General features: G+C 37.0%; 7 protein-coding genes and 1 long non-coding RNA gene across 12 annotated transcripts in view; 5 read left to right on the top strand and 3 right to left on the bottom strand.

Moving 5' to 3' along the window:
• LOC102693275 (SPARC-like) overlaps positions 1 to 9602 on the top strand; it is a 9975-nt gene extending 373 nt beyond the window's left edge. Inside the window, exons 2-9 of the mRNA XM_015340233.2 lie at positions 819 to 904; positions 1680 to 1758; positions 2842 to 2959; positions 3697 to 3815; positions 6867 to 7024; positions 7366 to 7478; positions 7960 to 8054; positions 9212 to 9602. Of these exons, the coding sequence (XP_015195719.2) occupies positions 839 to 904; positions 1680 to 1758; positions 2842 to 2959; positions 3697 to 3815; positions 6867 to 7024; positions 7366 to 7478; positions 7960 to 8054; positions 9212 to 9264 (801 nt within the window). The 5' untranslated portion in view covers positions 819 to 838 and the 3' untranslated portion in view covers positions 9265 to 9602. The remainder of the gene's footprint in view (positions 1 to 818; positions 905 to 1679; positions 1759 to 2841; positions 2960 to 3696; positions 3816 to 6866; positions 7025 to 7365; positions 7479 to 7959; positions 8055 to 9211) is intronic.
• A 4333-nt stretch (positions 9603 to 13935) lies between these two features.
• Positions 13936 to 23931, bottom strand: parm1 (prostate androgen-regulated mucin-like protein 1). The gene is made up of 4 exons (XM_015340195.2): positions 23740 to 23931; positions 20427 to 21005; positions 16358 to 16436; positions 13936 to 15253 (listed from the first exon to the last, which is right to left on the bottom strand). Exons 1-4 carry the CDS (start codon positions 23780 to 23782, stop codon positions 15172 to 15174), a joined length of 783 nt encoding a protein of 260 aa, XP_015195681.1. The 5' UTR covers positions 23783 to 23931; the 3' UTR covers positions 13936 to 15171.
• Positions 23932 to 32556: 8625 nt separating this feature from the next.
• LOC107076513 (claudin-23-like) lies at positions 32557 to 34324 on the top strand. The gene has a single exon (XM_015340222.2). The coding sequence runs from the start codon at positions 32710 to 32712 to the stop codon at positions 33478 to 33480; it is 771 nt and encodes a 256-aa protein (XP_015195708.1). The 5' UTR covers positions 32557 to 32709; the 3' UTR covers positions 33481 to 34324.
• A 1778-nt stretch (positions 34325 to 36102) lies between these two features.
• On the top strand, positions 36103 to 38325 carry LOC102693069 (claudin-23-like). The gene has a single exon (XM_015340232.2). It carries the CDS (start codon positions 36148 to 36150, stop codon positions 36922 to 36924), a length of 777 nt encoding a protein of 258 aa, XP_015195718.1. The 5' UTR covers positions 36103 to 36147; the 3' UTR covers positions 36925 to 38325.
• A 2488-nt stretch (positions 38326 to 40813) lies between these two features.
• LOC102692871 (low-density lipoprotein receptor-related protein 2) lies at positions 40814 to 76490 on the bottom strand. 2 transcript variants are annotated; one of them, XM_015340252.2, is made up of 38 exons: positions 76397 to 76490; positions 75605 to 75742; positions 74804 to 75037; positions 73518 to 73631; positions 73164 to 73283; positions 72216 to 72341; positions 71665 to 71868; positions 71251 to 71419; positions 71007 to 71175; positions 69874 to 70096; positions 68678 to 68800; positions 67728 to 67943; positions 65823 to 66140; positions 65383 to 65601; positions 64951 to 65124; positions 64124 to 64336; positions 63045 to 63221; positions 62094 to 62306; positions 61218 to 61514; positions 60364 to 60576; positions 59142 to 59318; positions 58285 to 58500; positions 56847 to 57076; positions 55928 to 56057; positions 53763 to 53950; positions 52634 to 52817; positions 51767 to 51979; positions 51269 to 51452; positions 50203 to 50401; positions 49698 to 49862; positions 48975 to 49175; positions 47979 to 48528; positions 46799 to 46921; positions 44832 to 44939; positions 43394 to 43630; positions 41576 to 41978; positions 41059 to 41164; positions 40814 to 40902 (listed from the first exon to the last, which is right to left on the bottom strand). In XM_015340252.2, the coding sequence occupies exons 1-38, from the start codon at positions 76455 to 76457 to the stop codon at positions 40876 to 40878; spliced, it is 7362 nt and encodes a 2453-aa protein (XP_015195738.2). In that variant the 5' UTR covers positions 76458 to 76490; the 3' UTR covers positions 40814 to 40875. The 2 variants fall into 2 exon arrangements, with proteins under 2 accessions (XP_015195738.2, XP_015195739.2); XM_015340253.2 differs by having other exon boundaries at positions 74804 to 75034.
• Positions 76491 to 76974: 484 nt separating this feature from the next.
• Positions 76975 to 79361, top strand: LOC138237702 (uncharacterized). Its single transcript, XR_011189052.1, has 4 exons — positions 76975 to 77145; positions 77295 to 77503; positions 78448 to 78619; positions 79107 to 79361. It is a non-coding gene; the product is annotated as an uncharacterized lncRNA (long non-coding RNA).
• An 84-nt stretch (positions 79362 to 79445) lies between these two features.
• LOC107076523 (coiled-coil domain-containing protein 17-like) lies at positions 79446 to 95407 on the bottom strand. Its single transcript, XM_015340254.2, has 13 exons — positions 95102 to 95407; positions 93965 to 94123; positions 93515 to 93644; positions 92514 to 92667; positions 91824 to 91952; positions 88320 to 88459; positions 87576 to 87716; positions 86394 to 86545; positions 85662 to 85744; positions 84079 to 84294; positions 83428 to 83650; positions 81575 to 81685; positions 79446 to 80481 (listed from the first exon to the last, which is right to left on the bottom strand). The coding sequence occupies exons 1-13, from the start codon at positions 95234 to 95236 to the stop codon at positions 80329 to 80331; spliced, it is 1926 nt and encodes a 641-aa protein (XP_015195740.2). The 5' UTR covers positions 95237 to 95407; the 3' UTR covers positions 79446 to 80328.
• Positions 95408 to 101586: 6179 nt separating this feature from the next.
• On the top strand, positions 101587 to 135194 carry smad2 (SMAD family member 2). Of its 4 annotated transcripts, XM_069186958.1 has the most exons (12): positions 101587 to 101605; positions 102014 to 102150; positions 104980 to 105298; positions 124655 to 124744; positions 125540 to 125733; positions 127344 to 127478; positions 127771 to 127845; positions 128986 to 129039; positions 129647 to 129859; positions 130633 to 130770; positions 131970 to 132114; positions 132980 to 135194. In XM_069186958.1, the coding sequence occupies exons 3-12, from the start codon at positions 105063 to 105065 to the stop codon at positions 133101 to 133103; spliced, it is 1404 nt and encodes a 467-aa protein (XP_069043059.1). In that variant the 5' UTR covers positions 101587 to 101605; positions 102014 to 102150; positions 104980 to 105062; the 3' UTR covers positions 133104 to 135194. The 4 variants fall into 4 exon arrangements, with proteins under 4 accessions (XP_069043059.1, XP_015195732.1, XP_006627302.1 ...); XM_015340246.2 differs by lacking the exon at positions 101587 to 101605 and having other exon boundaries at positions 101612 to 102150; positions 127771 to 127833; XM_006627239.3 differs by lacking the exon at positions 101587 to 101605 and having other exon boundaries at positions 101612 to 102150.
• The last annotated feature ends 8985 nt before the right edge of the window (positions 135195 to 144179 follow it).

Genomic DNA, 144179 nt, shown 5'->3' with positions numbered 1-144179 from the left:
AATTTCATTTTGAATTCCATTGATTTGCTTTTCAAAGAATCTGTTTGGTTTAGCAACAGATAACTTTAAAATGTGAAAATGTATTCAGGGATTATAAGAATTGTACTTATATTTTGCTTCGTGGAGAAAAACCGATTCTGAATTTGTGAGTATTTATTGCAGAAAAATGGCAAGGAAAGAGCAAATTGTACTCATTTTAATTTGACGTACCACGTATTGGCATGAATGGCCTGAGAAACATATCGATATTTTATACAGCTGAACAACAGAAGTAAAAAAAAAAACATCGCTGCATAATTTGACCTGTTTTAAAAACTAAAAATTAAAAGGGTAATCTGTGATAGCCTAGTGAAATTTGAAATGTGGAACTTAAGTGCCATCTTGTGTTTAGTCTTTGCCAGTAACTTTACTGAATTATCCAATGTGCGATTTGTGTAGCCTAATGGTGTGGCGCTTAACGTGGCTGCCTAATAGCTCTTAGGTCCTGGGTTAATTAGTGGTCAACACTGCCTTCAGTGCTTCTGTGTGGATCTCTCCCTATATTTGCATTAGTTTTATCCAGGTGTTCTGGATATTTTCTTTCACCTCCCAAAAATATGCTGAAAAGGTTAATCAGCTTCTCTACATTGTGTGTGCCCTACCATGGACAGGCTTCCACCACAGGCTCCAGATTGCTATGAACCTTGCTAGAAATAAGCGTCTTTTGGCAACAGATAAATGTGAGATGTTTTTTATGTGAGCAGGCTAGCGTTCACAGTGCAAAAAACTAAACAATATTAAAAAAAGATTAATTTCAGCAATTTGAATTGTTCCCCAAGCAGGGCGAAGTATCATTACCATGAAGCAGCTCAGCAGAGGGCTGATGATATTCATTGCTGTCTCTGTGACTATGTCTACCACCACGGTACTACTTCTGTTGTTCAATAGAGCATCTCCTTTTGAAACCATTAGGAGCCTTTCTGTAACAAAATAACAGGCAAAAATTAATTACAGCACAGAAGCAATACTGCAGATTTTCATCCAATTCAGATATGATCATTCTGTGTGTAAAATGTTTTGCTGAATTTTGTTAGTAAATGAAGACACCAGTTTAATTTATATACTTGCATACATATACTTACCCTGGCACAGGTAACATTATATAAATACTTCACTTTGGGGGAAAGTTATTCATTTTAGTTGGTTATTAAAACAATTAACCAACAAACCAATTAAAGTACTCATAATACACAATATGATAAATCTATTGTTTTCATCAGGAGAGCCTAACATGGGGGCCCCGTGTTTCTGTCTTTATGACCTCATTCATGGAGGACTTTATATGTTGAAATATTAGAAGCCATGTGAGGTATTTCTCAGTGTCAAGATGATATAAATGGTGCCACAAAGATGTTGATATGCTGATATGCAGCTAATGTTTCTAACAAAAAAAATTAAAGGCAACACACATTGCCAAGATTGAAAGATTTACAGTTTAAGGATGAGAGTACATTATACAAAACATTTTTAGTGGAAATATCTCTTTGTTAAATTTTACAGAGCAACATTTGTTGGACATCCCTTGGCAAGGGATAGTTCATGTGTTATAAACGTTGTTTGATGTTCTTCTGAAAAGAGAGCAGAAATTTGACATTAGTTCTTATTAGTGTAATTGCTGATTCTATTTTGTCCTTCTGTAGGGTTCCAAAAGTCAAAGCAGAAGGATGTTGATCAACAATCAAGGAAAACTAATAGCAGTAACTATAGCAGATGAAACAGGTCTTCTACATCAATCCATTTCCCAAATGTGTAGCTTCTTCAGAGTGGATGGGGCTTGAAAGCAGAATCTAATTAGGCTCATGTCAATCTTTTCTAGATTGTATGCTCTTATTCATACTTTAGGTAAAAAAACAGAAACAAACAGGGGCTTCAAAATGATACTGAACCCCTGGAATGTTGTATTGAATTCATTATTTCTCAATTTGTAGAGCTTGTTGGATTTAATGTATTATCCAGTCAGGATTAGAATGCAGAATTCCAGGACTTATTATACAGTAAAAGTGTACACTAAAGTTCTAGTCCTGTCATCACTTATTAATGTTTGGTGTTGGTTTCTTACAGAATATATCAAGCTAGGTCTAAAGACCATCATGGAATTTTAGGCATAATTTATTTAGCAAATCGTTGAAATGTGGGGGTAGGTGACTTGTGTAATAAATTCCTTAAATAATTAGAAAGAAATCCAGCAGTCACACTAGCTCCTGCGGGACTGGAATAATCCTCCTGCAGTGCTTCATTAAGGCAGCCGAGCAAGTGTCAGGACTGTCCAAAGAAATTGGGGAAAGCTGTTGAGCCAGTCTGATTCAGGCCAGTAATTAAAAGAACTGTGGAGTTAAGAGCTGTGCTGAATGAAAACTGCAGAAATAACATAACATGATATTTCAGGAAACTAGTGTAAATGTAAGCTTTGTGTAGTCCCAGTCCACACTAAATGCCTCACTTTAATGTGAAATTACTTAAAGCAGTTTATTCTTAAATTTGATTTCATAATTTGACTTAACTGTAGTATTCACAGTGTTCTGAAATTTCAAGATTACAATGTTGCATATCTCCTGTTTAAAAAAAAAATTTACTCAATCCATAAAATTAAAATAGTACAGAATATATCTGTCAATAGGCACTTCTGTACTTCAAAAGCAAGTGATTTCTATCAGTATCCAGTGCAAATCCTACTTTCTAGAAAAAAAGTTATGTTCTGTTTCTCTTTATGTGATATGTTTAAATATGATATTAATTTATTCCGGACATTCTAAGATGTGGGACAAACTCTTAATGTCAGTTTAACAGTCTCTAACATCACAGTAGGTAACCCCTGTCTACAGAAGAAATGTTTAAAGCCAAAGGGATCGTGGTGTCAAGTGTTCACTGGAGAGAATGGAGTGCAGAAAACGAAATGCGTTTGTCCAAGAGCATGTTCAAGGTGAGAATGATTAGGAATTGTATTAAGAGGTAATGCAAAATATTCCCTCTGTTTTTTAAACATCTGAAAGAGGTACTACGGTATAGTCCCCTGGATATTTATAGTGTCTGCAGAACAGGATTTCATGGTCTTTCATACAATTTACAGTTCATTAATCTTTCTTCAGCCTCTCCCAACTGACATCTACAGAGCATCTACCATCATGATAGCTCATAAAGGGACAATTATAATGTCCTTCTCCTTAATGGCCCATCATGCCAAGAGGCTCAATTAAACATTGAGTTTAATTAGTCTCACACTAGAAATTCTGTACCAGAAGCATCCTTCACCTTATAAATGTATGTCTGATTACAAGTTGAACTGATGAACAAGATTCATTCATTCATTTTTTATCAAGAGCTTTTTTAGTGGTTAGCCCCTGTTCAATGTGAGACTGGTTACTTGACTACAGAGAAAAAGAGAAACAAAACCAAATAATCACAGTGGGCCGAATGGCTCCCTCCCATTTGTGACATTGCTGATGTTCCGATGACTCTTTTGCTAGATAAAGTAATACAGTGGTTTGCCCTGCAATAAGTCTGTAATATTTATAAATATAGAGTGCCATCTTTATGTCAAACTGGTTTAATATGCTTTTAACTACTACAGTGCACTTATTAGTAGTCGTTAATGATCATTGCATTATTCACAAATTCCACAGATACAGTTTAATTTTTGAATTTCTGATGTTTCCACAGTAAACTGGATCCGGTGTGCAGTAACTATGGACGACAGTATAACAACGAATGCTTGCTTCATAAGGAAGCCTGCAGCAAGCGCAGATACATTAAAGTATCTTATTATGGCAAGTGCTTAGGTAAGAGAAACCGATATATCTAGTGACTCTTGACCTTATCATGGAAAAGAAAATCCAAATAAATCTTCTAATTTATTGGATATTTTTATTCAATATATGATGATATGTAGGTTCCAGGCCTGTCAGTTTGTTATTGTTTTTTGGCTGTTTCAAGTTAAGCTTTTGTGTGACTAGGACAAGGAAACATAAAGACTTTTTTTACACATTTGTAGCTGAAAATAGCTAGTGAATAAGTCTAATTAAAGGGAAAAGTCTAGATGCATCTTTTATAAACCATGTTCAGGCCCATCTTGTTGTTGTGCCGCAGAAGAAGAAAGCAACATTTACCTCTTAGTGCAAGCCTAAGGCAGGCGATAACATGACAAGTTAATAGTGTCATCCTCAGTAAATGCATAATTCACTACAATTCACGAAATGTACACAATAATAAAAAATCTGTGCATTTTTAGAATGCATTTTCATCCCAAAGGATTCCAAAGTGCTTGAGTTTTTTGTAGGGGAGCCAGTGCATCCACAATTGAAGTGCAGTGCTCATCTGAATAGTTCAGCAGATCTGGTTGGAGAAGTGAGGAATTGCTTTACCCACTGAATTAAAGGGGAGATCTTAAGGGAGGCCAGGTAAAGAATCAATGATAAAATTGGATTGTAAATTCCAAAGTGGAATTTTGCCAGCACAACAACCTTAGAAATCCATCTCTTAACAAACAGAGCCATAGGATCTCCTGTGACCAAGTCAACATTCACCATACGGGGGCATGGGTTTGGAAACTGGATCAGAGCATTCTCATTTTCCTACCCTCAGAGTACTAACCAAACCTAACTTTGCTTAGATTCTGACATTTGACGGGATCAGGCAACAGATTGTTATTTCTGGAAGGAAATTAAATCCATGTTATCCAGACAGCTGATGCTGCCACAACTATTCCATCTCATCCCAAGCTATCCCTTTTGTTTTCCCAATCCATTTCCAACCCCCTTCCCTGTTTCTACCTCACAGCTGGTACAGTATGTCACTCTAGGGAGGTTGGGTTTTTCTATCCCTATAGCAGGCACTCCTGTATGTACACAGAATGTAGCACTTGTAAATAAATCCAGTATATTGTTCTGAAAAGTGTATTGCTGGCTGCAGTAGCATTCTTTTTTTCTGCTTTGAGAAAAAGAAAGCAGAGTTTCTTTCTATTCTATTTAAAAATGCATTAGCTTTTTACTTGTAATGTTTTATTTTCCAACACATTCAGTTAATGCAGTTTCTCATGAAAACACGTCCACACCTGTGCATGTCAGTACTGTATCAAGATTTTACACATTACATAACCATAATCATATAAGAAGTGTATCATCTTTTCTGAAAGTAATTAAATAACCGTTGCTTATTTTTATAAAGAGGCCCTGAACTCTTACCCAGATTATGATATTTTATGATAATTGATGTATGTCTAGTTTAGATTACAGCTTTTCCCACTAAAAATGTTTGCTTTTCTTCAGTTTTCTTAACTTGTTTGTCTTCTCTACAACTGAAAGTTACAGCTTTATTGTTTTTTTATTATTATAGTTTGCTTAACAAAAGTTCTTACTGGGACAAAATTGGTGAGCACACCAAAAATCTACATTAAAAAATAGTTTATTATTATTTAAAATAAGAAAAAAAGCACCAGAATATCTCAAATTCACAGCTTCACGAAAAGGGACTTGTTCCCATAAATCTTTCTCCTATTATGCAATGCCATAAGCGACAATGGCCATCTCTTTTCAATTCGTCAGTAAGAATATATGAATTTAGTTGTCGCATATTTTAATTTCCTTTCTAATGGAAGTGAAGTGAATCTTTAATTCTGAAGATACATCACCAGCACTGTGGCAAAGCTAATGGGTATGAGCTATAGTCTTACTGTATACTATATTGGTGATGTAACATATGGCAAAGCAAAAACCTTCCTGTGCAAGAAATCACCCCTTCTGAAACCTTGCTTACCCCAAACATGAATAATTCAACATCTTGATCTGCTGACTGGAACTACAGATGTGTGGTGTCCAGGAAGAAATAAAATTTGTGATAGGTTCTGAGATGTGTACTGTTCTACAGAAGCAGTGGAAAGTGCTGTTCCATCTCTTTCCATCGTTATTTTAGCTGTACGGTATGTCCTGTTATTCGTATGTCTGAAAGAGGACTAATAACTGCATTGCACATTCATGATAAGTGATCCAACTGGTTCTGAGTTATAAGATAAATCTGGGATCCGTTTAAATTGGACTAATGTTCTTATCGAAGAATCAAAATGAAAATGAAGGAAAACAATAAAACAAAACAGCAATATACTGCTTCTGGATTATTCTGTTCCCGAAGGAACAGTGTGCTCATGCTGAATCTCAACTAGAAACCTTAAATTAATAAAATGCTTAGTAAGCATATAGAAATTCTCTGAATGTGCCAAGAGATCTTCAATGAACTGACTAAATGATACACAGTAGCATTGACTTTGTTTAACTGCATCAATTAACTTTTACTTATGAGTCTGTTTACTTACAGCCTTTTTGTATTTCCATTCTGAAAAATTTTCCTTATAAAAAAAGATGTCCCTAAAAAAGCAGCTGGGTTTCTGCATGTGTGGGTGAAGTAAGCGACTATAGTTGCCCCTTTTCCGGTAGATGTTTTATTTGGTACATTGAATGCAAACATTCATATAGAAAATTATTGAGGATTTTTTTAATTTAAGGAATTAAGGAAATATTAAGGAAAATTTTAAAATAAGGACAGTGAACTATATTAACTGTTTATTATCTCTATATTTTCTTGTCAGGCAGTGAACAATATAAAGGTTATTTAAATACATACTTTATATAGTACCCCTTTGGTCTTAAGTAAGATACACAATTGTATTCATCATAGACCAAAACATTGAGAGGAAAATTTAATAACATTTCTTTTATTTACAACATAGTTTATAATAGCATAGTTTTTGTGTTGTTGTTCATTTCTGTAACCTGTATTCATGGTTGACAGTTTAGCACTATTGACAGAAGTAAAACTTATCAGTGATGCCTTTAATCAAGCCAAACAGGCACCCTGCTCTAAGGGAGAACTTGCTGAATTCCCCTACCGGCTGCTGAACTGGTTCCTACATCTGAGAGAAATTGACGAGTTTGAGAAAGTGAATGACTCTTCAACCCATGCCTTCATGAGCAAGAGAGAAAGAAAAGGCCTTGCCAAGGTTTGTGCTGAAAAAGTGAATCTTCTGTAATGCAACTGTGCTTAAATTATTTGTTATTTGTTAATTATGTGGCAATTGGGGTGGAACTTCATGAAGATTAATTACTGCATTTGCAGTGGCTGAATAGATTTGATCTTTTTAGGGTTTCTATGTACTGTGTGTACCAGTGAGAAGAAAGGGTCTTAATCATTTGTGATGTAGGCCGTATAATTTAATCCCTCTCACTATTGTCATTATTGTAAAAATCTTCCAAATAAGGTCAAGCAGCATTATTGCAAGTGACTTGTTTCATATTCTGCCTGTCTTTCTGCAATTTTTGTAACAAACATTTTCCAAAACAGTGGAGATTTGATCTGTTGGATGTGGGCAAAGATGGGGTGCTCAGTAAAAGAGACCTGCTGGAATTCCGTTATCACCTGATGCCTTTGGAGCATTGTGCAAGTGAGTTTTTCAAGTAAGTTACATTTCGCTCTGTTTTCTCTTATAATATTGACTGTTCTGCTGACTATCTAGATCTGCTCTAAGAATCATTAAATGGCCTTTTTGTGGCTCTGACTCTTTTAGGGAATACTTTTTTAATTTTTCATTTACTGAGATAATATACTGGGAAACATTAAAAATGCAGCAAATGCAACCAGTATTATTTTGTTGTAATTTTAATGCTTCTCAGAATTGAGAAGGCCAGTTACACATTACCATGCTTGTGAAATGTAGTAATACATATTATTGCACTTACGTACTGATAACTTCTAGAATTACAGTTCTGCCCAGTAGAATCTTTTTAGACTGACACGTAGCTACTGTATATGGAATTTGTTTTCTGTAGATTTAGTTTATTTCATGCTGCTTGAGCACATCCTTTAATGTTATAAGTTGCCTTTAGTGTCTTATGCGACTGGCATTCCAAGCACAGTGTGTTGTTTCTGTGGCCAAAGGTCTTGTGATGCAGATGGAGACCAAAGTGTCAGTTTGCAAGAGTGGATTTATTGTCTTGTTGAAAAGTCGGAGAAGTGGTATGAAGGATTTATGGGTGAGTGATTTCATTTCTCTCTTGTGCTCTTTTTTTATAAATAATTGCTTGTGAGTACTGCCTGGTAAGGAAGGCTAAGAGAGAGCCTTGTTTATTCATCATGCATACTGCATGACAGATCTGCATGACAGTTATTTCTATATCTCTCTCCCTTCCTCAGCTCAACATTAATCCAACAAATAGTTGTTTCAAAATCACTTAGTATGATGAAATCAAATGACTTCTTTATACCCAGACATAGCAGCATTCTAGAGAGAGTAAAGACAGCATGGGTGTTGACAACCCTGAACTGGCAAAATACCTTCAGAAAAAAATATTTAAAAAATCTATTTTGATCATTATTTAAGGTGCTGGAAATTCCATTTAAACATTGATTATGTATATAAACACAAACAGATCCCCCTATAAATGATTGATTTCACTGTTATTATTAGATATGCTCACATACAGAAACTGCATTTGTAGCCCCTTGGAATAAAGTCTGGAAAATTAAAGATGGATGTGCAAAGGGTCACTTTTTACACTTTAAAATGTTTGGCATACTTTTGAAATTGCTAGCTTTTTCAAGATTTCTCACTTTCATTTTCACTTGCTCTATTTAAGTAATTGTGGATACTGTAATACTGCATATAATATTAATCTGCCAAAATGCAGCCAGGAGACACAGGTAATACTCCAGTCAGTGATGTATTTTGTGTTAAATGAAATGCAAAATTAGAAAGGAGTTTTGTCTGAGATAGTTTGGTGTGAGAGAGGACAGCTTGGTCAAACAGACAAGACCATTTTAGTTGAATCACGAGAAGAGCTCTAGGGAGGAGAGCCAGAGGTCCTGTTTTTATAACCTACTGAGCAGGTGATTGGTGGAAGACAGGGTGTTATCTTTCTCCTGAATGTTGTTGTGGACCCCAATTAATCAAATTATTTTTTTTCCAGGACTTTAGTTATAATAGTCCAATATAAACATACATTACCCAAATAAGTTGACTCAGTTGAATGTGCCAGTAAATTGTCTCACTGCTACATTTTGTATATTTGCTTTTTATTTTGGTGTATTTTTGGGTATATTTTTACTATAGTTTATGTAAGAGGGTTAAGATCCTTGTTTAAGGATATCTTGTTTGAGGAGCAATGCAAACGATATTTTTTTACTTATACAGCTAGGAAAATGGGAACAAAGGAGATCTGGATCAAACCCAAAAGGAAGGTCTAACTATGAGCTGTACTGTACCCTACTTTCACACCTTGGGTTTACTGTGGCTCATTCCTCTGTTTGATGGATGTTACTGAATGGCGGTGCTCTTTTGATCTTCTAGCAAAATATGTTAGTCCTGTGTTCAGAATACAGCAAGGAAAGCAAAGAGTCCTCTTTATCTTTTATTTCAAATGGTAGTTGACTACAGAGAAAACGCAGAGAAGAAGAAACTGCAATGTTTTCACATTTACGCATATTCACATTCATATGCCAGCATGCAGGCTCAATAGTCCTTTCACAAAATTCCCATTTATATGTATCACACACATTCAATTGTTGAGTCACTAAATAAATAATTCAAAGGTTTTAAAGTGTGTTTTGTTTTGCTTGATATTGGTCTGCATTTCAACAAAGAATTACCCTGATATTTCTGCACAATAGAAATAAGAATTTCTATAAGTAGCAATCTATTTGTTGTTTGACTCTTAAAATAGTGCAAGTATTAAGTTCAGTTTATCTTATCATCTTATCTTATCATCATCAACGGGAAGAGTTGGCCGTTATTACCAAATGTCCATTAAATTAAAATTTCAGCCCCAAAACACAATTTTATACAGGAGTATATATAATATTTGTACATTATAGTTATTTTTTAACAGTCAATGAAAATTGTTCCAGTGCTTTTTTATCTTAAATACCCAAGCATTTATTTAATGTATTGTAAATATACTGTGTACAATTCAGACAAGCATATGAAACAAATAGTATCAAGCGATTAGCCTACCCATTGATATTTCTGAATTTTGAACCTATGTATTATTTATTTTTACATTGTTTGATCATTGTATTCTTATGCCAGGGAAAGTCTGATATTTCTGATTTTACAAACAAAATTCTCAATTAGAAGATTTTGTCCATTAAACCCAAAGTCAATTCAGGCATTCAACTGAGGGTTATCTTTAATATATATTGCTTTCTAACCATAATTGTCCTTCTAGGAGACCTCAAAAAATAAGATTAGGGTTATTTTAATCTCTCTCATCTATTTTAGAACTAAAACTGTATAAAGAATAAATACGAAGTGTACTTGAGTTAAGTCATCTTCACCAAAGACTGTTATTAAGTGTTAAAAGTAGGCACTGCTGAGAGTAAATAGAAGTCTCATATCTATCATTACTTAACAGTACCATTAACTAACCTAGACTAATTACAATCGAAAAACTTTCACAGTTGCTTGCAAGTTGGATACACTTTTTGTTGATCAGTGTTTAGTGCTTTCAGCGAGAAAAGCAGAGAATTCTGCCAGAAATTTGTGTGGTGGTCCCTGGTTGGGGTGTTAGCATGGAGTGAAACAAATATGCATCTGTGCTTCTGGCAATTGGCAGCTGATTCCTTCTCCATGCCCATGAGTAGATGTCTGTTCATGAACAATCACAATTTTCTGGTGTTGTGAACAGTAATGAGATCTCCTGCCAAAATCTGCCTCTAATCATACACCACTGAGAAGCTGAGCTATCTGCACTAATGATGGATGATTATCTGTGTGCACATTTCAGGCTGAGAACCTGCCACAGAAAAATAGATTCTGGCTCTATTGACTGTAAGCTTGCTTAAGTTGCCTCTGACAACAAAACATGTATAAAAGAAGATATTTTTCAGACCAAAAGATGACAATTAAGTTTTGTTTTGCAATCATGCAAAGAAAGATACTTGGCATGGAATCATGTGATGGTAGGTGAGCAAATACCTGAGAAGAAAGCACTAAACTTCTAAAGCAAAGGTCTGTCTTAACCTGACAAGTTGGGATCCATCAGAAAACCCTACACTGCTGAGCTGTAGCATTGTTATGATGTCACTGAAATCAAAGAGAATGAATACTTCTGAATTCTCCCAGATGAATACTACAATTTATTCAGGATAACAATTGAGGTATAAAAGGGAAATATTTACCTATATGTCCCATTATGTTTACAGGACGTACTGTAGCTAATGAAGATTACTAAATTTAGTTTAGAACTGCTTTCGTTTTTTAATCGTTGCTTTATTATATAGTGGCTTTCTGGGAAGAGAATGAGCTTGGTGCAAAATGGTTAACCATTTCAGGTTAAATAATTCCAATTAACTTACTTCTTTTTATTGGTAATTTGCTTTGTAGGCTCGTAAGAGACATAACACAAGACACAAAACACTTAACACAACATGAAGCCATTTACAAATAAGAATCAGACCAGACATGTATGATGAGAAAGAAAAAATAAATATATAAATAATGTAAAAATCAATTAATACACAATCAATTGTTCAAATGCAGGAGGTTAATTGCCATGGGAATAAAGACTAAAATTTAATTCTATTGCACTAGAATCCAGGTAGACTTAATTGAATTCCAACCATCAAGCAAGCTGGAATCTTCAAGGCTCATTAGAATGGCAGAAAACCCCAACTGCACTGTCCAAAAGTAAATTGAACATGCAGAAACAGCTGCAATGGAGAAAAAATAAAACATTGGGATTCAAATAAAGAGCAAATAGGGGTCCGTGGGTTTATTGGAAATGAAAAGAGTCCTGATGTACATGGAATTTGGCTGGACAGAGGAAGAGGAATGGGTCAACACCTAACATTCTGAATTGGATCTGAAGAGAAAAGATTGGATCAAAAGGGAGGCTTCATGGAACAGATGAAATTAAGAAGTTTGCACAGAGTGACATGGAAGAGATAGCCAATGTATGTTAGGAAGCTTTTGCGGTTCAGTGGCTCTGTGGCTAAGGATCTGCGCCTGTGGCTGGAAGGTTGCTGGTTTGTATCCCGTGGCCGGCAGAAGAATCCTTCTCCATTGGGCCCCTGATCCCAACTGCTCCAGGGGTGATGTATAAATGGCTGACCCTGCACTCTAACCCCAAGCTCCTCTCCCTGTCTGTATATCTCATGGAGAGCAAGTTGGGGTATGCAAAAAGCCAATTGAAGGACTTAAAAATATAAACCTATATAGGTAAGTTGAAACAAAAGTACAATACCTTATCTCTCTGAGTGTATAACATGGGCAACCACAACAAGGTGCAGGATTGCAAACAACAATGTTTACACAACAAGTACGTGACAGGCCACACTTTAAATGGCATGCTAGGTTAACATTATAAGTAATTTAATATAATGATGTGCATCAGTTATTAATTTTCTTTTTAAGAGCTAATAAAATTCTTTTAGTCTCTTGTGAAATGATCACTGAGCATTGTGGTACCCCAGCTGTAGCTTGTTTCACTAAATTGCTTCCGTATATTTATAGATTTTAAATGCAGGCAATGTTAATGCCTAATTACATCTTGTATTGTTTTGCTGCCTCGATAATGACAATGGAGGTAAAATACTTATCTTTCTGTCATTATAAAGATGAACTAGAGATTCACTCTTGAATAAAAACAAAGCAAAATGAGTATAAAGTGAATAGTAATATAAATTATTTTTAAAAAAACTTAAAGGTCACACAGCTTTGAGCAATTAATAGTGCACCTGCTGCTTCAATAGCAATAATGGGAAACAAGATACTCTTCTCTTGAAATACTTGGTGGGGAATATACTAATAGGACATGATGGCAAAATATGTTCATTTTTTATATTTTATTTTTCTAACAAACAAAATCATATGGACAACTGTTGATTTTTATTTAGAATTCACAGTTCTAATATATAATTAGGGAGGTACCCATCCAATTTGGAATCACCACTTGTGTGTTTTTTCACTTATGGCTGTTGTACATGCTAAAGTTTTCCTGAATAACAATTTAAGAGCATCAGTGCACAGTAACAAACCCAAAAGTAGACTTTTAAAAGATAGGCCACTGTTTGTCCCACATCCAATTTCCTAAATCTATTTAAGTCATGCATCTGTAATTACTGTTTCCATTCTTTATATCTTTGTGTATTTCATTGTTTGTTTTATTTATTTTTTTAAAGATGATTTCATTCCTGTTTTCAGGAACAAGGGTGCGTTCCATTGGTGTATCCTTATTTTTTATTGGTCCACACTTTTCCTTGTTACTGAAAAGGGACAAATAAAACATGGTTTCAGATAAAGATTATAGCCCACGTCCCAGGGCTGCCAGCATACAGTAAGACCAATGAATCATAATGTCACAGGGTTCAGAAAAAAACAACAACAATTCTGCTGTTTCTCTTGTAAGGGAGAAAAGGCTTACTGGAGGGTCACAACAACACCTCCCATACCAAAAACAAAATTCATGGGAGAGCATGAAAACAGACTAACCGATGGCCTTCCACCTTAAAAAGTAAAACTTTTTAAACTCACTTGTCACTTGAAGGTTGAACAAAGAAATACTGTAAGACAAACCCTGGGCAGGGCAGGAGTGATCTGGGACACCCTGGATTCTGAATTTGCCTCTCACACACAGGTTTGGAAAGGAATGTTTGGTAGGTGCCAACCCCTATCTCATTTCACTTCGAGAAAGACCCTTACCCCAGGCATGGTCTTTGATCAATGATAAGAAATATGTGTTAAGTTCTACTGCTAATTTGCACCTCCCACTAAAACCACTGCTGCACATTAAGAGAAAAAATCAGTACAGACAAATTTACTGATCCACGTACATTGTGACATGCATTTTTTCAAATAAATCATAATATATTTCTCCTTAAATTTCAGATATGATGTATGGAAAACAAAGTACATTTCAATAGCAGTAATAATTTATTCACAGTTATACTTTACCACATAATATCCCAGAAACAGCATTAACAATTTAAAAAACAAGAGAGACATATGTACATCAATGTTTAAGAACATGTGACTATACAAATTACAATATTTTGACACAGTGCACATTATCCATTTTTCCATTATGACTTGTAATCTTTTCTTTTCTAATCCTGATGTAAGACAGTGTTGATCAGCTTCTAGGTATTGACAGACCTAAGGGGGGAGTCAGCAAGGTTTAAAAAGATTCAATAATGTTGGTTTTCAGCATGTCCTGTTAGTCTGGCAGTGAAATATTCATAAGCTGCCCTAAAAAAGGAGTTCACAGGTGACTCTTTACTTTCTTTCATTGCTCTATTTTTTTTATTAAAACGATGTTGCCTATTTATCAATCATATACGTTTGTATTAACATAGACACTGGATTGCTTCAGAGAGGGGAAGTTCACACACTGTATTATTCTCTCATTGTGCTTGAAGAAGCTCATCTCATTTACTTACCTAATGGGAACTTTGATTAGCAACAATCTTTAAAAAAGGGAGAATAATGGAAACTCCATTATTTCTAGACCTGTGATACGGTGGAAAAGCAAGACATTTTAAATGTGAGAGGTACAATGCGTTGATACTACAAACTCATTTTTGTTTATGTACACTGAGCAGAGAAGGCCTAAAAAAATAGAATTTCTTAAGCTGAACGCTGCCTGGAAACAGAGAAAAAACAGTTTTGAGCTCTTCACACTGGTACATTTCAAGTGTCATTAAATCTAATGTGAATATACTTGATTTTTTACATTGTATTTGCACAACACTTGAGAGATGTAAATGCATTTTCACAAGTATTTTCCATTCCTAATTTAACAGATTAGACCCAGACAGGCACTTATTTCTGAAATCTGACAAAAATAAACTTAATAAATATGAATATATTTTTCCACACTTTTAATCTTCTTTGTAACAAATCAGAATCAGAAGATTTATTCTGCTATGCATAGGAAAAGCAGGCAGTTTGTGGAATAATGTTGCCATCAGAATTGATCTGTGTCACATAAAAAGCGAAACAGTAGAAAAGTTTAAAGTATTAATTTTCTTACACCCCTTACATCTTACATTTAAAAATGAAACCAAACTGAGGATTGATTGTTCTTTCAGTCCACACCCTTGGTTTGGTTAACCAAGTGCAGCAGCTGCAGCCTCTTGGACAGCCGACCGTCATTATTAGTTCTCATAGAGAGGATTGTTAAAATTCCCCACTGATCCGTAGTCAGTGTCGTCCAGAAGCCTGCCATATGTAGCACGCCTGCAATGCACATAATCACACAGACGTCAGACATATACTTTCCCAGTCAGCTCTTCAGTGTTTACTGCTTCCATTTTTTTTTAGGTGAGACATGCTGATTCTGCCAGTGACATTATAAAAAAGACATTGACATTATAATATTGAAAAATGGCATTTGAAAAATAAAGATTTAGTAAAAATAGCACTATAGTAATGTTGCTTATTGAATTCTTTTTACTCACTGCCTTTGAATGCTTGAAAATTAGTGGTTTTATGTTTTATTTTCACCCTTTGATAATTGCATGCTACAAGTTCCCAAAATATGGTAATTCCTTTATGTGCTTATTAAAGCCCAATGGCCTTTTCCTTTAAGGGTTTAGGAAATGCAGCATAGTGCTATTAAAATGAACCTTCCTCTTCAAAACATGTATGTGAGCATTGTACACCATGCTCTAAATTTCTTATTTCTCTTGGATCTCAGACACATCATTTCTTTTCCATCCTTCCTGTAATCTAATGTTATTTTTTTTTCTGAAAAGAAGTAGTAACTTCGTTTTGCAAAGAAATTACATCATGTTTGACAACTCTGTCAAACAGAAATACAATTTCTGTGTTCCCTAATATGAACACCATAAATGAGCATGTCTTCAATGATCATAATAACAATTTTTATTAGGACCAAATTATGATACTTTAACAGGCACCAACATGAAGCCTAGAAATTGGCGATCATTTGCAAGCTTCCTTTTGCAAATTAAAACTAAATTGTCCTTTGTGTAATTATGCTCGGATGGAAATTGCTGTTGTTGTCAATTACAACATCCATTAACCCCTGTTCTTTGAACCCTTTGGAGGAATAGTGATTACTCATTCTAAACTTATTAAATTGCCACAGGTTCTGTAGCTGATGTTTAGCCTTCAGCAGATGTTGTACATTTGCTTCTTATCACACAATTACTCTGAAAAACAGTGCTCTAAATCTAATACATACTGTTTAATAAATACGTCTAGAAATGGGTGAGTAAATGATAGACTTGACCATCATATTGAACCTGTGTGACTTAAAATATATCTGGCACTCTAATATTCAGTTCAATATGAAGAGGCGTTCATATTTTTACTTACCTCATCTTAAGGTAGTAGGCTGCCCCAAACACCAGAACTACAATAGCGATAACTGCACTCACAATTGCTATTACACTCCCTGGACAAAACATAAGAAAGAAGGTTCAGTGCTGACCTCTACAGAAATCTCCTAATGAAACAAAGCTGTAAGATACTCACTATTGACCCTGTTTCTACTTAGATAGAGTGTACCAACCATTTTGTATGTTATGCAGAAATCATAACAGAAAGCAAGCTCTTTTGCTCATCATCACATTAAAACGGGTATTGCTTTCTCTGAAAACAATGGATGCTGTCCAGTGACATGAATACAGTAAGTCAAGGACAGGTTAATAAGTGTTTGACATTTGTAGCCTGTATTAAAAAACCACAGGGAATCACAGAAAACAATGAAAGGGTTTAATATCAATCATGTAACTGAAACTCAACAGGAAGACCAGGACTGGAGGACTAGTGTTTTGGTACTGTGCATTGAAGCTTAAGAGAAACTAAGACAGAGCAGAAAATACAATTCCAAATACATCCACCACAGGGGCAGTTTTTAAAGTTATATTTTGGTAATGCTTTATTTTGAATGAACCTATTTTAAAAACACACCATTGTACCTCCTTCATAAACTCTACACAACACAATAAGACAGTATGCACAAAACAAAACCCGTAAAGCAAAATAAAATTCCACATAAAAATACCAGGACCATTGATACGGAGCTGCATCAACAGAATATTTTTGTAAGCTATCAAGTTCTTAACAGCATCTTCCATCATTTTCACCTGACATCTTTCTACCTATAGCTCTGATCTCAGCTTTATACTGAAACAAGGTACAGTATAACTGCATGCCTCTGATATAATTTGCACAAATGGATGTAAAAGATTATGCATGTTTATGAAGTTTATGAAAGAGTTAATACTGTGTTTTTTAGGCTTTGTCAAGTAAACAGTTAGCAACATTTTACTGGATTCGGTAATAAGACTAAGATACCTATATTTCCATATCCATATCTGATTCAATCCTTCATCTTCTGCAGGATATATTTCCTCCCCTCTAAGTGATAGAATGTTATCATTTTGTGCCCACCAGGGAATAAGCACTACTATGCCCACCAGGGAATAACCACACTCATTCAAGGCCCCTCAGGACAATTCCGGATCACCCAGACAGCATCTTGTACCTCCAGCAACCTTATTTACTGTATCTCTTGCAGTAAATGCCCAGCCATCTACATTGGAGAAACAGGAAGGAGACTCGGAGACCGCTTCAGAGAACACGTCAGGGCTGTGAAGATTAAAGATCTCTCCAAGCCCATTGTTTCTCATTTCACCTCTGACGGCCACGACCACTCTAATCTCTCCGTCTGTGTTCTCAAAGACGGTTTTCCGAACTCATACATCAGAAAGACCACCGAAACTAAAATTATTCTGCAGCTAGGATCACACATTCTCCCTTCTCTTAACGACAGACTCCTGTTCTTATAAATTTTCTCCATTCATTTGAAGTTTCATTTCACACCTCTCTGCACCCATTCTGACTTCACACCTCTTGGTTGGCCTCTCTTTCTGTCCCCTGCTCCCACCTCTCACTCATCCTCCCTCCCGACCTTTGTTCTCCGCCTACTGCCCTGTCTCTCTCACACCTGAAGAAGGCTCCACGGCCAAAACATTGTGTTCTCTTTCTTCTTTTTTTCAGCATGGAATAAACCTATTACTTGTTCCCTTGCAGCCTACACATGCTGACGCAGCTACCCACCTGAACAAGTACTACTATTGCTCTACAGTATGTCCTCTACAGTAAACAGTTGGATATTCCTTCTGCAGATGTTTTTCTGGAGTGTGTGATCTCGGTCTTTGCCACAGCCATGCTGAACACTTAAGACCTTAGAAACTACCCACAATTAAAATGGGTCGATGCAAGCAAGAACAAGGTCTTTCCTAAACCTCAACTCAAATGCTTTCTTTTGCAATTATTACTCATATATTAAAAGATGATGATACACACCTAAGTGTTAGAAATTCTCACCTTACATTCGTGTTCTATTCAGGCCTGTAACTAAACTTTGTGCTTAAAGACTGTTGAGCATACTATTTAACAATCTTTAACACTAAATACGCAATTACTTTACTAGTGTTGAAATTGTTTGCCATTTACTTCCCTCATCACCTTCTAGATATCAATTTGAAATTGTGGAAAGATAAAAAGATGTTTTGAATCCTACATTCTGAAGATTTTCACGAAATAAGTATGCTCTATGTTATTAATTTCCTTACTTCCTCGAGGTGGCCATGTGTGCCATAAATCCTGCCTGTTGATATTAATTTAGACATTTAATGTAATCATTTATTCACAGGTAAGTACCTTAAAGCCAGAGGAACAGGTTAACAGCTGAGGACAGTTTTTGACAATCAGAACTGTCACACCATCAACAAAATGCTCACATCCAATTCAGTGGTTGACATCTCCCTTCTGAGCTACTTTTCATGTTCCTTAGTGATAATTTATTCTGCTTTGCCCTTTTGACTGTTGTCCAGTTATAAGCTACTAATATTCATCCACTGGCTAACATCTTTTGTTAACTCATTTTTAACTGAGTGGAATGTCAGACCAAATGTTAAGCAAAACGAAAAATAGCATAGAACAAGCAATGCAAAAATAGAAAACAATTAGTCTAATTTAGACAGGTCTTGACACTGGCGTCTTTCAAGACATGGCTGGATGAGATCCTTCTAAAATCCAAAAGCACTAGGTGGGCGGAATGATCTTCTTTCCGTTGTAACCTTTTTGATATTCTTACGAAATAAACTAAAAAAGTATAATTGATTTGACAGGCATCAACTAAGAGCATTTTCTTTTGATCGGTGTGCACTCCTACAAAAAAAAATCTATATTTGAAGTGAAATTTTACCAGATATTTGGATCAATGATTAATCACCCTCTCTGGGCAGAGGTTGCAATAAAAAACGCAGCACTACACTGTAGAAATGTCACAACTGTTTATGGAAAAAAACCATAAGGAAGTGAAAAACACAGCAATTTTGCAATTTGGACTTTAACACTTAAAAGGGTTATATGGCATTTTTTATGATAGATAGCCTGCATTAATTCTTTGGGAAGTACATGCTGTACAGTTGCGTCAAGAAAGTGTATCACTGTGCTTTGCTTTTTTCATTATTATTGCTGGTTCATTGTCTCATTCTAGCCATCCACCCACTATAAGAAAGACACATATTCCTGGTGAAGGTCACAGCAACCCAGAACCTATAATTGAGGCAAAGGGCTCTAGGCAGGACTACCTACCTACACCTTGGATATGACACCAGTCATCTCAGGTTACACCATGCATGCACACAGGGGTATTTAGAGACACCACATCCTCAATGTAATTATGAAACACTTTGTTTCTATCTTTCACATTTATACATGAGTTGTTCCAGCTTGATAAAGATATAATATACTTATGGTCTTTCCTGTACACTTTGTGTACAGTGAAGCCTAAATAACCATCTGTGGCCAAAATATAGTTCTAAGGGAACAGATATGAAGAATCAAGACATGCAGTAGATCTGTAGATAAAATAGGATTAACAGTCATGTAAAATATAGACATATGGATACAATGGGATACTGTATGTGCTGTTTGATCCAAACATAAGCTTGTGGGTCAGATATCCAATTCTCTGTTTCGAGCACTGATTCCTGCAGAGATCCTAAATACAGAGCAATGATCAATATGTCTGAGAACTGTTCTACATGTTTTTTGTTAGTTTGTAAAGGTAAAAAATTGCCTCCGTATTACTAGCTTGTGTATAAAAATCAACAAACCCATTGTTCAGACCTTAATCAACAGGTTAACCAAATTGTAGGCTTTTTTTGGGCTTTTGTCTCTCTGATATATGAAAACCCTATGAATATGTTACACCACTAAAAGAAACACCCACAAACAGTACAGAAGAGATCAAAGTAATGTGGTTGAAAATAACAAATCTAGGAATGCATAATGTGTCTATTTTTAAGACACCAGTGCTGAAATATTTCAGATACTTGCCCACCATGAATTGGAATGGATTTTTTACCTGCACTGAGAGCCTCTGGGGAATGTTGTTCATGCTTTTCACCCTGGGCAGTCCCCAGACTAAGCACAGTAGTAGAAGGCGGTCTGCTTGCCATCGTTGTTGCTAAAGATGTGTTAAACACCGGATTTGGGTGTGTTACTGTTGATCGTAAAACTGTGGATGATCCCACACTGGGAGAGTGTGCTGACCCTGCTACTGTGGTGGTAGCTGCCTCAGTAGTTAATGAGGAGATTGCTGCTGAACTGTTAGCTGTTTTTGGAGAGGTTGCTACTGCAAGGCTACTTTCGGAGGTTCCATTGATCATGGAAACTGCTGTAGGGGTGGTAGTCTGTGTTTCAGTCGCAATAGTATTTTCTGTAGGGGAATGTTCTGGTTTTGATGTAATGCTTGAAGAGAGTGGTCTGGTAGACTGTGTCAGAGGCATGCTTGTCAAGTGGGGAAGAGCAGTTGTTGATACATTATCTGGAATTTCAGAAGAAGTGGGTTCCTGTGCTGTAGAAGGCTGACTTGTGGTCACTGACAAATTTTCCGTTGGTCCCATTGAAGGCTGAATAGTAGCTTTACCAACCACCAAAAAACCTTGATTACATAAAAAACACAAAAAGATTATGTTAAATTAACATTCAACATTTATCATGAAACAAAACATAAATCAATGTTTAAATAAGTGAATGGATCAACTTCATGGTTTTAGTCTATTAATAAACTGCTCATCATATTGCAGCACTTTCAGGTTCACATGGGTATGCACCCTCACCACTGCCGCCTCAGGTCAGTCGGATTTTGATATATTCCCCAAAGCAAACTGTATCAGTGAGAATGCCTCTGGCATTGCTCAACAGGGAACCAGCCAGCTGAGCTAAAGGGAGTTCTCCCCTCAGCCCGCCGGCTGCGGTCCCTGCTATACACAGGGAAGGGCGGTGGCATCACCGTGCTGGCAAGCCAGCTCGCACAACCTGTAACGTCAGCCGTTTGCGTTACAATATTTTATATGCAGATATATTTTTTAACCCTATTCATCACAGTAGGGGTAACTACCCACTTTGTAACAACTGCTGTATATCAGAGAAAGATTTTGTCCATAGAGAAAATCCGGGCCTTATAATACTTATTCCTATTCAGGTTGTTTGCAATTTTTCATTAATTGGTGTAATGTCACTTCCCAATTACTTTAACCTAGTCACATCCTAGATACATCACCCAACTGCAATGTTTTTCCTTAAAGATCCTGATTTAAATGATAGAGCTCAGGGTCAAATGACAGATTTTGACTAACATGTCAAATTCTTCCTAACATAATAAATTACCTTTTCATCTCTTTTGGTATATTTATTGATAACACCCTATTTCATTGCACCCTGCAACCTACACACTCAATCTTTTTCTCTTTCCCTATGATCCTGCTTAATTGTACATTAAAATGCCCACATATGCCCACAATTACACCACAATGTGTTTTCTTTCTTCTTGCATGTAACCTTCTTACATTAATAACGTGCGCATTAAACTAAAAATCTGAAACCCCTCTTGTCACTCAGTTTATACATAAATAATTCAGGTACTGTAAAGCATAACATCCACAGCCCAACATGTTACAGTATGATACAATGATGAGAAACATGATTCATTTATTTTGCTGGTACACTGCAGCATGAATGATTATGTTTTGGTGTAAACATTCAAAGTGGGAACTTGCAGTCATCCAAACAGTACTTGGATGACTCTGACTCATAGCAACAGGCTGATAGCAGCAGTGACCTCATGGTTCTGGATCTAAATAAAGAACACACCACAAGTCAGGCAAGGGCCTCAGTTACAGAAAAGTTGAAAATAAGCACTTTTGACTATTTAATACTAAAACACTGAACATGACAAACTCTCATTATGATTAATTAATCCTTTTAAGAATGATATCTAGTGCCCCCACCCCATCCCAGAAATGCAGACAGACACACACACACTAAAGCTATTTTAAAATAAGAAAGTCTCTCTGATATTGTGAGAGTAATTACACCGTTGACACCACCACTTTGGTAAATTCCAGAATATTTAAGTGCCCCAATATAAACCCTGCCTTAATCCTAATCCTATTCTTTACATGAACTGCAAAGCGAATCCTAAAAATAACATAAACGTATATGGTTTTTGGTTCTTGTGCTGGCAGTGACAGTCATCTTAGTGGCTGTTTCTGAAATGGATCTCAAGGTGATGGGGAACTGCACGTGGAGACTGAACTAAGGTAATCAATGACGAGAATGAAACACAATAGCAGTGCGATATGAGCAAATTCCCATTAATGAGTCCTTGATCTTTGTCCTGTTACTCGAAATAGGGAGTTCATTGCTTTTTACTTTTTCCCTGGATCTGTTTTAAAAGGGAAAGCTAATTAATCATTCAGATAATTCTACAATATGAGGATACTGATTATTATTTCTAATAACATAAAGCATAAAGCTCAGTACTCAGCACCTTCATATTCCTATTGTAAATTAAGTCTGGCAGATTTTCTTTCTCCTACGAACAATAAATAGGAAAGCGCTATTCCTGATTTTTTTTTTACTGCCTGTTTTCTGTTCCTATTATGTTAATAAGTTAATTACTGCAACTCTGAAGTCAGAAAACTGCATCTGTGGAAGCTTACGCCACATCCTTATGTATTAGATTTCTTTGTTTAGAAAAATAGTGCCTTATTTTTAAATTATTGGTTTCTGATATATAGTGTAATAAATAACAAATCTATTACTACAGTATATATTTTCTGTGGTCGTGACAGTAGTTGTAGAACTAAAAAAACAGGTAATGCAGGGGAAAAAAAACATTTTTAAAGGTTTGACAATTTGTTCTTCAGTTAATTTAGGATGTCATATCGATATTAATACTGCCCATACTGTACCTGCTAATGCGAAAGTCCTAACTAGCAATGAATCAAGTGTTAATTTTGTAAAAACACATTTTGCAGCTAAAACCTTATGGTCAAATCCCGCGCACTTTAAAAGTGATCCGTACTCTTCAGAGACGCGATCTCGCTTACCATTATGTTTTTGTTTTGCAAAACGTCATTTTTCTTGCTATCAAAAATAACAACACGTTTTATACTGAAACATCAAGCAGTTGTCATTTACTTAATGTCGAATCTAAAAAAAATTAACAAAATGTACATTTACTCGTATCAGAGATCCCAGTCTTAAACGAAGGCACACGCGATTTCAAATGTTTTAATACAGAACGAACATTTATCTTAAGGATATAAGGCTGTTTTCCACTAAGCGCCGTTTTCTTACAGTAATTACAAAAGAGAACACATGTACTGTACCTGTTGTCAGAATAAACGCTGCCAAAGTAATTTTTCGTATCATCTTTCTTGCCTTCTTCCAACTGTTGAGAAACTTGAGGGTGGTTTTTTGAGTCCGCTTCCTAGAATGGATCGAGCTAAAATTAGACTTTCTGCGCGGTCTTGTTGCGCTCACAGTACTGTATTGGAGAGGCAATGATCTGTGATTAGGACAGATGGTTCTAAATAGAGAACAATGAGAGAACGAAGTCACGCCTCTTTCTTGACATCTACAGGGACTCGCAGATGTTCTCCCCTGCAGTGATCACACCCCTCCGTAAATAATGCATAAAAGCAAAATGAGAGAATACTCCGAGGTAAAAAGGTGAATGCTCCTTGCTTCTAAAAAACGACTATTAAACATAGGGCAAATAATATCAATCCTAACAATATATTATAAAAATACATTTATTTCCCTAGCGGTACATTTATGAACGAAACTCCAAGCACTTAACGGAAAGGTGAGACAGGATGACTTTGGATACTTCCCTGCTGAAGTTAATTATGGTATAGGTCATGGTAACACAGGAACTTTACTGTGGCAGATGAAACCAACTTGTAGGCGATATTTTGCCATTATTTTCTCTACTTCACTTTAGTTAGTATATTGATATGTAAATGCAGCATCATAAATGCAGTAATTTATCATTCTTTATGTACTGTACATAACACCTTTTTTTTACTAAGCAACTCAAGGCACTTTTCATACAGAAAACAACAAACTTAAAAAATGTAACATTTATAAATGCTACAAGAACAAATGTAACAACGTGACAATAATATACAGATTAAAAATAATCACAACAACTGGTGTATAATCAAAATGATCAAATGTATCTAATTAACAAGATGCTATATAATATTGTAACGCTTACGGCTGACAGGCACTGTGTAAGAGCCGGCGTACCTGCTCTGGTACGCCGGTTCTTACACAGTGCCTGTCAGCCGTAAGCGTTACACTCTCCCCCGCTTAAATCGCCGTCCTCGGCGAAGGGCTATCCCATCCCACTGCTGACACCAATGTAACGCAACGGGGGCTCAGGTGGGCGCCCTTGCCGCATTAGGTCGGCCCCATCCCAACTGAGGCTCGAACCCGGGACTCCCGCGTCTCTCTGCAGCGACCCAGCCCAGTTGCGTTACATTGGTGTCAGAGCGAGGTGGGATAGCCCTTCGCCGGGGACGGTGGGGGAGAGTGTAACGCTTACGGCCGACAGGCACTGTGTAAGAGCCGGCGTACCAGAGCAGGTGACATCACCGCCCTTCCCTGTGATAGCAGGACTACAGCTACCGGGCTCTCTTTAGCTCACGGGGCTAGGTCTCTGCAGAGAGATGCGGGAGTCCAGGGTTCGAGCCCCGGACGGTGCAGGGCCGACCTAATGCAGCAAGGGCGCCCGCCTAAGCCCCCGTTGCGTTACAATATGTAATCAAACATGGATTAAAGGAGCCTGCTGAGAGAGAATCTCTGCTGAAAAGGGATGGAATTCAAGAGCCTTGGGACACTTACTTTGCACTTCAGTCCTTGAAACAGATTTAAATATGGTCTGGCATACAACAGCAACCAATGCTGTGATGCCAGCACAGGAGTAATGCACACCCGTTTATTGTTTTTTGACAGCTTTCTAGCAGCTGTCTTCCGCACATGTTGCAAGAGAGATACAGAAATGCACATTTTCTTGAACATCCAAAAAATAAGGCACTGGGGTAATCAACTATGCAATAAAAGTATGTATTCTCAGTGTCAAAAATAAAATAAATTAACAAGAATTAGGAATATTACAAAGTTAATGTGAGGAATGTTTAGCATTTTAATATATAATTCAAATAATAAGTCAAAACCAAAGATTGCTCTCAGATTCCTCGTTTCTGACTTAACACTTAAAGTCTTAAAACAATCTATTTGTGTCTGTTATATCCTACTGTATGTTGTATCACTATTAGTGGAATGTTTGTCTCTTTTTATTTGTAATCTCTGATTACACCTGATTAAAACATGAAAGACATCAGTATTAGTATCACCTAGGTTTCAAGAAAATACTTAATTGTAAATAATCTGCATAGGTGTGAAAATGTATACCACTTTTATGAATATACATCCCATGCAGAAGCATAGAAAAAATAATAAAAGGTGATTCTTTAAGATGATTGAGTACAACAATTCACTTTATCACAATAAGCTCTTTAATCTAAAAGAACCAAGATACTGTAGATATTCAATTTGAGTCTACATTCATAAGTAGATTGTTCAATACAATGACAGTTTCAGATATGACAAATATTCAAGATAATAAGATATTGTTCAATGCTTCATGAATTGTTGTAAGCATTGTTAAAACAATGGTGAGCTGCATCATTGTGCTTTCCACAAACAATAAGAGGTTAAGTCCATGCTGAATAGTAAAAAGAAAATTAATGGAATACAAATGGTGTTAATGCAGTATAGTTTTCCACAGTTACTTTAAAAAAGTTTAAAAAACTTTACCCTTGCACACTTTAAAGGGAAGATTATTTTTCACTTTAGGAAGGTTATACCACATCTAGCCAAGCACCCTTTTTCAGAGAAAACATATATTTTTTTTAGAAATATGAAGAACAGTTTATTTCCAGTCTCTCCATGTCCATATTTTTGTCTGCTCTGTATCCAAACATACTTTGGTAACTGGGGACTGTTTATTTTTCAACATCAGAGGTAAACATAGCATGAGAAATTCAGTCACTGTTAAGAATAAAAATACAGAAACTATCCATTGGTGTGTTGTTTTTCGATCTTCTACACAGCAGACACTACCAGTGAAAGAGGAAGAATTTCTTTTAAAAATGGTAGCTATGCTGTATCCAATCAGAAAAACACTGGTGTCTGGAGTGTGAATTATCTGGAAGGGAATGATACACAACTCCAGGATTTAGGCAGCCAGTAACAGCAACCCACCCAAAAACACATCTTCTTAAGGTGGGATGGAAATAGACTTTAAAATGAAAGTGAGGCTTTGGAGTGTCTGCCCTTTAGTGAGGGAAAGTTATGTTCCATCAAGCATGTTTGCATGAGGAACATAGTTAGCAGGGTGTTTTAACCCACCCAGGGAGAGGTCAGGAGAGACCGTAACAGGATAACCAGAGAAGTATATATAACGTCATGGCAGTTTCCATTTCAAACTACCACTTCAGATGAGAGATTTCACCTGATTTGCCCACTAGCTCTTTGATTTGTCTACAGCACTTAATGAGATTTAATAGGAAAATATTAAATTTTAATTTATGATACAGACAGTTCTCATTGTTCAGTAATGTATCTCCTGTGATGACCATGCAGACTCAAGAGACTGAGCCCTTGAACACAACTTGCAAACAGAAGCTCTTTTAAATCTGGTATAAAGAACTCACTAACCATTCTCTCTGAGAGAAAACCACATTCTAACAAATAAAACCTTGACTTTTATTCATAAATATAAACCAATAAAAGGTAGGCAGAATTGCTCACAGTACAATAGAATGCTTCACTGCTATCTGATAAATGTGTTCCACGATGTGCAAAATTTACTTTTTGCTTTATGAAAAACCGACTGTACCACCATCTACACCCATCAGGGGGAGACATCCTGCCAAAACGGAATACAACATGGGGTTTGAAATTAATTACAAACTCAGAAATTAGTGTAAAAGAGAAAAATAACCAGGGGGAACAGAAGATGGGAAACAAATTAAGTGTCCCCGCAATTAACTGGCTTTCTGTCCATGTTAGGAGGCTTGTTATCAGCAGCCATATCACCCTGCAACTCACAACTGGCAACCCACTGAAGCTAAGCAGGTGTGAGCCTGGTCAGTACCTGGATGGGAGACCTCTGGGAAAAACTAAGGTTGCTGCTGGAAGAGGTGTTAGTGGGGCCAGCAGGGGGTGCTCACCCTGTGGTCCATGTGGGTCCTAATGCACCAGTATAGTGATGGGGACACTATACTGTAAACAGGTGCCGTCCTTCGGATGAGACATAAAACTGAGGTTCTGACTCTCTGTGGTCATTAAAAATCCCAGGGCTTTTCTTGAAAAGAGTAGGGGTGTAACCTCGGTGTCCTGGCCAAATTTCCCATTGGCCCTTACCAATCATGGCCTCCTAATAATCCCCATCTATGAATTGGCTTCATTGCTCTCTGCTCTCCTCCCCGCTAATAGCTGATGTGGGGTGAGCGTTCTAGTGCACTATGGCTGTCGTCGCATCATCTGGGTGGATGCTGCACATTGGTGGTGGTGGAGGGGAGACCCCATTACCTGTAAAGTGCTTTGAGTGGAGTGTCCAGAAAAGTGCTATATAAGTGTAAGCAATTATTATTATTATGTCAAGTCTTGGTTTTATTAAAAGACTGCAGTGGATTATGGTGCAAGGATGGCTTTGTGAGAGAAAGACCCATGTTTGAATGCATTAAATACACATACAAATACAAGGGAAACAATGTGGATGTTCACATAAGTTCATATTTTTTGCACTGTAGTCTCTGTTTACCAAGGGTGGAGGAAGTTTATGTGGAGCGGACTACCGCAAAAGATACAGCAGAGGTTAAAGTTCCTTAGTGGCTTCCTTAGTGGCTCCCTCAGCTTTTCCGAATAAAATGTAAACTGTTTTGTTGAAGTACAGAGGTATGGACTGCTGAAATGCATATAATTTCAATATTAACTGACATCATTCTCACTTGTGAACCTAAGCACTACCAAACAGTTTTGAAACAGCTTTCAGCAAGTGTATTCATTTGAAATGAATAGTTCAGATTCCTGGAGTGCTCACATAGGTTTGGTCTTAGGTCTTGTGGCTAAGGATCTGTGCCTGTGACTGGAAGGTTGCTGGTTCAAATCCCTCAGCTGGCAGAGGAATCCTACTCTGTTGGGCCTCTGAGCAAGGCCCTTAACCCCAACTGCTCCAGGGGTGCTGTACAATGGCTGACCCTGTGCTCTGACCCACAGCTTCTCTCCCTGTCTGTGTCTCATGGAGAGCAAGCTGGGGTATGCGAAAAGATGAATTCCTAATGCAAGAAATTGTATAGGGCTAATAAAGCAACATTAACATTAACATTTTTTCAAATTCCTTTCAGCAAAAATAAGCTGTGCGTTACCGTTGTCATGTCAGTCCTAAAACAAACAGCGCCATCTGTTGGTTCCTGAGGTTTTCGTCATTGCACAGATCATGGTTGCTCCGTTTTTCCGGTATCTGAAGCTAACACTGAGGTTTAGGTGTAGCACTTCACAACACATGTATATTCCGCCAGGCTTCCATACATGTAAGTACCGTACAGTATATTTGATTTTTGTTTCACTTAGCATTAAGAGGTTGTACTCCTCATTATACGCTTGTGCAAACTTGTGACAATGTTGGCTCTGACTGGATTCTTCACATACATGAGTGCGCCAGCTCAGAAATTATGCTTTTCCCGCACACATAATTACTTAATTCTGCAGAGGGTATCTCCAGTACTAAATAAATTGGTCCAAATAAAATGGATCCTATGTTATGGTACAGGAAGGCAATTGTTTAATATAAAATAACAACAGTGGTTGTGGATTTCTTGATTAGCAGGACCTTCTGTTAAAACTTTTCTAAAGAGTAAAGGTGATAAACCCAGTGTCCTGGCCCAATTCCACTCAGGACATGAACAATGTGACCTTACTAAAGTTCTCTCTTAATTTCAACTGGTAAAGAAACCCCTCCCTTATCTACTTGATCTGTTGTGTACTGAGGTTTCTGATGGGAATACATCCACTGGGATAAAAAAACACAATATAAACAGATGTTTTTATTATTATCAAAGCAGAGTAAAAGCAGAGTTAAAGCATTATTATTAAAGCAGAGTAATCTTTGATCAAATGCTAAAACTCAGCATGCTTATTGTTTTCTAGCTTTGCATTATATTATATTCACAGTAGAAATAAAGAGGAAGCATAGTCATACACACCAAGTAGTCACGTAATGCCAAGAGGAGAGATTCAGTTCTATGGGGAACACAATTTATTGACTGGACTGCTGTCCCCTGAGAGATCTGAAAATGTCTTCTCAGGAACACATGCTTCAGATACCTGCTGTCTTATGTGCCATGGCTGTTCAAATTGTAACTGAAATAATTATTTTATTGAAAGTACTTCTTGCTATTTTGCATGTAGTTCAGATATTTTTTATTTTTCTTGGAAACACCATTGCTTGTTTATTTCTAATAAAACATTCCTCTCTGTTGACAACGTGAGAATTGAGCAAACTATGTGGATCAGGAATAACTAAAATAAAGCTGCTTACTCTGAACTCCTTCATACTTGTGGTACATAAGTGGTTAAAAATAACAAGGCACATCTTTCATTTCTAGACCTGTTTAAAGCTAAATTTTTTAAACTGTGGGATCACTTATACTAACACTCTAGTTACACTCCAAACCTTCTTTTAAAATATCACCTTCACAATCCACCTCTTGGTCACCAGGTGTGGTCACACCAATGGTCTTGCTCCAAGTTTAAATTCCCTCAATGTGCTGTTTGTCCTTACAGTATGCATTACCAGAAAAACAGGTCCAGGAGGTGGGTCATGAACAGAACAAGTTGGGAGTTCCAGACATCCATATCTGAAATTCCACAGGGCCGGGTGTGTTTTCAAACACATCATCTCAGAGGAATTCACAACAAATTGGAGGCTGTACCAAACGCACTCCTCATATACAGGACCTAATTTTTTTCAGATCTGAAATAAAAATGCCTGTTAAGAGTTGATGTAAAGTGTTAAGAGTTAAGATAATAGATAAGATAAGAGCTCTCCCACTTGTAATTTTAATATTTGAAATGCAGACATCACAAACAAAAAGTGTTGTGTAGTTTGTTTTGAAAATGAATTCAGTTCATAGTTCTGGTGGGTCCCCTCCAAAGATGACACAAATACATTTATCTCACTGCATGTGCCATGAAAGTAATTTAACATCTGCTAATATTCAGAAAAACATATCAAACTAATGATTTGGAAGTAAAGATCATCTTTTCCAGTATGTTATATGTTATCATTGTTTCAGTCTAAACCTTTTGCCACTTCCAATGCTAAGTTATTTGGTTCTGTGTGCCCTAAATTAAAAGTTTTTAAATTTTAAAAGGCTTTAAAATTCAAGTTTTTTTTTAGAATTGGATTTAGGGTGTATGTTTTACTATTTATTTTCTTTTTTATTTGCACTTACAATATATTTTATATTGTGTGTGCAAGGCTGCTGAGTCATAAATCTTTCTCTTTTCAGTGACAGAAGCTTCTAAATGGAATACTTGGAATTAGCCCAGTAAAGGTAAGTGCAATGTGTTGAAGGGACATTACGCATTCTTGCAGAGTCATGTTCCAGCTTGGAAAAGCACAAACAAAATAGACAAGCTTCTCAAAAATGTAAAGCACGTAACGTCTTCAAGTTTCTCTGACTCTAATGGAAATAACCTACAGATAACCTGTAAAGAGCAGAAATGTTCCAGTTTTCTATAAAAACCAATAGGTTTCTGTTAAGAACTGGGACATCTTTATATACTCTCGCAGGTTATTTTCCATGAAGGAATTTGTTTATTTTTAATAACATTAATTATATACAATTTTAATTTGTTTAAATATATTGAAAATAACTTTTAAATTAAATTACCAGTGCCATGGTGGCACTGTGATTAGTATTGCTACATTGCAGCACTGGGACATTGGGTTAAATTCTGGACCTGGGCTGCTATCTGCATGGAGTTTGTGTATTCTCTCTGTGTTTGTGTGAGTTTTCTCCCATAGTCCAAACCCTGTGTGATTGTGTCTGGTTATCTGTCCTATAATTGACTACTGTCAGGTCCAGGGTGTATGCTGCCTTGAACCTGTTGCTTGAATTGGTTGAAGCAGTTAGAAACCGCATGGATGTGGAAGTTTTAATTTCAAAATCTTTTGGTGCAGATTGGGCCAAATTGCCTTAGTTTTCAAATCCATGCATCATGAAGAAGCAGGCTTTGCCATTAAGGCTCCACGGACAGTACAGTACATACTGTAGTGTTTTCAGGTTCCCTCAGGACAAAGGACAAGTGGAGACTACTTATTTCTCCTATCGAAATCACACGCTCTACACACACATGAGGAGACCGAAGGAACACGTACAAATCTTAAGGGTGGTAATTCGTTATCAACAGACTATACACTTATAAAGCTACACAGGACACTGAAACTACTATAACACTATTTACATATGCAGGTTCAGCTGATGGTCATCATGCTGACCCTCAGACCCCCCGGCTACAACTTCCAGCCTACTTCGCGGTACCATGAGTGCCTAGGTGCGCTTCCTCCTCACTACCGGGCGAGGGAGTTACAATACTCAAGTCCTACTTAATTCCTGCTAAAACTGTTTCCTCTATTTCTTTCATTTATGTTTTTTTTTTCCCGCAGCCTCTATATCGTCAGCCTTTGTAGCCATTTAAACTCGAATGAGAATGTTATGTTTGACATGGGTCTTATCTAGAAGCTTCAAAAGTTGACATGCAAATTTTCACCCGAACTGAAAGTAGAGTGATATTTTGAACTGACCAAGAAAGACCAAGAGGAATGTTTTTTTAGTTAACAAGGACTTAATTTTCGCTGGCGCCTACAAAGCAGCATCTAAATGCAAAAAAAAGGACATTATTGTCTTTTTACATTATTGAATTAACAGTAAAATCCCGCTTTTGTTTCGGGAAACTCGAATAACAGGTGCATTGATGGGATGGTGTCTGGGTGAAACCCGAAACCTGTTGCCTCAATTGTGAGCAATGCGAGATGGCTATCTAAACAGAAACTAGTGCGATCTGGTGAAAGTACCCGCCCACCTGAAGTTTCAGTCAGGCAGGTTTTCAAAGCTCGGGCAGGAAGCGCTGCGCAGATAATTAACACAGCAGCCAGGTGTAACATCGAGACCGTCATCACATACAGCACTGCAAAGTGTTTGGCGCACATCCAGAGCAAGATGCGTACTCCAGCTTTAATGATCATCGGAATCGTTTTCGCTCCCTGTGGATGGATATTTGACCTAACTTCCACCGTGGCCCCAGACTGGAGGGAAATCAGAAGTATTCCAGGTCAGTCGTCGGACACGTTTATCCAGCAAGGCATTTGGGACATCTGTAAGGGATCCGACTCCTCCCGGAACATCCAGTGCAATCAGCCCGATACCGCATACTTCCAAACCCAAATAGTCAATATAGCCAAAGGCATGATGATCGCCTCTTTGCTGGTAACAATTTTGGGGATAGCAGTGACTGCAGGCGGTATCAGGTGTTGGACTGACAACTACAGCTGGAAAATTGCTGGACTGGGAGGCATTTTGATCTTGATTTCTGGAGTCCTGTGTCTCATTCCAATCGCCTGGTACACCTACCTCCTGAATTCCATCACCGCATCAGGAACTGATATCCGTGTGGGTTACTGCATTGTACTGGGCTACATTGGATCAATTATGGAGATTCTGGGAGGTGGAGCGTTAATTATCGGGATGTATAATTTGTGCTGCGGAAAGAAGAGAGAAGAGGAGAAACAGTATCCTGTTAGAACATTTCGGAATACGCTCACACCCAGGCCAACAATCAGACCCTTCGACGTGATAAGTCGAGTTTCGGATGTCAGCAGCGTACCATACGCCAGGGAATCGATGGACGAGGGCGATTTTACCAGACCACCTAAATCGCAAAGTTATAAACCAAACAAAATGAACAATATACCTTGTGACTCCGATTTATAAGAAGAACACGTAGAATTTTATTTAAAAAACACCTGTAAAGTTCTACTCTTCATGAACTCAAAAGTAAAGTTTCTATTGTGCATGACACGATGGAAAAAATAATAAGCCTTTTTAGATATAATAATGGGATATTAAATGCCCTTTCATGAGTATAAACAGATTGCGTGCTTTGATTTATTAAAGTGCCATTTTAGTCATTTTAACGAGGAAGAAATTGTTATTTTATGTTTGTCTTCTGTGCCTTTGTGTCTATGGGGGACAGGATAAGTCTTCAAGGGTCTGGAGGTCCAGTTGGCTGGGTGCTCCTGTCCATGTGGAGTTTGCATGATCTGCCTGTGTTTGTGTTGGTGTTAGCACGTGCTCCAGTTTTCTCTCAGTAATATGTTGATCAGGTTGTTTTTTGTTTTAAACTGAACCTTTTATGATGGAGGTTGCTGGGTATCCCAGCTCACTGATGCACCCTGTCAGAAATAACAGCCCTTTTTCTTTCCGTTTGGATAACTGTGTGGGTCTATATGCTTTTTTGTCTGTATTCTATATTATTTCTTATGGCATGCAATGGAAAAAAAAGCATGGTTAGAAAAATGAAGATTATTCATTCTTCTTAAACATGGTTTTACAATGATGCACTTTAAGTGTGTACTGGTACTATGTCTGTATGAATAATAGGTACAATGATAATGTGAATACATTAACAAAACTTTTCTAGCTTTAAAATTTGGAGGTTTATTAATACTCAGTGTGCTCCAATGCATTGAGAAAATATTACCACCTCAAGCATGAGAACATTTTTTACAAAAATGTATTTTAATGTATTGTTTAAAATAAAGAGAATCAAAAGCAATTGCTTTACTCACTAGCTTTATGTATTTATGCAAACATACTGTACTGTGTCAGTGTTGAAAAAATACTCCTGTCATTCTTGTAAGCTAAAAAGAATGGACAACAATTTAACAGTTAAATGCAATTTGCATATGGGAAATAAGATCAAGTGTAAATCTATAAATTAATCTAGTCAAACAGTCTCAAATATGGATTTTAATTGTGATGTTTTTTATTCATGTTCCAAATAATATAAATATGCCTGTTTACTTTTGTCTCTCCATTTTAAAGATCTCAACATCAGAGAAATTGAGAAAGGATGCAATTAGAGATAGATAATATACGGAAATTGCAAAAAAAAATGAATATGGATGACATTATGTGGATAGCCAAGTGTGAGTTAAACAAACATCCCCAACTAACATATAGCTCCATTTTCGACTGGAATTGGCAACTGTTCAGAAAGATCTTATTTTACTTTGCGGTAAATGTTGTCTAATTATTGCAAGGCGTGTCAATCAGAACACTAGAAATGATCTTATTCCAACTTATCAAATGTACAAAATGTTGAAACAATTGCAAAAAACGTTCTTCAGTGATAAAATACTACACACATTTTTAAAAGTATTATTACTAATCTATTGCTTTTGTAAATGACAACAGTTATTTGTAATAAACTAATATTTTGTCTTACTTGAATGTATTGTATGTTTATCTGTATTACAGAAATTTATATTTTATGTTTAACATTTTGGTCTTAACCGGAAAGCTTGAAATCATGGATATCTTAAAATGTTTTAACGAATACCTTGAGAAATTATGTACATAATAAAGCATATTCATTTCTTTTTCTTCCCTGCTGTGTAGTAACTCTGTAACCACCACCTTTTCATCATTGTAAATGAGATACATTTATAGGTGCACTGCAAGGATTTCCCTGTTCCAAAATTAAATGACCTGGACTAGAACATTACCTTTTGGCCCAAGATATACTGACTTATATATACCTGATAGGTCAAGTTAAGACTGTGGCAAGTAACCCCTGTGTTGGAGAACTACAATGCTGTAGGTATCTAGTTCTTTTTAATTTACAGCCTGTGTGAGTCCCAGATATAACGTTTGGTACCTTTGGCATAATTTTATAATTCAACCAACAGAGACCTTAAGTGGAAAAAAAAAACAACAGCACCTCTGCATTTTTTGGACTGAGGAATTGTCCAGTAGCTCCCAGAACTGAAGTTGGCTTCAGTGTTAGGCTGCATAGATTATTCCTTACTCTGAAAGTATAATTAACAATAAACTGATGCTCCAATTAATTTCAAAACCTCCAAGGGAAGCAGGGGTTTGTGTTGATTATTGTTACCCTTTAATCTCTACAGGTTTTTTTTTATATTTTTAAAAATAAACTTGAAAAGGAATTACTTTTCTCCAGACCTATAAAAACAGTGTAAGGATTACTTCGTTAAAATAAACTATTAGTAGTTTTAATCACAGAAAAATCTTTAAAGTACTTAAGTACTTTAAAGATTTAAGATCTGCAAACAATGCTATACGAGGTTTAAGAAAACTGTTTTCTAAACACAGACTTCTTAACCAAACTGATATAACAGTACTAATTTTCAATCAAAAGCGTCTTACGTTTTTTTTTCTAAAACGTTTCAATACATAGGCTCAAAATCCACTACAATAGCTACAGGAACAAAGGGAGGAATTTAACACCAGATACTCGTCTACAGCGTATAATGCACCCTAAACCGTGCCTGCTAGGTTCCCTCCCCTTTTCAATCGTGCTAGTCTGCACAAAGTCCTTCGCATAGAACTGAAAGCCATCGGGTTAGCACGTCAATGAGGACTCCTTGCGTTATGATATTCGGACTTATTTTAGTCCTTGTTGGTTGGCTCTTCAATCTGATAGCCACGGGTGCCCCGGCATGGCGAGAGGTGAGGTCAACTGTGGGCGGCGAACTCGGAGAAGTTATTCACCAGGGCATCTGGGATATCTGCAGAGAGCGCTTACCAAAAGAGTTCACTTGTTTGCGACAAGATGATGCCTACTTCAAAGAAGAGATTGTTAAGGCTGCAAGGGGTTTCATGATAGCCTCAGTTATTGTAACAGCCCTGGGGATACTGCTGTCAGTTCTTGGGGTCCGATGCTGGCGAAGATCTCCGAACTGGCTTCTCGCAGGTTTGGGAGGCATTGTGGTATCTGCTTCGAGCTTATTCGCCATCATCCCGATTGCTTGGTACACCAATCAGGTGGACAAAATAAAAGCACCAGGTACTGATATTCGGGTGGGCTACTGCATTGTGCTGGGTTTTATCGGGAGCTGTTTTGAATTTATCGGGGGTGGATCTTTGATGATATGCCTGTCCCAGTTATGCGGTGGTGCAACCCAACTGCCCCACAGAAAGTGCAATTCGCCTCACGCTAACGGAGTCCCGAGGTCAACTATTAGAACTGTCGATGTACCAGATTTAAATGAGCGACCTCATCACCCAACGCTGCCAAGACAACTTTTTCAGAAGGACCAAAGTACTTCATCGCCTGTCCTCTCATCTCTGCACAAAAGAACTGATATTGACACCTTTAACAATGACCAATCGTTATACACAGAGCTTTGATAATGCATAGTAAACGTATGTGCGTATCAGTACATAGATTTTGTTTTACGATAGGCTAATAATGAAAACTCAAAATGAAGAAAAAGCTTCTATTTATTTTCAATTTATAAATCTCTTTCTTTATACGTATAACCAGAAACCTTCTTTTTAAAATGATTTTATGCAGGCTTGCATTGTTATAAAGCCCAGATGGTATAATTTTAAAATCAATTTTCATAGTATTTGTGATTAAATAATATTATCTCTGCATGCTGGTGTTCAATATATGCTATGTTGTATGGTGGTTTTCAGTTTGAGAAAATTTATTTTGAGAAAAAAACAGGGCTTTCAATATAGTTTTCTATTTATATCGTATTCATGTCATTTTCTTCTCTGAATATACATTTTGAAAATCACACTTTTTACTTTGTAAAATGAAAAGCACGTGTTTGTAAATGACTTTTCTGCACATTTCTGCATAAGAAAGTTAATTAAACATCACTGGCTAAGCATTTAGAAATTAAATACATGTGCTTAGTGAACAGTTCATTTAAGAAACTGCAATATATACAAAGTGTTATATTGACCGTAAGTACAATGGAAATAACAGATACAGTAACACACAAGTACCAAAAAATAAATTGATAAAATCTCAATAATGCAGGCCAGCTAACATTAAAATGCACAAATGTAAAGAATTAAATGTTATGCAATTAACCTCTACTTGTTCTTTTCCAATGATGTAGATACAGAGCAATAATGTAGAAACCCTGCTGTGTTCAGCATCTATAGTGAGTAAGTGCAAAGAGCAAATTACATTAGCAGAACAATCATTAAAAATATTGGTGCACTGCAGTGTAAGAGCCACTAAAGGTTGTAATTGAGAGATGCAGTGTACACAGATGTCTTGAAATTACCACTCATTGGCAGGTGTTTTTATCCAAAGCAACTTATATGTACAGTACCCATCAATACACTTGGGCATTTGAGTAAAGAAGCCTGAATGAAGTTCCTTTATCGTGAGCATTACAGTGAACTACCAGGCCTTCCAGTCACTGGTCCAGTCATAACTCCCTCACATTGCTGCCTGTGTTTGGAACCTGTAGCCAAAGAAGCCAAGATACTGAGGTACTATGCAGAACAAAAACCAGAACACCACTCAGTGAAAATGTTTAACAACCACAGCCCAGTTTCGCCTGGATTGGAGCTCACCTGTGTAGTTTCAACCAGCTACAGTACTTCAGTCATACCTGTAAGTCATTACAGAGGACAATGATACCCAGATGATTTTTAACCAGACATCAGATAAGATTCTAGTGGCTGTGCTCAACATTAACAGCACCTTTATCTTGTCTTGTGGAGATATTTATATATTTAGCTAAAAATCCCCATTAGGTTATAATTGCTGAGGTACCATTTTAATGACAGGAGTTGATAGTTTTAATAAACTAGAGCTCAGTCAAAAATAGATATTTTAAACTGATGATATGCAATCAGGGCAAAACCCAATCTTTGCCTGAGGAATGTTGTCTGCTTGTTTTGTTTTGTGAGGTCAGTGGACAGGATTAAAAGGAAAACCACCTTGTGTTTGATATCAAATTCCTGATATATTTACAGTCAATAGGATGTTTGTTCTTTATCTGTGACAGGCACGGTGTACAGGCAATAATCATGACTCTTCTGCATCAGGGACTCTTGAAAAGAAAATAAAACTGTAACTGAAAACAGACCTCATGCTGGATTTGACCAGAGAACACAAGTGAAATGCAGTTTATGTGATTGCACGGTATGCAACAATTCTCTCACATCCAATCTGAAATCATTTCCCTTGGCATCATGAATTCATACAGAAACTGGAGTAGGACTGTGTATAATTTTGCAAGTTTCACTTCAGTTATTTATAGACTTTTTTAAGCTCCAGCTCTCAGAGGTTAAAGGTTCATCCCACTAAAGAAGATAAGGATGAAATGCTTGACATGTTTGAAGTATCACTAGGTTGAGTGGCCATACCTGAAAATCTGCATTACATTAACACATTAACTCTTTGTTCTCCCTGGTACAGGTTGAAATGTGTAGATTGGTAGATTCCCCTTCTATAAAACAAAATAACTGTTTAATACAGCAATTAAATTGACCATTTATTGTTTTTGCACTAAGAACAAAAATGTTCCATATGAAAAACTTGAAAAGCTCCCCAATAGACTATTTTGTTTAAATATCCCCAAATAAAGAATCTATTATATGTAAACTGTTTTTGGTTTTACATTTGTAGGAAAAATATGCACATTTCTAATCAAACCAAGGTTTGTCACAAACATTTGTGTGCAATAGTATGTACATGGTTCCTTAGAAGCTTACTGTTTTTGTACAATAAAAGTTTGCAAATGGTTCACATTTGCCCAATTATTGAGAGGCAAAAAAATCACCCAACCACATGAAATCAGCCTTGTCCTGAGAATTATGAAAACAAGGCAAGGATCAAAACAGATTTACATTTCAAGGTAACAATTACTACTATATAAAGACAGGAGTCCAAATGCACTTCCTGGAGGACCTATTGTTTGTTATAACCTATGAAGTCACTTAAACAGTTATAATTAGATTTGGTTGGCTTATACAGGATATTAAAGGTCTTACAGTTGATTGCATAAAATATTGTTTTAACTTATAACTACATAAAACCCCAGAGCCTAGGAAAGAGTATTAGCATATATACACTGTACAGTATACACCTATATGTAGATTGAAAAATGTTATTCAGCATAAAGTTTTTATCCACACTTTTACTTACACAGGAACTGAGTGTTGCAGGAGATTTTGAAAAGTAGGTCTTTCTTTGAGGTTAGACATTTAATGTAAGGCTTCCTGCAGTGCTACTTAGCAAAATAATGTAACTAATTTAATACTTGTGCTTAATCCTTCATAGACAAGTACAGGAACAATGCAAGGTGAACTGTAGCTGATTAAATAGCAGGAGAGATGACAAGTGACATAAAAAACTGCAAAAGTCCTATGTGCAGAAATCACAGAAAAACCTGAGAAAATTTGATTTTTAGAAAACTTTACTTTAAAAATATGCAGGCAGTTCTAAAATGGAAAAAGGAAAAGTTATTTGCCTTAAAAATGGATAGGGGGGAAAAATGTTCCACGGATTTTGTTAATGGTTTTGTGTATTTAGTGTTCATGTACCTGCATTTGAAGTTTAAGTGCTTGAACTTGTTGTATTCCCATATTCTATATGGGAATTAAATCAAAATGAATAATTGATTCTATCATTTGCTAAAACTTTTTCAAACTTTTTCTATATACACAGGCTTCTTTTGGTACAATGCAAATCAGTTAATGTAGATCCAAGATCTCTCTGAACAGCAAAGATGCATCTGCACAATCCTATATGAAACTAAATATGAAGGTCTGATCTAGAAACAAATGTTTACTGCACTACAAATGGTTAGTGTTATTTAAAGAAGCGATCATAATCAGATGGAACAGATAAAAGCAATTACAATGTAGGAAAAATATTTACATCTTTATACTTCCTGTATTGGTTACAATAAGCATGTAGAAACATTGAAGTAACACCAGCGCCATATATTGAGCATACTCTAAGGTCACTTTTTCAAAAAGTACAATACTTTGGAAGTTCAAAGCGAGTCGTGTATTCCAGACACCACCAGTACTGACTTGCATCAGGACACTTACTAGGTGCCTTTGAGCCTTCAAAGTTCTAAGAAAGACCCACCTCTCTGCTCTAATGTATGTTAATGGTGCTTGTCAGTGAGAAAATAGAGGCTCTGACGGGGTGCACTGAAGGAAGGCATCATCTTTCCAGTCCTGTCATGATTGGTAATTTCAAAGTCCTAAATACAGTATTTTCCTTGGATGAATATTGGAAAGAAAGAGGAAAATGTTTGATGCAATTCATACTTTATTTTTGAAGAACAGTTTACACTCCTGCTGGTAGAGTCTTGTCTACTTTTCCCGGGGACCAACCAATTCCTGTTGGATAAGAAAAGACAAAAGCTTTTAATATCTTGTACTACATAAAGTATTATAAATAATTTAAAAAGCTAAGGGATTTATTTCCATCAAATTTAATAGCTAAATTTGTGTATCAAAGGTGAAAATGAAGATGCTATGGAAGTGCTACTGTACCTCCTCTGGATCATAAGATTCATTGGTAAAGGTATGCACAGAAGTTGTGTCTGCAATGTTCTCAAGATTGGTCAGAGCTGTTTCTGTTGCAGAGGTTTGTGGTCTCCTGTGTAAAGAAGTATTAGATCAATGTTAAAGAATTAATAACTAAAGATAACTAAACATCAGGAAAAACATGGAAAGCTAGAATTTAAGAGAGCAAATATTTACTTGCGCCATGAAAACTGGATACATGACCATCTCTTAGAATTTCAGCTTTGTTTCTGCTTATGTTTTTCCATTCTGAAGTGAGTTTAAGATGGGCACTGACCATCACTGTAAGTACTACAGGACATAGGGTATTAAGTGCTAGAACTTGGACTCCTGTTTTCTGTGGAACCAATGTCATTTTAAAAACTGGTTATAGGGAAATTGTAATTTTACAGTGTAACACATAACTCTGGATATAAAATAAACCAATGTCAATACTGATTTCTACATTTGTGGACCAGCAAATGTAGTTTGAGTTAAAACTGACCTATTTGCTTGTCTCCTCTTCCTCAACAGAACAAATATCACGACGATTAAGACCATTCCAATCAGAAAACCTATCATGCCCAAAGTCAGCGGGACTTGGATGGACTTGATCACTTTGTCCTGGCAGAACTGTCCTGTGAACCCCAGCAGGCACTCGCAGGTGGGTTGGTCATTGACCACCACGCACTTCCCCTGGTTGTGACACAGCTCATCCCTGCAAGTCTGCACGTCTAGTTTCCGGACCAGGATTTTGTTGTTGACGGCCTGTGTGGTGGAAGGTGGCATCCCTGATGCTCCAGAGGAGGGTGGTAGAGGGGGCTTCTTAATCACTTTGGCACCTGAATTAGAATTTTTTGCAGAACTTTCAGGAGTCTTTTGACCAGGGATCACTGTCGTATAAACACCTGTTAGATAAAAAGATACACACCTTTTATGAAAAAAATGTAGATTTTATCATTCCTAGAGAAATTGATATAGGTATATAGAGCATATAGAGTATATAGGCTGATTTGCATGAATTAGAGCTACTCATTATACTGCACTCAAGAGTAGTCAGACCTGGCTTTATTATACAGTGAAGGGAAAAGTGAAAGTCATCATTTGACTGGTCAATCATGTTGGGGAAAAGTAGCCAAATGTCAAAGTAATGCTAGCTATAGTCTTTCTGAAAAAGCCTATGGGGTTTTGAATAGTCATCAATTTCCCTATGGGATCAATAAAGTCTTATCTATCTATATCTATAGTCATAAGTACCGTCTTCCAACTGAATTTCATTTGTCTGGAAAAGTTTTCTACCTTTTCAGGGTGATCTTTATGTTCCTGGGTGACAAATGAACAGGAGTTTTTTTTTAAAATGTACAAGAAACTATAGTTCAGTTTAAGAAAAGAAATGCATACAACATATTAAAATATTCAGTGTTGATCCTGAATTCAGAATGGTCCGCAACAAATTCTGCATATAATTCTGTCTATGCAGATAGCTTTTCTGATTTACAAAAAAACATTTGTGCAGATTACAGAAAGTGATTTCAGGTCTCTTTACCAAAACTAAAATGCATTAGTTTATGATTTTTAGAAACTGATTCTTAGAACATTCAGCCGTTAACTTGTTTTACTTTGTTCCTTTACTATTTTATCTTTGCTTTACTGAGAATCAATATGCTGAGAGGCTTAGTATCCAATGCCCATTTAGAACCCTACACTGCATGGTTCCCACCCCCTTGATAATCTAGTTAATCTGGTTTCTCCTGAAAACCTTTCACACTTTCACATGTAACACAAAAACAGCCCCAAGATATCACAAAGCAAATATTTTGAACTTGTTTGCTTATGATTTTTGACATCATTTTCCACATAAAAGGGACCATTGGATCTGGATTTTCAAAAAAATTAAACATCCTGTTTATTTTTTTATAATAAAACCAAGGATTTAAAAAGGGATTAACAGGGGCACACCCAGATAGCTCACGTCATCAGGAAAAGGCAGAGTAAAAACCTCTCCCTGTCCGACACATTAATTTAATAGACTGAATATGGAGCATTAGTACACTGCTCGTTTATCTTTAAGTAGAGGCTCACACTTACGGACATGTATTTCACAAAAAACAGGTAGACAAAGGACATGCTTTATCCTGTTAAAACCTGAGTACTCTTAGTACATCTGATAAAAGCACCCTGGTCTTATATCCGTAACCAGTAAACCTCTGTTCATATCCTCAGAAACACTGAAAATCAAATTCAAGACCCTAGGGTGCTAAAGATCTCGCAGCAAAGACATTAGCCCAGATCTTCAGACATGATCCAAGATGAGCAAACTTACAGCTCTCCTCATCTGAATTATCTAGGCAGTCCATCCACCTGTCACAGAATTTGGAACTGTGGAGACATTTCCGCCCGTCACGGCAAGCCTTGGTGTGGGGCGGGCAGTTGAGGTCTTTGACGCAGCCAGTGGAGTTAATGGAATGGTAGCCCTGAGCACACTTGCAGGTTCGCCCTTGTGGAAACGGCAGGCAGATGTGACTGCATCCACCATTCTGGTCTGCACACAGATTAGTTCCTGGGACAGGAAAAGGCAATATTGTGGACATGGCAGGACATATACCAGAACTGTGGCCTGTGTGAGGAAAACTGGCAAAAATGAAGCCCAAGAGCTCAGACAATTAGAGAAATGAAAAAGTGCAGAGACAAAGTGTTTAAGGATACTGAATGACAGCAAACATCACCCCACCACACACCTCAAGGGGAAAAGAGTAATTTTGAAATCTTCAGAACTCTCAAACCCCGCCCTCAAGACAGTATACACTGTCACTTTTTTACCTTCCAACCTGACGTTATTTAAACCCTTAAGTCAGTAATCTTGGAAAAACTAGTAAGATGATTTACATTTTAATTGTATATCAAATGAAGGGAAAACCAAAATACAGGACTCTTCAGTTACAATTCCTGAAAGATTGGAATTTGATAAGCCTGATTTGGCCTATAAAGAGTTACAAAGGCTCGTCTTTCCTCAAATCATTAGTGCCCAACAATAGCCTTGTATAGGTTTCTTACATGTACAGGACTAAAGAATGAATGTTCCGTCATGAAAAGGGCATCAAATTGCTAACTCAATATTGAAGTAAAAAATTGTGAAGTTTCCAGCACTTTCCAGATTTGTTTCTGGTGTCTGTGACTTATCAAATGCCACTGAGTAAAGTTTTAAATTACACTTTGGACTTCTATTTTGTGGGAAATTGTGTTCAACAAGCTTCAGACTCTGTAACCTCCACAAACGAACCAGAGCAAATACATTACTTCTCAGGTCAGGAGGGTAATTTTTATTGACTTATTTCAATTGCTTTCATTCAGAAGTAAACTGGTCTCAGAAGACAGAAAATACTGTAGCAAGGACTCAATATACATTTATAAGGTTAATAATACTGAAAAATAAAGTGCATTTTATTGGGAGAAAAATGTCTTGGATTAATTTTAAAAGTTTCACTGATTACTTATTTCTAATGTGGGATTTACTTGGAAGCATTACAAGGAAATTACAATAAGACTGAGGAGAGCAACCTTTGGTTTTGCTTTCGTGTTTGTTGGTATTACACTCATCATATACTGTATGTTGAGGGAAAAAATATCCTAAAGGTTAACTGCAAATAAAGAGGATATCCCGTTTCCTGACGGCCATTCAAAGACTCAACCTGCTTTTGAATGGTACAGCATATTTAAACCTTAAATCTCCCTCCTTAGGAAAAGTTGAGTATGCAGACTACCTTTCTGGCTGAACTTGCTGTATACTTTCAGGCTAACCACGTTTGTCTTCACGTCAAACCAGAGCTGTCTGGGCTGCAGGCCATCACTGAACCAAAGCTTTGCTGTATCTGGGAGGATAAGAAAGAATTCAATCAACACTTCACATTCACAATGTAAAAGATCTTAACATGCCAACTATTTCACTCTTTTCCCTCGCTCAGTGCCAAGCCAGACTGATCAGGGGAGGGAAACCGCAGTTTCAGTTGACAATGTCTTCAGGTTTCTATTTTACCTCTGATCTTAATCTGGATAAGAAGTCAGATTTTTAAGATCCACTCCATTTTGGCACTAAACTTAAAAAACCAAGTCAAATCACCAGTGAAACCTTGGTGGACTTATGTTCTCCCATCTTGGTACATGTCCAAATTTATGTATTAAACAGTAAATATTAGCTTATGCTATAAGATGTTGGCATGCTAACTTTACAAGATCCATACAGGCTACTTATATCCTATAAAACAATTCAGTTCAGAAAACATTTAAACTGAAGAATGGCTAAGCTCCCCGTCCTGTCAGTGAGGCAATGGCTGTATATTTTCCCACTCAGCCATTACCTACTGCCATATGCCCAAGATGTCCAGGTTTGGACTGCATGGTCAAGATCTATGAACATTCCAGCATATATTAGTCTGCATCAATGTTGTATTTCTCACTGCAAATTGGTTACCCATGGAGCATCTTGTGCACATATTGACATGTGGAATGTTAGGTGCCTTTCCTTGAAACTCTTTAAACCCTGTTTTAAAACAGCAGCTATATCAACCTGCAACTCACAACTGGCAACCCACTGAAGCTAAGCAGGTGTGAGCCTAGTCAGTACCTGGATGGGAGACCTCCTGGGAAAAATATAAAAATAAATGGAATCGAAAAAACTAAAGGTTGCTACTGCAAGAGGTATTATTGGGGGCAATAGGGGGTGCTCACCCTGCAGTCTGTGTGGGTCCTAACGCCCCATAAAAGGGACGGGGACACTTTACTTTAAAAAGGTGCTGTCCTTCGGAAAACATCGTAAAACCGAGGTCCTGACCGATTAAAAATCCCAGAGTGTTTCTCGAAAAGAGTAAGGGTGTAACCCCAGTGTCCTGGCCAAATTTCTCATTGGCCCTTACCAATCATGGCCTCCTAATAATCCCCATCTATGAATTGGCTTCAATACTCTGTTCTCCCCCCCCCCCCACTAATAGCTGATGTGGGGAGAGTTTTGGCACACTATGGCTGCCATCATATCATCCAGGTGGATGCTGCACATTGGTGGTGGTGGAGGGGAGTCCCCATTACCTGTAAAGTGTTTTGAGTGGAGTGTCCCGAAAAGCATTTAATAAGTAAGTAATTAACAATAGTGAAACAAATGAAGGATTGTTAGGTTTATAATGATTTAATGCTGCCATCTCCTGGCTGATTAGAAATAGCAAAAAGTAAAGAGCTGCAGTTTATAAATGTGGAAACAGTGGAATAGGAAAACTATCACTTTTGCCTGCCAAAGCATACATTTATACAAAAAGGATCAACCATTCAAACTGCAAATGTTTCATAATAGTGTATTATAAAGGCCCAATCCAGAATTAAATTACATTGAACTTAATTTTCCATTGTTGTGTATGACTTCTACAATTAGTATTACAAAAATGTATTTCTTAAATACCAGCATTAATACTTAAATATTTATGCTTAACTGTGCTGACTTTATCCTTTAATCTTCCTCTTTAGATCTAGCAAGTTTTTCAAATATAAATCTTCTTTGAAAAACTCTTTTCCAACAAAAATGTTTTTTGACTTAAATGATATAATCTTTGAAGAGTTTTGGGAGAAAAATGTGCCTTAATTCACCATATTTGAGCATTCAACTAATACATTTTGTATGAAAAGTTCATTCTTATTATATAGTGAGATTTTGTAAGAGGAGCACCTGAAAAAAAAACTACCTTACCATTGACTGTTGTCCATAAGAAAATGTTGTCAGTTTGTGCAAAAGAGGTTAGGATGCCACCTCCTGTTTTGTAGGCTTTGTATTTGAATCCATCAATGCCAATGGAGCCAATAATTCCAGCACCTGCAAAACAAATTTTACAATTCATATGAACTTCAGAGACTTACGAAAACTTGTCGATGTTTGAAGTTTATGATGGATGATTCAAATTTGTGCTGGTGAGCACCACCAGGATCACCCTTATCATAAGAAGCTGACAGATTGCAGCACAACAATTCACAAGCCCTGGCAACAAGTCAACATAAACAGTGATAATTGTGTAAACTTTCCATCTTCAACAGCAGCTTGCATTGATGCTCTTGATATCACTGGTAAACCTATATTTCTTCACCAGTAAACCAGACAAGAGTGACACTGATGAACTTCCACAATTCTTTAGATACCTCTGGTAATCCAAGTAGAAAAGGATTCAGGGCACATATTTGGCACAAACTTTTGCCATGTTGAAAATGTTTATGGAGAAGGGTTCCATTGTTACCTTTTAAAATAATAATTTTGCAAGCCCTGCCACCTGGTTTCAGCAAACAAGTATCAAGTGTTCCTTAAGATGTTTTGAACTTCTCATGTCCAGAAATGGGATCAGTTTAAAATTGATGGGCAACTTTCCAAAATACAACAGCCATGAATTATGGATTTATTCTGCAGTATACTGCATTCATTGCACAATTTCCTGACTGTACTTTTCTTAGCCTTTGAAAAACCCAAATTCAATTTACGCTTAGAATGATTAGTCATCCAAGGAAGGGAATACACGCTCGCGTTCACTAGTTCAGTTTCAAGATGCATGTTGCTCCTTATAACACTGAGGCTATTAAGACGACAGCCTCAAAATACAGTGGTCAAGCAATCAAAATATTAAAAATAATTGTATTTTTGGAGAGGGGGGCACCATGAGTTACTGAATTAACCAACACCTGCAATGTCTTTCAACAATCAAAATCAAATCAAAGTTTATCAAATGATCAAATGCACAACAATACAGCGTGCAGCAGTAGTCTTTGACATGTCAATGACAATCTTGTCCTCTATAACAAAACTGTAGAATGATATACATTACTTTGCCAACTAGAGAAACCCTTACATTAGAGCAGAGATGGCCATTTAGTAATGGATGGCTTACCAGGATCTGCCCAGAAGAGCTCTGTGCCAGAGGTGCTGAAAGTCAGACAAGTGGGCATCATTGTTTTTTGCCACAGAACCCTCCTGTTCTGCCCATTCATGTAGGCACATTCTATCTTGGCCTGGCTCCTCCTGCCTTCCTTCCCCATGTCTGCAAAACATATGGCTCCAGAGGGGGGGTATAATGCAATGGAGTCAATTCCTTCCACGCCATCTTCAAAAATAATAGCAGTGTAGTTGTTGCTAGACGAGGTGACACAAAGGAGGGCACGCTGGCTGCTACTCCAGTAAAGGTTGTGCGAGAGCCAGTCAACTGCTAGAGCCATTACCGTCTCTCCCTGGAGCTCCAGCACCTTCCTACGGAACACCAGCTCAGAGTCCTTTAGCTTAAACCGGCCCACAAAGCCACCCTCATCGTCAGCCAGATACACAGTCTGGTCTTTCAGCACATAGTCCATGGCTGTCGCCTCATTGACACCAGCTATGGGAAGAGCTTTGTGCTCTGGCCATGTATTAAGGTCCGTTAAAGTGTGCATATTCTTCAAGTAGACCTAAAAGAAGTTTTAAAAAAATGAAATGCTTCTTCAAATGAAAATCTTTGAGTCTTCAATTTTACCTCACATTTACCTCTTATACACCCTGTCATGTGATGAAGCACTGTAATGGCAATATTGGACTCATATGGACAACTAGACCACTAGAGGGAAATAAATGTTGTCAAGAATATTCGTCTGCTGAAATTAGGATGTTTCTAACAGTATGGCTATTATACAGTTTTCCCCCACTGCTGTTGGATCAGCTTGAAGTAAGAACAGTCAAAGTAGGAAAAAGTGCACAAACTGATGAGTGCTTGCAGTGGCAAAGCCAGTAAATCTGTTCATGTGGGAAACAAATTTCTTGATAAATTACTCTTTTGAATTCTTGGCAAAGTTTAAAACAAAATGATCTTAAATATTCAGAAGGAGTGTGTGGAGTGTGTTGCACCTTAAGTACTTACCTGTGAGAGTGTAGAAGCTGAAAGCAGGAAAAGGAAGGTGGTGTCTCCTGGAATATCACAGGTGACTCCATCCTCAGTAAGCAAATACCCAACAGGACACCTACACACTGCTCGCTGCCTTGGACCCAGCAGACAAATATGGGAACAATCCAGACTTTTACAGGGGTTGGCAGACGTTACCTGAAGAGATTCATGTATAATCTGGATAGACAACATTAATAGAAATCAGGAGTCTGATTAGTTAAAGTAGAGATTAGGCTCAGATAAGCCATAGCTCTTAATTAAAATCAGCCTAACATCATTTCAGGCTAATCTTGTATAGGGTAGACAAACTCTCACTAGGGACTGAACTTGTTTCATGACACTGGTGTCAAATCTGAAACTTTCCCAGAACAATGAAGGACAGAATTGTGAATGAACTGGTTCCATGAATTTAATTTAATGCCTCTCTGCTTTTAATGTAGCTACATTGAGAGGTGCAACTCTGTCTCCAGTGGGATTCAGATACCTCTGGCTTCAGAACATTGCTTCTCCCTAGTAAACTCACATAGAGCCCCACTCAACTAGTTTGTAACAAGTTTAGGTGCTAATGATCCCCATTACACTACCACTGTAGGCTTAAGTAAAACCTTAAAGGACACCTGTTTCTAATGTGTTGAGAAGCCAAACCATTTAAAAGCAAAGAAAATGCTTGTCAAAATTAGCACAAGTAAAATGAATCACCTTTAATCCGAAAGGTTGACCAAGCCGTTTCAGAAAAACACTCCTGTTCTTGCCTGTGATTTTGTTGGCTTTTTGAATTGTCCTTCTTTTAGTGTCTGACCAGTAAATCATGTTGTTAAAGACCACTACAGAGAATGGGTTTGGCGATTCAGTCAACTGAAGTAGCTGCATGGGAAAAAAAAAGTGCTATACCCGACTTCTATATACTGCATTTTTCTTGGATTAAAACTAATATACAGTATACCGAGATGCTTCAAAATGCATGAATAACAAGAAGCAAGTGTTAAATTGTCATTGAGAAAATCAAAGAAATTAACATCTGACTTATCAAATCTATAGCTCCAATCCAGTAATGTTTAATTGAAAAGAAATAATCAATAGTTTTCTAGTTTTAAAGTTGCTGTGGACAAAGGCTTTCAGCATCTCTAACTTCTTTTGATCAAATACACTACTACCCTTCTCCTTCCCCCAAAAAAGCTTCTTTGAAACACTTCATCAATAGTACCTTAATATCTGTTCCATCCATATTAGCAGAGCCAATGCATTTCAGCTTCTCATCAGTCCAGAAAATTCTTAAATCCAGCAGGTCAAGGGTCAGGCTGATGGGCCAGCTGAGTCCCTTAGCGATAATGACCTTCCTGTCAGAGCCATCCATTCCTGCCTTTTCTATCTGTGGCTCACCAATCTCAGTCCAGTACATCATCCTGCAAGTGTAAAGCATAAGAACCACCTTAGGGGCAAAAAAATAGCATTTCTTAGGCATTTCCAAACTTGTACAATTTTACTTAATAGAATAGTTTTTACTGAACCAACAGGTGCTTTCACAATTCAAAAATAATCTTTAAAAACTTAAAAAAAATTAAGACTTCCATATTAAATAATAAACATTCCAATAGTGACTGGGCCATTCCCAGGGATGTCTTTAAGATAGTCTCCACAGGAATGGACCACAGCATAAATATGGGATTAGAAATACAGAGTGAAGGGAAAAAAAGAGAACCAACTATCAAAATATTGATGTGGGAGGTTTTATTTTTCCAACCAGACCAGGGAAAAGATTGTCTAGGCAAACTAAACGCTAAAAAAGTACCGGACTCAAATTAAGAGAACTTCATCTTATTTTAGGGAATTCTGCTTTCCTGTATTTTGGAACATCACAGGCTAAAAATACCTTTCCTATGTTAGTACAGGGAAATTGCGTCTCATTCACTTGTGAGCAGCCATGTTTTAGAGAGGGATGTTCTGTTTTTGGTAGGATCGTTTTTCACTGACAGTGTAACATTTGTGGCATTCAGTTTATAATGTTAGAATACTGGGATTACCTAAATTTGGACTTGATTACTTAATCTTCACATCTGTGCCACAGAATAAAAGGATATGTAACAAACACTCAGTGTTCACTGACTGGGACAATCCAGTGACAATTTCACTGGGTTGAAATCGATATTCACTTGCACAGAAAGCAGGTGTTATCATGATTGTCACTGCCTCTTTTATAACCGTATGCAACATGTTAGGCAGCATGTCCTCTGATTGGTATTTCTATTAGCAATTAGAACAATGATTCTTACCCTTCCTGTGGATGTAGTACAAGAGAGTGCGGCTGCTCTAAATCCTCATTCAACACGACAGTGTTGTTTCGGATGTTGGTTGAAGTGGTGTTCAGACTGATAGCTAGGATCTGTCCAGCTACACCATCTGTCCAGTACAGATTTCTACCCAGCCAGTCAACTGCAATACAGTCTGACTTTATACCTGCAGGGGAAAATGGAGAGCATGTTTCTACATCCAATGACCCAATAAATTTGACAGTTCAATATAGCGCTCATGCTTAAGTACAGGGCATTCAAAATTCATTTCAGGTTGTTCTTAATGTTCCAGGTTCCCTGAACTACCTCAGATTTGTTTGATATGAACTGTAGTTAACTTTGACTCAAGCACATCTTTTAAATCAGCACAAAGACAACTGAAGAAATGTGGCATTTTAGAATAAATGGCATGTCACTTGCTGTAGAGTTGCAAGGTATACAGACACTAAAAGGGAAAGGCATTCCATTATGACAACTTACCCTTCACAAGAGTTCCCTTGTCTTTCTGGTCCATGGATATCCATTTTATACTCTCCGCATCAAGGCTGACCCAAAACACCAACTGTTCCTGCCAGTCATAGTCCACAGAAAATACTAGCCTTTTACCAGTAGAAAACAAGACTTCCATGCTGGAACCATGTAAGCTATAGATAAGGAGTTCATACTGAACAGATGCCAACAAAAACGGCTCTCCTGCAGAAGGAAAAAGCTTTAATTATATATGATAAATCAGCCAGCGTTAGATTAAAATTTCTTCATTATTCATATCTGTAACCCTGCCAATCCTGATCCAGGAACAGAAAAATTCTAGATCAATGTTTGTGGTTACCTATAGCTGCTTTGTCTTCTCTGAATCTAATTTTATGATGATATGATCAAAACCTTCTTGATAGCTTAATAATTATATTATTGTTCTTGTGTTATATAATTGATTTCTACTTGAAACGGCTATTGGATGAAAAAGGTGCAATCTGGATGTGAAATTTAATTGTACAAAATGTACATTTTCTTTAACCTCAGAAGTGTACTTTGGACATCACGGAAAAGGGACACCCATTTATTATCAGAAAGAGGTTTACATCTGGCAACCCATAGCCTATCCCAGAAGCACAGGACACAGGAGGGTGGGCCTGCACTCTGACCAAATCAAACATGCAGGCTCTACACAGATGGATTCTCAAGCCAGACCTGAACCCTACATCCAAGCATGGAAGCTGCAGTGCACACTACACTACCCATAATTTAATTACTAAATCCGAGACCTCAGATGTATAGTTTTGCCTAAATTTCACAGATTTTGATTTCTAGTTTGTGAATTGTTGCTTTAGTAATCAGCAAGTACAGTACCAATGATTTTGCAACTATGTCCATCACGTTCCAGCAAGTATCCTGAGTGACACTGACAGCTGTATGACCCTCTCATGTTGATACACTTGTGGTCACAAACACCGGGACTCTCCATGCATTCATCTAGGTCTTCACAGGAAACGCCATCTGCTGCAAGTTTAAAGCCCACTTCACAGGAACATTTCTGGATAATTGCAAAAAATGGGTCTAATTAATACGTAGATGTGGATGATTTAGTACAGAAGGAAACATTCAAAACTATTAAATTTGTATTTTACTTATTATAATAGATTTAGAAAATGCTGTCAAATGATGAATTTTAAAATCATCAATATTTTCTTTAAATTACTATAAATGGTGACATTTTAATTATGATTTAATTATAATAAATTGCAGAACAAACCAATGAGGAATAATGTGAGCTGGGAGTTAACATTAATTCACAAAGAGCACTGTGACCAAGACAGTACTGTAGGAGTAAGTGTCAATAATATCCAGGAGGCCACAACTTTCTCCTTGTTTGCAATCAGCACATCAAATACAGAGTCAATGATCACTATTCCGCTTTCCATAAACTACTGTAAAATCTCAATTATAAATTACTTTAAAAGTGGGGACACAGCATGCTTATCAATCCCATTCAAAATTTTTTAATTGTTTAGAGCAATCCTAACAGCATGGCTACACCTATTTCAATTTGCTTAAATATGGTGTTGTCCAATTTAAAATTAACAAACATTTCTAAAGAAAGTCAGTTAAGATGTGGTTGTACCATACTAAGAAAACGGGATGGAGCGACAATCCTTCCTGAGAGCAGGATCATAATTTGAGCTCACATTGAGCAATTGATCTACTAGAGCAATTGGACTTACTGTAAGATCTGAGCAAGACTAAATCCTATTAGAAACATTTGGGCCCATTGTTTCCAAGATTATATCTTCCTACTGTTGTCCTTAGGTTCAATTATATAAATTGTTTTGTAAGAGTGGCTTTATCCAAAAACATTGTAAATGTCTGCAACAATGGAAGAAAACCACTGGCGCTCTACATCAAAACAACCCTCAGATGTATAAATAAAATAGAAAAAGCACATTTCCACACATACTTTATAGTAATTTATTGGACTTACTGGGCCTGTGGGCGTCACATAGCAGGCATGGGAGCATTTGCGAGAACTGGAGCAGGGATGGGTGTTGCAGTCCCCACCTTCATCAGACCCATCCGGACAGTTAGATATCCCATTGCACACTAGGCTGGTGTTCAAGCACTCCAGATTGCTGCACTGAAACTGGTAGTCCGGACACTTCACCAAGCCACCTGCCAAGAAGAGAGACAACGGTGCTTCACGTCCCAATCCAGCTTTTTGCCTCAAACGTAATTTGTATTCAGCAAGATGGACCAAAAAATTCAACAGTGAATTGGACTATGTAAAATGTGTAGCGGCGAGGCTTATTAATAAGAATGAATTAAGTGTTCTGAGCCTTCACAAATTAGGCCTCATCTCTCTGTTCATCTCTGTGGTGCAGCCACAGAGAAACTATTCATGCAGGCTGATTTAAGGTTTCCTTTGATAAGGTTTCCTAGGACAGCTCCCAAAGGGGGATGCACTTAGCTAAGCCTGGCTATCATGATCAATGGTCATCCATTGGCGCCAATCTGTCTAGGGAGTGCCAGATGGACATCTGGACTGCATTCCTAAGTGTCAGGAGTAAGCGACTCATATCTCACCCTGATCAACCAATCAGGGACTGGTAGGGCCGAGTAACCCACGTGGGACTCTGATGCCCATGGAACTTTCAGACAATCAACGAGCTGAAGTTCCTCCAGGTAAAAACAGGCAACACAGAGAGCCTGAGAGATTCAGTAGGATTCAGAGTGGACTTCTGAGACTATTCTAAAGGGAATTCAAAGGAGAATTCCAGGGCAGGACGGCCCAGGAGCAGAAGGCTCCCAAGGGCAGGACATTCTCGCAGCGCGCCTCCTGACCATCCCGAGACTCAGCCCGGACAACCACGGAACGGCCAGTGTGTCCGAGTGCCAGAACTTTTCTTTGTTCTAAGAGTCTAGAGCAGAGGTTGCCAGAGAGTAACCAGAGGATCCACCCGAGGTAAGCACCAGCAGCAGGCCTCGTGAACAGGTCAGAACTGTGGACAGCTGAATCACTATTCAGACCTAGCTCTTCATCAGGAACGAACCGGTCTTCTTCCTGACTTGCTGGGACCCACAGTCATCTTTTCTCCTGTGCACAAACTTTGCTAGTTAAAGCCAACACTAACTAGCTGGTCAGTGAGCATCAGCAGCACACCGTCGCAAGCCGCACAACCCAGCCTGGCACCTAGCCAGAGAGCGCGGATTGGACAGCAACAGCCTGCAACTGTTTCTTTGTGCCCGCAGGAGATCTGAATCTCCAAAGATTGGACGAGTATTCAACTTCAATGCATTACAGCTCAAGAATTCAATTGTTATCCCAATCAGTTGATATCAGTTTAATTCCTAAGAGTTATGTACTTGTTTTGAGTATCTAATGTAGAAGTTATAACCAAGTTCATTTATGAAACGGTCTTAATGAATGATATACTGAACGTATGTCCTCTTGATATATGTAACACTTTGTAACTGATTGAATACAGTATATACCTTTTGTATTCTGATAACCCTCTCGATAAGATCTGTTAGGTTTACATGCATATTCTATGTATTAATAAATGTATCCTCATGTATTAGTACCTGTGTGTGCGCGTTGTTTGAGTTATGTCGCATGGTTGGATTCTAAAGCCATCAAAATCAATTTTGTGATTTACTGCTACAATTAATAATTGTCCCAGTAAATGCCCAAACCCTACAGAAATGGTACCTTCAGAGAGCACTACATTACATTTTGGCTATGGCAACGTTACAAATGGAACAAGACTATTTTCAGTTGCATCACATTTTCAGTGCAAAAATAAAGAACCAAACCTTTTCCAACAAGTTTGCTTTCTGTGCCAGTCAGTATGTTCTTTGTAGTTAATACAGACATCCTGTTTTCAGAACATTGTAAGTTCAATGACTGATCTCATTCAAGTCACCAATGTCTTTTTGTATGAATAATGTCTTGAATGTTGGAAAACCTAGAAGTAGCTGGCCTTAAGCACATTTTACTATGAGGAAAAATTTTACTTCTGTAGGTTTATCTGGTCATCCTCATCAGTTTGCACAATAGATAAAAGTAAAAATAGCAGCTGAAATAGTTCCAGTAAGATTTCCATGATCAGTGTTTTCATGTGTTAAAAGAGTAAAGGAGAGCAAACTCACATCCAGCCTCATCGCTGTCATCATTACAGTCCTTTTCTCCATCACACCTCCAGAAATTGGGGATACATTGAGTTTTAGATGCACATGACCACTGGAACTCACTGCACTTTACTTCTGAAGGCCTGCAGTCCTATAACAGGAGAATAAACTGGGACTTTCAGTTGATTGTTTACCAAAGCCTTATCCATTTCCATCTTTATCTACTTGTTATAATCTGATTGTTTGTTTCAGCAGTGTCCTGCTGTAAGTATGCTACCAGCAGATTTAAAAAAAAATCTTTACATCTGTCCAATAAGCATGCAGAAGCTTAAGCTAATCATTTAACAGAAGATTCCTTTTAATGGTCATTACAACAGACACTCCAAGTCACTGGCCTCGTTAGTCCTTCCAGTACACAAATATCTAAAATGTGAAAATGTAGTTAGTGGGAACATATCTGAATACCCTTATCTAAAACCCTGTAGTTTGGACAAGGTCAATACTTTATTTCTAAACTTTTTAAAGTTTAGACAGGTTAGGCTTTTAAATTAAGCAAATACTTCCATTCAGGACACACTCTAAATTCAATATGCTTGATAAGACTAAAAAAAAACAAAAACAAGTTCAAGCTCTTCACAAACCAGCTGCTTGTGATAAGTTATAAGCCTATTAGATGTTAATAGCTTACTTAATTTGGGATAAAATTAGTATTAGTCAGCTGTGCATTTCAGGAATCAGCTTAATACTTGGAGTTTTTGGCAGGGGAGAATTAACTGGCTTCAGGTCAGATTTGCAATTGTGGAGATTTGGTAGCAATATTAAATTTACCTCAACAAAAAACAAATAAGCAGAAGGTTCATCACAGAAAGATTAATGGCAATTTTGTTCATAGAATTAAAGAGGACCAGTACCATCAGTATGTTTTGTTTTTTACTCGCACCTTCTCATCTGTGCCATCCTTACAGTCTTTATCCCCATCGCAGATCCACTCTTCCAGCAGGCATTCATGGCTCTCTGGACACCTCTTCTTGGTGGGGCAGTGGGGGGGCTTGGAGCAGTCTTCCTCATCTGAGTGGTCCCTGCAGTCCGCATCACCATCACAGCGCAGGCTAAGAGAGAGACACTGCCCGCTGCCACATCGGAACTCTGAGCTGCTGCACTCCTGTTCAGCTAAGACACAGGGAAGATTACATTTGCTACAGACATTCACAGATTGAAAACCACTGTAGCTTTTATTAAACCAAGAATGCTGCAAGCCATTTTAACTTTTATACTGCTCATCTCATTAAAATGTGCATCTTGGAGGGCATTTTTAAACAAAATCCAAATGCTGTAATTTAAGGTCTGTGCTGATATGCCCATCTCCATAACTCACCTGTATTTGGAGCATGGCTCTAAACAATTTGAGCCTCGTTTGTTCTCTGGCCTGTTTTATCAATTTTTAGGAGACCCTACATGGAAAAGACATGATTCTTGTTCTAAATATCACAGCAGTAATGCCATGTCTGGAATAGTACTGTATGTGATCAGCACCTTTGCAAATGAATAACAAATTATATGCACTTATTTTAAAAATGTGACATAGTATATTGATAAAAACAAAGAAACATTAAAATTGTTAGTTCACTGAAATACCTACTTCTCATCACATTTTAAATAGTTACATGCCCTACTGCATAAACATAAGCCAGCAGCCATATCACTCTGCAAGTCACAACTGGCAGCCCACTGAAGCAAAGCAGGTGTGAGCCTGGTCAGTACCTGGATGGGAGATCTCCTGGGAAAAACGAAGGTTGCTGCTGGAAGAGGTGTTAGTGGGGCCAGCAGGGGGCGCTCACCCTGTGGTCCACGTGGGTCCTAATGCCCCAGTATATGTGTGATGGGGACATTATACTGTAAACAGGTGCCATTCTTCGGATGAGACATAAAACCATTAAAAATCCCAAGGCTTTTCTCAAAAAGAGTAGGGGTGTAACCCCGGGGTCCTGGCCAAATTTCCCAGTGGCCCTTACCAATAATGGCCTCCTAATAATCCCCATCTATGAATTGGCTTCATTACTCTGCTCTCACAGCTATCACTGATAGCTGATGTGTGGTGAGCATTCTGGCGCACTATGCCTGCCGTCACATCATCCAGGTGGATGCTGCACATTGGTGGTGGAAGGGAGTCCCCATTACCTGTAAAGCACTTTGAGTGGAGTGTCCAGAAAAGTGCTATATAAGTGTAAGCAATTATCATTATAAGAGCTTCAATATATTAGTCAGTCCATGCCACATCCTAAAGCTGTCAGCTGTAGAGAGTAAGCAAGTATTCTGGGTCATCTTTAAGTGCTTAAGGAGCTGGGAAATGACCTGTGATCCTGAGCATTTCAACTTACCACAGTTGGCCTCATCCATCTTGTCCACACAATCATATTCGCCATCACAGCGGAAGCTCTCAGGGAAACACCGGGAGTTGTTATCGCAGCGGAAGGCACAGCTTTCCGTGGGCTTCCAGCAGTTTCTTTCATCTGAGCCATCCTGGCACTCTGAGGTGCCATCGCACACCAGTTTCTCTTCAATGCATTTCTTCCCGTGGGCACACTGAAAGAAACCTGAAGTAACAAAGTTACAAGAATCAGTCCTAGCCAAGCTTGTGAAGCATGAGAATGCCAAAATTGTTTCATGTAGCATGGCATTGGAGTTCACAGTGATTGCTTTTCCAAAATGTCATTCTAGCCATAAAGGGAACAGTTATTTTATTAAACTACAAAATCCTTTGTAATCTAAATATGTACTGGTTTTACATTCTTAATGAGAAATAACATGTTTCCTTTGAATGGCTGCTTCCATTTTTATAAGATAAACAAAGCTAGGTATCCTTAGAAAGTTGTGACAAGTTTAAACCAAACTGTTTTTGAGTAAAAATTCAATGTATCCTATGAAACGTATATTAGATTCAGACAGAACAAATTCATCCAATAAGTATGATAACTGATGTAACAAGGTGGAACAAGCTAAAGATAGGCCAACATTCTAGAATGTCCCATATGCATTTTATGACAAGCTTTCAGTGCTTTCAAATGGTTTAATTGACAGTTCTCTGCTTGGTCCTACTATGAGAATCTACAACATTGTTGAATCTACATAAGAGGGATTACTGAACACCCAAGTATATAACTCATTATGTGTTGCAAAAGAACCAAAGAAACTGTTTTAAATCTGAAATCCTTATTTAGACTAAAATCCACTATACCTGTCGGGCATTTATCTGCACAGCTGTCTTCATCAGAGCTATCCTTGCAGTCTGCCTCCCCATCACACCAGTGGCTATAGAGAATGCACTCCTTCCCATCTCTGCACAGCTTAAATCCCAGGTTGCACACAAGGGGGGCCATTGTCTCTGTGACGGACCCGTTTGCATCCTGGAAACCTAGAAAGAAGGCCCTGACCTTCAGACATGTATTGTCTGTGTGAGGATTTACAAAAGCTGACTGTTTCAAATCCAGAATCAAACAATTCTCTCAAGCTGGAAAATTTTGGAAAGCTGTATGTGTTTAAAAACGTAGATGTCATTACTTTTCAATACTAAATAATTGATGTGGTATTTTAGAGTTCACCAGGCTTAGAAAAGGCACTACACAGTTAGATAATAAAAGGAACAGGATTCCTCCTGACTTTCCAGGTTCTGCATAGCCTTCAGACATCACACCAATAATGTCTAAGAACAGATTGATACAGGTCCAGAAACATTACTTTTAAATATGATTGAGATCAAGTGGCAAATCCAGAGTGCTCAAATGGCATCATTCTGCTCCCACTTATCATAAAAGTACATTTTATCAGACTGATAGGTCAGTCCTATCACTTTCTCCCCCCCCATGTGTGGATAAAAGTATGAAATCCTGAAAAGCAGCAGAGCAAACCACTTCAAAAACCTGCATTGTGCTAAAAAAGTCAGCAAGAATTTCTCTTTTACAGTCGTTATTAAAGAAAACTTCATACCATTGGAAAGGATTCCTTTCTAAAAGCTATTCTCCAGAACATCTACCTGAAAAATAGTAATTGAAGGGAACTAAAGAATGCTAAAAAGGTCTAATTAAAAGATAGTATAAAGATATCTACTACAAACCGTGACAATGTGGAGAACTTGAGGGATATTGCTGGTGAAAGCTATTATATGCCACAATTTTAATTCATTAAAATCTTCAAAGTATTTTGTTCCATTTCAGTAAACGGAAGGGTTCTAAGAAATATACTAAGTACATACACAAAAAAAGGTTGTGAATGTAGTATTACAATCTTATTTTACAGGTTTCAGCACTCACCAGCCAAACACACTAAAGGTCTTGCACAATGTTTTGCGAATGGGTAAGGGACAATCATGATAAACAGTTTAAGGTTATATTGGATCCATTACACTCTTGAGAACCTGACCAAATGTCTGATTGTCCAATTAGACTACTTGAAAGACTCACGGCAGTCTTCATCTGCTCCATCGATGCAGTCTGCGTTGCCATCGCAGTACTGTTTATCAGACACGCACTTTGTGCCACCGTCACAACGCAGTTTGCAGTTGGGTGTCGTAACAGGACAGCCGGACTCGTCAGAACTGTCCAAGCAGTGAGGTTCTCCATCACAAACCAATGCCTTTTCAATGCACTTTTGGCCATCTTTACACTGGTAATATCCTGAAAAAAAAAACATCTGATGCAACATACTCTTTTCTAAAACCACAAACTCTAAGTGCCTCAGTATTTAAGACAAGGTTAAACAAAAGGTCTGTAAACAGGTGCAGAAAAGCTGGAACTACAAATGTCAAGAAAGTTTTAAATGTAGTAATAACTGTTGTGAGAGCTTTAATACTTGTTTTTATTTTAACAGTTACTTATCATATATTAAAGTAGGACCACAAATATTCACATGCTTTAGAATGAGAAATTAAATATTTCTAATCTCCATTAAAGGGTTCATTTCAGATAATACAGTATTACATATTTTATATTGAAGACTTACTATACACAGAAAAGCTGTACCACTTTAAGGTATGGTGCTTGCAAACTACTGTAACAGCTATCCCTATTTCAAGACAACAGCTGAGTACAAAAAAATAATTTGCACATCACCTGATCTTATTCATTCTAATTGAAGTGTGGCTTGGATGGCTTTAGAGAGAATATGAAATTAAATGCAAAAAAGTAGCAACATCCATAGGGTGAAAACCTCAAGCAAGCCACTCAAATGAGCAGTATTTCACTACTTGTGGATAATTTACACAGTGCCCCATAACCTCATGCATAGCTTCTAAATAGGGACAACTACTTGGAAATACCTGGTTCTTTACACTTCGTGTCACAGGATTCTTCATCAGAACCATCTGGGCAGTCCTTATTCCCATTGCACAACTGTTCTATGGGAATGCAGTTCACACCCTTTCGGCATGCTACAAACGCACTAGGGCAGGACACAGATGGAGCAATTGCAGCTTCTGTAGCAGTAGTAATAGTAAACGTAGTTGTTGTAGTAGTAGTAGTAGTAGTAGTAGTAGTAGTAGTAGTAGTAGTCCCATCTGCTGACGGTGAAACCACTGGTATAGTAGTTGGAGCAGCAGTAGATGTTTTAGTCATGTCTGTCCAAGAGAAAAAAAGATGCTTAAGGTAACAGGTCATTTAGTTAACTGCAGGGGTTTCCAACCATGATCTTTATTTTCCCCGAGTTCTCTACTTAATCTGATCCTTAACTGAACTCATAAGAGCTGCCTGAGTGAAAGTTTAGGAATGCCACCCCCCAGAGTTAGAAGTTGGACAACTTAAGTCACTGAAAACAAAATTATCAGTTAAGGTTCGATTATGTCTGTTCTGTGAATTAAATCAGCTTGTGTGAGGGATCAGGATTGGGATCCCCTGACTTATAAAACATGGTTAATTCTGTTGTTGGTTAGTTTTTCCAGGACCAGGACTCCCAGGTCAAGGTCTTTGGGAAATTTAGAAGTCCTGGAGAGTCATTAGACACTTTGCAGTAACACTGCGAGACATTGTGAATAGTGTGGGGGGCAACTGGTGACTCTTTAGTAGGATGAAATGACAAGGATATTAAAAAGAACATTTGGGTAGTATGTGATGAGAACTATACATCATTTTAGTATTGAACAATTAAATCAGATGAAGTTCATTGAAACATGGAACGTCCTTTAGCACCAGTGACTTACGGCAGTCATTTTCATCTGTTCCATCTCTACAATCTTTCTTTCCATCACAGCGAGAGCTGGGCGAGAAGCATGAGGACCCACTGTCACATGGGTTGGTGCACTCTGTCACTAGTTCTTGGCATCGGTCTTCATCTGAGCCGTCTGTGCAATCCAACACTCCATTGCATATCAAAATCCTTTCGATGCACATGCCATTATTACACTGAAAGTTATCTGCCAGGAAACAAGAATCATTTTCAAACCCAGCCTCATCTACCTCACAGCTATGCTTCTGTTTAAGGTTCCTTTGTACAGCTGCTCTTTCCTTTTGGGGTATTTTGTAGTCAATAGAAATGCAATAGAAAAGCACAACTCATTGTCTACTCTAATTTCACACAAAATAGGGCGAAAAGCGTGAAGAGAGGCTTGGTTTAATCAGCCCTCATTTTGCAAAATAGATTAACTCAAGAATCTTACTTCCATCCCAGCTCCGATATTTTAAAACAGAAGCTGTATGAAAAGAACAGTGCAACTGCAGACTGACTTACTACATGAATTTCAACCTGTTGAACAATCCATAATTCTAACCTCAAAACTTAGTCTTTCCTGTGCCTCTGCAATGTCATGTAGTTTGTAATTGGTAAATAGATGTGTTTTAATAACAAACAAAATAAAGAATATTCAAAACATAAAATGATTGTTGTTAAATTGATAGTTATTGAATAGTACTTTCCAAAAACATACAGTAGTTGGAGACTTCTCACTAAATTTCCACTACTAATGGAATTACCAGCAAAGATTAAATTTAAGTTGTAGAATGCATTTTGCAGACTTAAAGTGTCTTAGAACAGTGCAGTGAACTTACTAGAAATTCAGCATTTTCCTATTTAAGAGCAAAGGAAATAACCTAGTCATTTAATTAGATACTTTTCTCTTTGAAACTTACTGAAGAGAAGATTAATAACCAAGTACCTGGCTCAATACAATTTCGTGGACAGTCCTCTTCATCTGACCCATCAGCACAATCTTTCTCCTTGTCACACAGATGGTCATAGCGGACACAGTCACTCTGATCCCAGCATGCCACTGTCAACCTGGGACACGTGCGGACAGGGGTTCCAGTAGGTCGTCTTAAAAGAGGACTCACAGCTGAAGGAGATCAAGTATTGAATCCAGAAGTATTACTGCTTGGTGACATTTCTGTATGAGCTCAATTGATAGTCAAAGCTTTAAGGTTGAGATTAAATAACCCTCTCTAATGTTGAATATCTAGTTCATGGCCTCTTGTTGATCTATATGGTCATCCCTGTTGAGTGTAGATTGTCTATTCAGTGTAAAGTTTCTATCCATCTTTAAATGAACACATTCAAAAACCATTTTTAAGACAACAGGATAATGGCAAAGGCACAAAGATAATTCATTCGTTTATCTTGTCAAATTAACCTCATTAGCACTTTGTTGTGTACAGTACTAGTTAAGTATGATTGAAAAGTAATGTATCCAAAATGTATTGTATTGGGAAAAAAACCCATAATATTTGAAAAATATTGGCAGATTACTATGGCGTTACATAAAGAGATCCTTTTTTCCCTCATCCTGTAAAGCAAATTCACAAAACCCCAATCATTTTATCACCCCCTCCAATTTGGAATTGCCTGCTGTGACCATTGCACCCAGAGAATGAGTAAGTGCAGACAAGCTACTGTCAGCATTGACCCACCAAACTGTTCACTTAACACCTTACATATTCTCCAATATGCAGAAGAGTCATTGTCAACTTAGGCCAAGGAATCCCCCTCTCCAACCACTGAAATCACATGGCTCTGAAACAGCTCTGACTAATATCAGCACTGACCCTCAAACAGTCAGCTAGTGATGTGACCAAGGCTTGAACTTGTGACATCTGTATCATGTATTAACCTACACTCACAGTAGCTTTGTTGGAAAAGAAGCCATGCAGCAGTTTGTCCATTAGTAATGTTCTTTTTGTGACAAAGATACCCTGCGACAAAGGCATGCAAACTCCCTATATGCATATAAAATTAACTCACAACACTGTTCTTCATCTGATCCATCATCACAGTCCTTTTTGCCATCACACTGAACTTTATGGACAAAGCATTTGGCATCTCCATCGCAGCGGAAGGCACAATCGTTACTTTTTGGTGGGCAGTTTTTCTCATCTGAGCCATCTTCACACTGATTCATGCCATCACAAACCAACTTCTTCTCAATGCATGTACTATTGGGGCAACTAAAATGATCTAAGAAAAAAAAATCCCCCATTATGCCTTTAAGTGTGCAGATCAGAGAAAGCTGCTGTCAATAGTTGCTGACGGGAGAATATACTGTAGGAGACAATAGGAGAAGATATCACATTTCAATTTAAAAACTACAAACCTAAACTAAAAACCTTCAAAAAAAATCTTGACAAGATTCCATTTGAAAATCAGAAGCCTTTAACTTACATCATATATTCTAATGGAACTATTTTGTGAAAACAATCTTAACCAGATATTGTGGCAACTGTAAACTTTCTTTAAAAAAATATCTTTACGACTAAATACAATTTAGGAAAACTATTACACCCACAGAAGATTTAGCTCTTAATAGAAACACCCAAGGGTGACTGAGATTGAGGCATGCAAGTCTGGAAAGGGAATGCTTACCAGGACCATTTAACTCAACCTAAAATTTAAAAATAATTCTGCTATATAACTAGAATAACTAAAGGTTAACTGAAATTTGAAAGGGAACCATTACAATTATAGAATTAGAACTTGTGTAAGTCTGTTTTTAATTTTCACCTATGAAACTGATGCAGTTTAAATATACTGTAGTGAACAACTTTTACAAAGAATTTGCAATAAACAGATACCTGGATCAGCGCATCTTGGACAATTGTTTTCATCAGAGCCATCAGCACAGTCCTTCTCCCCATCACAGAGGTGGTCGTAGTGGACACAGTTGCTTCCATCACTGCAGGGAACAAATGTCCTGGGACAGACACGAGCTGGTGCGCTGGCTGGCTCCTTTTGGTTACTTTTAAAAACTAGACATAAGACATGTATATTCTAAAATGCAGGGTGCCAGTACATCAAGGAAGTTCCCTTTCATGAAATTCCTCAATAAATACTTGGAACACTCAATTCCTACCCTAACCAATTGAATCTAAAAGGAAAATACAGTACGCATGACCCATGACAACACCAACCTGAAGCCTAACTCTTCTAGCTGCATTGACTGGAGGACAGAATTAATCAAGCCCCTGAGAGGATGAAAGACATCTGCTTGTACAGACTTTGCTGACCTTGTTCCATATCCTTGGCCAAAGGCATGACCCTGAACACACCCCTCTCCAGCTCAACTGTTGTGAGCTTCTTCATCAGTCTGCGATCCCATAGGGTGAGGATATTATCCAGCAAGGATGCTAGATAGGGCTCATGTGCAGCAACAACCGATCCATCCAGGACCCACTTTCCTTTCAGAGAGGAAATCTTTTTCTTCAGGACACTCATGATTTGCAAGCCTAAATAAAATCAGTTAAAAAAGTCTGTCTTCATCTCGACTTGAACAGCTTGCTGAGACCTCTATTTTCTCTCTATTATTTGAACCTGAGACAACCAGTTGAGCAGAAATACAAAATGTTAATTCGGTAATGTCAGCATACATTAATTTGAACAGGTTAGGTATGCTAGTATTACACTTGTCAATAATTAAAAAATAAATATTGAATGTAGAGAATCTTACCTGAGTTGTTGCTGTTCCAGATGAAGCTGTTTGATTTTATGTCCAGAACTATCTGGTCTGGATTGTATCCTGAGACATCCAGTATTTCTTTCACATTGCCACCTATTAGATTCATCTTGTACACGTGCCCCCTTTCCAGCCAATACAAATTATCCCTTGGCCAATCCACATACAGATCTGTGAGAACTTCAGTTGCATGATACAGCTGCTTTGTGGAGCTAACATCCGTATAGGGCATCGAGGTGACTCCAATATTAAGCCCATCACATGACAGCCAATAGAGATTTCCAGATCTCTGGTCAACTTTGATAATACAAGCTGCAAAAGGAAAAATGTGATTGCAAAATGAACACAAGGAAACCTGTCTATTAAGATACTGAATGGCCTATGGAAGCCCGTTTCCGCCAGGGAGTAAAAAAAAAACGCGCCTCGCTGCACTGGCTCACTTTCTTTAACCCCGGCGGCCACCATCCCTGTTATGCGCAGGGGAGGGTGGTGTACTGCAACCAGATCGTGCAACCTGTATGTCGGCCTTTCCGTTACACTATTTTCATGAATCATACAGGATTATAGGATCTATAAGCCTGAAGACTTGTCCTGTACAGTGCCCTGATAAAAATCAAATTACACTAATTTTTATAGAATCCTATTTCCGCCAGTGAGGCTTCCATAGTACCCAGATGGAATAGTGCACGGTGGGCTTTTTAAAAATAGTTTTTATTTAAATAGACAGAATATGAAATAAGATACAGAAATAGGCACTTCACATCCAGAAGAATTCACAATTATAAAAGCTGAAACATACTTTTTACGTATTTCCATTGTATGTCCTTTTTTACTTAAAAAAGGTCTTCTTTTGCTCAGCTGGCAAGACTCAGGTTCAAGCCAGTGCAGCGAGGCACGAACTATGGTGGGAGCGGCGAGGGCACAATCCCTAGAACCCGAATCCGTTACAATAACAAAAGGACAGACAATGAAATATGGCTATTTCGAAGTCACAAATGTGAGATATATGAAGTCGCAATTCTGACTTGCTAAGTCGCAATTCTGACTTGCTACAGTAAGTCGCAATTCTGAGATACCATAGCGCATTTTTTTTTACTCCCTGGCGGAAACGGGCTTCCATAAATGGCTGTTTTGTGTAAGTTTAATGTACAAAATGGTTGTGTATGTTTACAATATGCTCCCATTCTTGGAAACATTGATATCAAACATGCATAGACATTTCTGAAGTTAATTTCAATGTCCAGAGCAAAAGCTCTGCAAATACTTTGCATATGATCTGCATACTAAACTAAATCTGTAAAAATAGTATGAGGACAACACTCAGATTTGTAACATGACTTCACAAATCAAAACTCATTTCACAAATAAGTCCTAATTTTAATATGAAATGTAATTTAAGAAATCACCCAGCAGCAAAATATATTTTGTTACGAGATGACTTGCTTATATTAGTCTTTGCATTTGCATTGTTTTGTCAAAAGAACGTGAATTTTAGAAATCATTGCTCCCTGTGTGCAATACTGAATGTCACAAGTAGCTTTAAACAATCCAATAAATTTATTAAAATCTGTAGGATGCCAAAGCAATTTGCTTATAGAGGGGGACTCACTTTATCCAAATCAAAGTACAGCATTTCCTGCAATGGTGCAGGGCAGCTAAATCACAGTGTGCTCACTACATACTCATGTCTGAGAAGTGAGGAATTTACTAAATTCAAGCAAGCCTACAGTCAAGCTTGAGTGATACTAACCTGCTTCTTCCCTCCAAACATAGAATAATGGGATGTTTTACATTTTTCCATACACCACTGCTTACTTTGGATACTTTAACATTGTTAACTGAATTTTTGCATATTTAAAATCTAATATCCAAAAACCAAATTTAATTTAAAAGTCACACCTGGGCTGAATGTAGCAATGTCTTCCGTTACATCCTCTTCAAAATCTGTACTCTTCACTTGCCCTGTTCCATTGGTCCAGAAGAGCAAGTTCCTTTTCCAATCAACGTCAAAGGATGTGATCGTTTCATCAGAGGTCATAATTGACCTCTTTATCACTCTATCTCCAAATTTTACAGTATGCACATCAACTGGTGTTGCATATGCAAGGTATAAATCTGCAAAAAAAAGGCGAAAGTCAGTTTGGATAAAGAATAGCTGGTTCCAGTTGTATACCTGGTTTTCATTTGGCTTACAGTATTGCATGTGCTACAAACCACTTAGGAGAAGTCACCATTAATTCCAGTGTCCCAAATAGCTTAAAAAGGTAAAAAATAAAAGATAATACAGCAATAAGCTGAGTCTGTAAACTACTTATTCCACTAGCAAACTGTAATAAATAAACTCTTGAACAATATTAACAGAATAACTGCAGACAGTAGGAAAAGTAACTAAGTATGCAATAACCATATATTCAAAGCTACACCGTATAAAGACCTTAGATGAAATGCAACTAACATTACTCCATAGTACTCATCTTTTCAGTCTTTGTGCAGTACAAAAAAACTGAACATTTGCCATTAATTTTTAGTCTATCAAAGATATGGGCTCAGGGTATTCAGTACATATACAGTACTTATTAGGAATCAGTTTCAATAATTAACCATACTTTCCCCCAGAAAGAAGATAAGACAACACCAATACTAAAATACTTCCTGATATGGTACTCCATCTTAGAGTATTTACTGTAGGTTTGTAACCAAGAAATTTTTGACCAAGAAAGTTACTGTCACCTATTACGAGGTGTTAAAGGCACAGTGGAACAGGGAATTCTATGTAGGTGCTCGCACAGCTAAATTTGTGTACAGATGGACTGGTTTTATATTTAAACAATGCTGGAAAGACCGCTCACCTTCACATTTCCCAGATGGCAAGAGGAACATTCCATCAGGACATATGCACAAGTGCTTAACTGGTTTGTCAGGAGATGGCAAGCAAATGCTGCAGTTGGTCTTGGCACATGGGGATGAATAATCTTAAAAAAAGCATTGGAGGAAGAAGTTAAAACTTCTCTATAACCAATTTCAGAATTTATTGAATAACAATAATATACTAATTTCTTTATAGCAGTAAAAATACAATTGCAGCAGAGGACCTGACCATTAAACTGAAGTCAAACAATGGCCTCTTCTCATTTAAAGAGCTATACTGATGCCATAATTTAATCCTGGTGTTTCTTGAAGGAAACAAAAGAATCAACTACATTTATTATACCCAAGATCGAGTCAAGTACTATTCATGCACCAAACGCTTTTTTTCTTAATAGTATTTAAGTACTTGGGTCTCATTGTTAGCCCTGAGCTAGCCAGCTGAGTTGTCAATGTTTTGACTAGGCCATCATTCAGTTTCAATGCCAGTAGTTGTCCTAAGTCTCTTTTCCATTCCTTGTTCATAGAGTCTTGTCATTTCAAACTTGACAATGTATGACATTCTTTCTAGGGAAGTATTCTTTTTTGTTTGGTGTAATGATCAACTCTACACACAAAGCTCTAAGTTTACCTGGTATATTTTTTTAAAATAATTAAACCCATTTAAAAATGCTCCCTTAAATTTCCATTATACCTCATGGCAACAAGTAAACTGAAATTAAAACTGAGAAAGAACTAAACCAGTCATCAAAGATCAGTTGAAGAATAAGCATATCAGTCTTCATTTCAAGACTGGCAACTAGCATGAATAAATCATTAACAGGAATCAACGCCCAATACTGTCATTTACAAAATATCAGTTTCCTTGTGGTCTCAGCACAGGATAGAATTTGGATAGCTTGTTTCTGCTCGAAATACTCAAATGCATATAATGCTTTAATAATGAAATAAAATCTATAATGAGATCAATATACTATTAATATATTAGCCTGCCTTAACTGGGTTTGAATATTGAAAAATAAAAATGTCCATATTTAATAAAGTTCTCTATAGCTTTGCTTGAGGGAAGGAAAGGGTAAATAAGGGGAGAAATAGCCAAACTGTTTATCTAAGTTTTTCTGTTGATACCACTCAAAGTTCATCAAATGAGTATTCATCCCACAGGCAGAAGGAAACCTACCTCTAGGCTGCTGTAGTTCATGAATGGCTGACAGGATTGATACAGAAGCCTTAAAGAGGGCAGTCTTTTCCTTAGGATTGCTTTGGGGCTGTCGCCATAACTGCTTCCCATCAGTCCAGTAAAACCAGCCCTCAAACACAGCCAGCCCCAGCATTTCTCCCCTTTTGAAGAAGCCCAAGAAAGAGTAGCGCCCAGTGCCATCTACCTTCACTGTCTCAACAGACTAGATAGAACAGCAAAGAGCACAGGGAAGAAACATTCACCACAGAACAGGGAGGTCAAGCGACAAATGAAAGATGCAAGCAAAAATCAAAAACTGGTTATTTACCAGAGATTAAAGCAGTCAAATTGCAAGTCAATATAAAATAAATTAATCTCCATTGAGAGAATTGTGGTATTGCAGGTTATAACTTTGAATAATGTAACCAATTTGTTTTGAAAAGGCCTTTCAATAGAGAAGACTTTCCAACAGTTCAAAGTAATGGTCCATATTTTCCAATTCAGTGAACAGAAATGTCATTTTTGTTATATCTTGGAGACTTTGAGCAAGATTTTTTTTTAAATGTTGTAACAGGCTAAACCTCTCAGATTTTAGTTTTAATGAAGAACTTTAAAAATTGTTTTCAGTTAAATCAAAAAGAAGGGCACCAAAAACATTTGCATACATATACAGATGTTGCAATGACTGTTAAACTGCCTAAAGTTTTTTAATCACATGCTATGAGGTTTATAAATGTATTCAAATTACAATATTGTGGTACACTTCAAGGTATCAGTTATCATCTGTGCAGGACATGATGTGCTTGACTGTGGTCTGTAAGATGTCATTCACTGCAGGCACTATAGGCCGTAGGGACTCATGAGTGCAGTTTGAATGAAATTAAAGGGAACTGCCATAATTTTCATCTGAACATAACAGAAAAAGCAATGCATACACTTAACTCAATATTACTATTAAACTAGAGTTTGTTAGATAAAAAAGCATACTCTTGAAAAACAGCCATCGCTTAACTGATCAGAAACCCAGTATTAATTGGAATTAAGTGGTTATTGGGACACCAAGGCCTTGGTCAATAACAGCTACATTAGACACCAGTAACAAAAATCACTGTAAAATAAGAGCACAGTTGTACCTCTTTATAGTCACTGATCCAATAAAGCCTGCGGGAAGTATAATCACTCAACAGGCCCCTAGGATTCTGAGCTGTGATGATTGTCACCACCCTTCTGTGTGATCCATCCATTCCAGCTGCCTCGATGCTCATTTGACCATGTTCCCCTTTGTTTATCCAGAACATTGCACTTAAAAAGAATCATAGTTGTTAGTGAAGGAAGAGCTAATGTTGGTTGTGCAAATCTTATGCAAGATTTTCAAACCTTTCTGTGGGCATCAGCGCCAGCTCCAAAGGATTGATGTTCTTCTCCAAGATGGTGGCAAACTCACTGCCATCACCAGCCCCCAGCTGAATTGCCTTTTTTTTGCAGTTTGTCCAGTACAGTTGACCAGAAAGCCAATCAACTACAAGGCTACAAATCCCATCCACACCTGAAACAAATAACCCTGTCACTCATGAATTCTCAAACGTTTTGTAGTTCACAAAGAATACGAAAAGCAACTGAAGTTAAAATGTTTAATGAAAGAACTTTTTTTTGCAAAAAATGTGGCTTACATGTGTTTTGTTAGTGTGTATACATTTTACAGTCAACACATGCTGGAAAAACTCAAAAATTAAACAGAAAATCTTTGCAACCGACCTCTTTGAGGATAATCCTATAATGATTAACATTTACCTTTGTAGAGGAGTCTGCTTGATTTTTCTTCTGATTTGTAAATGTCACCTTGATCATCTGCCCAGTAAAAAGATTTCCTTGCAAGATCAAATCCTATTGCCAAAGGAAGACCTTTTGTAATGTCAAGAACATCATACTCCCCTGATGGAATGCTCAGGAATCCCAGACTTCTTTCTTTCACAGTCAGGATCAAAATGCCACTCTCTGCAAAACATCAGCCATCACAAATATCAAAACTGAGCTGCACATTTCCACCATCCTTGAAACAGCCCAAATGTACCTTTTCTCACAGTGTAGCAATGCATCTCTATGTCCATCTTAAAAAAAAAGCGGTTTTTACATGTGACCAATATGAGAAGTAGAAATCATGTGAATCATTACCCCCTTTTTGTGATTAAGGTATCTCAAAATTGAGAGCTGATTAAATCTATATTATCATTACATGTAGCTACATGACGGCAGAACTTAGGTGATTAATAAAGGGGGAGATTGATAGAATGCACAATAAATGTAAACCTAAATGGTTTTTAAACTTCAGGAACGGAATGCACCTTCAGTTCTGCAGACTACTCCTTGGTGAAGCTGGAAGCCTTTTGCACAGCTGCAAATGAAGGACCCTGGCACATTCTCACAAAACTGTGAGCAAGGCCCATATGACTCAGAGCATTCATCAATATCTGCAAAACAGACCAAATTAAATCCCACTTGATCTGAGCAATGATTAGCTTCACATCTGGGCTTTTTGATTTTAATATCCCTCTTATTATAAATGTTTGATGCTCTAATCCAAACCATCTTACAAAGGATACATTTTTCAAAGCCCTGACCATTGCTCCACACTGGTGCACTAAGGAAAGCCCAACCGCATTAAAATGAGGCTTTGACAGGTGTATTAAGTTTAAACTGAGAATATAAAACAGCTGCACTGAGAGTGGTAGCACTCACATTTTGCAGAACCTGAAAGGGCACAAAATGCAATCAACTTTAAGGGGGCTCCACATCAACCACTGAACTGTGAAACCCACCTGGGCCTGGGAGAGGCAAAGAAACCACTGTGCTCCAGCTGACCCACTACACAGCAGGTCAGATGGAAAAGTCAGAAGTTGCTTTACCAAATCAATTCTACAGGAAGCTTCTAGACACCCAGATTGTAAAAGCTCAGACTGAAAATCACGACAAGGCCTGACAACTCTTCTCTAATGAATAGTCATGGGATCTTAAATGGCTAAGAGGTCCACAGCTCACTTAAAGGTCCCCTCTACATGACAACTCAGTGTCCCTGGTCACTATACTGGGGCACTAATTTGGAATGTATGGTTCAGAAGGAAGAGAGCCAGTTGGTGACCCACCAAAGAAATTCTCAGGACTGCCCAAAATGAACTCGGTTGAACTTATGGAGACTCTTTGGAAACATCCATGGAAGCACATCCAAGTCCTTTTCCCCCATAATCAACTCTGCTACAGCCCCTAGAGGCCAAAGAATGATTCCATGCACTTACCTTCACATATAGTACCATTGCTTGAGAGCTTCCAGCCCCTTGGACATGAACACAGAGCTCCTCGTGGCCCATCTGTACATGTGTGACTGCAGCCCCCATTAGCATCAGCACAGGTTTGCCCTGCTCAGAAGAGTATATATTGGGTATACAGGTTCTTTGCTTATTGGGTGTTGTGAATTTAATGACATATTTAGAGAATATAATGGATTACCCAAATTTAAGGTCTTATGAAAACTCTATAGTGGGAAAAGGTTCTTCTGCTATACCAAATGTTTGAGCCTATTTTAGGCATTATATGTATGACACCTAAGTAGGCTATTACAACAAACAGACATTAAGAAATTAACAGGTTACCACAAGTAGCTGGCTCATCCCTTCTGTCTGAGCACTGAGCTTCCCCATCACAAACTTTGTCTGCTGAGACGCACCGTCCACTGGAACACCTCATATCCATCTCTCCACAGGTCTCTGAACCAAAAAATATTCTATAACACTCCCTTATCATTTAGAGTTCCATTCACGATTGGTGATCTTGCAACAGGACACATTGATGGTACAGTAGAACATCAGTAGAAACTATAATAACTCACTTATTAAAATTCTAGTTTAAAGTTTAACAAGAGTCAGTTTAAAAAGATAAACATTTACACAGATCCTATATTTCATGCAGCCAGTTTTAAGCTTTTTGTGACCTGCCTTGTGAACCAACAATTATTTGAAAGCATGTATATTGCTACATACTGTAAAATAGTTGTCATATCACAAAAAGAGCTGGATTAGTAAATATGCCTCAAAGATGCTATCTTTAGACTGTAACAGAAATAGTCACTAGAAAATGTCAGAAGTAAGATATCTATTGCTTAAACAATTCGAAAACATTGAACTAAAACAATTGGAGGAATCACTGGTTACTTAACCTTTCAAGTATAGGTTTTCTTATTTTCTTGCTATATGTTTGTGTACCTACTTTGCTTTTCCATTCAGAGAGATCAAAAGTTTTCAACCTTTTTTTTTTTAAATATACTTTGTTGGATTAAGTGGTACCATTACATAAAATTCCAAATCTGGCAGTGCCATTTTCAAATAGACATTTAGCTTCCAATTCCATGCAAAACACTTATGCCAACTCACTAGGGAAGGGATGGCAAAGCCCAGTCCTGTAAAACCACAATCCAGCAGATTTTCTTGGTCACACTTTAAACAACTTGTAAGGTCTAGATTGTTAACACCCTGTAGCTCAGGGACCACAGTTAGGCATTAGACTTAAATTACCTAGTAAAAAATGTCTTAACACTTCACAAATTGATATGAAGGTGCCATATAAGATCTAATGAATTACAGGTCTCCAAGATATGAAATTTTATATTTCAAGCACAAACTACATGTGGTATAGCACACTTTTCATGTAGGCGCAGTAATATAAAATGAACTTCCACATGTCTTTGTACAGATAGCTGCCCATACAATTCTGTCTACATCTACCTTTTCACAGGATTCACTCTTTACAACCCAAGCTCGATGTTTCAGTGCTTATGCGTTACCCTGCGAGTTTAAGCCTTATAAGTTTAGTGTAAGCAACGTTTTGGAATAAGTGCTCTTAATACTGAATAAGGAGATAAACCAATGCTAAAAATACGTACCACAACCATTTTCGTCTGAGTTATCAATACAGTCATTCACACCATTGCACCGCAGTTTTTGAGGTATGCAGATTTTGTTCACGCACTCCCATTCTCCGCTGAGGCAACCTCGACTTTCCACACAGTTCAATTCATCCGAGCGGTCATCACACTGTGGCTTGCCATCACAAACCGCTGAAATATCCACGCACCCAAAACCATCTCTGCAATGGAATTCCCCATCTTTACACCCTGCTCAGGGGGAGGAAAACCCGAAAAAAAGTATATTCCACATATATTTATGTATAATGTAAAAAAAGTATACAATAAACATCAAATCATGCAGCAGAAAGATTTTACATGGAGCAATGGAGAAAAAACTGAAAAGGTTTAGAAATATAGGAGATTTCCTCTCTATCCTTTATACATGTGTAAGCTCTTGTTTATTCTAAGAGGAGCTAACCAATACTTATACTACACATCAAAGAGTGAAGGGTCTCTAACAGCATTGCAATTGACTCTTGCTGAACACTTAGTTTAAACTGGCAGCTGTAACATAATGCAATTAGAGATCTACAAAGACATGAGTAGAAAGTTTAAAAACACAGGCTTACATGCAGATATACAGATTTTTCTAAAAACTAATAGCACATACATCCTAAAGAAAATGTAGTAAGGAAACATGAAAAAGATGGAAAAACATTAGTTTTAACACAAAGGCAGATTTTCTTAGACAAACATCCCTTGTAAATCTGTACTTAAAAACACTTCACACAATAAAACTGCAAGCAGTTCTGTTCATGCAACATTTAAGATACATACCACAATCTAGCTCATCAGAGCCATCCAAACAGTCACCCTGGCCATCACATTTCCAAGACTTGGTAATGCAAGCCCCATCATCACACTGCCACTCATCAGTGAGGCACTGCTGGCCAAAAGCCAAGTGTGGTTGCAATGCTGTAAACATTAAAAATACCATTATAGTGATATACAATTTATAATACAACTAAATATTCACAGCTTCACATATAGCACCACCACATTTACAAAACAAGCTCCAGCTATTATCTATTTTGTGGCACATAAGGACTAATGCTGCAGGACTACAAAAGTACAGCCACTTAAGATTTGAATTGAGACTTACAGACATCCATGAAGTCAAATGTAAGATTCACAAAAGGAAACTAAGGCCATCAAATAAAGATTTCTGGGATTGTACAACTTTCAATAAACAAAAACTTAATTGTAATGTTATCATTTTAATGTTATCTGTAAAGCAGAGAAACAGAGCCAGTCTTTAAGAAAAGTGACTATTCTTAACCTTATGAATTAAGTTACATAAAGATTAAACCAGCTTCTGGGTTTCAAATGCTGAGCTCAAGTGTATGTTGCACTAGTTTAACACAATTACATAAAAGCAAGCCCAAATACTAAATTTCTCAATTTACAGCAGGCTGCACAAGGTTTTCAAAATAATATTCGTGAGTTTCTTGTTGCTTAGATTCTATAGCTATCCCTTGTTTTTTTTTAACAAACATTTAACAGATTGATGTAATGATGTAACCAAATGATTCAGATCGCTGCCCAGATAGGAAATAGTGCAAAATTCACCTGTTAAACATCCAAAATTCCACCACACTGTTAACACACACAGTAAATGCTTTAGCGCCATGACCGGAGGTGAATTTCATAGCTTAGATAAAACGCGAAAGCCCTTTGATGAAAGCTTTTTATAACTTCATAACTCATCTAATTAACACGCTATACTTTTCTTTGTCAGATGTCTCCTGGGGGTGGGGTGATAACGAGGTCCGTAATGAAATTAATTTAATTAATTGCTATCAGAGCGCGGAGTTCGGTTTTGTAGCATTCACACTTTATTAATTGGGTATTTAAATGAAGACGTTACGAAATTTACAATTGGTAAATTAACTAATACAAATTTGACTTGTTAGTCATTGGAATAATTAATTTCCCCACACAGACACTGACATGCTTTTAGATAGAAAATCAAAGCTTCTGCATTGGTCTGTTTCGAAGCATTTGAGCAAAAGGCAAACACAAAAAAGACCTTGTTCCTCAATTAGAACAAAAGCTAAATATTATTCAACAATCCGAGCAGATTCTGACCAGTTTTGTTTACACTTCAACATTGTGCGCACCATGGTGAGTTGGAAACGGTTGTCAGGAAGGAGGATCAGCAGTCTGTTGAAGCAGACTATAGCTTTGCAATATTGCGTGTCTAAAACATTCTTTCATCAGTAAGTGGAACTGTATCGATTTGTATATTAAAATGTCGTCGGTGCCTTTCCAAGAATGGAACCCGAATCTTGTCAGTTTGAGGTCGCATTCGTACGGTGGTAAGAAGTGAATTTCTTACTGTATTTAATCATTTGAACACAACGTAGTCGTGAACTGACCTAGATTTTGTGCTAAATAAATATGAAAGGAGGCATAATGTGTTATTATGCATAAAAATCACGAAGCATTATTGCATTTTATTTTATAGGGTACATCTACCCTCACCTTAGCCTCTATGACCAATATCAAAATCATGGCTCAAATGACAATGATCTCAGGACTAGAGTAGCAATCTCCACTATTGAAAACATCAAACATGAGATCGAAGAAGATTCCGCGAGCAGCACCAAGAGGAGTGAGTGCGGATCTATAGATTCTGGTCAAAGATATTTTCCTACTGACTCAGCAACTCCCAAGGTGAGTGTGGCCCTGTTCTGTGTAAAATCAGATCACTGTTTTTTCCATGCGAAAAAAGTGTGTGTAAACTCACAGAATACCTACGTTTGCCTACGGCTGAATCCCAATCACCACAAGACATTGTTACTATGCTCCCGTGCATTATTTAAACAGCAACCATAACTACAAAAGTATAATAACTAGATTTTACTAATATATATTTACAGGCGTCTGTCAACTAAACACCATAGGATGTATTAATAGATATTAATTTTCTTGTATATATTGTGCATTATATGTGTGTACAGTACACACAGTATGCTTACAGAGTTGTGAAGTCTGTTTACTGCTCTATCTTTGATGATAGAAAATATAGTTTATTTCAATCGTTTTTTTTTGTTTTCACTGTTAAACCAGGCATTTTAATTCAATTGTAAAATAACAGATTTTTTGAACCATATTTTTAACTGTTCATTTCTTATTTTATTAAAAAGCTGTAAGATTTTCTTTACATTTTTTTAGTCTTTGATACCTTGCTCAGGGTGATTTAAAAATAACGGAACAACAAAAACAAGATAAAGCCAACCAACTTCTTAAACAGTGTGTGCAGGAACATTTACTGTTCTGCTTTCTGCAGGTTACAGTTAAATAAACATAATTAGATAAATATCTGTCATCATGTTAACTGTAGAGCAGAATGGCCTATGCTAAGCCAATGGTTTATTCAAAATAGTTATAATTCAATTTTATTAAACTTATTTTTTAATCTTAAATTACAGTTTTATAATTATGCCATACAAATAGTTGGAAAATGTATTATTTAATTTTAAAAATACAATAAATTCTAAAGTGAAAAATGTATTCAATTGCTTTAACACTGTTAATTATTTACTGTTTCAATACAATTTTCCCTCGCTGTCATTAACATGATTTCCCCTCTTGTTATAATTCAATCTCAAACTCAGCTGCCATCAAAAACAGTGACACCTACTGTACAGCAAGAAAGGGAGACAAAACACACTCATTGGTTCTCTACAGAGGGTGAGACACCTGGGAAAGGCACATGGAACAGACAAGGAAGGGTCATTTATAAGATGCACAGTGGTCTTCTCCCCAATTACACTGGCTATGTTCCAGGTGAGACACATTTCCACTCGTTAACAACTAGACAGGAGTTGAGAAAAGCTCATAAAACATAGTAAGTGTTCTAACCATTAGGACAACGCTGTAGTCCAGTAAATTACTAGGACAACAAATTCCTGTCATGATTTTTAGTTTAAACTTAGCTTTCATAGATCCAGTGACATTGATTTTGAGACTTAAACACTCTACAGTTATAAAGTATGTTTCATAGAGACTGGATTCAACAATCGAGCTTTATATTTGCTTGAGTGCTGAATGGAGTTTGAATGTATCCAGTAAAAGCACAACATTACATAACATAGTAAAGTGACCTAAAATAAGTCAAATTAACACCAGAATTTAAAGGGAAGGCATATTCATTACTGGGAGGAGAAAGATACTAAGAGTGACCATTTTATTGTAAAAAATTTAAAAGAGTGGGATGGCAATGTCTTCTGAGAGCACCATAACTCTGAAGTTCAAGTGATCTTTCCTTTTGCAGGGCAGAAGTTCATCTATGGCAAAACCTGGGGAGTGAGCACTGCAAATGCTTTACATACTAAAGATCAAGTGCCTTTTCAGTGGACATCCCTTTTTTGAGTACAGCTGGGAGAACCACCCACAAAGCATGGACTAACCTATACACATCTGGGCAAATCCTTTTGCTTCAAGTTTAATTCAATTAACATTAAACATGTTCTTAATCTACCTATTTTCTATCTCTCCTTTGAAATTAAGTAAAACACTTTTCTCTTTATGTGCAGTGTGATTTCGTTCCTAAAAAGTGCACAAATAAGATAAGATGACAAAAATCCAACAAGACAAATGCAATCCTGCAAATATCAGACAAGTTTTTTTTCAATAAAGCATTTTTAAATTGAGGTTTATTCTAAGACCCAAAGTTTTGGTTATTTGCTGAAAACACAGTTCTTACATTTTTTATAGTTTTAACATTTTTACAATTTTAAAAGACAGAGATTGTAATGTTTGCAGTTTAATTTTTGACAACAGCAATCATCACTTGCTGTTGCTGTTTCTACTAACTGTATAGGAATCTAAGACAATTATATATATTTATATAAATTATTAATTATTTTATATTATACAATTTTAGATACACATTACAGAGATAAGCTATATGGAAGCCAATTTTACCCAATAAGTAGTAAATCAATGGTCAGAACCCACAGGTCTTTTGAAGTGCATTTAAAATAGGCTTCATGAGCTAGTAAATAAAGCACACTTCATAACATGCGTTCATCTTTGCAAAAAAAAACATTACAAAACCTGCTATTATTTTTGTTTAACAATCCATTCACCATTTATCTCTATAAACGATTACTACAGTAATATAATGGGAAGAGAATCTGGGATTGCCCTCTACAGGCCTTTTTAGACCTCTACAGGCCCTGCTTCATTGCCCTTTTACAACTGCAAAATTGTTCTGAGGCAAAAAACGTTGATAAATCACCATAAAACAAATTAATGTTATAATACAAATTTGAAAAACGCAAAACGTGATCTGAAAATCAGCATAAAGTGAGTGACTTAACTTTTCCAGAAAGAACAGATTCCTTCGATTTTGCTGATGACAGAAGAGGGCATTAACATTTTACTGTGACTGTAAACGCATGGACTTTTGAAACACATGGACAGAGATCATAGCTCTAAGCGACTGTTAGGACAGTGTCTCTTTTGTTAGGTGCCCCGGTATTCAAAGGCAATCACTCCAGTTCTTCAAACGGCATCCCTGTGGGAGGTGAGGGGTCCACACTTTCAGTGTAAGACGGGTGCAAAAGATGAGACATGGGATACCGAGGACGGGAGTGGTAAGCTGGAACAGAAGCCTCTGTAGGAAAAGAAGTCCTTGCAGCGCTCTGAGGGAAACAGAAGTAAAGTACTGTATACTATAATAACAGAAATCAGTGAATCATATGGTTATTAAAAGAATCTTATAAAGTCAGAAGGGAGTACTGTGTGGAGAACAGAATTTATAGTTTTTGCTTGGTTCACTTCATCCTTTCTTGTTCTGCTGGGAGCTACCAAAATAACTGCAAGCTGAGTTTCAGTATCATCCCTAGTGGGAAAGGAACCCCAGTCCTTGCAAGCCGCTGCTTTAGTATTTCTTTTGAGCTACTCAAATTGATCCATTCAAGCCGATCTTGAGTTCCACGGTGTTATTAAGAGTTGTATTTAAAAAGAAATACCCGACACACACTCAAACAGTCATTAAAGATCAGGGCGATGAATCTATTTACAAAGATGGGATGTTCTCCACTCTACTTTCTAGATTAAAATCGTTGGTAAATCATTGGTAACAATACTTCAGCATTGAGCCAACAGAAACATCATTAAATGGTAAATGTGTATTTATAAACACAAATTTATAAACACTGCGCTAAAAAGTAGACTGCTGGTTGCAGCGACCGCAGCAGCTGTTTTGATTTTAGATAATACCACTCCCCTGTGTTGCTTTAAAAAGCACAGTATAAACAAAATTTTGCAATATACACTATAGTCTTAGTTACTGTATATATGTTAAATTAATCTACCCCATCTATCCATTTTCAAACCACTTCATCCAATTCAGGGTGGTAAGACTTTCTACTTCATGCATATATTATGTTACAGCTGTCTAGTAGATTTAAGATTTTATTACATTTTGCTTTGTTCTAACTTATCATGTTCTATGCAGGACTTGTTATTTTGACTTTTGTCACCAATTTGTGGTATAGTAGGTGTTGCCATCTTTTGTGGCGTTGCTCACCAGATCCTATAGTTGTCAGCCTTGAGTCACCTCTACAATTTGTTGCTGCTCTTCCTTTAACTTAATTGGTAGTTCTAAACCTTAGTTCTTAAGTCATGTAAACATCCTTTCCAACTTCAAAAAAAGGTACATAGAATGTCATAATTTGTATGCTCTCTATCTAAAGCTGTTGTATTATTTGTTCTAGACATTTTTCAACATACCAGAGGTGGGTATTTATAAAGCCCAGCGTTGCTCTGGCTGATCGGAGCAGAGTTCTGTAAATCCGCATCTCTGGCATTCACGATGCGCAAGAAGAGCTCAGCATTATCAAGCTACAGGGAGAAAGGAAAGAAGACTAATGATTGTGCTTTAGAAATACAGTTTGATGTAATGCCATTTCTCTGAAGTGGAATAAACAAAACTCTCTTGGAAATACCATGCATATTTCATATTAGCAATCCAGCTGTTAAAACGTAACAGCGCAAATGCACACTGATGTTCTGGATTTGTCACTGTTAGAAGATGTTTCCTTCATTAGATAAGTATTAACTCAGTATGCAGACTGTAAATTTAATTAAAAATGTGAAAAAAATACAAAAATCTTTTGGCTAACAGCCAAATAGACGTAAAGAAATTACATAACACTACTTCTACTGAATTTCATTAACCAATAAAAACTATATAACTTGATATGTGAGTCAAACTGTGCTGCAAAAATAGAAACTACTTTGTTTGCCGGTGTCTTTTAAGCCTACTTTTCAGATGGAACAATTCCCTGTTCTCTTGAGGCCTTTCGAGTTCCTACTGCTGCTAAAATTAGTATCATGCGCCGAAATGTGTTAGTGAGTGTCGTTTAACAGCAGCCCATTCAAAGTAATTTTGAAAAGCTTTATACAATTTGGCAGTTTCTCCCAAGCCTTGAAAACATCAAATCATTAAAGAAGTGGTACACCTATTTAGAAGTAGAAAATGAAAGCGTTATTAATATAATACAATATAAAAAACTAAACCTGATTTCACCCTGCTCCCATAGAGAATACAAATAAGTTTTGCATTAATTAAAAGAGGTAATTTTAGACAAGCCTGAGGTGCATTCACTGGCCTCTGAAACTAATTCAGCCAGCTGGCAATGTTCTTAATTTGTAATCTCCATAAATCCTTAAATTAATGGATTTAGACATGAAAGTGGGAGAAAGGAAGACCTTCTATTTATGGTATAATCTCAAGCCTAGGTGTATAGTAGAAGTCATTAACCCCTTCGCTTCCAGAATTATGTGCTTATACCACCCCACCAATCCCTTCCTCATAATGGCCAATTCTTCATTTTTTTCTGGTCAGATCCTGACCACCCTGTCCAGAATATAGATATTGATGTTTCAGCCAAAGAAAGCCAGAAAATACCTGCATACCAACAAATAACTAACACAAATCATTAACTCTCTCATTATTAATGAATTTATTTATTTATTTGGCTGATGCTTTTGACCAAAGATTTAACCTAACTGGGCAGTCCTCTGGATCAATTTGGGTGAAGTACAGTATCTGAGCAGTGCCTCACCAGGGTTTTGAGCCCACAATCTCCTGGTTCCCAGTCAACCCACTAAGCCACATGATGCCTTGGTAAACATTAAAAATGATGTATTGATTCACCAAAATATCAGAACTCCCATGCTGAGTCTCTGCAAGCAGTCAGAAAAGCCTGAATGTGATGTGGCATGCATTCTACAAGTTTTAGAAAACATCTGTAGACCTGTCCTGTATTTTAGAAGGATAGCCTTTAGCTGAGGGCTTTGGTGATAAAGCTAATGGCTTGTGTAACTGAACTACACATACCACTGCTTTAATTGAGATTCTGAAATTGTTCTGGTGAAGTAAGGAACTCAATCTACTCAATCTAGCTCTCTATTATGTGCTGCTGAGCAGGCAGACAAATTGACTGGGGGTTCCTTATATTAAGGCTTTGCATAAATACAATACATGAATATTTCTATTTCTGGCATTGGAGCATTTCAGGAAAATAAAAATAAAGTGAATGGAAATGACGGATCTCTTCTGACGCACATAGACGGGTTACCTGAGCAACTCCATTCATTTCCCCTGTAGTCAGGGATGGCTTCACTGGGAGAATTCGGATAGGCACTTTCCACCTCCCACTGATTACTCGATTGTGAGTGTCAAAAATGTCAACCTTTACCCAGCCTCTTGATATGAGGTGGTTCACTTCCTGTCCATAAGGGTCATATCCCCCTGAGGCCTGTAACTCCAGGGTTAGAGAGATAGTAGGAGAGGGCCGTACTCTAGAAAGAAAAAAATATATATAACTGCTCACTTTGGCACAATCATGGCTATTGTACTGTCTTACAGTTCATATATATATAGAGTATCTAAAAGGCTTTAAAAGTACATTTGATACAATACGAAAACATTATGAATTTACTTTTAATAAAATGTAAAGTATGTAAAAAGTTTACTCCTAATGTGCGTAAGAGAAACACATTTTGAAGAAGATGATCCTGGTGACTTATTAGGCAGTTAGCTCTGCTGCCTCACAGCTTTTCCGGTCCCTGTGTTTGTGTGGATTTTCAGGTTACTGGTGTCTCTAAATTGTCCCAGTTTGTGTGAGTGGGATCTGTGATGGACTGGAATTCTGTTTAAGGTTTGGTTCCACTTTGTGCCCTGTGCTTCAAGGCTGTCAGCTGTTGGACTTACCAGAACTTCACCTTACCTAGGTACAGCCTGTTTTATTGCAAGCATTGCCAGGTTCCCCTTCCTGTTATCAGGGTGATATAGAGACAGGCTGGTGGGCTCACAGTAGACAGGAGGCAGTGAAGATGGGTTGCCCATTTCCTGTGGCCCATTGTACAACCCCACCACCAAGCGGCAGATTCGATAGAATGGATCCAGACCCAAGAGGAAATCATAAAACACAACAAAGCCAGCTCTGCAAAGAATCACACACAAGAGCTTGCTAAACTCTCAGGGTTCACAGTTCAGTATTGACATCTGGCCTCTTATGCTTCATGTGGTAAAGTTTTATTTTTTAAAAATCCTAAATACGCCTTAACGGAAAATGCAAAATGGGTGTGCACACCACTTTCTTTATCAAGAGGTACAACCATGTTTTAAGTGTTTGACTGTCATTAGATTCAACATACTGTACAGTGGCCATTCACATATTACGACACATTATACAATATGTAGCTCCTGAGCTCCAATTAGCTCCTGTTAATTGGTTTTGCTAGGCTTTTAAGAAACAACAAGCAGTTTAAATGTTTTTTACTAAAACAAAAGCACATTGTTATATGAGAGGGGAGGCAGCAGAATTAGAGATTGAACAGAAGTTAAAGCAGTTAAGTTTAAATCTTTTTTAGAGTAATTATTTTTATCAGTCAGTCACAGCACCGGCTTCAGTACAAGCAATTTATGAAAGCTAACATCAGGGAATACCATGCAAGGCTGTTTAATTTTCTGTGAAATTTGGTAGTAGAAAATGTAACTTGAAAGACAAATACTTAGCAAATAAGCACAAAACACAGAAATAGAAGAGTCCATCTCCTTATTTCCAGCCTTCTTCACTACATCCCTAAAATCAACTCCCCAAATCACTTTAATCCAAACTAATCATCCAGAGGTGTCCATTAAACTAAGCTGTCCACTAAACTGATGCTAAAAAAGACAACCTATTGTCCCTAACAAAAAGGCACCCAAATTTACATGGGTAACAAACTCTGCCTGAAAGATTTAAAAACTGAAATGTAACCACCAATATGAAAACATGTCATCTGTTTTTCCTAAAGTTAGCCTAAAACCTTTCAGTGGACAATACTTGATTCTATTCAGTGAGGGGGACAACTATGGTGAAGATGGCTTTGCTTCTCCCTATCTGCTGTATACTTAATCTATATTCTTTGTCTTTTAAGCAAACAACATGGTCACCTGAGCTGCTGATCATCCTCTGCAAATTTCCAGCCAGTTAAGTTGTCCATCCATGTGGTCTCATGCAGTCTTCCGAAACCCTTGTATATTTAGGTAGTTTTATGGAGCAATATAACTTCTCATTTTAATCAAGAATAACATTTTGCAAAGGGTATATACGAATTTGAAGAGGCTAGAATACATTTTGAGTATTCCAAAAAGTAAGTACACGGCACTACAGTCTTAAACCAATCAGCTTCCTTGCCTTGCTTTGAGTAATGAATCTGAATTACATATAATAAACTTTTAACAGACAAAGAAACACAAAGCAATGTTTTCTGTCACTGCACAAATAACAATTGTAATGTCTTATGAAAGACAACACTGACTTACACTGGGTCGTAAGGAGCAGGTCCTAAATCATTAGCTTCTAAGTAATGTTTTACAAGGGCTGGTGTCTGCAATCTCACATCCTCCTAAATAAATACATAAACATCCAAATAATCACATTTTAATAGTGTATGATCCGGTCACAAAATATATTGGCAATTTTTTAGGTACAGTAGCTGTACATGAAGAAATACGTTAAAGAAATCCTATTTCTATTTTAGTGCAGAAATTAAAAAAGTATGTCACATTTTAAAGATATAAATACTTTTTGGAGCTAGCTTCTACTTCTGTATTGTGTTTTTTGTCTGTTATGTACAGCATTAGTTATATTAGTTTCTATCCCATCTGTTTCCAGTGGCTTTTGATACATGTCTGTGCACCTAGTGTACAAAAACCAATGGAAGTTCTTGTACACGCTGTACATACAGATTTCGGTATATTAAAATCAGCAGCCTTGACACAGAGATTACAGTGTGCATGTCACACAATAGCTTGCACAAATGTGAGTATACACAATGTGGTATTCTTACCACATTCTCTGCAATTTCCCTCACGGGATCAATAAAGTATCTATCTATCTTACCTCATGCATCACGCTAGGCCCTGGCACAGACAGGTCTGTCAGCATTGATATTTACACCACAAGCACTGAAGTACTGAGGGAAAATTAAAGAGTACCATAACCTAATACACAATTGTATTTGCACGTGGAGGAGAGGATATCTGTAGCCATACCAGTGGAGGGAGAGGAGAAAGAGATATCCGCTCTTCTGGTGCCTGCACTGTTGCAGGCTTCACCTTGCGCCTGAGCCGATGTATCTCAATCTGCTGCTTCAGGAGGTCAATATCTGCTTTCAGAGCCTTTATTTTCTGGTCACCAGGTCTGTCTGTCAGTAGTCATTATTAAAGGCTTACCAGAAACTGCATTAAAAAAATCTAAATCTAATATATTAAAAAGTATAGATTTAAAATATATAAAACCTAACATATTACATAGCTTGGATAGTATAAAATGATATATAACAACAGCTATATTACAACATATTCACATTCCAGGCTCCTGCTCCCTAGCATTTCTGTATTGGATAAAACAGTTAGAAAATGGATAGATGGAAACTGAAATTCCTGCAGTGAAACCAGTAGGTTTTAAGAATATAATATGGGCTCTATATTGTGTGAAAACCACTTATTCCTGGGAAGGGTCGCAGTAACCTAGAGTCTCCACAAAGCACAATGTACAAGGCAGGACTACACTCTGGATGGGATGCCAGTCTATTACAGGACATATACTGTACACCTACATTTTAGAAATACCAATAAATGTAGCCTGCATATCTTAGGAATGTTATTTGAGCAAACTATGGCACTCACAGAAAATCCATATGATTGTCTAGATTTGAACACAGGAAACAAGAGGCAATAATGCTGATCACCATGCCACTGTGCATCCTATTAATACAATCTATATTTATTCTTGCTTAGACCTATTATCTAATTTGTAGGCAGTGACTTTCAAGAAGCAGCTTGAAGAGGCTGAAAAGTTGCTTCCCATTTGTATCTTCTTATGCTTTTCTTAATATTTACTGCAATTAATTCACAATCATAATTTTATACTGTTTTAAGGTTCCATGCCTTTTGAATAGCTGTTTCATTTTTCATAAAAAGTCACATGTTCTTGTCTAGAATGGAGAAAGAATCTCTTCTGGTGAAAAAAAATGTTTAACTTATGGCAAGGAATGCTTTCTAGGTTTAATGCTTAGCATAACTCCTTTATTGTTAATTTAAGTGATTAGGACCATATTAACATACCAGGCTTTATGTGAAATACAAGCTGGTTGTGAGAGGACTCCGTTATGAGGAATTGTGCACTTCTTTTGTTGAGGGACTGCAAATAAAATAAACAAAATGTGAGCTTACATTTGTGTGGGGCTCTTAGCTGCCTGGGATCCCTTCTCCTTTTCATTTGAAGTTTCATAAAATCTTCTTCCAGACGCTGATTTTCTATCTCTACAGCAATGAGGTCCCTGTTCAGATGACGCCTGATTGAATCATACTCCCCTGTAGTTTGAAACAGGTAAAGAAGCCATTACCTTCCAAGGCTTGGAGTCCTTTCTGCATCATGTTATGCCTTACCTTTTAATTTCTTACCTTTTCTCAATTATCTGATGTCTAAAGCATATGTTCGCTACAGACATGAGAGTTTCCATTGAGATTTATCCTGCATGAGTATTATAGTGAATTTTGGTACTTTAAAAATAGTGCAACGCATGTGTTTCTCTAGTCTTTATTTATAACTGACAGCACAATATTCTTGAATATTGACATCTCAAAAGCTACTGCACTTTACTCAAGAAGGGCAAACAAAAATATTGCCCAGGTTCATTTGAAGCAATGCTATCCAATGGTGCATTTATTCTTATATATTTTTAAAGTCTCATTTACACTTGTAACAGGAGAATGCCAAAATTTCCGTCAGCTACAATAAGAGAGGAAACATTTGTCAAACAGTGAAAAGTGAAGAAACAAAATTGCAGGTACTTTGTTTAAACATTGCAGGTACTTTGTTTAAACATTGGGTAAACAATACATGAACAGTTATGTACACTTCAGGAGTCCCACTATCTCTCCCTTACAGTGGAGGCAAAGTCAGAGAGAACTCACTCTTATGGCTGTTTATTTCACTGGGATGTATGTGTTTTCCCTGTTGTTCCACCTGCAGTGCTTCATTCAGTAGATCATGCAGCTGGGCTAAGATCAATTGATCGTTCCCACCGTTCTGCAGATAGGTCAGCCGTAGAGCACTGAGAAATTAGAGAATGCACAGGGAGCTAAAGCAATGCTTTCTTGGAATTAAACGATTGTTATCCGAGAATAATAACATGCCACCTGTGTAAACAGAAAAAAAGGAATGAAATCTAAATAAAAGATTGTGACTTATCTAATAAAACTCTCATGTCACCACCACTGTATGGTTTCACTGTCTGTCAGCTCATGACTTTCATACTGCTAAACACATTTTAAGAACATCATAAACATAGGTCACAATTTGTTCAGCACATCTTTTTCCTGTGATGAGTTTAATGATTTATTTGTGAACCAGTGCTATTGCAGTTACATATGCTAGACTGAAGGCGAAATCAAGCAAAAGGGTACACGGAGATAAACAAAGCTTATGACTGCTGCCATAACCAAACAGACTAATTTACACTTAAACATTTTTTTAGCTTTTTTTTTCTATTTTGTGCCTATCCCATTAATCGATTCAGTGCTGTTGACAGTATTCAGTATAATAATTTAGTACTAAAAATTGCAATGTCAGTTATGTTAGTCTGTATCAGTGTGTTTGAAACACAAAAGCAAACCTCATGATCCATCATGAAAGCCGCTAAACCTCAGTGTTACAATAGTGACAACTTGGGGGTGCTGTAGCCACCAGTACATCAACAGACCAGCACAAGACAAGGAGATTCAACACTGGAAATGTTATCCTAAAATGTAAGCCATAATGACGAGGGGGTAAACACAGCCCGCTTAAACAGTAAAAGAGTACTGTAACAGTACAAAACAGTAAAAGCCTAAAAATCCTTACTGCTCAAAAGGAGTATCTGACCTTTGCTATCAGGGTGGGTCTACAAGCTAGAAGGTTAGGAGTAGAGAGTCAAAAAAAGGAAGTAAAATAATATATCTACAAAAATAAAAAAGCACACAAAAAATGAGCATAGAAAAGTTCCAATAGTCAATATTTGGAAGAAGAGAAAAATGATAAATCTGCACAACCCAGCGTCTGCAATGGCTGGGATATTCTACGAAAATCCTCCAGGGGGCCCCAGTTTGTTTCAGTGAGAAAGACACGGCTAGCTTTCCTTCAATTACTGATAGACCCACACCAGAGGGTTTCTCTGTGCTGCTGCCCTCTGTGTTTCTGAAGAGTGGTCTGCTTCTTATCAGAAGAAGAAGGAAAAGAAAGAAAACAGCCCCAGCAGAAAGTAAATGATTCACAATCAGTTCTCAACTACTCCAGGCCCAGCATTTCATCCCATCCCAAGCAGACAACTGTCATGTGGAATAGGAAGTCAAAGACAGTTGAAGGGTGTCTCTGAGCTTTCTTCTTCAATGTGGCAGTTGTTGGGCCGAGCTGATTCAGCAAAGTGGGGCGTGTTGAGATTTTTGGGGGGGGAATATGGCAAGTAACAGAGAGGGACAGAACTGTGTGGCGTGGAAGGTGTAGCCCTTGAAACCTTTCCTGGTGACTGGAGACTATGGGATTAATTTGAATTTGTGTGTGTCTTTTGCAGATACTTATTTTTTCTTGTTTTTTTTTTCCTAGAGTAAGCTGTGGTAACTTATTGTAAGAGAATATGCAATTATGTAAAAAAAAATACTGTACAGTACTAGTTAGCTTTCTTTGCTTTCGTCGCCTCTTTCCTCAGCTCTTTAGGACCAATTTCCACTGCCGAGCCCACAAGAAAAATAAAAGGAAATCACATCCCAGCACATTATCTCAGTTGCAAATGCCTTCCTTTGGTAATGTTCCATTCAACTAGTCTTGCCCCCCTGGCCATCCACAACAGAGACATTGGTGGGAGGAGGAAGAGACTTCTTTACCTGCACAAGTAAGGCAACTGGAGACTGTCCAGGTGATCACAGAAGCAAGCCAGGCATAAGACTTTTTGAGTATCATGTTGGCATGCAGATTTCCAGCTGGTGTGGAGCTTGGTTTTTTCTTTCTCTCTGTTTTTTTTTCCGCCACTCTGTTCTAGGGCCAGTCCCCACGGGCTCTACAACTTCACACACCTCACGTGTCACCTCTTACCACACGGTAATTAGTGCCATTCCATTCCAGGTAGACAGCTGTCTGCTGTATTGTTTCCGCAAATGTGGCAGGAATAGCTTTTAAAAGGAAAGGCAAGTGGGCACAAAAGAGAAAGAGAAAAGAAAAAAGGACACCACACCCTACCAAAGACGCTGGCTGTTATACGCAAGTACCCCCAAGCTGTTGCCCTGCTTCCACCTCTGTCACCCTGTGACATTCAGGTGCAAATGGAGTTTCTCCAACAAAAGTGTCACGATCTCTGGAATGCCCACTCAGTGATGACTTTCTATGCATGAGTTAAAAAACATGCTAATATTAGAGCACAGCATTAACTTTAACACAGAGCCCAATGTGTGCACACCCAACAACACTTAAAAAGAAAAAAATGCAGCTGAAAACACATTTTATTTTGCAGGTTAGCTCAACCTGACATCCTTTTGCAACTGTGTTTCAAGGATTGTGCATGAGAATATGTATAAGCTTCATGAATGATGGGAAAAATTGAGGATTCTTCTAAACCAAGACAAACACAAGCCTTTTTCATGTCAGTTTAAGTAAAATGATTTTTGGTTGGCAAAGTTCTGTTGATTAAATTCATTTAATTAAAAAATAATAATGCTGCAAAAGCTTATACAGAAAATTTTCCTTCAGAACCAGTAAACCTGCTTTTGAGGTTGTTTCTTATTTGTCCTTTGGTTATTCTTTTTTTCATCATTAAAAAATGGGTTACTGTTCTTTGGAGTTTGTTCATTCTACAGTATATTTGAATTGAATTTCCTCTGTTGATAAATAAACCCTTGTGTCCTCTTCAAGATCATTGGTTAACTTACTGAACTGCCCCTTTTTTGGTTTCTCTAAGGTCCCAAAGCATTATAAAAGTGAGCTATGGTAAGAAAATGGAAAAAACAACTATATTGTATGAAGATGCACAGTATTGAACCTGCATCATGCTTTTGCGTGTTTATCAAGTTGATGCTCTATATTTTATACTTTCACTTTGCTTTTCTCTGGCTTTACTGTGTGTTAATTTTGCTTTAGTATGCTATACAATGAAAACAATATAAATGATCACTGTAAAGGCTGATAAGATTTGTGTACTATAACCCTTAAGAAAATTCTAAATATGCTGAAATCATTGCATTGCCATGGTATAATTCAGGAAAATGTGGTGAAATAAAAGGTAGACTACATTCCAAATTCTGTAACGATGCAAAAAAGCATATGAAAAAGACCAACCATTCAAAATCAGCCATGGCGAACTTTGAGAAAAGAAACTTCTGAATCTGGTTATTAAGAGAGATTGTCTTGTGGCCTGCTCAGGCAGGATGTGATGCTGGGGAAATACCACACACCTAATTTCTGAAGACAGCGCACCTCCTCCATAGAATGGGATGTAGGTATGGGAATGAGTTTTGTCACTTTCCTTTTTCTTGAAGGTATAGAGGCGTGAATCACTGTGCCTGCTTTCAGTTTTGTTCCTCCTGCAGTGAAAATAACAAGTCAAATGGTCAACATCCTTGTTGCTTCTGCTACCCTCAAGATATTCACAGGGCTTATCTTCCATTTCCTGCTCAACACATCAACACATTACTTCACATTGTAGTCAATTTAAATGTCAAGAGCCCAGTCAGTTACAGTCATGCACAATATGCGTGGAGGAAGAAGGTTGTTAATGAAAATATTTTTCCTGTTCAGAAAAAGCCCATCTCCAGAAAAAAAGACGCGCTTAACACGCAGCTATTTTTAGTTGTACTCATTGCTATTTTTAAGTAAATCAGAAAAAGAACTTTTTAAAATTCTTAATTATACAAATTTTATTTAAACATTGAAATTAAACATGAAATTAGCCAGAGCATAATTATTATATATTATTATATTATATAAAGAATCAGGCTTAATGTAACTGTAAGACTGCAACAACACAGAATACAAAAACAATCACAGGGAAAGATAAGGAGATAACAACTTCCGGGAACTACAGCAAAACACAAATATGTAAATTAAACTCATAGAAAGAAAAGACGCTTTAAAAATCAACATACATTGATTCCATTTGAAGAAACTGGAGCTGTTCCCTCAAGGTCTCCAGTAGAAGGGAATTTTTTTGCTCTTGAGCTTTTAGTTCTTCTAGCATTTTCTTCACCTGTGACATGTTCTTTGTTTGTTCAGACAGCTCCTGTAATTGTGAGTCAATTTCTACAAAAACAAATCAACAATTTACAAACATACTTTTTGTAGAACTTCAAAATTAAATATTCCCTGAAAAGTCTGAAACTTGTCAATTCAGTGTATATCATAGTCACAGCCTGTTGGAAAGAATATCTGATTAAAAAACTTACTATTGATATCATATGTACATGTATATTTCAAGAAATAATTTTTGCAAAAGATTGTTGGAGAAACCAGTAATTATGTTGGTATGTTTAAAAATAGAACTTCACGTGATATGTCTTTAGTTTATATTAGAAGTGATTGCAATCTACTGGCATCTTTAATTAGATGTCAGTGCACTTTGCAAAATGATTTCAGTAATCCAAAACCATAAGGGCATATTACATTAGACAAGATGCCTTGAACTGAGTCTCATACATTATGTGAAATTCAAACCACCAAAGATCTTCCCAGTTATGTCTCCCGGGGACTCCAATCTAAAATGCGGCTCGTTTCCTTGTCTCTGATTTATCCTGACCAGCTGAAAAACTGTGGGACTAGTTACAGTAGTTCAATTATGCATCACTTAGGAGTCCTTAATCTTTTTCCATGGATCTTAAACTGTTAATTATCCTTAACTAATGTCAGGTCAGGCCTTTAGGTACAAGCCATTGTAAAGAGTCATGTCTGAAAGCCCAGTGCAGAGACCAAGCAATAATGAAGAGACACAAAACACCACACAGGAAGACCCAGTATGGAACATGACCCCACAGAGAGGTCTTGCTAGGAACTACTAAGATGTTGCTAGATTAATCTGCTAAAATCAAATATATTTTGTCACTGAAAATATTTATTGCACCAATCTTAATCTTGCACTAATGATATTAATTACCTTTTCGTTGTTTTTCTAGTACTCTGTTCTTGTTAGCAATCTCAGTCACATGTTTCCCATGACTCTCTGCCAGTTGCCTCACCTGGGTGTCATGTTCGTGCATCCACAGGGCCCTGGAGCTTTGGCCTGTCTGCAAAGAGAAAGTCCATGGAAAACAGCAATAATGAGAAGCAGAAAGGGAGGGCCAGTTTACTGAATTCTGCATTCTTCCAACATCTTGTTATTTTGTGCCAATTTATGCCAAGGCTTGGCTTATCCCTTTTCATGAAAGTCACTAAGCATGCATGGGACGGTCTTTGATCATGCCCTCATAATAAACAGGCCTGAATTAATTTGGGCTATGTTAAATTCCTGATTAAGATACACAGATTCAGTCCATCAACCAGCCAATCAACACATCAAAGAAGTCAGACAAGATATAAGGAAAGAAGGAAGAAGCACTGAACTTACTGGTTCACTGGTGGATTTCATGGTGTGTGTGACTTCCTGAACCTCAGGGCCTGAGCTCGTTGTTCTGTTTTCCATCTCGCGAAGTAACTGCCTCTCGCGCACCTCATGCTGTTTTCGCAGCTCCTCACGTCTCTTCTTATAATCCTTCACTCTTTCGATCTAAAATGAGAGCTGAACATTGTAGACCTCCGTCGCATCACAGTGACCACTTGAACAAAGGGATTGTTCTTGAACAGTAAAGATAGAATCAGAGAAGACACACAAACTCAAATCTGTGTAGGTCCAAGTGGGACAAGCCTCCTTCTTCCTGTAATGTCATCCACCAAAACCAATAGAGTATATAAGCTGAATTCCTACCTGACAGATACAGCATGAGGATACTGTAGCAACCGCAAGTGTTTCAACATAAAAAAGATAACTGGAATGACAACTGGCTGTCTCTAGACATGTGACTATAAACTGTCTATATGACTATAAATTAATCTTCTTCCTTGGGTGCCTCAAACTCTGAGTGGCCTCTTTATTACAAGTGCCATTCAAAGGACAACACAAAGTTGAGTCCATAGCTGTCCATAGCACTTGTTTTCTGCATTTTCATCTTACTTCAGTCCTGCATGTTGCACAAAGCCAAAGATTGGTGGTTTTGCTTTCTCTATTTTATGATAGCTGTTATGTCTAGAAGTGTCAAAGTAGGAAATTTTAGTATGCTACGATCTTGTACACACATATTCACAAAGAGAAACTCAAATTAACGTTCCAATAATGTATAAATAAAAATGAATAAGCAAATATCTTTATTCTGCAGTATTATGTCTCATTACTGCTTTAAATTGTGTTGAAGAATATGGTGTTTTTTCCTTCAGGAATATTAAGAACCGGTAACAGAAATGTAATCATTTTCCCACACAGGTGGAACAAACGCAATTTATATGTTATAATAATTTTATAATATATTTTATTTCGGTTGCCAAATGTGTATTTAAGACAATTTTACGGTATAAACTAATATCTGACCGCATTTCAGTTTTATTACAATGGCATTGCACCGATGATTTAGCCTATACCCACTGTAATGGAGTATTAAAATCGATGTATCGCTATTCCGAAAGTAAATTTATACAATTAATAAGCCAATACCATATCTTCAGGAGTCTGCGTTTTTCTGGTTTTGCCAATATCTCCTCCAATGCAGAACATTTCTTTATGCTTCCCGAGCAAAAGCGCAGATTTGAAAGACATGTTGCAGTTTGAACAGTTGAAAAAGTCCGTCATTGCTATGTTCGAATCCCCAGAAATAAACAAAAGCGTGTCTTCGTGCCTTTTTAGCTTCACATTAGTTCTAAATAATCTCCGTTTTTAGGTTAACTGCGTGTTGTTAAAGTAAACAGATATTTCTTCAGTTCGTTCCCTGCGGCGACCCACCCCCGTCTCACAGTTAGCCTAACAAACACAGAGCTCTGAAGCTGGTTAGTAACGGAGGCGTTGTATATAAACACAAATAGCACACCACCCAGAGATGACAGCACATCCCGAAGGAAAAAAAGGAACGCGTATTTAATAATAATTGTATTTGTCATGTGTTTTGTATATAGTTTTCATGCATAAAGTTCTGGAAAATCAGATATTAAATAACACAAATACATTAGAAAAAAAGTTATGAATTTGGCCATCTTTAAATTTAAGGGTAATTCAAGATGAAGCGCCTTAAGGGGTGTGGTAAAAAGCGCTATACGAAGATACAGATTATTATTGTCTTTTTTATTTTGGAATATCTTTATGGCAGGTCGGTGATATTCAGGGCTCTAATACTGGTGGCGTGGATATGGACAACCCTATTTTGTATCCGGAACGTTTAACAAAGACACAGACTTGACACGTTAAAACACAGTATGACAAGTAGTTACACGGTGTGATTTGTTATTGCGCCCCTAGAGATCATAAGGACTAAGAGAAATGAAGTAATCAATATATACTGTACAAACTGTATATCAATATATACTGTACAAACAAAAACATATGTAAATTCGAATTCCATAGTGAGGATATTTCCTAAATGAATATATAAGACTTGCTCACCTAAAAAAGAAAGATACGTCTTTTACTGAAGAAACACATTCAAATGTCAATTGTTATATGCAGCACCCTGAGCCCAAAAAGAAAAAATCGCGACTACTTTTCAATAATACCTTTGGCTGCTAGGACCCCCAAATTTCACTTAACAAAAAAAGAAAACCAGTGGCCAATACAAATACAAAAAAGGGTTTCTTTATTGTCTTCCCGCGCTACGTTTCATGTGCATGGGAGTGCAGGTGTTTTTTCTTTATCTCACGCTGTCGATCCTGTACTCGATGATTCCACATTGCTCAGAAGAATCTGAGCGGAAAATCGTGAACCGGGCTGGTTCTTGCTGTCCCGCTTCAGTGATGTCTCCGATATCTGACCGGTATATTCACATTGGGTTCATGTTGTTGCCATCATCCTTCGAGCCTCTGATTTGACCCCTTTTCCGCGATCCTTACCTCCCGAGAGAAAGGCGATTACTAAAATAACCACGAGAACATTTCAATGTCTTGAGTCCTAGGTCTCAACCCCATGCAAGTCCAAGTCAAACAGAAAATCGCAGAACTTCCGTGTGAATGGTTTCAACGAGGCATTTGACAACGCATCTTCAGCAAACATCAGCCTTGCTAAAACTGCGGTGTCTTCCAACAAGCTCTGTTTCCACTCATGCAGCAAATCGGTTCATAATTGTGCGGTTACGTTGCCATTTCTTACAAATCTCCTGCACTGAAAGAAAAAAAAATGTACTATTTACATCATGTATTGTTAAATGTTAAGGATAAAAAGATTTCACACTTTACAAGCAGACACACTTAATGTAAATTAAAAATAAAGTAATTTAAACTTTAATTGAACTGACTTTCTCTGATGGACACATTTTATGTCTGGGAGGACACTGGACCTCCTCTGCTCTGGACAGTCCTGTGTGAATCATACTTTGCCTCGGAAAATTAGCAACGACCACAGAAAGGTACTAACACTATTATAATTAATGATATTGGGCTTCATTTAGCTGTGTGAGCGATGTTGATATACATTATGCATATACCTATAAAGTACTTGTTACATATATCGCACATTAATATAGTGTTTACTGTAAGTACTGTAGAATCTTTATGGCACTGTTTAAAATAATTTTGAAGGATTTCAAAACAACTCTTATAACAACTTTATAGAACAAATATTTCCAAGTCAATTAAATAAACTAAAAGATTTAGGAACATAAATTAAAGATAAAAGTCCAATAATCAGATAAATATTCAGAGAAAATTAAAGAGAAATCCAATACATTTTATAAAACAGATTCAAGCAAAGGCAAATGATTGCATGCTGTGGTACACGTCATAAATCCTGCATGTTTTATTCCCAACAGTAATCTTTAAAACAATAGCAAAACCACAACCGTTCTTCTTATTCCCCTCAAAAACTAACCATTGAGATTTTATACAAGTCTTAATTACACATGGATGTTGCCTCTAAGGCAGATGACATTCCACATGCTAACCAGTAATAAGATGTTTACCATAAGGCCAAAATTAATTTTCAGATAAAGACGCATAATGGCGCCATCTGGTGTTCAGCATCGGCATTAACGCAGTTTGCAACTGTTTCCAACTCGGTACAACGAAACACGAAAAAGCACCTAAGCCCCAAAACTTAATTTTTGATCATCTCTGATCTACCAACTATATACCTTCTGTATGCTTGAAAGTCCTTGTTACAGAAGTGGTCACAGGCAACTCTTTACAGGTCTTTTTCCTGACATACCGAAAGTATATCTAACAACTACAAAGCCTATGAAATATAACTAAGGATGAAAATAATAATACTAATAATTGCTTACTATACCGCTTTTCTGGACATTCCACTCAAAGCGCTTTACAGGTAATGGGGATTCCCCTCCACCACCACCAATGTGCAGAATCCACCTGGATGATGCGGAGGCAGCCATAGTGCGCCAGAACACTCCCCACACATCAGCTATCAATGGGGAGGAGAGCAGAGTAATGAAGCCTATTTATAGATGGGGATTGGTAAGGGCGAATGGGAACTCTGGCCAGGACACCGGGGTTATACCCCTACTCTTTTCAAGAAACACCCTGGGATTTTTAATGACTACAAAGAGTCAAGACCTTGGTTTTACCTCTCATCTGAAGGACAGCACCTTTTTTACAGTATAGTGTCCCCGTCACTACACTGGGGCATTAGGACCCACACAGACTGCAGGGTGAGTGTCCCTACTAGCCCCACTAACACCTCTTCCGAGCAGCAATCTTAGTTTTTCCCAGGAGGTCTCCCATCCAGGTACTAACCAGGTTCACACCTGCTCAGCTTCAGTGGGTTGCCAGTTGTGAGTCACAGGGTGATACGGCTGCTGACAGTATACTACTGACTGAATAAAACACATATCACACAGGATATTTGGAAACCGGAACTAGAGAGCCATAGAAAATATGAAAAAATGTTTCACATATCCTTATGTTTTAATTAACTGTTTTAATTAAGAAATGAATGGATCAATACTTACAAGATGACACGTGCCTTGAGGAGGAATTAGTGCCTATGGATAACAACAAAAACACTCACCACTGGCTGTGTCACATTCAGGTTTAACACCACGTGTCTCTGGGATAGCTGTTGTAATGATTGAATTGATCAATAGGATCCTGAAATGTTTGGCCTGATATTGTGGATACTGTTTATATATAACTGATCTTATACAGAATTAGGGACATCCTTCTTCACCCTATACATTTTAACAAGGAGGCTGATAATAAGTCACTGTCCCAGTAAAATTAAAGTGGACCCCGACTTAGAATTTTCCTTATCAAAAAACTTTTGAGTGGTCAAATCTAAATGTGCATTTTGAGGCTGTAAGCTGGAAGGCATGCAGTACCATCAGCAGTTTGAGCTCATGGTGCCATTGTCACCACAGAGACACCCTAAGCTTTGACTTCCCTCAAAGGCCACATTCCAGAATGTTAAATGAACCTCTTTTAAACCAGCTACTGTTCTGAAGACCCAGGAAAAGTGTTCAATTATCTCAATGGGCTTAGAGATCAGGCTGAATGAAACCCAGTAGGGCCACACCTATCCATCGCTGGGGTTAAAGGCAAGTTCAGAGCTGAGGCTTCTGTACTTAAGTAGTGTCAAATGGAGTTGGATGTACAACAGGGCTTCCAGTATCAGGAACATCCCCAGGGCCCAAGGCCAGGGAAAACAAGAAATTAAATTAAAATATACTGAGGCTGCAGAAAATTAAGAACATTATTTTTCTTCCATGAATGGGCTTCTATTTTTTATCCAAATTAGCTGTCTTCCTACAAACTATTCAGTTTAATTGGATATCTACTAAGAAGGACTAGAGTAACACTTTTTTACAGTACTTAAGTGGTTCGAAAGGTCCCCCTGAGAACAGCACTTACATAACAGTGCTCCGGAGTGCTATTAGTGTTGTTTTTCAGTTCTAAGCATTATAAAAATAGAAATAATTATCTTAATGGTGCAATTTATACAACTGCACTTTTCTTCTTGGTTCTTTTCTCACCAATTGAGCTTCCTTTGTGCTTTGCAAGATTTTTTTTCGTTTACATTCCTGTTTTGTTATTCTCTGTTTTGCAGGTAGAGTCACAGGGAAAAATAAAATACAGAACTTTAATAGCATTGTATCAAACTTTTTCCAACAACAGTCTCTTTTTGACAACAGTGTATTCAACATAAAATATAAAAATCCAGCATCCCGAAGACAGCAAAATGTTTTTTTTTATTTCTGACACTCATATGACCTCCTGTCACTTTATACTCAACACAGACTATATTCAGCCACAGCTAGAGTGCGCAGTGTGTTTCCGTCTGTCTCTACAATGTTCAAATCTTTTTAAATCTGTTTCCCTTGTTTCTTTCCCAAGTTGGCAAAAAGCTACACTCACCAACAGCCACCTGCTAGAATTACATAGCTGTACCGATGCCTGAAAATAAAAAAGTTAGTTCCACTATCAAATTCCTTCTTTTTTTTCACAAAAGCTATCAAAACATTAATCGGGCATCTAGTCTCAGCCACAGGACTGCATGGAAGGTGCTAAAAGAGAAGATAGATTTTATAGAAGCTTATTTTAACGTCCCTTTGCTTTGCTCTTGGGGAATTAATACCAATAATTCATTATTTCTCGCAGGACAGTCGTTCACACAATAACTTTGGCCTCTGCAAGCTGCTTTGGATAAAGGTGGATCTACACGCTGATCCTAAGGAGATGCTGCTTTTCAGTTTCGAGTGAAGAATACAACAAAAGGAACAGAAATACCTTTCGGGCCCCGATACTATCTAGAAAGATACAGTCTCTCAAAGTGCTCCGTCTCAGCTCTTCTATGAGTGTCTCTCGGAACAAGAAAAAAAGGTAAAAAGCAGAATTCATACATTTTCTACACAGCCTGTTGCAGCATATTTAGATTTGCACGAAAGTTTGATTACTTCGTTTTACTTCATTGTAAAGCCTCGTTAATTTTTGGGTTACCATATATATTTTTGGAAAGCGATGACATATTACTTGATTGACTTTTTTACCATCGGTTCGGTTATTAAAAATGAGCGGAAAATATTTGAATTATTCTGTTATTAGGTATCGTAAAGCTAAGGAGCTGGATTTCCTAACATACAAGTGCCCAACTTAGTTAACCTGACCTGCAGCGTTTCTGGTGTAATGCAAAATCAAATGTATAGAAAAGTAAAAGTTCTTTATGTAACTATGGCGATATGAAACCGCTTTTGTCATTATGTATTACATTTTGTTTTTTATACTTAAAACATAATTCATCTGACAATTTTAAGATTTGTCAACATGCTGTTCTTAAACCCACAGCAACGCAAATGAAAACACGTAGAAAAACTAAGGTCAATTTCAACAGTACCTTGTTTACCAATAGTTTGCATGTATAAATCCATCTAAAAAGGTGCCACATGTTTTTGGACAGTGATTGTGCACGGGGTTATGTGATGAATTATGTAACTACTGCAGCACAGAACCAACAATAAATATTTCAGTCCTGCCATGACACCACACAAGACTTCAGCCTTTCTCCATAACGCATAATCCACGCGCACGTGTCCTCCCTCTTTCTTACTAAAACTTCCACATCCTGAAAGAGAGCTCTACTTTGTCTTCATCTGCTTTGGCGGAGGAACACAATAGCGGTACAGCAACACAAATGTTTTGAGACGATTCAGCTAACGCACCAGCCTCCTAATCCCCACCCCTCCTCTGAGCCAAATCTATTATGAAGTCATTTGATTGACAGTAGAATTCCCAATTGAATCTCTGGATGTAATCTAGACGCTCTATTGACAGAGCGTTTCGGCGAATAAAAATATATATGGGGTGTACGTAACTATTAGTTCCTGCTTGCGCATGACGATGTATGGTTGACACTTCCTTTAACCAATCGCGAGCATGATGTATTCTGAGCTACGCTCTTCGATCTACACTACCACCCAATAGGAGGTTAAAAGGCGGGTTTAATCTCGGGAAGCTGTCGCGTAGCTAACCGTGGGGATAGATAGGTTGTTGAGTGCGAGGCCGTTCGTCTGTGAGTGTGTCGGGGCGACTGGGGGAGAAGGGGGAAAAAACTCGCTGGAAAAAATAATTTATAGATCTGTAAAAAAAAATATTTAAAGCAAACGTTATTTTAATTAATCGTTTGAGCCTCTAGTCCCCTTTCGCATGATACTGCTTGAAAGGAAGTAAGAGTATTTTGCTTGAGATAAAGAAGGGCGGGTTGGAAACATGTTTTAAAATCCTGTTTATTTTTCTGTCACCTAAAGTAACCCTAAATATTCCCCGGGATTTTAATTCGCTGGCTAGCCTGAAAACGGAAAAAAACCCCGCTGACAGCCTGCCGAATATGAACTGAGATTCCTGCCAGGGATATAGCCTTATCTGGTTGTTTTGTGGATAAACATCGGCGACGATCCTGGGTTTTATTGTTTCATTGTAGCTCAGTTAGTGGCTGCGGGGTCGCTGGGCTGCATCGGACAGCCCGTGCAAGATCAAGATTTTCGTCAGCGGCTTCAGCACTTCAGCAAAGTGGAACCTGAGCGTTGATCAGCAACACTGTACTTAAAATCTTTCGAGGTGAGTTTTTTTCAGTGTGTGTGTGTGTGTTTTCTCCTAGCAGTCCATGGATTGTTAGTGCAGCGATGTTAGCTGATGTACTTTAGCGACGGCCTGGCCTGTGTTGCATGCTCGATGTGATACTTTTTCGATCTGTTTCGCTTCACTTGAGATGTAACTGTAGTTGGGGCTTTTTTGTTTCTTGGAAATCCGCCCAGAGACCGGTTCTCTTATTTTTTTCCAAGGTATTTTTGGTTTTCGAAGTCCATGCTCGGGGCTTTGGCTTTGTGAATATGTGACGATGGGTGTTACGTAACGGCAATTGTTGCTGAAAAATTGTGTGGGGGAGAGAGATGGGCAAAAACTTTTCACGTATTTTGATTCCCTGGAGCTGTCTTCGTATTTCTGTATCTGGTAAGGAGCCCTAGGGTACTTTAGTGTCCATAAGCGAGGGCAATCAGTTTTTGCAAGTTTGTTCATTTAATCGATCAGATGGAGTATCTTAATTTTAAAACATTTAGATCACAAAATCCTGATCTAATGATCATGAAGTGATTTCAGTCTTTTAGTTTGGATGACTTGTCATCTTTACTTGTGAGGTAAAAAGGGCTATATTAAGTTCAACGAGATTCCTCAGGTGTCGATTAGGACTAGCTTCCAGTACCGGAAAATGGTACAGAAACATTTTGTAGGGCGTGAATGTGAGGATTTCTTTGTTCATAACTCGCGAATTCTGTTTTTTTTTTCGAGTGCATTTAATTTTAGGCTTTGTAATTTGGTAACTTCGAATATGTAACACATATAATCGAATATGTAATGCCCATGTTTGCAAGCCCTAGGTGAAAACGATTGCGCACGTCTTTTGTACACAGGCTTGGGGTTGTCACTTACCTCTCAAAAGTTTAAATAAAGCTGTAGAGGCTGGCTGAGATATTTTATCAACGTTTCTTAAAATACATTTCTTTTTAAATTCTTTCTCGATGGCTTCTGTTTGGAAAATAGTTTGATTAGCTTCGCCCACATTAAATTAGTGGGGTATCTTGTTTTTAACACTTAACAGTGCGACGCCTTTTGGGTTTGGTTGAAGGTTTCACGTCTTGTAAAATTTAAAATAATATGTTTATGCTACAATTCCTATGATGCGCTTGCTTCTTCACCATATTTTTACGTTTATTACTCATTGTCTTCCTTTGCAGCCGCCGCAGAAATCGATTCTTATAAGTGCTGCCTGAAATCGTTTTTGTGACAAGATTTTCGGCTTTAAATAACAGTCTCTTAACGTACTGGATTATTCTTGCTCTCTCTTGAAGTCTTTTTGCTTTCTACTTTAACTCCACACGTCAGAAGAAAAAAACACTGCAATGCAAAGTGTCAACTTCAGTCTGTGTTTGAAATAACCATAGTGAAAGTTAAAGGCACGTTTATTACCATTTCTGTATACACTACCGCATGTGCAAAGAGGTGGAAATCCCATTATAATGCTGGAAAACATTTTGATGCATATTTTTTAAACGATTAAAAAATTCTCAATTTGGATTTTTTTGTGGTGGTGGGGGTGGTTGTCATCTGTCCCTGATAAAGTGTTGCCCGTTAATTTATGAGTTCAGATAGTTGGTTTTCCTAAAATTGGTGTCTAGTATTGTAAATCCTTCTGTAATGATTTGTGTGGATTTGAAGTGAAGTGACTGTTCCCAGTCCAGCACTTCCAGGGGTCTCTTTAGAAACTGCTGAACTGGAAGTGATTGTTTTGCTGAACGGAAAAATTTTGATATCGCCATAATCATCAATATTTGTTGCCTTCAAACTCTTAATAGTAATTAAAGGTGGGTTCTAGAAATTGATGCCCATTAGCAAGTGTTGCAGCAGCTGTTTAATTAATGTGCTTGAGTCTCTCACATCTTTGGTTGAGGTGTGCTCACTTTTAAGTTGTCATGTTCCATGATTGTTGCTGGAAAGGATCCATGATGATGTCTGCACGACATCAAATCTTGTCTTTCGTACAATATTTCTTTCTGCTGACTGCTAAGTACTTAACTGTTCATAACGGCTAGGATGTTGTGGTTTACATCATGCTCTAGTACAGTATGTATGGTAAAAACGTCTGGGGATCGTTTACACAAGGGGGGAATGAGTTGAATATGAAAAAGAGTGCTTTTGTGAACACCGACAACATAGCCTTTTTATTAATGATTAGGCCTACCTGTTATATAGTCAGCATAACAAACTCTAAACAATTTGAGTCTTTCTGTTTGCAGTTTCTAACAGTGTAAGTTTACAAGGCATGTATTAGACAGTTTCTTTATAATAAGTGCATGAAGCATTCGCTTAATGTTGGCTTGAGTGTACTTATTTCTGCATTTATACTTTTTTCAACCTCTCAAATCGGCCAAGTAAAAAAAAACCAAACCTTTTCTGTTGCAGGCCTTCATCCTGAAAATGCCTGTGTTTTATTAATAAGGAGTCATTAGTGCATTGTATGGTATTTCCACTACTGGGAAAGAAGGTGGAAATCAGTAACTAATGGCCTGTTTTCACAGTGTTCTGTGGTCTTTGAGCTCGCTGTTAAGAGTTCTAGGAAACACCAGAATGTTGATTTCAGAATTAGAGGTTTGGAAGACTTAAATTATCTAAAGACCTCAGTGTTGACTGTTTGGAGTTATAGTGGTAGGGAGGAAGCTAAATGTTAGAAGCTTTTAATCTCAAGTTCGGATTCTTTTTATGTCTGATATTGTATGCCATCTCATTAAAAACAGGGACAGCAGTGTACACAGCTGAGCACTTATAAGCTTTTGAGCCCGGATTTTGGGATCTGTCATCACAGCCTCTTGGATTTCTTTTGTCTCCGCACAGGTTTCCCAAAAAAGGCCGGCGGGGAGAGCGCAGGCTCACCTTTTCTGGGTGCACGTGTGTCTGCCTCTCGGGAATACTGAACCATGTCCTCCATCCTGCCTTTCACCCCGCCCGTGGTGAAGCGCTTGCTGGGCTGGAAGAAGTCAGCCAGCGGCTCAGGAGGTGCAGGTGGGGGGGAGCAGAATGGGCAGGAGGAGAAGTGGTGTGAGAAGGCTGTGAAGAGTTTGGTGAAGAAGCTCAAGAAAACGGGACAGTTAGATGAGCTGGAGAAGGCCATTACCACTCAGAACTGCAATACCAAGTGTGTCACAATACCAAGGTAAGGACTGTTAAGACTGGGGCGCGATATTGAAGAGGCAGGTCAAATTATGAGCTGGCCTTGGATGGTTTTTTTTTATTGATTTGTTGTTCGTGGTTGATTACAAAATCTGCAATTAAAATATAATCTTAACTGGGCAGCTTAGTAGAAGGGGCCCCCTACTGCAATCAACATCTTAAACCGGATTTCTTCAACAATCTTCTTAGTAAATGCATCCAAGGCCCATTCTTCCTATTAGCCTATTAGCCAAATGCTGTCCTTATATCCTTTATAAACTGCTTGAATAGGTAAACTGGATAAGGAAACTGCATCTGTGAAATATGCATGTGGGGAGGCTTGGCTGGCTGGCTTATTATAAATACATATGAACCAACATTATGTTCAGGCAGATTTAGTGGTTAATCCTTTCCTAAGACTGAAACAGGGCTTCCTGAGAAGATTTCATCACAGAACATAATTTTTATTAATCCTGTTTCAGTTTTTAAGAACCTCCTAATAAATATCTATTTGAAGTCACAGTAACGTAACATGGGCTTTGGTCTTCAGAATATTTCCCAGTTTTCTAAAATGTATACTGATTTACCATTTACCCTGCACAAGGGCTGTTTTGTCAAATATTTTCCTGTTTTCCATTTTATTTTTTGCTTTAGCTCTGTAGGTAATTACCAGCAGCAGTGGAGTTTCTAAATAAAACTGACAAGACATTGAGTATAATGTACGGTTTATTTGTTAGTGGGTTTTTTTTTTATTATTGGTTCTTCTAATCTTACTCTTAGTTTTACTGTCAGGCTTAAGGTTATACAGAAAATAGTTTACTTGTCTTTTTCCCATTTTTTCCCCCCAAGATGTTTCAATTCTCCAGGCTCTTATTCTGTTGTAGCTCTTGCTTGTATGTCCACACCAGTGAAATCAACTTTTGCTGCCTGTATTTTGGGTGATCCTTGATATCTTCACACACACACCTTGAGACAGTGGATGGCAAAGAAAATCTAAACAGCTGTATTTCAGAAATCCTAAGGTTTTAAAATATAGATGCCTTTGAAGGGAAACATGTATTTCCTGATTTAAATTTTAATCATGATCAGTAGTGTCCTTGTACATCTGTGAACCATGTTTGCAGCTGGTTATAGTTACCATGTGTCCTATTAATTGTCTTTAACCAAAAGAGCAGGTGGTAGTCAGCATCCCTTGATACCTTCTGTTTCCAAGTCTGTCATTAGGTTTCCTAAACGTAAATCAGACATTCCTCATGGCCCTTGTATATTTAAACTCGAGGCTTACTTGTGCAATGCCTGATCTCAGCCCTCCTATAGAAAAGCATTTTTATCCAGGGATTCAAGTTAAGGATGTGAATTATTATTGGGTTTTTTTAAAGGCAGAAACGATATCATATTCTTATAGCATTTTTGTTAGCTGAGCAATTTATGATCTGCTGAATTTATTTAAATTTTGGTTTCAGAATTTATGATAACTGTTTTGCTGACTAACATTCCTGATCAAACCGCTTTAGATTTCTTGTAAGATGAATAACTGGCAGTGATTACGAAGATGACATACATATATGAATTACAAGAGATGTGCTGAAGGTGTGGGGGTGGTCATAATATTGATTTGCAAAGGAACAAGTAATAGGTTTATTCCATGCTGAAAAAAAGAAGAAAGAGAACACAACGTTTCGGCCGTGGAGCCTTCTTCAGGTGTGAGAGAGACAGGGCTGTCTCTCTCACACCTGAAGAAGGCTCCACGGCCGAAACGTTGTGTTCTCTTTCTTCTTTTTTTCAGCATGGAATAAACCTATTACTTGTTCCTTTGCAGCCTACGCATGCTGACGCAGCTACCCACCTATAATATTGATTTGCTTACTGTGCCTTGCAAAAGTATTCATCCTCCTGCAAAGCTTTCACAAGCTGGTTCTGCCTGAGCTTGCAAACGGAACCTTCGATTTATAATGACACAGTCTTCTCCAAACTGGTAAAGGTGAAAAATGCAAAAGCATGTAATTTACATTTATGAAGATAATCGTATATATTCACACTTTGCCATGGATACTCTAAATCAGGTCAGATGCTAAAGCGTAGTTTGGCAGGTCACAAAGTTAGTGTTGTCATCTGTGTGAAATAAAAGTGGTTTAATTGACTATGTAGTAAATGCATCCATCTCTTTGCATTCTCTCACTAATTTTTAAGGTAACGGCTTGCATTGTGATTTAATTTTTCTGTTGAAGCTGACACCTTGGCTTCCTTTAAGAATTGGCTGGATGAGCTCCTTGGACCAGTTAGCTACTACCAAATGACTTCTTCTCATTTCTTTCTTATGTTGTTTGTTTTATGATAATGCAATTCAAGTATTAAGACCAAGGAGCTTTTAAAACTTTAAAACCTTTTATGGGTAAAGTAGTAAAGAGGCAGAGATGAGTGAATTATTATCCATCATACTGCCCAGAGACGTCCTACACCAGGCTGATGCAGTTCACCAGGATAACTTGGGGTATAGATCATTAATTGCATTTGCAGTCCTGTATTTCTTTTTTGCTTTTCAAATTTCCAGTTAATTTTTAAGATACATTTGTTTATAAACGTTTTTACAGTTGTTTTAACGTTCCAAAAAGTTTAGCAACATCTGAAATTTACAAAATCATGTATCACTTAGAGACTATGTAAACTAGTATTTCAATCTACTAAAGTATTTACTTGTGTGTTGCTATTCTGTTTTCTTGAACCACTAAGATAGGACCTTGAAGTTGTTGTAGGTAGCTGCTCTGAAGTACAAAGGATGGGAAGTTGGAGGAAAGGGCTTTTCTGGGTGTCTGAAAACAAATGCTTTAGTTTCCTTTATGTAATGATACCCCCCATTCCCTTCTCACTCTCCACATAAATAATGTGGTGTCACTTCAGTTTGTTGGTGGAGCCCATTTAGCATGGTTCAGTAATGCATTGCCTACAAGAACGTCTTCTGGAAAGGTATTTCCTAGACTTTCATATTTGATTGAGATTTGGCTTTGTTAGCCATGCCAGCTGAAAGTTGAAAGGCAGCAGCTGAGCTTTAGTGTAAGAGTTGCTGTGATTCCCTTGTAGTGTTACAGTATTTTTACGTGGTCCAGCTTGATTTAATTTTCTTGTAATACAAAGCATTTGTGAAAGAGAAGTGGAAGTTATTATTTGTTTTCCAAATAGTTGTAAAAATACCACTGAGGAGACTACGTGAAACAATCTATGTTCTATTCCACAAAGGTTTCAGTTGTTCATCAGTGATCTGAATTCTGTAGCTTTAGTCTTTTCCAGTCCTTTTTCAAGGTATTTGAGTGTTTTGCATTCTGAATTTTAAGATATGCAAGAAGAGCTACAGAGTCCAGACCTGGTCATATTTTAGTTTGTAGTAAGTAAGGCAAATGTGAGAGAAAAAAACCCTTAAGTACTCCTAGAAGTTTCCAGCAAACGATAATGAAATTAACCTTGAAGGGGCAGGCATTGTGCTTTCGAAATCAGTCCAGAGAATGAACAGGCGCAACAACCACAGTAATCCTTCTTTTAGGGTTTTAGAATAAACCTTTTCTGCTTAAGTCCACATCACTTTTTACTTTTTTCTCATTGTCCAGAGTCGCAAACTTAGGATTGCTCTCAAAATAACATATATGTAATGGGTGGGTACTATGCCAGTGAAAAGAGAATATTAATTGCTGGGTATTTATTTCTTAAAGAATTGGTTAACTTTTTTTTACTACACCTGTCAAATGGAGACATCATTAGAAAGTTGACTTTTTTAATCACTGCTTTTAACCGATTATTGTATGAGGAGGTAGTCTTGTGTAACTTGATCTGAATGTATCCAGAATTAAGTAGTTGGTTTGAAACATTTTAGTGCTTTTCTTTTTCAATCTAATTAAACTAGACCAAGATCAAGGGCTTGTAAAGATGGGTGTTGTTATAGTATGAGCCAGTGTGTATTAAGGATAGCATATTTGTTTTTCATATTTACTCTCCTAATTTGAAAATGGCTCTTTAATACATGTACAAGACATTGATTTGGTCAGAAAAAACAATTGGCAGTAAAAAATAAGTTGGTGTGTAATTTAAAAGAAATACTTAATGTAACAATCGGAGAGTGTTCTGCAGTATGAAACTATTTTGCATGAATGTGCCTGATGGTTTCTGTAAATCCCTGATGCAGCATTAGGCTATCCATCAAGGTTTGCTGACACAACTTAATTTAATTCTCATCCCAAGTTGCTGTTTCATTGCTTGCACGAATGTGGAAAACATAGGAAAGAAAATAGGAATCGGACATGAAATCCCCCTTGTCCGGAGATGTTTCCCATTTTCAGTGCAGGAAATCACTGTTTCATTTTTTAAGTGGAGTGGTGTAAGGATACTGTTATGTGAGTAATTCCGAGTATTCTATGCATGTGTATAATAAGTCTTTTGGTAAAAAGCTTGCAGAAGTTTTTTTTTTGGAAGGGGAGGCATGAGTAATTGTTTTCAATAAAATACCAGTATTTTAAAGGTTTTAGGTTTCCTTTGAAATACTGTCCGAAAAAGCTGTTGCCTTGCTAGTTTGGTACAGAGTAAAGCATTGTGACATCCAGCACTGAAACCAGTTATTAGTAGTTCACTTCTTGAATGCCTAAGTTGATGGTGAGAAACTGTAAATAACAGCTGTTTTGCCACAGATGTGTACTATGGCATTGGCGATTGTTTTAACTTCTCAGGTCTCATTTGTACAGTGAGATCGTGGATGATACCTAAAGTGATGAGACAGCTTTTTTGACTTCCCATTGAGACAGTGTGCATGTGGAGAGTGGGGTTGCGTATGTTTTTAAAGGATATTTTCTTTTCTTTTGCGGGCACCATCAGTTTTCAAAATCTGCAGTTGCTTTTCTAACCTTCCCAGGCATTGGCTGTTTCAGCTAAATGTTAAGGTGGTGGTAGAGAAAAGTCACTTCAGGAAACCATGAGAAAGAATATAGCACCTTTCATTTTTTGCTTAAAGTAATTGGAACGTTCTAAGTTAACTTTGGGTAGACCGAGTCAACGGGATTGCTGGGACTTTGTGATATTTGATAAAAACACACCAGTGTGTGGGGTAAACTAAATGAATAAAATTATTCTAAGGTGGGCAAATACCTTTTCCATTCTGCGGCTGGAGAAACTAATTTTAACTAATTCCTGCTCAATGTGTCCTAGTTCTTGAGTGAATGTGATCTATATGTCAAGTAAATAAACTTCTTTAAAGTGATAAAGTAAAGTTTATTGCAATTGTATTTTTTACTTTTTCCAGTGACCGTGGCAATGATAATTGTAATTTTAAACTAGTACTAGTAAAAGGAATATTGATAATATCATATTTCAGTAACATTTATTTTTCAAATCCTAAATTAATGCAGATGTTATGGTCTCCAGGTATCCAAAGTTCAAGTGTGGAGATGAATTCTAAAAGTCGGAATACTCTTCAAAAAATCAAGTATTTTGTATAAAAAGTTAATTTGGTGGAGTCATTTTAAAATAAAAAAAAACACTCCACCATTTGGCCTTGTAGAGTAGGAAAGCTGCCTCCCTAATGGTTATTTTTAGAACTGTTTTGAGCGTCTTAAAGGCTTCATGTACACAGAATACGGAGAAAAATCTCTTGGTACATCGTTAACATGCACTGCATCAGATTGTCAAATGTGTAATCAGTGTATGGATAGATGTGCCAAAGCCCAGACCCCAACCCACAATTCTAAAATGCATATTTTAACTTGAGGAAATATGCCGATTGCCACACTAGTAGTGTCCAATGAGTTATATTTATCTTGGTTATCTGAGGTTTAGCTAATAGACATAGGTTTTGTATTATCTATGCTTCTACAGAACAACTTCAGAAAGTTTTCATGTTGGGAGGATTACAGAATGCAGTGTGGTTGTCAGATGCTTATTTTTTTGTTCTTAGAGGTTTAATATTGACAGTGAATATTTTCATATTGCATTTATGCTATTAATGATGACAAATGCTACAAGAGGTACACAGGTACTTGACCAGTGTTCGTTCTGCATCTCTGCAGAAGCCTTTATCTACACTTCTGCATTTAGTACCTTTTCATTATTGCCTTGTTGATGTTTAAAATTGATGTACAAAGTACGTTGATATTTATGTAGTTTGCAAGATGTTTTGGATTCAATAAACTGTTTAAGGCATGAATAAGATGAAGAAAAATATTTTCCATCTAAATATTTAGTCTGTATTGGTTGAAATTAAGTTTAAGATACATTCCCAATAATCAGTATATTTTGTACTATACATTGGGATGCTGACTTTTTGTGAAGAATATGGTAGTTTCTCAGTCCTGTCCTGATCACACTATTTTATCAGATAATATGATCAGGTGTTTTAATAACACTGTATTTAATATACTGGTTATTTGAAACACTAAAGTTCAAAGCTTTATATGAATACAAAGCAGTCTTCAAGGTCTTGGTTTGATGAAAAGGGATAGGATTGTCTGGAATACAGAATACCTTTTGAGTGCCAGTGCAGCAAAAGTCTGAACCTCTTGAGTTCAGCCTCACAGAATGCCCCCCTTTTTCAAGCTAGCTCCAGTTTTGAACATATGTGACAGTTCCTACTTAACCAAATCTTAAATGAATTGATAAGGTATTGCAAACTGTATATAATTCTATATCCTCACCACTTACTACTAAATGCATACAAATACTTCACCAATGTTATTTTCTTAAACAGTACTGTGATCCATGTGTGCCGTGTAATTTTGTAACAAAGGTACATCTTCATGAAAGAAAGAAAAATCTGACCCAACCTATGTTTGCATTCAAGGTCTTCATTTAATGTGAAAACGATCCAGTTTGTAGGAGGTCTGTGGGAAGCGAAGATATTTTGGAGCACTAGTGCTTACACTCTTAAGCTGTGGCAATTAATCAAACATATTAGTGTCACTTTCATATTACCACCTATTCCCTTTTCATTTAGTGGCAGATTGAAACATCTTTGTTCAGTGCTAGGTTGCAAAAAATAGGGTTCTGGCAGGTATGCAAAAATATGAATTCCTTGACATCCTTAGCTGTCCTTGAAGAAATGGTCAGGTGAGGTGCAAATGGAAATCCAAATTGGGCAAATTGATGTCATCTCATTTTTGTTGTTTTGTTTTCTTAAGTAGCATGGATGTAGTAGAAGGCAAAATTAATCACACAGTTATTACTCAGAAATTCATTTTTTTTGCTCTGATTTTAGAAATACAGAATAAACCTTTAGCAATCCATTGAAGGCCTTGCTGTTCACAAGGTTTGGTATTTTAAATGGGAAAGAAAAATGTGATCATTACTTTTTCTTTGCTAAACAGTGTGGTGCTCAGCTGACAAGATATTGATTTTAATTGGCCTTTCAGTTTTTCTACCTGCAGCATGGGGACTTCCAGAGTGGAAACTTGCTTGCTTCGTTGCTGTGTTACATTCACTCTGTTAGCTATCAGGTAAAGCTTATTGCTGAACCTCGGTGACAAAAGTCATCCCACATACAAATATACTGCGCTAAATGGAAAAAACCTCATCAGGATGCAAAGGCATTAAGAATGTGGTTGGGGAACTTCCCTGCCAAGCAGAAAGCCATTGTTTGTAAAATACATGCTTATTAATCCAGATTACTATAGATTACTATAGAAATCCAGACAATACACATGTTTGGGTTTGTTCTAGTTTCGGAGGAATATTTCAACTGAGGTTGTGGACCAAGTACTACAACAAAACTGTTTTAAATATAGACCATCAAATAAAATGATTTTGTACTTTTTGTGCTTTTATTGGCTCCTTGGTGAGCAACTGTGGTTGCTGAAGCTGTTTATACCATTGACTGACCTATTTCACTACTGAACCCAGCACCCCAGATGGCCTGCTCTGCTCCAGTACTTGTAATCTGTCCTTTCTTTCCTTTACACTAAGTGACTGATAACTTGTAGATTGCTTTGTGAACTTAAAGCTGAATCAATGCCTTAAAAATAGTCCATTACCCAAAGTGTCACTGTTGGGGTTTTATTACATTTTCATTATGCAAAATCAAACCTTTTATTTGGACCAGCCATCAGTTAACATTTTCTGGTAATGACAATGATCGACCCAAATGTTAAGGAAAATGGATGGCAAATATTTCCCCCTTGATTTCCACTGATAAAGAAATATAAATGTATATTTCTTTAATTTGTCTAAAGTTATGTAACATACATAAAAACATTAAAGAAAATAAAGTTGTGCTCAATACAGGTAGGATATTGCCGCCTTTAAACACTATGTATACACTTCTCTTCTGTAGTTGTCTGAATCTGTACCCATTCATTATGGGCTAAGCTAGTTGGTCATGAACTCTCTCTGGAGCATAGCCTGGAATACATTCAAATTAAACTTCTTTGGGAGACCCATTCAGAATCCTTCACAGCTCTTTTTAATGGATGATTTTAATCCACTAGTGGGAATGTTTGCAGTGAGGAATTTGTAGAAATGCTCATGAACAAAGCTTGCAACCAAGTTCAGTTTTATAACAAAAACAAAAGCTTTTTCAGTCAAGTTTTAGAAATGATGCAACATGTTACATTTGTAAAAAAAAAACTTGTTACTCTTAATTTTTAGTTTTAAATATTGAATAGTCAGGTAAAATGTACAATAAATGTTTTTACAAAATGTTTACTTTATACTTTTACAACGACTGATTTTTTTTAAATTGACATTTAACGTTTATAATTTGATGTACTTTAGTTTTTACTGATGGCATTTGAGATCAGAAGTGAAATGTTACACTTTTCACTTCTTAATGGTGCATCAAGCTTAAGTTGAACCGATCATCAAGCAGATGTTTGAATCCATATGCTAAGTGTCAACTGCCCAATTAAGCAAACTTGAAAAACAGAGAATGGTCTAAATTAAATGTTATTTGTAATATATATTTGTTTTAGTTCACAGATTAAGAATGATAGTGTGCATAATTGGTGTGCTATTTATTGTGTACATTTTCATCCGCTTCAAAAAACAACCTCAGATTCTGGCTACTGTTCCAACTTTCTTCTTATGTAGCAGATTAGCAGATGAGTGAGTTGTCTTGAGTTACAGGGGAAATTAGGGAGGTCAGAAACCCATGACTCTGGGACTAATACTCCTACTCTTACAAACAAACACAACACGCAGTCTTCAATGCAGGACTGCAGTTTAGCATGTTGTATAAAGGACAGCTAATGTGCCCTGCCACAACGCTTAGGAATTGGCTTGAAAATTCTATTCCAAAGGGAAGAGCTCCACTTAAAGCAGTACCTGCTTTTCACTGGAGGTTTTCCATCCCTGTAAAGACTAGGGCCGGCCTTGTGTAGCTCCTGAGATCTGATAAACTCAGTTTGCATGGTGGCAGTGTTGCTAGCAGTGAATGGATTAATGTTCCTTCGTAATGTAACTTTAAGATTAAATCTCTCACTGCACAGCTAAAGGCAAGGCTTTAAAAAAAAAGCTTTAAGCCTGGTTTCCTCCTGAGAGGTGGTTTGAACGAATTGACGGATTTGCTCACTAATTGCCCTTCTCTAATCGATCAGCTTACCCCGTGGCAGGATGTAATGAGCACATCATATGTTGACATAGGCTCAGCACTTTAGAGAGATTGCCAAGTGTAGTAAATTGACAGGCTTTTGCACATGTAGGTGCTGACCTTGCAACAAAATGTAAAAGAAACTTTAATTTAAGGCTTCCACTCCAAGTGAAATACTATTCATTTTTCATTCAGTCTCATTTGGATTTTGGCTGTGGGCCTCAAAACAAACAGTATTCAGTATCTTGCCTTTGTTTGTACACCACAAGTGTGCCACTTCCTGCTGTTGAACCATATTATCTGCCTTAGGTAGAACTTAGAGTGAACATGCTTTTGATTTTAAAAATTGTTCAAAGGGTTTGTAGTATATAAAGAAGTATGAATAATTAATCTTGTATCCAATTAACAAGAAACCCAGTCTGCAATTTAAAAAAATGACAACTTTTCAGGTAACCCTTAATAGTTTTTAGAACTCATGTGCAGTAAATTTAGATTTACTAGATTAAATTTTCTAGATTTTAGGTTTAGATTTTGAATAACTAGATTTTTTTCAGATGTTTATGGTAATGAAGCAATATTTAGCCATTTTCCTGCTATTTCTTGTTTTCTTCAGAATACTGCAGTAAGAAATGTGAGTCTGTAGTATGCAGAAGTGAGAACAAAGTAAAGAATGTTGAGAAACCTGATATGTCATTGGGTCTATCGTGCTTCTGTTGTTGGTAGAATGGTATTGATTAAAACCATGAAATGGAAAAACCTTACTGTAGGTCGTTGTAGATAAATTTGGGCAAAATTGATCCTGAATAATTATCATGACATATTACAGTTGAATATGCAATGGTTGCTCTCTGGAGAAACTAGTTTCGAGTACTCTTCTAGAGATGCTTAAATCTCTGGAACCAACTGAGCATGTCCTATATGTGTGAAGCTGTTGAATCTACTGAAAAAAGCAAACTCGACATTTATTTTTTTCAAAAATTAATTTTCAAAAGTTAAGTTAATTTCTACAAACTACAGTATTGTATTTTGCATGATACCGCAGAGGGAAAGGAATCCAGTGATGTTTTGTATTTGCAAGCTTGCAACCTGTTGTGTTAGGGTGGCTTTAAGAAACAAATCTTTCCTAATACTTTTTTAATTCAGCGCCTTCCTCATGCTTTTACATGAATGAGAGGAAGACTTCAAAATTAGAGAGAACACAGCAGAAGCACAATCTGGAAGAGCGTATAAGAAAGCAGACCAGACATGTTTAAGGCCTGTGAACTCATGGACGGAAAAATTAGACTTGAAATTAGTGATCTTGAATTCGGAGTACTATTTAGTGCTGATAAATGCATTTTTTCTTCGCTTAATTGTTACACTGGCATTTTTTTAATCTAGCAGAGTACAGGCTTTGGCAGGGGTGGGGTGTCAAGATTTCTGAATTGATTTAGCAGTAATAGGAATGACTTTTAGTTTTGTTTGTTAACCAGCTCGTTATGCATTAAAACTTTTCTAAAGGAAAGCAATTGCAAGGATTGCATTTTTGTCTGCATTGATGGCTACTGGACTGTATTGACACTTTTTAAAATAAAACAGCCAATTAGGGACTTGTTGTGAAAACCAGCAAGGGAAACAGATGGAATAGCTGTGTAGCATAGATAGGATCATGCAACAGGGAGTGCTTAATTCCCCAATAAGTGGGTCAGCAATCTGGAGCAGGGTCCACAGATACATTGTCACAGTGATGTGAGAGCTCTCCAGATCTCAGTTCAGTGGTGCATCCTTTCATAGATGTTTCAGTTAGATGTTTGTTGTTCAGTCTTTGTGGATGTACTCTAGAACAAGAACTCGTAGTCTGATTCATGGCCATAAACTTCTTTATTAAGGAATGGGATAATACATTTTTATTTAAAGTGTAACTTGAAAGCTTTGCTTTATTTATTGCATAAATAGTATAAATCTCCCTCAGCCTCTGAGGTCACTTACTGCTAAGTAATTCCTCATTGAAAGCTTTTACTTCTTGCCAGTTTGATTCATCTTTCAATGTGCTTTTTTTCTAAATTGTTTTTTTCGTCGGCAGAGTTCTCATAACAATCTAAAACCCTATTTTTCAAGAGAAAAAAGGCTGGGTGGCAATTATGTTGCTTCTCTTGGTAATGTTGTAATGTTGCAGAGGTTTTGAAAGCCTCAGGATACTCTTAGGAACCTCTTTACTTAAGTCATCTGTTTTGGACATGGCCTCTGTGTATTTGATAAAAAATGTTTATGGGGGTCAACTGAGGCTTTTTCATCAAAGATGAGGATTTGTTCTTGTTTTATGATGTTGATTTAATGTTTATTTTTGTACTCCGACTCTTCTAATTCCAGTCTGTGGAGTAATATACAGCTTTCATTCATGACCATAAGCATTTACCCACAAATTACATCCAACAGTGTGCATTTCTTAAGATCTTTTTTGTTTCATAAACTGTAGCAATAAACTAGGCATAACCTTACCACAGACCGCAAACTCAAGATTAACGCCACTTGGAGACTGCAGATCTATGTCTGTTCTCTTATGTGGTTTTAGAATCCATGCATTGAGTGCTACAAGTCCATGTATTTCTTTGGACAGTTTGATGCTCAGTTGTTGCATTGTACTAGCTAAAAGCCATGTGACTGTTTTTAATGAATGGATTATGTTTATAACTTGTTTCACAGTGCAGCATACTCTTTACAATTGAGACTGTTGTGCTTTTGTGGTTGAAATACCTTATTTTATCATACCTAGAGGGACCAGAGCAAAATCCTAGGAAGCTGGGTAATGTTTGTTATCATAAAAGTAAAGATGAATCTCTGAAGTCCAGGCTGGTGAATTACAAAAAATGATGCAGCATCACTGCTGTCTGCTATCTGTATATAATCATTATAAAATCAACCTAATGTGCAATATTCATTTACCAATTTTCCCTTGTGACGTTTTACGTTTTTATTACTGCATTCAGATATACAGGAATTCAGCAGTTGGCTTCAAGTAAATTGGTTTTGTAGGAAGACTTATCCCATATCGCAGTGGAAGTTCAAACAAAAAATACAAATTGTTTGCTTCCAACAGTTCCACTGTCGTATTGTAGTAGTGTGGCAGTTTCATAAAATATATTGTGTAAAGACTTCACTCATTATCATTGAAAAAGGTATATGTTATATAAAACATTCATATTCATTTGACAACCTGATAGAACCTAGAATAACCAAAATGGATCTATTTAACATAGTTGCAGAGAAATCTTTTGGGGCTCCAGACAATATTGTAAATGTTCTGAATCAATGAAACATTGTGCGTGTGTTTCATTCAAAATAATTGTATATGAGTGCTTCTTACTTTTCTGCACAAAAGCAAAAATTAATGTCCTTAGCAGTTGAAGACGTTTTTGTTGCAATTGCCATGATTCTTATTTAGGAAAACAAAATAAGAAAATCCTTATATTCAGTAATGGTTACAAGACCTGGAAGTCTAATTTGGGAGATTTTATTGCAGCATCTGCATGTACTAGGAAAGAATGTCAAATTATTGTAAAGTCTTCTCAATAAAAGAAGAATGTGTACAAATCTGTTCTTTTTTGTAAATGATTCTGGGCAGTGACCAGACTACAGGTAGGTTCTTAGGAAATGTCACTTCCTCTCCTTCAACAACCATTAATTCCCCCAAAATACACAAAATTATATGAAACTAAAATTAGTTGGCACCTTTGTCAGCATATTAGTATATTGTACACTTTGTTCCACAATTAGTATGCCTTCACCCTCTAGACGGACTTGTACATTTCAGAGTTTACTTGTCCATGAATATGCTGTCTTTAAAGAAACCACTATTTTATGGTAGTACTGGAAGTACTGTCTAAATAGATGTTTGTGTAACAGGCTTTAATCATTCAAGCATTGTGGCTTATTCTTCTGAAACTGTAAAAGGCAAGTTGTTTCCCTTAGAGCCCTGGAGTGCTGTTGCATTCAAGCTTTAAAACCTGGTTTGCTTGTTCATTGCAGCCTGCTTTCTTAAGAAGGTTTTCACTACCGTTATTGGGTCTACCTGTTGGAGCTTGTAGTTTATTGGGGGGTACAATGTGTTTTCCCAGTATTCCTAAGGAAAGGATTTCTCTGTGATGTAAGACCAAGGAAAAGGTTTTTATTCTTGCTTCATTTGGAATGATGCTAGTTGATTGCTAAATTGAGTGAAAAGTTGTTTTGTATGGAATTTTTTCAGCACACTAAAGTTTGATTTTAGACATCGCTAATTGTAGTAATTCCAAGTTTTTTATGAGACAGTGGTGGTGGTTTATTTTTTATTATTTTCATATTTTTTGTGATTCTGCACTTACCAGTTGATGGGTGGATTTTGGTGATCATGTTTCGTTATAATTTAAATATTCCAAAGTACCCACTATTATACAAGGTATTCCAAAGACATCCTAAAAGTCTTTTTGGTATGAAGTATTAAATATCTTAAAGATTCGGCTTTAGCAATGACTCGCCAAACATTACTACTAGGCTTTCTAGTATTGCATTTAAATCCGTAAATAGTTAAACACTGCTTTTTAAAAAACTCATTCAACTCTTTATTTTTTATTACTAGTGGTTGTCTCCCTTGTACCCTGAATGACTGTTTCACTAGTCACGGATTGCATTGATAAGAGAAAAGAACTTTTCCAGTGGAGCTTAGTCTCCTTTAAAGATTAATTTGGCAGCTAAGGAGAAAATATATCATCAAATTGCCATGGGAAATAAAATTGCTAGCATGGCCAAGGTTTCTAGACCTCCCTAGCTTTGCAACCAGTTACTTTTCCTGAATGACTGGCTACTTTGTGTTGACCTCATGTTTCACCAACAGTGTTAAAACGTCCCAGCTGTAGTGGCGATGGGTACCGGAAGTGAGCACAGAGCCAATGGAGACTGCAAAGTAAACGCTTCTTGTGTTTTACAAAAGTAAAAAGGGACATGGCAGTAGGCTGATTGTTGGAAGAAACCTTCTCGCAGTAGAAGGCTAGGTGATGGTTTACCATTAAATAAGCAGTTCCTGACCTGTTCTTAATTTGTGAGCTGTGTTCGCCATGGGGAGATGCGTTTTGACAAGCTGCTGCTATTTTGGTCACAAAAGAATTATCATGGCTATTTCTGCTCTTGTGTGCTTAACATACTGTACCTGGATGTAGACACTGAAGCGGTGAGGGGAGCTCCAAAAAGTCTAATTTTCGGCAGTCTTTATAATTGAATATAAATATAAGTTATAATTTAGATTTTTAATTGTGCATCTCTGGACATCTTTGAAATGTGCAGTGCTCAAAGTTGTCCAAATGTTCTGTACAGTATTTTAATTGCCCTGTGAAAAGCATCAGCTGAATGACTGATCATGATAATTGCTTTCATTGTTAGCAGCCCAATATGTTGTACCGTTTGAATGTTGACAATGATGGTTTTCTTTAGTCTTTAGATGTGCTTTGGGTAAAACATTGTTGAAAACCTCGAGCTCTCAAGGTAACAAGCAAATGTTCTTTATTCTTACAAAACCGCCTACACATTTTGGCTAGACATACCGATTAAGGTAAGTCTAGCCGGAACTTGTTGGCGTTCATAAACAGTTAAGGGCTTGTAATAGTTTTGCTTTTAGTTTTATATTTTTGCCATTGTGAATGGTGCCTATTTCAGCTGCTTAAATTTTTAGATTGTGAAATTAGTATAGGTCACCACAGTTACATAACGCCACCTGTAATAAACTTTTACCCAGAGTAGTCCTATCAGGTCCTATACCCTTAAAATAGTGTTTATGTGGTATTATAAGTTCTTTTTTTACAATCTTGAATCTGATTTCATTTTAGCTTGTCTATCTTCACAGATGTGTTCATGTTTTTCTTGTAGAATAGGTTAAAGTTGAATTCATGCTCTTGGTTGTTGATATTGTTGAAGAAATTGCATCAGAAAGAATATTAAACACAGGGTTGTATCACAGTCTGCTTAAAAGTTAAGTTTCCAGGGATATGGTGTTTTTAGAATTAGATGGAAATGTAAAACTAACTTTCTTTGTGTACTTATTTGTCAAATTCTAAGTTTAAGTTTAATGTGGATAAAAAGGCTAGGGAAAAAATGTATGGAAATGTCTGCTTGTTAAGATTACTGATTTGTGATTCCCCAGTTCATAAGCCTAGCAATAGAAATCTACCTTAGGCTTAAATAAATGCAGTATGTATAGGCCACGTTCTGTTTCATTATTCGTAATTCAAAACTTTAGGTTTATTACGTGCTGGGAATTATTCAAAAGTGACATATGAATGATTAAACATAATTTCTAAATGGGAGGGTCATTCTGTTTTCTTTTATGTATTGATCTTCTCATCCTCCTGTAGTAAACAGTATGCTGTAGGAGTACATTCAGCCATACATGATATCAACATGTAAAAATGATGTTTGTGGTCTGTGATCATAAGCTCAAAATATAAATTGCTAATAAAACTATTTACTTCCAGTACTTGACTGTAGGACTCGGTTCCTCTTCATAGAGTTCTTTGTTCAGGATTCAAATGATTCCATTCAGCAGCAGCAATGTCTTTTTTGTAACGCGGTAACATAGTACACAGTATTCCAAATGTGAACTTACTAGTTTATTGTTAAAATTTGATCTTGATTTAGCTATATATTCTGACATTAACTTTGCCTTTTATGTTGCTTCTCCTCATTGTCTAGAAGATGTAAATGTCAACATAACCTTTTTTTTAGCCAAGACGTTTTTTGAAAGTAGCCTCTTACTCAGTGGTTTCCATCAATAGTTTACTACCTTCATGCAACGTCTTGTACTTGTCTACATTAAAACATCTGCCAGTCTTCTAAATCTTTTTTGAATTTCCTATACAGCTTTTACAACGGGTTTTGTGAATCCTCCTATTTTGTTTTTTTTTAACTTGACTTTTTTGTAAACTAATCCATAACCAATAAATTTCCTTTAGGAAGGGCAGTGGTCATAGTTCAGATCACTGTAACACTCCACTAATTGCACCACCCCAGTGGTTTTCTATTTAAAAACTTTCTAAAAATCATGTTACTATTGTTGCTTGTTCTAAGAACTCAAGTATTAATTAAGTAAGACTTACCTTTTTTTTAAGTCTTTGATGGCTGTTCTCTGGAATCTTATTCCATGCAGGTGATCCTCCAGTTTAGTTGTTTCCATTACCTGTAACAGAAGTTAGAACTTTGACCTATAATTACTTTGTACAGTTTTCTCACCCCTCTTATGGACAAGCACTACATCTGCAATTTTTCAGACCTGCATACTGTCTTAAGAGAATGTGGAAAGTGTTCAGTCAATAACATATTGTTGTCAGTATATTTTACTTCAACTTTCAGCATTCCTTTTCTGGTTTAATCCTGAAAGAAGCTTTTATTTAAACCTCCAGTGCAACATTCCTTTCTGTATCTCAACCTCATACTTTTTACCTGTGCTCACAATTCATTGTACATTTTTTCTTTTAAGATTCCACTTTAGAATTTTTTTGCTTTTATTTTTCTGATTGATTTGTTAAACCATTTGTTTATCTTGATTTAATCATTCTTGGGCTAAAGCAGTGATATGCCACGTTTTTACTTGAACTCTTGCCATCCACTCATAAATTACCTTTTGTACATCCTCTGAAAAACTGAGTAAGAAAGCAGTAGTTAGCCATGTTTACCATTTCAATTTATGCTGCTGAAATTCCATGTGGTTTTTCCCACTCTGTGTAGAGAAAGTTGAAATTCCCCTTAAAATACACTTCTTTATCCAGTATTAAATGATATCTGTATTTGGAAATCTGTAACATTGTTAATGCTGTGTCTTTTAAAATGTTTTTAAGAGTCTAACCCACATTAAATTTGAGACCTTTGATTCATCTAGGCTGTTTGAGAGCCTGAGTACTCTTTCTGATATTTAGTGCTACACCTCCCCTTCTGTCTTTCCCATCTCTCTGGAACAGCGTATATTCATCTCCATTGCTAGGCATGCTTCTGTGATTCAATCACATCATAATTGCCTGCTAATGTGGTAGCTTTTGTCTCATGCATTCTAGTAGTCCCAGCATTCATGTATAAACACTTAATTGCCTGTTCCTTTCTTTTGATTTTCCCTTGGGCTCTTCATTTTGGATTTTCCTTTTATATTTTCTCTGGTTTCTCATCCCATTTCCAGTGTTTATGTACTTTTTACACTGAAACAGTGCTCTGTGTACAGCACTGTCCTGAAATGGATGTTGTTTAGACCCATGTCTGAAGAGGATGATGGAAAATTGAACTTTAAGTAGCATGAATAATTAGGTCATTGATTGTTTCCAGCTGTGAGAATTAACTGAAGACCCTACTAAGATCTGAAACATGGACCACTGTAGCTTTAATGTGAAGCATCAAGAACTATAAAGAAATTAAACTGTTTTTATAGTTTTGTATGGTTTTCAAATGTATGCATCTGAGCACAAATAAAAAATTGTAGTTCTGTCACAATTAAAATGTATTAACATTTTGATTTTTGATGTGTAATAAATGTTAGAAATGCCTATGTGAAAGAATATTCCAATGAATAAGTAGGTATCTGTTGTCCACTAAATGGCATCTATGTTGTAAAATCTTAGCACAGACTACATTGCATAGCTCTGTGAAATGAGCTACATTTGTTGTGCTACTGGATGGTAGGAAAAGGTAATTAAGGTGAACTAATCCCAGATGCAGTTGAGTGCAGGAATTAATCTTGCCTTTTCCAACAATCTAATTTTTGGAGTGCCCTTACTGTTACTGAAGCACTGGCAATATACAGGCACGTAAGATTTGGTAACCCGAAATACACTGCATGCACTGTTCTCCTCGGTGGTGCAATGAGAATTATCTTGTAAAGATGGTAGATTACAGGAACAGAGGTTTCTGAATGCAGTCGAAAGAGCCTTTACCTGAAGGTGTGAGTCGGACCAAAGCAATGTATTGAGCATTTTCTGTTGAATAAAAAATGCACATCAAATTAGGTCAAACAAATTTAGCAAATTCTAAAATCTTGATTTTCCATTGGCTTTTTTATAGCAGCACTACACCTGCTTATCTTCAATGTACTATTGAGGTTTAAATTCAGTCCCATTTCAGAAGCAGTGCTAAAGACAAAATTTAAGCTACGAAGGGGCAGGACTTCATTCATTATATATCGGATTCAGATAATATACCTCAAGTACATTTCTCATGCAGTCACCAACTGTCCACAAGTCTTGTTTTCCATTCCATGTTTTTGTTTTCAGAACTGCTCGTCATATCTAATGTTATTTTTGCGTTCCTGGAACTTGGATATATATTTTTTCGCTTTTGAGGGAAGCCTGTGCAGTTTTGTTTTGGGTGGAAAAAAATTAGTTTTCCTAGGTTGCCAAAAATGGAATGGATTTTTTTCCCTGTTGTACATGGCTAACTCTAGTGAGCAGTTCTTATTCTAAAGTTATTGTAGTAGATATTTAAATAGTTTGTATATTAGACCTGACAAGATGGAAGAGCACTGAGTGCGTTATATAGCAAAGTTTAAATCTCCAAGATGTACCAGAATTGCTAAAATGAGTAAAAAACCTCAGTTATGAAAAGGTTTTTTTCCATTTTACATTGATGCGTGTTTTTTTCTTTTTCCATTATGAAGGTCTCTTTTATGTGAGGTTAGCTTTGTTTGACAGATGCCAATGAAACAAAACTAAAAGCAGATCTCAAATAAAAGAGGCCTATTTGTGTGTTTCTTCATGTTTTAATCATCGTGGTATTTTTGAATGAACCATGCCCCATGTTTACATCATTTTTTTTTCGATTTTCTGTGCACAGCAATTGCTCTGAAATTTGGGGACTGAGTACACCAAATACGATAGATCAGTGGGATACCTCAGGCCTTTACAGCTACCCTGACCAATCCAGGTGAATATTCTCAACTACATCACGTATTACAGATCAGTGGATGGAGTGAGAAAATGTGGAGTTTTGGAAATGCTTCATTATTTTGCCGATAAATATCAGTGTGATTTGATTTCAGGGGGACATTTGCTGCTTAATTTTGCTTCTTTTTATACTTTTGTACACATTCTTCAGGAAATGAAACAGCTGACCTAATAAATTAAGGCTTTGAAAACAAACCCTTTATAGTTTTAAGTATACATTCTGGAAAATGAATTTGGATTTTCAATCCCAGAGGTTTTGGTATATAGCTCATTTAATGGAACTATGTTACCTTTGTTTTTATTCAGTTTTTGGTGGGTTTTGCTCACTACTAACAAATAACTCTACCCAAAATTTAGCAAAGATTTCAAATAACGATTTTGTATTATGATTCTATATAATTATTTATACTAATAATTGTAATATAATGCATTATTTGCTCTAATAGCCATGGCAGCAGGCTGCCGATTGGCTGTCAGCTGACCAATGTTATGATAGCTATACCAATTTAAGAACATAGTAAGCTTTTTTTGAGTTGCTGCTAACATCTGTTTTGATTCTTAATTACCCTTTTTAATATGGGAACTTTAAAAAAAAGATGTTTTAAAAAAGTACTTGAATGGACTACTTTACTTCTATAAATAAATTAAATAAATGTTCTTAACTTTTGAAACCTCTCAGTTGTTTCTCAGTTCTAATTCTACATGAGGAGTAGCTCTGATTCACCTTGCATGGTGTTGAATTTGCCTCATGTTCTTCTTTCTCTCTCAATTCCAGGTCTCTTGATGGCCGTCTGCAGGTCTCCCACCGTAAAGGCTTACCACATGTCATCTACTGTCGATTGTGGAGGTGGCCTGATTTACACAGTCACCATGAGCTGCGAGCAATTGAGACCTGTGAATATGCTTTTAATCTTAAGAAGGATGAAGTGTGTGTCAACCCTTATCATTACCAGAGGGTGGAAACGCCAGGTATAAAGATGACTTACATTTCTGTTGATTTTGAAATCAGTGGGTATTTACATCTGCATGAGGTCTATGATATCTATGATATCATATGGTCATGATATCTATGACCTTTGCATGAGGTCATAGAAAACATAATAGAAAAAAAGATCTAGAAAAAATTGAGCTTGCTGTATGGAGAACAAATTGAAGATAAAGATGTGCTCCTGCCTTGAAAACTAGGTAGGAGCACATAGTCTGTCTTGTGGTACTGTAGTCTGCTGTCTCAAACAGCTCAGGAGGGTATTTTTCTGCTCTGAGCTAGTGTAAGATCCGAGTTGATTTGCAACTGACAGTTGCTGTAGAACAAGTCACTCGACACTTGACAAACTTTTAAGCCTTTTCATGTTCACCGAGATAAAACATGCAAAATGAACTTGTAAGTAAACTGAGCATATTTCCTTTTCTTCAGCTTTGCAGCTATTGTTCTTAATATTTTTTTTAATTTGTGACTAATTGTGACCCTAAAATGTTTTTTTGTGACTAATTAGTATACACTGCATACATTTACATTTGTTTTCCTATTAATATATTCCATGATTCAATAGTTAATACAATGCAGAACACAAAGGCATTAACCTTCTTTATGCCTATTATGAATCTGCATTTTCAGATATTAAGAAAGAGATTAATATGTAATTCAAGTATATGTGCATGTTCGTTAGGTTTTTATAAACAATTAATCGAAATTTGGCCGCAATTCAGCATCCAGCTAATCAATCATAAATGGAAATTTTGTCCTAAAAAACTACAGGAGTATTGTAAACTTTTTTCAGAGCAAGAAGTATCATATTTCAAAAGTAATTTAGGATACTGTAAATAGCAAAAGGGTATGCATTCTAAACCCTTAATGAGCAGAGTAATTAAAATCATTTTCAAAATTTAAAGGAGTGCTAAGGGATTTCTAAAAACTAGATTAAATTAGTTACACTTGCTTGTAAGTATCAGGACAAAATATTCCAAATTAACTGTTTGGTCTTGAAATATATTATTATTGCAATAATAAAATGCATATGGTTGTGTTTCAGTATTAATAAAATAGGCTCTTCTAACAAATTTTTGACTTACCATGCAGTATTATCCTTAGAGAAACTGGATGGTTAGCTTTAGAGAATGTTCTGCGCTCTAGCAATATTTTGAACTATATGAACCATATCTTTGACCACACTGACAGTTTTGTTTGCCTCTCCATGAGAAGGATTTAAATTGGTGAAGCAGGTATTTATTTTGTTCTGGAAGGGGTGGATAGCTTTGGTGTCCAGTTTATGATGCATAAGTTCCTGTGAATGTTTTTTACTATCCCTGAATGTCATAAGAGAGCACTTGCATTATGCATTTTAGTTTTTTAAATTCTAATCTCCTAAATCCATGACTGGTTACTCCTTTTGAACACATGAAAGACAGGGCTGAGAAAGGGCTGTAATGTATGAAATTAATCTAAAATATTATATAAACACATTATCAAGTGGGGAGTTGTAGTGTAGTGTTGGATAACATTGGTTTTCCCTACAGGTCTGTGTAGATTTGGTTGTTGTTAATGGAAACGGGTACATAACTGCTGTTTTTTTTTATTTCAGTTTTGCCGCCTGTCCTTGTGCCAAGACACACAGAAATTTTAACAGAACTGCCACCACTGGATGATTATACTCATTCTATACCGGAAAACACAAATTTCCCAGCAGGAATTGAACCCCCAAACAATTATATACCAGGTAATGCTGATACTGTCATTGAGCAATATCAGACTTGTTCAAAGGGTATTCTCACTGTAAAGGGGGCTGTAAGAGCACTCAAACAATACCATTGTATTGCATTTATTAATGTTGTGATTTGTCAGTCTTTTATAGTGTGGATAGTGTAATTCATTGCAGTTATCATAAACTAGGATTAACCAATTAGGAGCACTGATATTGTTTTTTTTAATTTGATTACTGTTTCACAAAATTCATATTGTAATGTTTATTCCTTTCTTTCCTTAATCTACTTTATCCATTGTATCTTTAGAAACCCCACCACCAGGATACATCAGTGAAGATGGAGAGACAAGTGATCAACAGATGAATCAAAGTATGGACACAGGTACATTGCCTGTTGTGTGCAGTTCGGAATCACTTAATCCTAGACGTGAGAGCTAGAAGTAGTCTAAGTCTGCTATAGTTAGTATTTGCTTGTTAAATTACCCAGAAGGCTTGTTTAATGCTAAACAGGTTATAAGTGAAGACTATTGTTTGCTGGAGAAAGTTGGATTGACAGCTTTCCTCTTGAATTTGACAGTTTTCAAATTGCTGTCAAAAATGCAGCGTCAGACCTATTTAATTAGCATGAGTATTTTCTCGAAGCCAGATAAGCTTTGTTTTGAAGAAACCAGTGCTACACGTGAGTGGCAGGTCCTTTTGGGGGAAACAAATTGGTGTTCTCTTGGCTTTTTCCAGTTGTTAAATTGAAAGCGTGTAGGAAATGATGCCTCTTTTTGACGTTCTATAAAGGCCATTTTGCAGAGAGCATATGTTACTTTTGATTAGCATGCCTATTGTGTACTGTAAATCCAGCACAGTTTGACCGCAATGTTAAAAACTACAAATGTCAATAAAAAGTTGTAAAATTAAATCTTATTAATGCTGGATCTTTAGAATTGACTAAATGTCATGTTTTTATTAAAGTTGTAACTTTTATAACATAAGAAAGTGAATGTTGTAATCCTTCATTGAAAGACCCTTTACATGTGCTTACTTCAGCAGCACTGCACTGCTTTTGTATTCTAAAACTAGCAAGGAATTAAACCACTTATTAAAGCACATATACTTATCTGGTTGAATAGCATGCATCACTTTTTCTCTTTGAGCTTGATCTGTAAATTTGTGAGTGCATGACATGAAAAGGCATGTCTGCAACATTTCTGTTACCGCTCCATTTTCCCCCTAGCAGAGACTTGGTTTTTTCACAAAAGTTACTTAATGTGCATTGTTATTTTGAATAGTGAATGTCTTTGCCAAGTTCTGCTTTTGCAGTTAATACAATATAAGAACACAGTAAGTTTTACAGTGGAACCTTCAGAGGCTTTTAAAATAAGTACTGGTAGAAGGCTTCACTGAAACAAGTCAAAATGCATTGAAACATTTGCTCTAGCTTTTCCATTTTATAAAGCCTTAATGCGAAAGATAAGCACTACAAACTGTATTAATCATGAATGTAAGAACTTCCAAACTGTTCCTCTCTAAGGTTCTCCAGCAGAACTGTCACCCAGCACGCTTTCGCCTGTCAATCACAGCATGGGTAAGAACAAAGTCTGTTATATAATCACTTACATTTTGAGTAGCAAACTTAAATATGTATTACTTAAAGAATGGTTCAATTAATAATCTTTTCAAGTGTCAGTCTTGGTACACTTGAAGCATTAAGTAACATCAGCTGGCAGAGGATTTGGGTTATGGTGACTGTTTCCTCACCTGTAAATCGGTATGCATGACTAAGACGTGTAATATTAAATTCTGAAAATGTAAACATTATTCCTGCTCAGCCGTACTTTTCCTTAACTTACACCTGGATATCTCTTTGATTTTTTTATATATTAAAAACTCCATAGCTGTTTACATAATTACTTGCAGGTTATGCTTCAGTTTTATTTTGTGTGAAGTTGCATGTACTGAAAATCTAAACTGTCAAAACGCAAAAAATAGACAAATGCTGTAATAATTTATTATCCAATTTATTATACATTACCATGGTCTGTTAAGTACTTTCTATGCGTATGCAGTTTAAAAGATGGGAAAAAATGGTAAATGTTGCAAAGAAAAGATTTTTCTATCGCAAACTGAGCATTTGTTTTTTCATGCCACGTGCGTTTTTGAATGGAAACCAACTTTGTTTCTCTTATTCATAGATCTGCAGCCAGTGACGTACTCGGAGCCAGCCTTTTGGTGTTCTATAGCATATTACGAGTTAAATCAGCGCGTCGGAGAGACTTTTCATGCTTCTCAGCCCTCCTTGACTGTAGATGGGTTTACAGACCCCTCTAACTCTGAAAGGTTTTGTTTGGGCTTGCTGTCTAATGTTAACAGAAACGCAACAGTGGAAATGACCAGAAGACACATAGGTAAGTTTTCGGAATTGTTTTAATGAATCCTGCTCAAGTCCAATTTTGTTAATATGATTTAACATGTAAAGACTTCAGTGAATTGTCCATGGGTAAAACCAAGCTAATTTTCTGATAGCAGATGTAAAAGTAATGTCCATTTAGGTTATCTGTAGTAAAAGGAACTAGACTATAATTAGAGCTTACATTTCAGTTCACCGCCTTAAACTTCTCCAACTTATTTGGTTTAACAAAAGCTTAAAAAAATCTGTTAATGTAAACAAGGTTTGTACCTCTTAATTTCATGAACTGTTGATTTTTTTTTTGCCTGTTTTGAAACTGGAATACTTCTGACAGGCAATCAATCACGCATCGCAAAGACAGTTTTCTTTTCAAGCCAGTTCAAGCACTCATATTGGTTATTCTTACCGTGTAATATGAGAGATGTGCTGTCAGATATTCTGTATAGAATATCTCTGTTCTTGCGTTTTGCTCATTTTGATTTTGATTATTACAAAGGATCTTTAACCTGTAGAACATTGCATGCATTTCGCTTAATGGTAGAAGACAGAGAGCTTGAAAGCTGTATAGTTGAAAGAGAGATGTTATTGAAAATAAGCATCAACATCTTAAATGGTCTAGATGTAATACAAAAGCATGAGTTGCACTTAAGTTATAGAAGACTGCTTTTAAGCAGTAATTATGATTTTTCAGTGTGCTTTGGTCTTTACTTGAGTAAAAATAACATTGTTTTTCTTGTAATTAAAATGTGAGGTCTCATTGTGTTCCTACAGGGAGAGGTGTGAGACTTTACTACATTGGTGGTGAAGTTTTTGCCGAGTGTCTGAGTGACAGTGCTATTTTTGTTCAAAGTCCAAACTGCAACCAGAGATATGGATGGCATCCTGCAACTGTCTGTAAAATTCCACCAGGTGAGCACCTGCAACCATTAAAAAAACTGCAATTGTTTCTCTAGTCTTTCAAACTGTATGCTTCCATACAGTTTGAAATTCTAAAAGATTACTTCTAGTTGTATGTATTTGAGCATGCATATTGCATATGGTCAAGTATGGGCATATTGCATTGAAAACTCAATAATATTCCAGTGGCCTTAGATGGCTATAGACCCCTTTTTACAGGTGGTACCTCAAAACAGCTGAAATTAATGAGGAAAGCAACTATAAATATACTTCTCTGCATTTCTTAGTAAACGTAATTTATGAATAGCACAACTTGTGTGTTATTCTAATTCCGACCTTTCCGGATTTAGCTATTGGGGGGGTTTTGTAGCAGCTTCGTAAGGATATTTATCAGGTTAGGACAAATTAAATCAATCACATATTTGTCTAATAGGACAGTGAAATGCTGCTTGCTTTGAAGTACTGAAGTGGAGCAGTTTATAAGAGTAAAGTGTGATCCTGTACAACAGGGCTAAAAGTATGGGACTGAAGTGTTAAGTTTCACAGAGGCATTTTGCTAAATGTTTGCATTGTACAATAGCAGAAGGATGTATATCTTAAGGGTTAGGAGTCGGGGCTTGTAACTGGAAAGCTATGGGTTCAAATACTGGGTGACACTGCTGTTGTCCACATGAGCAAGATGGTTCCCTCAAATTGCTTTAGTAAAATGCCCTCTGTAGAAAATGGCACAAACGTAAGTTGCTATGGATAAAAAGATTCAGCTAAATCAATCATTCATCACTAAGAATTTGTTGATGCCCAGCATTTAGCCTCTGAGGAGAAAATATTCTAACTACTGCTTTGTAACGTTAGGTCATTGTATTTATATGTTGGTGTCTTGTAGTTTACATAGGCAGAGAAATAATTCAGATGGTTTCCTTATTCTGTTCTGTACTTTATTTGTGAAAGGAACACAGTTTTATTGAATAAAACACAAAATGGTCATGAGTTGGAAAGGAAAAATGAAGCAACTTTTCTGGTAGAACTTCATTAAATTAAGACCATTTTTCTTATTTTAAAATAAAATCCTTCAGTCGGTGAGGAGTCGAAGAGGGCTGTTGGTATTACTTTTTTTGAACAGTGTTTGAAACTTTCTGACATAGACCTATGGATATAGCACCCCTTTTCTATGTACAGGTATGTGTGTTAAAAAATTCTTTTCTCCTTTACAGGATGCAATCTTAAGATTTTCAACAATCAGGAATTTGCTGCACTACTTGCTCAGTCAGTCAACCAGGGCTTTGAGGCTGTGTACCAGTTAACCAGGATGTGCACCATCAGGATGAGCTTTGTTAAAGGATGGGGTGCAGAATACAGGTACGTTAGAGTACAGAAAGTTACAGTGTCTAGGTGGATACATTTCAAAGGTGTAATTACTTAAATTTTCCATATTATTTTTAAGATTCTGCTACAGCTTGAGCATGATAGTGTCAGCAGATGAGAGTAATCTTAGAGGCATGATATTCAATTAACTGTCTAGTTTAAAATCCCAGTCCTTGAGTCCCACACACCTGCTGGTGTTTATTCCATTTGAGATTTTGATTACATAATTGAACCCTTAATTGACCTGATTAATTTGAGCTCTAATCATTTTCTGCTCTTAAATTTGGGATTTGCCCTTAAGCTATTGTGTTTCACAAGTTACTTAACATTTTCAGCTTTTGAAGTGGGGGAAAATGACATTTTGCAGTCAGGCAGTTTGTTTTGGATTCAATTCACTAGAGATCAGATGGAACAAAAACATGTGGGTGTGGAGGTCATGAGGCAGCCTTAAATACTAAAACATGAGTTTAATTTTAAGGTTTTATAGGTGAGTATGCACCTTATGATAGTTGTATTTAGGAACATCTGGTTAATTGTAGGATGGCACAGTGACCAGCATTGCTGCTGTACAGTGCCGCGATCCTGGGTTCAATTCTGGAACTAGTATACTATCTGTGTGGAGTTTGTATGTTCTTCAATTGTTCACATAGGTGTCCTCCAGGTTCTTAGGTGTCCTCTCCCAGTCCAAGAAATGTCTGAGAAAATAGGCCCTAGTTGTGGATGTGTGGCTTTCTGAGTTTGTTTGCATGTCCCGCAGTGGACTGGAAGGGTGTATCCTGTCTTGTGCCCGCTACTTGCTAGGGCACAAGACAGGATAGTGGAAGATTCACAATTAAAAGGGTGAATATCTTATTTTCAGGCGACAGACTGTGACGAGCACTCCTTGCTGGATTGAGCTGCACTTGAACGGACCGCTTCAATGGCTGGATAAAGTGCTGACACAGATGGGCTCTCCTTCAGTCCGCTGCTCAAGCATGTCATAATAGCCCACCCCGACAGGGACGAACACAATGGAGTCTCCTGGGAAAAAAAAGAGAAGACTTGCTATAACCTGTCTTTCATAGTACTTGTGACCCCACAGACTTTTTCACTGTTAAAAACAGAAATGGCACTTGATGTCCCATCAGCTTAATGCACCTTGTTTAATTCTTTACCCCATACCCTAAATATTAAATGTGTTAGTCTTAGAAAATAAATATATCTTGACTTAGAAGTATGGGGATGGATTGTAGACAGGTGGGGAGGGGGGAGTAATACCAGAAGACATTTAACACTTGGCATAGCATTACAACGTTTTTTAAATGAGTGTAACATAAAACTAAATTTTGGCCGGAGAAAACGTATACTTGATCAATAATTCTGGTTCCCTTAAGAAAGCATTTCATTGTGCTTTCTGACCTCTCTCAGCTGTACCAAGTTAGTATTTTCTGGAAAAAAAATTCAGGATATTCAGGAAAAGAAGTATATTAGCCATTTTTTGTTACAAAAGGAATGCCAAATAAGAGGCTGAAATTTCTTGAGTTTTTTTTTCTTACCTTCTCCCCACTACTGGAGAATGTTGCCTTGTTAGTCCTGAGGTGTGCTGTTATAAGACATGCTTCATCTAATCTATGGAAAACAGGAATGTTAAAAATTACTGGGCATGCAGCTTTTCAGTATTTTTTTAAATGGGAATTGCCCTATTCCCTTCTCAACAAGTGCATCATGTGTGGACACTGCCCATGGTTCACTCCTGAAGGGCAAATCATTTCCACATTTACACTGCCTGTTTACATTCAGTACTGATTTTCTTTTGCTACGGAGGTTTAAAAAAAAAGATCATCAAGTGTCCTGACACCTCTGATTCCTTTCAAGTGTTTTTAGTATTGCAACTAAAGTGTGAAGGGTGGGTGAAGCACATAACGATGTGAACATCGTTACTTGCGGTGTATTTAAATTGGCCAGATTTTTCCTTTCCACTTCTCCATCTTTTTTTTTATTCTCTTGTATTTATATATCCTTTTAAAAAACTTTAGCTCGCATCCTTTTTATTAAAATTAAAAGTTTTTGACCACATCCTGTTTTTAAGGGAATGGAGTGAGTCCAGTAGCAAAATAATTGTGTAAGGATGAATCATCCTCAAGAAAAAGCTACTTGTGGGTTTCTCACAGTTTTTTACATTTGAATCACATCGCAGAACATGCTGCCTTAGTCAACACTTTCCCCACAATCTTGGAGTGCTAGATTTCAAGAAGCAATCGATGAAATTTTTAGTTAAATAGTTGAAGGGGTGCAATAAAATGTATTTCACCACTAGAACTTAAAAAATGCCTCTTACCTGAGCTTTTTATATATATATAATGACTTAACTGGGTCTTGTTTCCTTTGAAGTATGTTGCTACACAACTGGGTTCATTTTGGGCAATCTTTTGGTTTTGATTAACAATCTTCACAAAGTACATATGATGCTGGAGCATTGGGTGCTGAGTGGAAAGATAAATACAGAATTCTAGCAGTGTTCTGCCAGCTTGCATCAGGGTCGGGTGGGTAATAAGACCGCTATAGGGAGGGGGTAATGTAACTTGTGTATATATATATATTTAAAAATATGTACATCTTACTAACAACTCTGTGATCTAGCTGTCTGTCATTCTTTACTTGTTGTGGCAGTAGCAAGATTTTTAAATGTCTTTCCTCCCCTGCCCCCTTCCTTCTCATTGTTGGTTCCTATCTTATTACACTAGCAATTGTACTTTGTAAGTGCAACTAGTGATTAGCTTTGAGAACAAAAATGTGGCCAGTGTTATAGCTTTGAATCAGCAGTGGCAGTAGAGGCCAAGACAGAATATTCTGCTTGCCATAAAGGGTTGGGTGTGAAAATGATACCAAATAGAAATGAACATGGGCCAGACGAATATATATATATACGTTTTATTTTATTTTTTATTTTGGCAAAGCGTTTTAACAGTTGGTGAGCTTGTTTTACCAGTAGACAGATGTATTGGTAGAACATGTGAACTTCAGGCGATAAGCTTTCAGGCGTGTTGCATATGCAGACTTCATAAATACACTAATAAAGGTTTTAATTCTCATGACCTTGGTCTCAACTGAGTGTTCTCTGAAAAATACAAAACTTTGAAGAAGTTTAAATAAAAACAGTTTTTTCAACAAAGTATGGTTACTGGAGACAGTGCTCTATCTAATGTGGGTAGACAGATCCTGATCTCAAAAGGACGTATCATTTTCATTCCACCTGTAAATTAAAGTACTTGAAAGTGAAGTGTACTTGATTGCGCTTTTTGTCATTTTCTAAGTTGACCAAGTTTACTATTAGTCTAAAAATGTAAGACTGCACTTTACACAGTTTTGTAGGTACCAAGTCTTTCATGCTATGATGATTTTTTATATTTGTTCATTATTATATATGGTACCATGTAATAAAGACTGCAAAACACCAGGGTTAACCACATTTAGACATGGTTATAGGTTTGAGATATTTTATTTCTTGCCTTAATAGATACGTTGCATAAGCAATTGCATGTTTATATTTGCATGTTGCAAAGCAATTGCACAGCTTTGTTTTCCTTATTTGATTCTAACATCAATGTATAGATTTCATTACAAGGCACCAACTTTTTATAAATACACTTAATATTTCATTGCACAGTACTGTTAAACTGTCCACTATTGAAAAGCAAGCAGTTGTGAGTTCAGTAACCATTAATATAACATCTAAACAGAATATCTAAGAAGTAAATTGTACTGCAGATTATTCTACTGCAATGTTTCACAGCCCTGTGAGAGCTGAAAACGTACTTCTCAGTGACAAAAAAGAACTTGAATGATGAAATGACTTAAATATCCATTAAGGAACACCATCGAAGCACACAATATTTTCCAAAAGATTTATCTAGAGTTCAGTGTTTAATGAAATTTGGAGACTGTTCTCCCATTCCTACATGATATCCTTTGAAGTGCAACTGAAATATTTATTTAATAGGAGAGCGATTTGTACAACTCGCAATGTATGGTTTTTGCATGACGTCCAGTAATCAACAGTATTTACAACTGATTGGCTTCTGATGTTCCAGTGTTTCATCTGTAACCTGTAACACTACTATTCACGCACTGCCTTTAGTTGCCAAGAAACAGCACATTATTCTGGTATTTAGAAAATAAGTGAATTGCAAAACCAGGAATTTGTAAATCACATGTGATTTCCAGCAATGCTGTTATTAAAGATTTCCAGTATCCACAGACCAGATATTACGAGAAATTTAGTAAGTCCATCATTTCTTTCATCTCAATTTCTGATAAAGAACGATAGGAGATTTTCAGGCTTTCCAGATTGTTCAAAATTTGCATTGTTTTCTCTAAGTTAATCTGATTTAAAAATTGAAGTATTTGTAATTAATATTAATGTACGTTTGGTATGCTATGATCATGCTAAATTTTCTTAGTGAGATTTTCTTCTACAAATTTATTCATTTCGTGGGGAATCTATCTTATTAAATCTAGAACACTACAAGGTAAGGGAGCAAATTTAAAGTTTGTAAAATGCTAAACATGATTCAAACTGGTTTGAAACAAGATGTGGAATCTTTTAAGGCTCAAAAGGATTACTGTGGAATGCGGCCACAGGTAAGGTCCTGAAATCTTGCTGAAAAAGAAATGCCACTCTGGAGCTCCCTGTAGTCCTTTAATTCCAGCAGTGTATTATCTTGTCAATAATGGTACCAGGCTGTAAATATTCCTGCTCTGCAGACACCTGCTTTGAGCTACTGCTGACTTAAAAAAAATCAATAAGTAATCCTGCTGTCACAAGTGTGTGGACATCATCCAATGCAACATCCTAGAGTATATCTAGGATCCAAATCCAAGTGATATTTATATGAGAATTTACATATTTGACCCAGGCATTGAGACGGCTGTACTAAGTATATGCTTTATTAACACCTACATTATCTGTATTAAAAATTGTGACGGTCATCAAGTTCCTTAACTGTGGGGATCCCTAATGTTGCACCCGAATGGTTCGTGTCTCTACAGGTTTCAGTCCACCTGGGCTCACAGCAATCTGAATCCGCTCCTTATTTGCTTAATCAGATCTACAGTATAACACTTACAAAGATGTTACCTCGACCTTTTCCTGACATGCACTTTATCGTTTGAAGGCTTTCACAGTAAATTTCCGTAGCCTTATTCTAAATTAAAAAAAAAACATTGTAATATTTTTCAATCTGGTATTCTAATATTAGGTAGAACAATAGTGCGCTCTTGTGGTTGTTACAGTATGAAGAAGAAAATGTATGTACAATTGCAATGAATTAAGGCCACTAGAGGGAGGCAGAGATCATTAAATACAACGATCATCTAAACCTTTTTTACTGCAATTAGCATGGTGATTACAAACAGGACAACAACAAAATGGCTTCTTATGGAAGCAATTAAGTCATAAACCTAGCACAGTATTTAAATCACTACTGAAAATTGTACCAATTGGTTAGAATATGGAAAAGATCCTAGTAAGTAGAGGCTACATTTAAAGAGAAAGTCAATGTCAATAAAAATCACTGCTTGTGATACATAGTTATAAGTGTTTTTTTTTGTGGTGCGAATCCAGTGTAAGTTAATACATTATGAGTAGTTTAAATATTTTAACTACTACTGCTATTTCTGCTGCTTTTAGTTGATATTGGTTTGCAACTCATCCTCAATCTATTTAATGGGGACTTAATCGAGTTGTCCTCAGTGATAACGTTTATAAATCTAAAACTCAAGCATTGATACTTTCCTATAATATAATTCTTGGTCAATTAACAGATTGTCATTTTCGACATCCTCTAGTGTTTTCCACTTGTATAACAACTTTGTTTTTAATACAGCTCATCTTGTCATAAAGCAATTTTTCATTCACACTGATCAGAACCTTCCAAAACTTGATCATAACTAAAAGTGAACATCGAGTGTCATAGTGGCGTATATATTACATTTACCAAACTTACTGTAAGTTAAGGTGTGTTGTAATACTCGTCACTTAATCGCTAGCTCCCGTTGCGTGGTACTATATTTACAATTTTAAAAAATGTGATTACTTAATTGACAAGAGTTCCCCATCATTCAACCCCCATTGTTCTCTATTCTCCGATCCCATAATCTCATATACCTTTAATTAATGCATAAAAATAAACTAGCAACAAATTAAAAAATAATCGGTTTGTGAGACGCTCAGTGGATGGATGAGACATGATGGCTATTGAAATGGTTTCTCATCGGTAATGTTTTGCATTCTGTGCATTTCCAACATCATCTGCAAAATAGTGCGTGCATTATTCTATGTAGGGTGTATGGACAGGTCCATTGGTCTGAATTTGAGTTTTTCTTTATGGTGTAATTGATTGATTTATTTAATTGATAGTGATTGTTTTTCATGTTTGTAAAAAATGTGGATTGTCATTCAGTAATAGATGTTGTTTTAAAATATGTGATTTAACATAGAAAAACAAATTCCACCAATACATATATACAAGAATATAATGAATCGAGATAACGTTGGAATCCGGGTGAATTAAAATGGGAAAGTTTTCGTACCCAACAGGACCTAATTTTATAGTTCTCGTAGCCAGTCAACATACAGAGGGATTTTCTAGTCCCTTGCAAAATAGATGTGGAGAAACGATTATAAAGCTAATTGAAAGAGTTTAACATTCCAGAACTTGGAACACGACCTGTCCGTCAGAGAAGAAATTAAATCATGACGAGCTTTCAGAATAAAATTCGATCTTCCAGACAGAAGCTAATGCGCCACGGAAATGCAAGAAAGGGCTTTGTTAATTTTTAGAGCATAAGGAAGAATCACCATCATGTATAAGTTATAACTCCTAATTAAAACATTGTCATAACCTATACTTGACCTGGCAGAGACAACAATAGCTTCTCCGGCCTCCTTTGTATCGTGCCTTCTGTCTTGACTAGAGTCAAATGTTGGATGTCAGTGGAAGGCACGTTGCTAGCCCTTTTGGCAAAGCTGAAGTCTTGTAACCCGAGCACTCGACCCCACCGAAAATTAATTAGTCCCAAATGAGTTTTCCACTCACCGTAGTCGCCCACAAAAGACTGGGCACTCAAGAACACAAGTCGTACAGTCACCCATGACTCGGCTCTCAAGAAACCTCAGAAGAAATGTCCCTTTTAGGTCTTTGAAGTGATCAGTTACCGAAACTAGATTATTGTAGTGTAAAAGTCAAAACAGTGTCCTCTCTTCCACTGGAAAATGTATTTAGTCATCCGTCTCCCCCAAGAAACATCTTCTATAGGCGCCCGATGTTGAAATAGAAATTGATCAAACATTAAAAGAATAATCATAGAACTGCTAAAATATTAGTCCTGGTAATGGGAGTAATATGGAATAACAGAATTCTAACACAGAGTGCTTAATTTTGCTACCGAAACTAACTTGTGTTAAATTAGAGCAATCAACACGGTTCTGGGATTCTTGCATTGAAGAAATGAATGACGCTCTACACTAGTACGTAAGCTTCTTTGATTTTATTTCGAATAATTTATATTGTACTTTGATACTAAAAAGTATCAAAGTACAATACATTTTATATATTTGATACTGAATCAAAATTTAAATAACACACAAGCATTATTAACAAGTACGCTTTATTTGTTCAGCGACCTACTTGTAAAATATAAATTGTAAAAAATACACTTTCACATGTTTTTTTCTTATAATAAATTATTCGTTTCGTTACTTCTGTGAGTTATGTTAAATGCTATGTTTATTAAATATCAATTTGTGTAGTAATCGTAAAGAAAATATTTTAATAGAATCGGGTGATAGTGAATACGGGGCAGGCTAAAACCCGCTTGACATTTCCACAGATATTAGCAATAGTGATCATATTACCAACCTGCATTTCTTGTACCTAACACTAGGTGGCAGAAGCGCAGGGCGAATCGCACAAAAAACAGGATACATCTGTGTCTGAGCAGTGATTGTATTACGCTCTTCATTCTTAGGGTGATTTAAAGCAATTAAACAGATAATTATTGCCGTCGTAATGAGTACTTTTCTTAGCGAATTAGGTTGCCTTTTATTAGAAGCAGCTTGCAGTTGCCAGTTTCTTGTCCCAATCTACTGCGAGATGTACAGGCAGAGTCTACAACAGATCTCCGCGTTATTTGACCCAGCGCCCCAGGAGTGTCAGGCTCACTTTAAGATCACGGAGCCCAATGACCCATTTGAGTTAATTAAAGCCTGTTTTTTTCTTCCTAGTTTTTAAATGAAACGTTTTCCAAATGAGGGGTAAGAGTGTTAACATATGTCTGTTTTTTTCTATGAAAGCAGATGTTCTCAAACTTGCACTGGGGTCTGTTTTGTCAGTGTTGCCATTTTAGGAAACTATGAAATAGGTGAGGGTTCTTATTAGTGCCCCTAAACTGCAAATTAATTGCAACACGTAATGGACTCATAAATTGAATGTGACCCCCTTTTCTAAATAGATTAAATGTTATAATTATCAGGAGAGAATTGCAACTAAAATGCCTGAAAACGATTCTTGGGTAATATTTAATGAATAAAATAATCCCGTATTCTCAGAAATCTGTCATTGTCTGTTGTTCTAGTTCCCAATATGAAAAGAATGATTTCATTGATAAAACTGATAAAAAAGCCTTATCAACTTCTTAGGAGCTAATAGCTCAAAGAATAGACTGTTGAATTGGTTGGTATTATATGTATATAAAAAGTGAACATATGTTTTTGATGTTTTGAACACCAGATATTCAGGTTTAATTGTGACTTAACCTTGCTGTCAAGGTACAACAACAATATTATTATTTATTGTTGATAATACAACTGTAGATAATGAAGGGTGTAGGCTATCTATATTTGTCTTTAAAAAATCTGTCACTGTGCTTTTAATTGTTGTACCCAAGTGTACAGTAAATTTGAGGTTAGGCTTTTCACTTTGAATAGTTATTCCTACTTTATTTAGGGTAATCTTTGGTCTAATTTCCTTTATTTGAAATACGTAAGTACAGATGTAACTCAATTGTTGGTGTTTGATTAGCTTAAAAAAGGGGCTTCTCACAAACGGTTTTAAGATTCTGAATGTTCTCAGTATACCGTCACCCTTGTTTAGATGACTTTGAAATTATACAGTATGAATAGCAGTGTACCATCTTATATCTTTGATCCTACAGCTTCAGATGGATGGATTCATTAAATACTGTGCTGCTCACAATATCTTTTCTGGAGCATAATCTGGAATTTGTGAGGCCTTCTAAGGACAGAACAGGTATCCTCCACTGCTTCCTTCCGAGCGACAGAGACTTGGGCCTTGTTCACTGGCAGCCCAGCAACAAAATCGATTATTTTCAAACTGTAGTGTATTCAAAGAGGAACTGTCGTCCCAACACTGTGGTGAAAATGATCCATTATGTCTATTAGCCAACAGCAAGTATTGACTTATCAGTACTCAAAAAAATAGAAACAGTCTTTCTAAGATGTTACTTCTGAGCAGTATATTTCACAGTGAATGTTCCAGTGACCGCATTCATGAGAGAACCAACTGGACTGAAAGAGAAAACAAGGAGCTATTGAAGAAATTATTTTCCAAGTGATTCGAACAAAGTTCCAATCAACTCAACAACTGAGATGTATTCTAACAAACCCTAGCTAAATAAACTTCAAAGACAAGTCTACTTAGGTTGTTCCTCTGGTATAGGGCACCATAGGGACTAACCTGTTGACTGAGCTTCTTAATTGTGAAGTAAAGCCACTTTGCTCAGTGGTAAGCTCCTTCTTCAAGAAGCAGTTCAGCCCATGTTTCTTCTAACATGCACTTTCTTTTGGTTGAAAGCATCTTTTGTCATGTGTCAAAAATGGCTTTGCAATGATGCAGTGAGTCCAGGACTGCTTGAGCTTTCAGGGGCTCAAAGAAGCCTCATTATCCAGCTTTACTCAAAGGTAACACCCAAGTGGTTCAGCATACCATTTTTTTCCACCTAAAGAATTAAATGGAAAAAAACTGTTACATTTAATAATTGATGTGCTGCATTTCAATCAATGTTACAACAGAGCGAGGCTAATTAAAGGTTCCATCAGATTCCCTGTAGTAATTTACTGACTGGAAAAAAGTAAATTTTTTCACCTTTTTTTAATACAGGGGATTCTCTATTTCAGGCACCAGATATGGCGAACTGTTCTGTCCCTTGTTCTCCTGAGGCGTGAGACTAAATGCAATTAATACCTCTGCTTTACTGGCTGCTAATTATTAAATGAAAAAAAATAGATCCTTTTTACACCAGACTAATTTAAAGTTCACAGATTATCATTTTAATTAATTAAATAAGAATGCACACTTTAAGCAGGACTAACAGTATTTGCATATAGGTAATAATTATAGCTCGACAAGGATATAACTGATACCCTGGCTTCTTTCAAAAAATGCTTGGATAGGATACTTGGATAATTTATCTACTAAAAACCAAATTAGCTGGATGAGCTGAATTGTTTGTAACTTTTCTTATGTCTATTCTAGACAGACTAACTTGGAAATGTGCCCAGTTTGGGAATATGAAAACATCTTTGGTTGATACAAATGTTAAAGTTACATAACCGAGAGGACAAATACAGATTCGTATATAGACAACTTTTTAAGCATTAAACATATACAGTGTTGCTTCATGGAAAGTAAAATGTAACTGGGCCTCTGTGTGTAACATTTATTAAACTGCAAAATTACGTTTGTTTGAATACAGAATCAAAACGAGACACCTTGCCTGTGGATGAACATTCATGGTGTGTACCTCAAAACCCTGTGGAGAAGCCATTTCTGATTGGGAATAATGTGAGCCTCATCTCCAACGATCAATAAAATCCATCCTAAAAGGAAGACATTTTCACAGGTCTTTAAATGAATTCTTAACAAGAGATGGATTTTTCCAAACATTTCAAAATGTTTGAAAGGCCCACTGTCAGAGGCAAACTGGATATATGTAACAGATGTTCAAGTTTTAAAAGTAAAACGCATGCATTTCTCATTGATAAAGGTCAGTGTAAAAAGTTGTGTAAATAATTGCAGTTCCATTATATTCCTGTACTTTGGTTCTATATTAAAAACTTATCATTGTCTCATTTTAGAAAGTTGCTGGTGACAGTTCTTTATATGTTATATGCTGTATTCCTGTAGTTTTGGAGGGACTGCTGGACATGTCCAGCACTGTAAACTTTCAGGCTCATTTTCAATGGGCAACCACAATGGCCCATGGTAAGTTTTATGTTTTTACCATTGACCACTAAATAGGACAGGCTTAGAAATGATCTCACTCAGTGTTGTGACCATTCAAATGATGAAACTGCACCAGTTATCTTTGATACACATGCAACTTTTATTGCTGCTCAATTTAATATTGCTTTCTTCACCTGGTTTTTCAGAATTCCTATGACATCCAAGGGTCAGCTGAATGCTTATGCTGACATGAAACTATATACAGTAGTCTTTGATATTAAGGGTTTTGTTTAGTTTCTTTTGTGTTCCCCCCCAAAAAAATCCATCCATTTTCTTTTATTTGATCAAAATTCAAAGACTCAGGGGAGCTGGAGTAAGCAAGGGGCAGAAGCCAGGATACACCCTAAACAAGATCCAGGTCTAATGCAGGGCACACAGACAAAGGCATGCATGCACTCACACCAGAGCCAACTTTCTCAAAAGCCAATTAACCTATGAGTGTGTCTTTGGACCATGAGAGCAAAACAGGGCACCTAGAGGAAACCCGTACGAACATGGGGAGAACATAAAAACTCCATGTCGTTAGCACCCCAGGTCTGGAATTGAACCCAGAGCTCCAACACAATGATAACCCCTTCACCACTGTGCTATCCTTCTGGAAATGTATTTCACTTAAACTACTTACACATGCACGAACCTGAAAAACTTTTGTAGGGTTCTATTATGGGATGATTCTCTGTATTGGCTAGGGTGAATTGAAAAAAAAAGATAGGAAGGTGTATGAGCCTGTTGAGCATGGGTAATTTCATTGTAAATGTATGTGTAAGCATCAATGGA

This window comes from Lepisosteus oculatus, chromosome 3, assembly GCF_040954835.1.
Source record: "Lepisosteus oculatus isolate fLepOcu1 chromosome 3, fLepOcu1.hap2, whole genome shotgun sequence".
Classification (NCBI taxonomy): domain Eukaryota; kingdom Metazoa; phylum Chordata; class Actinopteri; order Semionotiformes; family Lepisosteidae; genus Lepisosteus; species Lepisosteus oculatus.
This window is presented reverse-complemented; position numbering and strand designations above follow the sequence as displayed.

Bases quoted from the DNA above. Each gene is read 5' to 3' on its own strand.
- parm1 (XM_015340195.2), bottom strand. From the start codon at position 23,782: ATGATACGAAAAATTACTTTGGCAGCGTTTATTCTGACAACAG. The intron at 16,437-20,426 runs GTAAAAAATCCA...TGTTTTGTCCAG, and splicing joins CCCAGAGGCTCTCAGTGCAG to GGAGTGTAATAGCAATTGTG. The intron at 15,254-16,357 runs GTAAGTAAAAAT...TGTGCATTGCAG, and splicing joins GCCTACTACCTTAAGATGAG to GCGTGCTACATATGGCAGGC.
- LOC107076513 (XM_015340222.2), top strand. From the start codon at position 32,710: ATGCGTACTCCAGCTTTAATGATCATCGGAATCGTTTTCGCTCCCTGT.
- LOC102693069 (XM_015340232.2), top strand. From the start codon at position 36,148: ATGAGGACTCCTTGCGTTATGATATTCGGACTTATTTTAGTCCTTGTT.
- LOC102692871 (XM_015340252.2), bottom strand. From the start codon at position 76,457: ATGGCGCTAAAGCATTTACTGTGTGTGTTAACAGTGTGGTGGAATTTT. The intron at 71,420-71,664 runs GTAAATGTTAAT...TATTTGTTTCAG, and splicing joins AAGCAGACTCCTCTACAAAG to GTGTGGATGGGATTTGTAGC. The intron at 50,402-51,268 runs GTAAGAATCATT...TTACACTTGCAG, and splicing joins GTACTACATCCACAGGAAGG to GATGATGTACTGGACTGAGA.
- LOC107076523 (XM_015340254.2), bottom strand. From the start codon at position 95,236: ATGACGGACTTTTTCAACTGTTCAAACTGCAACATGTCTTTCAAATCT. The intron at 92,668-93,514 runs GTAATTAATATC...TTGTTTTTGTAG, and splicing joins ACTAGAAAAACAACGAAAAG to AAATTGACTCACAATTACAG. The intron at 91,953-92,513 runs GTATGTTGATTT...TTTTCACTGCAG, and splicing joins TTTCTTCAAATGGAATCAAT to GAGGAACAAAACTGAAAGCA.
- smad2 (XM_069186958.1), top strand. From the start codon at position 105,063: ATGTCCTCCATCCTGCCTTTCACCCCGCCCGTGGTGAAGCGCTTGCTG. The intron at 127,846-128,985 runs GTACATTGCCTG...TTCCTCTCTAAG, and splicing joins GAATCAAAGTATGGACACAG to GTTCTCCAGCAGAACTGTCA. The intron at 129,040-129,646 runs GTAAGAACAAAG...TCTTATTCATAG, and splicing joins GCCTGTCAATCACAGCATGG to ATCTGCAGCCAGTGACGTAC.